Here is a 121,896-nt window from a genome sequence, read left to right on the forward strand (position 1 = left end):
CGATACCAAATATGTCTATAAAATTTATTTTTTACGCTTTTTGGGGGTAAAATAGGAAAAAACGGACGTTTTACTTTTTTATTGGGGGAGGGGATTTTTCACTTTTTTTTTACTTTTACTTTTACATTTTTTTTTACACTTGAATAGTCCCCATAGGGGACTATTCATAGCAATACCATGATTGCTAATACTGATCTGTTCTATGTATAGGACATAGAACAGATCAGTGTTATCGGCGATCTTCTGCTCTGGTCTGCTCGATCTCAGACCAGAGCAGGAGACGCCAGGAGCCGCAAGGAGGAAGGTGAGGGGACCTCCGTGCGGCGCTCTGAATGATCGGATCCCCGCAGCAGCGCTGCGGGCGATCCGATCATTCATTCAAATCGCGCAATGCCGCTGATGCCGGGATCTGTATTGATCCCGGCACCTGAGGGGTTAATGGCGGATGCCCGCGAGATCGCGGGCGTCGGCCATTGCCGGCGGGTCCCTGGCTGCGATCAGCAGCCGGGATCAGCCGCGCATGACACGGGCATCGCTCCGATGCCCGCAGTTATGCACAGGACGTAAATGTTCGTCCTAGTGCGTTAAGTACCACCGCACCAGGACATACATTTACGTCCTGCGTCCTTAAGGGGTTAAGGACAAAGCCACGTGTGCTTTCTGCTGAAACACGCCACCTCAAAAGTGTCTAAAAATGTCAAAAATGTGCTGCAACTCATGTAAGATGTGTTTGTTTTTTTTGGCACACACACAGTTTTATTTATTGCTCCCCCTGTTCTCCCAACAACATGGAGTACCTGTGATCAGTTATGTAATCTTATTTTGTTGTTTAAAAAAAATTACCCAGCATGCCACTTTAAAGTCATACACCTTCTTCTGACACATTGCCGGTGGCCAGAGGCTGAAAAATATGGTGTTTAGCATAGGTGGGCACAATTGAATAGATAAATGCACCTCATTGTTGTCTTTTTTCATCTTTTGTACCACCCCCTTTTTTTTTATTAATATTTTTATATATAAAGATAGATGATGAATGTGTGATTGCTGGGGTCTCTCCAAGGGGACCCCCAATAGTTCCCAAGTATCCCCTGTGAATGGGCTTGTTGAGTGCAATCTCCATCACTTCCTTAGACAGTAAGTGAAGCAAGCACATTTAGAAGAAGGAAAGTCGGCACTGCCGCACTCACGACTCCGCCGGAGCCACTGGACCACCGCACCCACACGTCCAAATGCCACAAGTCCGGTGCTCAGTCCGCCATAAGCACAAGCGTAGAAAACTTGAAAGAAGAGATCGCAGACGGCACTCACGGAAACAGCAAGAAGTTTTATTCGGGATCGCTGGTCCACGCAACAACAACGACAGGTAAGTCGACCGGTTTCGCGCTACACAGAGCGCTTACACGTGACCTCTGACATCACTTAACCCTACCCCCTTAAATACATGCACCAAGTAATACAAAAATAGAAAACTAGACATTACAGGGTTAAAAGCACAAAAATGGTGTATGGTATAGAGAGACTAGCATTAGTATTTACTAATTAGCTATAACAGTGCCTTAGACTATATAACACTAACGGAGGTATAGTGTTAAAAACGCTAGGTGTGAACATAGGTCCTATGCTAACAACATACACCTGCACTATGGGAATACATTTAAATCCTCCCGTAGGTTTAATCCTAGTGGTCCTAAGGCGTCTGTAAGTATAATCATTTCTGATTCTTTTTGTAACAATAATTTGTGTCTATCTCCACCGTATTTTAAGGGTGCAACTATTTTTAATCCAAGGAATTTTAAATCTTCAATTTTATTATTGTGTTTATATTTCATATGTTCTATTACTTTTGGGCAGCCTTTTCCAGTAATGAGTGAACGAAAATGTTCCCTAATTCTTTTATACAAGGGTCTTATGGTCTTCCCAATATAGTAAAAACCACATGTGCAAACTAATGCGTAAACAATATAGGTAGATTTACATGTCACAAAATCATGGATATCAATATTCTGTGATCCTAAGTGTATACTTTTCGTTTGTATCATGTGTGAACATAATTTACACTGTCCACATTTAAAACATCCTTGTGGTTTTGATTTTTCTATCCAATTTTTGGACATATCATCTTGTAATCTACCTCGTACAATATAATCTCTAATATTCTTAGTTCTGCGAAAAGAAATTAATGGTTTATTCAGCTGTGTTTTGCTTAAGATATCATCCTGCTGGAGAATATGCCAATTTATATGTATCGCTGACCTGATTTTATTTTCCATAGGGCTGTATGAGAAGGAAAACGTAAAATTTTTTGTTTGATTTTCTTTAGCACAATCTTTATCATATGTTTTATGTTTTTTATACAATAATTGACTACGAGGTATTTTCCTGACCTTAAAAAGTGCCTCACTCAGGATAGATATAGGGTAGCCCCTCTCTTTTAGTCTGTCCCATAATTGTTTTGCCTGTATTTCAAATGTTTCAGTAGTGGTATTTATCCGTTTCAATCGGACAAATTGTCCGAAAGGAAGGGATTTTTTGACATGATGAGAATGAAAGCTGTCATATCTAAGTAAGGAATTAGTAGCTGTAATTTTTCTAAATCCCTCAATCTCCAAATAATCATTTTTAGCAACAAGTTTAGTGTCGAGAAATTCTATACTATTGGTGCCCACCACACTAGTAAAATGCATATTGTAGTTATTATCGTTCATGTAGGCGACGAACTGGTGGAACTGGGCCACACTGCCAGCCCAAATAACCAGCACGTCGTCGACATATCTAACGTAAAGGGCCAGATATTCAATGAAGGGATTGTTAGTGGAGAAGACCTTATCTTCCTCTAGGACCCCTAAAAAAATATTTGCGAAAGTAGGTGCCACGGGGGTCCCCATCGCAGTCCCAGATCGCTGGTTAAACCAGCGATTATTAAACTGGAAAGCATTATGGGATAATACAAACTGTAACATCTCACAAATGTAATTAATATAAACAGGGCTATGATTTTCCGTTTGGTCCAGTCGACGTCGGACAGCCTCCACACCCGCACCCTGAGGAATGCGAGTGTAGAGACTCTCCACGTCGATGCTAGCCAAAATGAAATGCTCCTGCCAGCCAAAATTTTCCAAAATTTGCAGTAAGTGTTGAGTATCTTTTAAATAAGCTGGTATAGTAGGTAGTAATGGGCGTAAGACCCAATCTAGATATTGGGACAAAGGCTCAGTAACTGAGCCTCTGCCCGCAACAATAGGCCGACCTGGCGGTACTTGAGCATTTTTGTGAATTTTGGGTGTCCAGTACCAGTATGGTTTCTTAGGGTGAGTAATAAAAAGTTTGTTGGCAAATCTCTCCGAAAAAATATTATTTTCCACTCCCCTCCTAAGTAATGATCTAGCACTCTCCTGGTAATGTGTGGTGGGGTCTTTAGGTAATGCTGTATAAGTATTTAAATCACTCAACTGACGATTTGCCTCTTGTAGGTAATAATCTTTGGTCAAGAGCACAACATTGCCTCCCTTATCCGCAGGCTTCACTACAATTTCTGTATTTTCAGATAACCATTTTAGAGCACTCCTTTCTCCCCCCGTAAGATTCGGGGTAGATTTAGGGTAAATAAGTGCTTTAACGTCTTGAATGACGTTTTCCATAAGATTCTGGATATTGGAGCCTGCGGGCAAGGGCGGGTTAAATGTAGATGGAACACCTCCTGTAAAAGGTCTGTAAGTTGTAACTTTATCTGGATCATGAATAGTTTCATCATCTGCAATTTCCATTAGTAACGATACAACATCTCTATCTTGTTCTGACCAGGATGGGTTAACCATAAAGCCCAGCCGGCTAATAGAAGTTGGAAGTTCCCCTTCTAACTGATTAGACTCTTTACCAGGGGTATGACCACTAAGGAAAAACCTATGTAGGTTAATTTTCCTAATAGATTTATACAAATCTATAGTAAAATCCGTAAAATTGAATTCATGATTAATACAATAGTTTAGCCCCTTCTTTAACAAAGATAGACAATCCTCAGAGAGAACATGCTGTGTCAAATTAATAATATTAGACTGACCTGTAGGATCTGGAGAGGCAAGATCACCTATTGTTGCCAGGTGACTTGCTTTCTCTTCATCCCACCTCTTTTTGAAAATCTTTTTGCACCTGCCCCGCCGTATCCTCCTCTTGCGGGTAGGTGCAGTTGTTGGTCCCCCAAAGCCACAAGGTTAGAGGGGTCTTTAGGTAGGGTGGTGTCGCCAGTCCCACTAGAGTCGGACCCTGAATCTGTAGTCCAGTAATCCTGAGGTGGTCTCCGCAGTCGTCTTTTTCTTCTCATCTTATTAAGATTCCAATCAAAGACATGGCCTCCATCATAGTCTTGTTTGTCTCTCAGATATTTATTCTTTTTACGTTCCTTAATATCAGCCTGGATCGGTAATATCTTTTTTTCCACCTTCTTTTCGAATGCTTCATATTGCTCTTTGTTCACACGGGTTTTCAGCTCTAATTTAGCTTTAAGCAATTGTGCGGTAATTTGGGCATATTCTTTTTCTGTCCGTTTCAACATTAATTTAGTAAGTTTTAAACTGTGTTCTTGGTGTAATAATGCCCATTCATCCGTAAATTCATTATCGTCTTGAAATTGAGACAGCTCTTTAAAAACTCGTAATCCACGTGGAACTCGGCCACTCTCACAATAGGACTGTAACGAATTGACTGTCCAGAACAATTTCACTTCTTTTTCAGAAAGGGTCGTGACTTTATATTCCAAGGATTTGGTACCTAGTACCTGCAGTTCATCCCTTAAATTGCATTGTGCAAAGAATTCAGTTGCGTCTTCTCTACCAGCTAATAAAGTCCCGGGACTAATGTGCAGTGTGCTATCCAGTGCAGCACTCGCCTCTGAGGCATATTCTCCAGCAGGATGATATCTTAAGCAAAACACAGCTGAATAAACCATTAATTTCTTTTCGCAGAACTAAGAATATTAGAGATTATATTGTACGAGGTAGATTACAAGATGATATGTCCAAAAATTGGATAGAAAAATCAAAACCACAAGGATGTTTTAAATGTGGACAGTGTAAATTATGTTCACACATGATACAAACGAAAAGTATACACTTAGGATCACAGAATATTGATATCCATGATTTTGTGACATGTAAATCTACCTATATTGTTTACGCATTAGTTTGCACATGTGGTTTTTACTATATTGGGAAGACCATAAGACCCTTGTATAAAAGAATTAGGGAACATTTTCGTTCACTCATTACTGGAAAAGGCTGCCCAAAAGTAATAGAACATATGAAATATAAACACAATAATAAAATTGAAGATTTAAAATTCCTTGGATTAAAAATAGTTGCACCCTTAAAATACGGTGGAGATAGACACAAATTATTGTTACAAAAAGAATCAGAAATGATTATACTTACAGACGCCTTAGGACCACTAGGATTAAACCTACGGGAGGATTTAAATGTATTCCCATAGTGCAGGTGTATGTTGTTAGCATAGGACCTATGTTCACACCTAGCGTTTTTAATACTATACCTCCGTTAGTGTTATATAGTCTAAGGCACTGTTATAGCTAATTAGTAAATACTAATGCTAGTCTCTCTATACCATACACCATTTTTGTGCTTTTAACCCTGTAATGTCTAGTTTTCTATTTTTGTATTACTTGGTGCATGTATTTAAGGGGGTAGGGTTAAGTGATGTCAGAGGTCACGTGTAAGCGCTCTGTGTAGCGCGAAACCGGTCGACTTACCTGTCGTTGTTGTTGCGTGGACCAGCGATCCCGAATAAAACTTCTTGCTGTTTCCGTGAGTGCCGTCTGCGATCTCTTCTTTGAAGCAAGCACATTACCGCTCCATTCACAAAGGGCACCCCGGGCCTACCATTCTCATAATCGCTAGGGATTCCAACAGTCGGACCCTCTGTAATCACTCTTTTATCACTTACCCTGTGGAAAGGTGATACATTATTTTAATGGAAACCCCTTTTAATGTTTAAGGCAGTCATAATGTCAATCCAGTGATTACTGCGCTGAACTCTACTGGCAGAAAAAAAATCATTAGCATTATTATAATTATTATTATTATTATTATGCAGTACATTTTCTTGGCCCTTTGAGGAAAGGAATGCATCTGCTTCATGGCAGTCTTTTTTTTTTCGTTCCCACAATTTAGTAGAGTGACAAGGTCTCCTGATGCAGTGAGGTTAATGGATGACAATCCCCATGCCAATGTCATTGACCTCTATGTCGAGATACATGTATGCACAGGACACAGATTATGCGTAATAGTACCAACTAACAATAAAGTCCATTACAATATTAGACCATAAAAGCCTAGCAAGGAAGTGAACACAATGCATTGTCTAAATAATTTCCAACATGCAGACACTCAACATGTTTTAGTTGTTATTCATTATACTTTTGCAATATTTTTGGTTCCAACTTAAAATGCATTCAAACTGAATATATTAACCTCTAAGGGAAATTATTGTTTACTTCAATTTTCAGATTATTATTAAAAATGTCCCTGTTCCCTGTAATATATTAGCATTACACATACTATTAACATTAGTTCCAGTTACAAATATGGAAACAATATTGTGGTCTTAATCGTTTGATTTTATTTTGCATGCTAAAACAATTCATGTGTGCTGTAATAGACTAGACACAGGTTTTGTAGTTGTAATTGGAAATTATCTGTCCCATTTATGAATAGGAGCAGTTAATAACCTCCCACATATTCCCTTGTACAAAGGTATTCAAGGAGTGGGAAAGAGCAAATACTAACCATTAGCAGATCTGCATACAGTATTTACATAATGCTCGTGTCTTCAGATCAATCATCTGCTCAACACAATGTATTATGTAGCCAACATTTATTACTGGAAACTGTAGCGTGCCTTATTTAGTGCATCACCAGGGTACGGGGCTGATTATAGGGGACTCAGTCCAAGTATTTATCAAAGGTTGGATGTTCTAAACAGTAATGTTACAAAAAAATAATTTTTCCCTTATGTCAAAAAGCTTTATATTTCACCTCAGTAAAACACGATACATTGATTACATAGCTCCCAACAATGCGTAGTCATGGGAATGTCCTGAAAACAGGACTACCAAGAGTTAAGGCTTAGGGCTTGTTCACATTGCCGTTGGGCTCCGTTATACGGAGCGCCACTAGCAAGTCCGTCAGAATGACAGGAGTTTAGCAGAGGAAAAAAACAGTGCATGCAGTAAAGTCAATGGGATCCATCGGGACCCAGTGGAGTCCGTTGTGCTCCCACACATTTTTGGGTCAGTTCAGCGCATAAAAAGTCGAACGGGCCCTTAAGGGAAAATGGTCACCTATATATACCTTTACTCTGGAGATCTTCCATCTTCTGTGATTTGCATGCTGGAGGCGGGCCCGCCGACTCATTTAAAATATTTCTTGTCGCTGGTCACGTCGGCACAGCGCTCACGTGACCAGTGACAATGAATATTCAAATTGACCCAATGAGCCCGCCTCCAGAACGCTGTGACCCCTCAGTGGTCTCCTGTTCACCCACACTATAAAACAGTGTATTGAGTTTAGTGTGGGTGAACAGGATGACCGTTTTCCATTAATGAGACAGAGCACAACGGCAATGTGAACATGTGTAATGTGTAAAAATGCATGAAAAGGCAAACGGTAACATAATTTACCTGACATCAAGCAAACAGGACATTGCTGCCATTACTTGCATTGCTGCTTTAAAAACAGCTGTTCTTGTTTGTCAAGCAGCTGTTTAGCGGGGTGCTGGGTGTTTGAATCCTGCCGATCTGAAACTTTGAAAAGTTGCGTAACCCTCCGGTGAAAAACATTTTTGGGAAAATCAACTGGTGCCAGAAAGTTTAACAGATTTGTAAATTACTTATATAAAAAAATCTTAATCCTTCCTGTACTTATTTGCTGCTGTATGCTCCACAGGAAGTTCTTTTCTTTTAGATTTTTTTTTACTGTCTTACCACAGTGCCCTCTGCTGACACCTCTGTCCATGTCAGGAACTGTCCAGAGCAGCATACGATTGCCATGGGGACAGTTCCGGACATGGACAGAGGCATCACTAGAGAGCACTATGGTCAGACAGAAAAGAAATTAAAAAAGAAAAGAACTTGCTGTGGAACATACAGCAGCTGATAATCACTGGAAGGATTAAGATTTTTGAATAGAAGTAATTTACAAATCTGTTTAACTTTTTGGCACAGTTGATTTTATAAACATTGTTTTCCACTGGAGTACCCCTTTAAAGGGAACCTTTCTAGTCACGTAAGTGCTTTCAACCCTTCCAAGTACCTTTTAGATAAAAGGCACAGCATTTGGATGATGTGCCCATAAGCTCCATTGGATGCCACAAGTTTAAGAAAACTGTGGCATCCAATCTGCTCACCACTGGAATGTGTGGTCGCACTGCCTCCGCTCTCCTCCCGGTCTCTTCTACTTGATTGACACTGAGTGTTGGGCTTTGCATGAAATTTCCAGCACTTAGAGTGTCAAACAAGCAGGAGAGGCTGAGAAGAGGGCAAAGGCAGCATGACTACACATGCTGCGGCTCCGCCTCCAGGACTACTTATCAGGCAGCAAGCAGTGGCTATTGCATGTAAGACATAGTGGCCATTCAATTAAATGGATGTCTCATATACATCAAATCTGCGCAGGATACTGTACGTGTGAATAGACCATGAAGGGTTATTCCAGGATTTTTTTATTCCATTATGCCAAGTTATAATACAGTGTAATATGATTCTTTAAATCCATGCGCCGCTTTGTATTTTTTTTATTAATTTTTATTTTACTGGTGTCTAACTGCTGTCCCAGCATTCCATGCAGCTAAAGACAATATGTCATTAGTCACATGGTCACCAGGGGTCATGGCTGTATGGTAGTGGGTGGGTGGAAAGCATTACTTCTACCCTTCTGTCCTGTTATCCACCCATGCACTGCAGCATAGCCACGCCCCCCTGAAGACCATGTGACTTATTACATATACCTATATACACAAGCAAGTGGGATCAGCTACAATAATATACCGAGGGGTGCCACTATGTGTATCAATACACGTACACTACAACAAAAGAAAAGAAGATACACCATATGGCGCACACCCAAGTCATATGTATAACCACAATATTTTATTGCACATCTTCCAAAACAATACACATCAGACAGAACATTTACAAACATCTAAAAGACACAAAGGCCACTACAAAACGGGGGGGGGGGGGGGGCAAAGAAACCCCTCCCAGGGCACCTGCTTTATCTCAACATATAAATTGTACTAATCCCATTAGCCTAATATATATATAGCAATACAGTGACCCCCGGCCTACGATGGCCCCGACATATGATCATTTCAACATACCATGGCCTCTCAGAGGCCATTGCATGTTGAAGGCAGCATCAATATACAATGCTTTTGTATGTTTGTATAAACAGCTATCCGGCAGCACAGACTGCTTCAGCTGTCACCGGATAGCCGTTTACGGTGCCCCGTGTGGTCCGCTGATGATCACTTACCTGTCCTTGGGGATCCGGCGCGTCCTCTTTAGGATCCCCTCCATCGCCGGCGCTCTCCATCGTCGTCATCACGTCGCTACGCACGCCATCCCATCATCCAATAGGAGCGCCGTGCATAGCGACGTGATGACGGCGACAGAAAGGGAGGATGCCGGGGAAGCAGAGGCCTTGCCAGAGTGTCAGGGACATCCGGGGACGTGACGACAGTGATGGACGGCGACATCCAGGGCAGCGGTGACGAGCGGCGACGGTCCGGAGCGGCGGGGAGACATGAGTATAACCTCCAATACCAGTGGTCTTCAACCTGCGGACCTCCGGATGTTGCAAAACTACAACTCCCAGCCGTTGGCTGTCCGGGCATGTTGGGTGTTGTAGTTTTGCAACATCTGGAGGGCCGCAGGTTGTAGACCACTGTACTATACTTTACATTGCACGGATCCCTCAACATACGATGGTTTCAACAAACGATGAGTCCATTTGGAACGGATCACCATCGTATGTTGAGGGACCACTGTACATAGTAATGCACTTTCCTCAGAATAATAATAAGCATACAACCTGTACAGTAGTAAATAATACAATGCTGGGAAAGCGAGGCTAAGGAGAGCAGATGGAAGATAATCCAGGCAGGTGCCCCCCTAGACCCCACGCGTTACGTCGCCCGTCGGCAACTTCCTCAGGGGCTTGGACTGCATGGAATGCTGGAAATGGTATGTTACACAGTATTAGAACTTGGCATCATGGGTTTAAAGGTTAAAGATATCAAATCCTGGAATATCCCTTTAAATGTACGTAAATGCTTGTATGTGCCATGCATAATGAGACAGTAAACAGGGAAACAGAAAAATATTAAATACAATCTTATTTTAAATTTGTGGGTATCAGGATAAACAGTCTCAATGTGAATTACTGAAACTTGCTATGGAAATAATGTATTTTTACAATATATTCTAGATAAACTTTCAGAAACTATGACAATCACAGAATTTTGTTTCCAGGTAATAGGAAGCCAAATTTAATTTAAACAGAAAACGAGACAGTCTGTCGATCAGAAACATGTTTTCATTATTTGCATTCTTAGATGTGAATTGTTATGCTTTGGGCATCTCCGCACATATCTTTTGCAATTTTTTTCAATACTTGCATTAATATTTAATATTCTTCAAACATTGTTCAACTTTAATGGTTGTCTAATTTTTGTTTTTCATCCACAGAGAAGCTATTAATTTATGAATATACAGGGCAGTAAGTAATAACTTGCATGAATGCCTTCAACAGATATGCTTCTATAGGCCTCCCATAAAATAGACTCTGGGAGCTGATACTATCTATTGGCCAAGCCTCAATGATCAGTAGTTTACAATAGGAAAGAGAAAACAAAGTTTTTTTTTTTCTTTTTAAGAAGTCAACAAAGTGAATTGGCATCAACAAATATAGAAATTGAGTGTTGTTTATTTTTTTTCTTTCTGTTCCTTTCTAGAGAAGCAATGCTTTTATATTATAAATGGAGTCTCGTGAATCCACATCTTCTATTTACATTGCATACATGCTCTGCAGGCATTTTAAAGGGGTATTAACATCTCATGCATTGAAGGAATATTATAATAGGATGTGCCCCCTCTCTGTGATTAATGGGGGTTCAACCTATGGGACCACCACCAATCCTGGGAAAAAAGGGTCCATGATGGCACTCACAGCCCAATGGCTCTGCACTGTACTGCACCAGCCCCATTTACCTTAAAGGAGTACTCCGGCGCGCACTTTTTTCCTTTTATCCCGTCCGGGCTGCAAAATAAAAGAAAACACGCTTTCTCTTACCTGCCAACGAGCCCCCGGAGCTCCAGTACACTCCGGTACAGGTGTTCGGTCCCCGGGCTGTATTCTTTTTACTTACTGTTAGCCCAGCACGTCACACGGAGCTTCAGCCTATCACCGGCCGAGGTGGGACATAGTTGCGGCCGGTGATAGGCTGAAACTCCGTGTGACGTGCCGGGCTAATAGGAAGTAAGAAGAATACAGCCCGGGGACCGAACACCTGTACCGGAGCTCCGGGGAGTCGTTGGCAGGTAAGAGAAAGTGTGTTTTCTTTTGCAGATAAAAGGAAAAAAGTGCGCGTCGGAGTACTCCTTTAACCCCTTAAGGACCAGGCCCATTTTGGCCTTAAGGACCAGACCAATTTTATTTTTGCATTTTCGTTTTTTTCCTCCTCGCCTTCTAAAAATCATAACTCTTTTATATTTCCATCCACAGACCCATATAAGGGCTTGTTTTTTGCATCACCAATTTTACTTTGCAATTACATAATTTATTTTACCATAAAATGTACTGCGCAACCAAACAAATATTATTTATGTGGGAAAATTGAAAAGAAAACCGCAATTTAGCAAATTTTGGAAGGTTTAGTTTTCACGCTGTACACTTTACCGTAAAAATGACATGTTCTCTTTATTCTGTGGGTCAATATGATTAAAATGATACCCATGTTATATGCTTTTCTATAATTGTACCACTTAAAAAAAATCTCAAACCATTTTAACAAAATTAGTATGTTTGAAATTGCCCTATTTTGACTACCTATAACTTTCTCATTTTTCTGTATATGGGGCAATATGAGGGCTCATTTTTTGTGCCATGATCTGTAGTTTTTATCAGGTTTTTTAACTTAGGTTTTACTTTTTATACATTTTTGATTAATTTTTTCTGGAAAAAAAAGTGACAGCAACTTTTTTTATTTTTTTACATTTACTCCGTTCACCGTACAGGATAATTAACAATATATTTTAATAGTTCAGACTTTTATGAATGCGGAGATACCAAATATGTGTATTAATTTTTTTTTACACTTTTTGGGGGGTAAAATGGGAAAATCTGACGTTTTACCTTTTTATTGGGGGAGGGGATTTTTCAAATGTTTTATTTCAAATTTTTTTACTTTTTTTTTTTTTACACTTTAATAGTCCCCATAGGGGATAATACTGTTCAGTGCTATGCATAGGACATAGCACTGATCAGTATTATCGGTGATCTTCTGCTCTGGTCTGCTCCATCTCAGACCAGAGCAGAAGACCCCGGGAGACAGGTGAGGGGACCTCCGGATGTCATGCAGAATGATCGGATCCCAGCGGCAGCGCTGCGGGCAATCCGATCATCCATTTAAAGTACCGCACTGCTGCAGATGCCGTGAACTGTGTTGATCACAGCATCTGAGGGGTTAATGGTGGACATCCGCGCGATCGCGGATGTCTGCCATTACCGGTGGGTCCCTGGCTGCTGATAGCATCCGGGACCTGCCGCGCATGACGCGAGCACCGGTCCAGTGCTTGCGGTCATGGCGGAGCGTAAATGTACATCATGGTGCGTTAAGTACCCCGGCATGAAGTACATTTTCATCCATTGTCGTTAAGGGGTTAATAAACCTATGCTGTAGCTCAGGAAAGATACAGATGTAGTCCTTTCCAAGAAATGTTGGGGGTTTACTTCAACCTTTGAGCTCCTGATGCCAAGTTATAATACTGTGTAATATGCTTCTATTACCTCCATGTGCTACTCCTTCATTTTGCTGTTGTCTATGACCTTTCCGTAAATTCCTACCTGCCAGAGACAGGCCCAGATTTATCAAGCTGTGTGAGAGAGAAAGTGAAGTGATTTTTCCATAACAACCAATCACAGCTCAGGTTTCACTTTACCAGAGCTCATCAGCTGAGCTGTGATTGGTTACTGTGAAAAAATCCCTCCACTTTTTCTCTCACACAGTTTGATAAATCTGCGCCTATATGTTATAAATCACATGGTCTTCAGGAGTGTGGCTATGCTGCAGTGGGTGGGTAGATAACAAGGTAGAAGGGACATACTGAACTAATGCTATCCACCCACCCCCTGCAACATGGTCATGTCCACTGGAGACCATGTGAGTTATTGACATATTGTTTCTGGCCATATGGAATGCTGGGTAAGTTCAAAAACAACAGTAAAATAGAAAGGCTTATGTGGTATGGGGTGTGATGCAGGGGCAGATGGAATTACCCTAGGGGTAGATGGCACTATCCCCTTGTATTCGTGACACCAGGGCGTAGTTTATCCTCAATACCACTGAAGGTATACCGCTGGATCCCAGACTAGGCACGGTGGCAATAATGACTCTGACGCCAAGTTACGGACAACGGTAGCTTTACTGAGGTTAGACAGGTGGAAAAATCTATACAGTTCAGCCAGACCTTAAAGGCTTGCTGGGACTTGTAGTAGAGGTGGACAATTTAGTGCAGGCCACGTTGACTAGACAAATGACTTTGACTTGACTGACTTTTAACTGACAAGACTGTGACTGTGGCTTACTTGCAGGTTTGTAGCTTGTGGCTGCAGACTGGACTTGTGGCCTCCTATGACTCTGAACACACACTTAGGCACAACTTGACTGGACCTCAGCAAAGACTAAGAGAACGCGCAGAGGCTCCACCCAGGGCTTGTAGTAACTGCAACTATAACACAATTACGACACTTGAACACATTTGTGCGGATTGGGCTGCCTGAGGCTCTCTACCCAATGCCTTAGCTGCTGGGGCCCCTCGGCACTAGCCCCTTCTCCCCAGAACTTGATAGGTAATTTTATACTATACAATGAAGTTACCTTTCCATGCTGTCACTATTTGTGTCTGACTTATACCTCAGGGGAACACTCTGGCCAGTAGAGTACCCTGTACATGTGGCCAGGAAGAAATGGTAGACATATATACATTTGATGATGGTGGACTGGGAATATATATACGTTTTGCTACAGTCCTAATCTAGACATTATATATGGCTAGACTAAATTAGTTATACTTAGACTGGCTATGTGGTACAACTTTATACATTATACTGTGACTTACTCTTTGCACTGGCGGTGAAGTAGTTACGTTTCTCCTGGCCTGGTCAGGATACCTCCTATATAAATCGCCATAGTCAAAAAGAGACATCTTAGACAATTCTGTATATACATGTTGAATACTTTTTATTACAACACTCCATAAACAATATAATACAGTAACGTGTGCATTCACCTGTGCAAAAATACAGACAAAATATATTACTTTGAAAAAAAAAAAAATATATATATATATATTAATAGTACCGCTTTACAGGTCTGGTACATTTTGAGTTCTTAGTAAAGGGTCATGGCTAAAAGAAGAGCACGTAAACTTACGCATATGGTTATAAATAAACTTCTTGACAATGTCACCAGGCACTTCTTCTTGAATGTTGCATAACCTGTAACAACAACAATGCTTCCGCATAAAACAGTTAGTAGCAAACATCTTACAAGATTCAAGCACTGTAGCCGGGTAACTTTCCATCCCAACCTCGACGGTCACCTTGTTTTCTAGGCTAGGACATGTACCTAGAACCATGAAACTGTGCCCCCTCCAAAGGGCTGACATGGGTATCCCACGACACATGGGACAAACTGGATTCAGTGATGGTCGGGCTCACCACTTGAACAGCAGCAGCTTGCGCCACTGGGGGGTCAGGTGTAGGTGCCTGTTGCGACGGCGAAACCTCCTCCTCAGCAGGAATAGGAGGAGGCACTTTGGGTGGTGTCCACTGGGTAGGCTCCGCAACAGCAGGAGTAGGCATGGGCACATCTGTAGTCGACCCTTGACGCAGATACTTGGGGTCCATAACAGGTGACTCAGGATACCATTCTTCTTGGACGACTTTCCCTTTGACGCTTGATGGCAGGAGACCAAATGGATCGGAGTCCCAATCTTCAGAGGGGAAGTAGGCGAAGGGGATTTGTGTGGGATTCTTGGGTCTGGTGACGGATGCTGGCTCTGTACAGCGGTGTATTCTACAATCTCCCCGCTCTCTAGGGAGTGGAGGGAGGTAGTCTCTCTTCACCGCTCTCCTGTTGACCAGAATAGTACCCCTGTGGTGACAGTCCATTAATGTGCCATACCCCCTCACTCTGTCAATCTTGACGACTGCAGCTCTTTGCCGTTCTAGGGGTTGTTCTAGCCTCCTGATATATAATGCCTCAAGGCTCTTGGTGTCCTGTTGCTGGACTTGACATACTTCATATGGCATAACTTTAGGGCCATACTTCTTTCTCCTCTGCGTCCTTAACTCTTCCATTATGGCAGCCACTTCAGCCTCACTTTTGGCCTTTTCAGCCTTGGCTGCTGGGAAGGGAGGATGGGACTTCCCTGGCAGGGGTAGGAGATGGTCCCTCATGAACTGGACTAGTACTGGCACATCATCAAATAGCCTCTTAGGTAATGGGGGTGACCAGGGACGTGCTGAGGGCTGCTGGACCTGGGGTGTTGGCTCCGGACTGGAGGTAGATGGAGGGGTAGAGAAACTCGGCCGGGGTACTCACTTCCAACTCCTCCGTGTGGATCTCCGCCCAGGATCCCCAGGTCCGGTGATGGAGAGACCGCCTCACCGGCTACGATCCTCGAGATGATGCAGGCGTTCCACCTGCTGGAGTTGCAGGCCAATCCCCATCGTCTCAGGCAAAGGAATTTTCAGGTGGGCGTCTTCGGCCGCGATGGAGAATTGCTGTAGATGACCCGCTAACTCCTGGAACATCTGCACCGCGGCCGCGGCAACTTGCCGGGCCTCCAGCGCCATCTTGGGACTCTCTGCTTTCGTGCTCTGCTGCTCATCCGCCATCTTCTTGCTCTCACCAGGAACTTCCATAAGACTGAAGAGGTTCAGCTCCACTCTGCTTCTTATATTGGTCTCCAAAAAAATGGCCACCCGCTGGAACTTCATCATCAGCAGGGCATGGGACTGGAAGTGACTCATCGGTGCGTCCTCTTCCGCTCCCCCGGCAACAAGGGATGGACTTTTCAGCGACTTGGCCTCCATGCCCATGGGCAGGACACTGGCTTTGGCAGGATCATTACGCTTGCTTTTCTTCCAACAGATTAACCCTTTCAGGTTTGGCGGCAGACATCTTGGCATGTAACATTCCCTTGGCATGAGTTTTGCACAGTGTTCACAACTTCAGCACTATCCTCAATGGCAGATAACAGTCTTTTCTTCACCTCCCCCTCTATTTCACAAGTGCCTCTTGACACTTTTCATAAACAAAGTCCCGTACACTTTCTGGTGCAAACTTCATTCACATCGGCATGCGATTTTCTGACAACACTGGACACAGTTCAAACTGGGAGAGGACTTGTCGCATAAGGCACACACCCGTATCCTGTTCATAGGACGCCAAAAGTTGTGGTATGGGGTGTGATGCAGGGGCAGATGGAATTACACTAGGGGAAGATGGCATTAACCCCTTGTATTCGTGATGCTAGGGCATGGTTTATCCTCAATACCACCCAAAGTTATACTACTGGATCCTGGGCTAGGCACGGGGCAATAATGACTCTGACGCCAAGTTAGGGACAATGGTGGCTTTACTGAGGTTAGACAGGTGGAAAAGTCTATATAGTTCAGCTAGGCCCACGGAGGTGACCAGTGACTTCAGAGACCTTAAAGGTTTGCTGAGACTTGTAGTAGAGGTGGACAATTTAGTGCAGGCCACATTGACTAGACAGATGACTTTGACGTGACTGACTTGTAACTGACAAGACTGTGACTGTGGCTTACTTGCAAGTTTGTAGTTTGTGGCTGCAGACGGGACTTGAGGCCTCCTATGACTCTGGACACACACTTAGGCATGACTTGACTGGCCTCAGCAAAAGCTCCACCCAAGGCTTATATGGGGGAGACTCTGGTGAGGTTCCATTGGTCACCCCCAGGTCACCTGGTCACTGCTACCTTCTGGGTAAAAATCACATGACAAATCACATGGTAAACAGTCTTAAAGATATAACGCTTCTACATTTATAACACAGGGATTATATACAATTACAATAAACAGATCTACGGGACTGTCATTGCTGGCTATCAGTACATGAATAGTTAACAGTGGTTATTTAACAAGTACTCCTCTGTGCTCTCATCTGTCTGATAGCACTCCTTTGTGCTCTCTCCTGTCTGATAGTACTCCTCTGTGCTCTCCCCTGTATGATAGGACTCCTCTGTGCTTTCTCCTGTCTGTTAGCACTCCTCTGTTCTCTCTCCTGTCTGATAGTACTCCTCTGTGCTCTCTCCTGTCTGATAGTACTCCTCTGTCCTCTCTCCTGTCTGATAGTACTCCTCTGTCCTCTCTCCTGTCTGATAGTACTCCTCTTAGCTCTCTACTGTCTGATAGGACTCCTCTGTGCTCTCTCCTGTCTGATAGTACTCCTCTGTGCTCTCTTCTGTCTGATAGGACTCCTCTGTGCTCTCTCCTGCCTTATAGTACACTTCTGTGCTCTCTTGTGTCTGATAGGACTCCTCTATGCTCTCCCCTGTCTGATAGCACTCCTCTGTGATCTCTCTCCTTTCTGATAGGACTCCTCTGTGCTCTCTCCTGCCTGGTAGGACTCCTCTGTGCTCTCTTCTGTCTTATGGGACTCCTCTGTGCTCTTTTCTGTCTGATAGGACTCCTCTGTGCTCTCCCCTGTCTGATAGCATGCCTCTGTGATCTCTCTCCTATCTGATAGCACAGAGGAGTCCTATCAAACAGGAGAGAGCACAGAGGAGTACTATCAGACAAGAGAAAGATCACAGCGGAGTGCTATCAGACAGGGGAGAGCACAGAGGAGTCCTATCAGACAGAAGAGAGCACAGAGGAGTCCTATCAGACAGAAGAGAGCACAGAAGAGTCATATCAGACAGGAGAGAGCACAGAGGAGTACTATCAGACAGGAGAGAGACCACAGAGGAGTGCTATCAGACAGGAGAGAGCACAGAGGAGTCCTATCAGACAGTAGAGAGCACAGAGGAGTCCTATCAGTCAGAAGAGAGCACAGGAGTACTGTGCTCTCTACTGTCTAATGGCACTCCTCTGTGCTCTGTCCTGTCTCTCCTGTCTGATAGGACTCCTCGGTGCTCTCTACTGTCTGATAGGACTCCTCTGTGCTCTCTCCTGTCTGATAGGACTCCTCTGTGCTCTCTCCTGTCTGATAGGACTCCTCTGTGCTCTCCCATGTCTGATAGGACTTTTCTGTGCTCACCCCTGTCTGATAGCACTCCTCTGTGCTCTCTCCTGTCTGATAGGATTCCTCTGTCCTCTCTTCTGTCTGATAGCACTCCTCTGTACTCTCTCCTGTCTGATAGTACTCCTCTATGCTCTCTTCTGTCTGATATAACTCCTCTCTGCTCTCTCCTGTCTGATAGAACCCCTCAATGCTCTCTCCTGTCTGATAGCACTCATCTGTGCTTTCTCCTATCTGATAGTACTCCTCTGTGCTCTCTCCTGTCTGATAGTACTCTTCTGTGCTCTCTCCTGTCTGATAGTACTTTTCTGTGCTCTCTCCTGTCTGATAGTACTCTTCTGTGCTCTCTCCTGTCTGATAGTACTCTTCTGTGCTCTATCCTGTCTGATAGGACTCCTCTGTGCTCTCTACTGTCTGATAGGACTCCTCTGTGCTCTCTCCTGTCTGATAGGACTCCTCTGTGCTCTCTCCTGTCTGATAGGACTCCTCTGTGCTCTCTCCTGTCTGATACTACTCTTCTGTGCTCTCTCCTGTCTGATAGTACTCCTCTGTGCTCTCTCCTGTCTGATAGTACTCCTCTGTGCTCTCTCCTGTCTGATAACACTCTTCTGTGCTCTCTCCGGTCTGATAGTACTTCTCTGTGCTCTCTTCTGTCCTTCTGTCCAGAAGAGAGAACACAGAGGAGTGCTATCAGACAGGAAAGAGCACAGAGGAGTGTTATCAGACAGGGGAGAGCACAGAGGAGTGTTCAGTCTTTTATACTATCATAAACTCAAATATATAACATGCTAATATAAGCCTTCAAAGTCTGAGATGTAGCTATTGAGTGTATTCCAATTTCTCTGAGAATTGTTCAGTCTGATCTTTGGTTGAATTTACTGGGATATCCACCCCTAGGAAGATTGTCAACTAGTCAATGATATTTCTCACTTTAGAATGATGGACTTTAAGTTGTTTGGAAATTGGCCTACAACCCTTTCCAGATTCATGGGCAGGAACAACTGCTTCTCTAAGATAATTGCTGATGGATTTCCTTCTTGACATTATGTAGTCACACACCTGAATGCTCCAAATAAGGAAACTACTAAAACTTTAGCTGTAAAAGAGGTAGTCATCAGGACCTAGAGGTAGCACCTACATGCCCTCTAACTCTATTAAAGCAGTAAGGGCGTTCTTAATTTTTCACTAGACTGTTTTTAATTTTGGCATAGTTTTTATCAAATAAATGACACGGTTGTCAATATATTTACCTAATTTTATTATATATGTTTAGTCCTAATACTTAAATGAAATATGCAGCAAAAACAACTTGTCCCCTATCCACAGTATAGGGCATAACTGTTTGATCGCGGGGGGGGGGGGGAGGGGGGGGTCCGAATGCTGGGACCCCCCCCCCCGCACGATCTCCTGCACTGGGCCCCAGCTCTGCCGCTGCTCTTCCGTGCAGGAGGCGTGTCGGCCTCAACACGACGTTGCGGCTGACATGCCTCCTCCATAATGTTCTATTTGATGGCCCCGTTCTGGAGATCGGGGGGGGGGGGCTGCAGCTGTCGGACCCCCTGCGATCAAACACTTAAACCATATAGGATGTAATTTATTTGCCCATGACAGTAAGTAAAATGCAATATAGAGTCAGGGGTGGCGTTAAACCCAAGGCTAGACCCCCTGATCCTCACCTCCCGCAAAAAAAAAAAAAAATCATAAAAATATAAATTATACAGTTAGACACTCAGACCCTCTATATTAACTCGAGCTTAGTTTAGACTCGTCAAACTGATCAGATCGCAAATCAGACACCTTATCCTTTATTAATCAAACCCTATAACAGACCCCTAGATATTTTAAAGCCCAGATCAGACAAAAAAAATACATATTGTCTCCCACTTGTCTTTACATATGAACATTCCTGCATCTAGAAGTCTGATGCAACCCAGATCCTGGAACCACTGCAGTAGCATAACAGCAATATGCAATAAAACATATGAATTATGTAGTTATCCAAATCTGTAGAAAAAAACATTCTTACAAACTGATCATATATATCGACTGGATTCAAGTTGCAGGAACATGAAAATCTTGACAATAAATAGTAATAAAATGTATTAGAATTGTCCTATTTTATACCACTGACATGTCTTGTAGGGGGGTTCCTGGTTTACTGTGTTAAAACCTACCAAAAGTGGTTCAAATGAGGACAACCAGTGAACAGCCAACAGGTCAATGTTAAGTTATTTTATCTTCTTAAATCGCCAATCTCAGATATCCCTTTTTAAGAGAAAGCCTAAGATTATAAGTGTTGTTTGTAGTTAGATTGACAAGGATATCAAGGTCAGTATCCAGAGATTGGTAGTAATAGTAAGTGATTCCTTATACTAATTCCTAAGAACGGTTCCTGGTAAAAAGAGGTGTACCTCATAGTTCAGTACTGGGTTCTATATTTTTATAAATAATAAATTTGAATACAATACATTTTATTCTACTTGTTTGGTAAATATATAAAGGATGGGATTAATGGCACTGTTTTGCCCTGTTTGCACTAAGGAAATTCTGCCTGGAATTTCCAAAAGCAAATTTACATAACAATGACTGGGCATCCACACCTAGACAAGTACAGTGTAAACATCTTCTGACAGAGTGTCACCAAATCCTGTTGTTGTGAGAAGCTGGTAACCTCACCGCTATATCTCAGCATACACGGACCGATCAACGCGCACCTTTTATTTAATTAAATATTAGTTCTAATTGGTTGCCAAGGGAATTAAAGGCAGGTTCAATTCTGTGGAAATTGGTTTCGAGGCAAGAAGGGACCCTTCTGTATACAATATGATGCATATTTATCAAAACTTCCCATGGCAACCAATCAAAACTGCCTATGGCAACCAACCTCAGCTTTCAGTTTACCAGAACATTTTGAGAAATTGCACAGTTTTTGTCTCAGTTATGACAAATCTACCCCTATCTATCATGATGTCTATTGCTGTACTACATATCTATATACTTGTATGCTCTTAGATATATGTGTGTAAGCAGCATAGAAGCCCCCATCACTCTTTAAATTATAGATATATGTCCATCTGGCTAATCCCGGAAGCCCCTATTAATGCTCCTCACCTCACTGCAGACTTCTGAAGCACCTAAAGTTAATATGAAAACAGGGGTATGTTAAATTTAGTTAGCCTCTGCTGGGTACATGTAATGTTGTAAATTCCCAGCAACTTTTTGGGAAGTAGATGAGTGTATCTTAAGCATATTATATAACATGGCTCTCCATTTCATTGTGGGAAAGTACACATCTGTAACATCTGTAACTACAGCTTGGTATCATTTCATATATTAAATGTCTAAGTTTATTATGTTCAGTTGTGTTTGTAGTCATTCTTTGACCACAAAATTCATAAAAATTAAAGCCTATTACACACGGCCTGACACATTTATTAGAACTTCTGCCCAATGTTGGCATAACTAATAGCAGAAATCAGCTCATGACTGGTATAGATTCCAGTTTGTGGCACACAGATCGCCACAGATACACTAAATTTATTAAGGGGCATGTACCTTCTTAAAAATGTGGCACATATTAGCTTAGCAGTTTTAAACTAGCATGAGAAGCGCCTTTCTTAAGTTGATCTTTTATTTAGTGTTGTCGGGTTTAATGACTTTGGCATTCACTAGGCAAATAGTGGATACATGGAGTCAGTTATTGATAAGGAGCTGGTTGAGCTTGTATATCATAGACTATATTGTTATAGACATGGAAACATGGACTCTTGGGCAGGGACATAATACTATCACTTTATAAAACTTTGGTGTGGCCTCACCTGGAATATGCTGGTCAGTTATGGGCTCTATTTTATAAATAGCAATAAGAAAAATATGGTGAAAAGCTGTTCTAGTTAAAAACCTCTGAATTAGAGGAAGATTTTTAAGGGTAGTTTTTTTCGTGCCTTATAAATTTGGGGAAATAAAGTTCTGAAGTTGCCCTCTCCTCCATATCTTCCCAAGAACAAAAGATTAGGCAGCTGAGACCCAACATGCCAATCCTTCTCTCCTCTGATATCTTTTATTGGAGGAGAGTAGGGAGGCCACCATACACATTAGATGGTAGGCAGATCTAAAAGTTGTAGGTTTAGCCATCTCTTATCTAATCTGTATGGCACCTTTAACAATGGGATTCCATAGAACAAGTGTTATTTAAATTGGATCTACATCAAGCAAATACATAGCAAAACAATTGGAAACTGTCACCGCAATCCCCATTGTTGCAGTTTTAATCACTGTTTGTACAGGTCCTAGTTGTTTGCAATAAAGTCATTTTGGGAGATTTATCAAAACCTGTGCAGAGAAATAGTAAGTAAATAAAAGATGCAATCTGATTGGTTGCTAAGGGCAACTGCTCAACTTTTCCTCTGAACAGATTTTGATAAATCCTCCCAATTGTTTCTAATTGTAAAACATCTATAACAGACATATTTGGGCATCATACTGCAGAGAAATATCAGCGAAAAGAAAAACACGGACTGCACTCACCATCCAACGTCGTTTATTCCAAGTGACCAGACAAGACAGGCATAGGTGGGGGTGGAGGCGGGGGTGACCGGAACAGACTGTTTCACGCTGTTAAGGCGCTTCTTCCAGCCGGTATCCACTGGCTGGAAGAAGCGCCTTAACAGCGTGAAACAGTCTGTTCCGGTCACCCCCGCCTCCACCCCCACCTATGCCTGTCTTGTCTGACCACATGGAATAAACGACGTTGGATGGTGAATACAGTCCGTGTTTTTCTTTTCGCTGATATTCTACAGTATCATTCAACATTCTTGAAAATATCCTGTGTCCTAATACCTTTTTGATATCACCAACCCATTGGTAGTGTGATCGTGATGAAAAACACAACAATTTATATAGAGTTTTTAATCAAGCCTAAATCACATTTATTTGAGTTGGCATACTATTCACATTGCGTCATTACAGACAGAAGTTTTGTTTTTGTTTTATTTAGTTTTTTTTGTTTTTTGTTTTCCATCTTGGGGGGGGGGGGTACAGTGTGTTTTGCAATATCTACAGGAGTTGGTGTATAAGACCATAGTTGACTGTGTTTTCTATTGACTAAACTTTATAAAACGTGCACATCCTAAAAAATAAAAAATTAAGTATAGAGTGCTGTATACCATTGTTTGCAATAATATATTACAAAAAAATTACTTCATGCAACTGGTAGTTATATACAACTGGACTAGAAATTCTTGACATATTTGCCAGACATAGATGCCAGATGTGGCATGAACAGGGACTTACATAGATCCTTCAATAATGTGTCCACGTAGTCTTGATTGCATAGGTCTGTATATGAATGTTACCCTTCCAAGGCTGGCTCAAAGGGTTGGCAGAACAGTCAATAGCCAAGGGCATAATTGAGAGGGGCACAATACAACAATGTTCGGCCTTGAAATTTCTTTCTACCACCAATTGGATTCTTAAAAAAATATTTCTGTGGGGCCAGTGTCTAACAAGCGATTGCTTATAGTGCACCAAAGGGATATGGAATCAAAGGTTATGCATCTGACTGCTATGATGTGACTTCAGAGACCAAGAATAAGGCATATTCTAAAGCACCCTACCAGGGCACCAGGTCTCACTCCTCACATGGTTTCTCTCTCCATGAAATGTATGATCTAAAAGTCAAATCAGTTATAGAAGAACAATAATATATATATTAAAGATACATCCAAATAAGTTTGTAAAGCTAGAGTAAAATAGTTTTGCCTGGAAGTATTTCCATTTTAAATGTTACACATCCTCAGTAACACAACCTATACTTATCCATGCACATAAGAGAACATAGTAGCAAAAGTGACATTAAAGAAAGGTACCTCTGATCTCTCATTTTATACATTACTGTACTATTATGAGAAATCAGATTTACAAAAATATGGGGTGGGGCATAAAGCTCAAGTTTTCCACACACCCTTTTCCTTACTTGCTTAGGTAAACCCTTCAGGCTTCAGTATAAGGGTTTGTATTCAGTGCAACACCTAGGGTGTGTCTACCGTGCCATTATTAACACATCTCAGTATATTATTTCATTGATATTAACTTACAAAACGATTATAGTCTGTATTGTTGTATAGTGAAATTAGGTAACAGGTTAGCTAACCGGTGATCTCACTTCAATTGTGTAAAAAAATAGTATTTAGAAAAGACCAATGAAACAAAGTCTGTTATAATCTTAAAATGATTTCTGAATGTCTATGTCATACAGTATATGTAAAGTAACTCAGCATAGAGCAAGCTAATCTTCATGCTATTACAATGGAAGATAATAGGAGCGCAGAGATAAAAGTACAAGACTCAAATGAAAAACACAATGAAAGGGTCTTGGTAATTTTTGAATTCAAGGATATTATGTACTAAAGGCAGAAAAGCTCTAAACCTGTTGTTTTGTGATGTCATAAACATATTTCTTCCTAGATCTATCTGCCTGTGTGAACATGCAAGTGTCCAGGGTAGAACAGAAAGGCAAGGTTTTGTTTCTTCTAGAGGAAGTAACTTGCTCTATTAAGTGATAAAGCCCCTTGGTGAAAGCAGGGCACTCACAGTAGTGATATTAACGACCAAAGGCTCCTTACATGGGCTGATTATTAGGCGATTGAATATTATTAGGAATGCTTATTGGTCCATGTAAAAGGCCCAGTGATCGGCAGATGAATGAGCAAACACACTTTCATCAACTGATCTTGTATGCAGGCATTATCACTATTCATCAAAGATTAATTTAAAGGGGTTATCCGGGCAAAAACATCTTATCCCCTATCCAAAGATAGGGATAAGATGTCTGATCGCGGGGGTTGGCGCCCACTGCCCACCTCCGGGTTTCCGAGCCTGGAGACGCAGGCCCTTATAGAATGTGAGTGCTGCAGGGAGATCACGGGGGGGCGGGGTCCTTTGCATAGGGGATAAGATGTTTTTGCCTGGATAACCCCTTTAAAGGGCCATACGAACGACCTTGCTAGATCTGTGCACGTATTGGCATGAATTGGCTCATGTAAATGGGCCTTAAAGGGGTGCTCAGCATTTGGAACAAACTGTTCCAAATTCTGGAGTCGGCGCCGGGAGCTCCTGACATCATAGCCCCGCCCCCTCATGATGCCACGCCCCACCCGCCTCAATGCAAGTGTATGGGAGGGGGCATGACGGCTGTCACATCCCCTCCCATAGACTTGCACTGAGGGGGCGGAGCGTGACATCACAAGGGGGTGGGGCTATGACATCACAAACTCCCGACGCCGGTTCCAGCGTTCGGAACAGTTTGTTCCAAACGCTGAGCAGCGCAGTGCCCCTTTAAAGCTGCCCACACATAATATAGTTGCCGGAAAAACAATCCCTATTCTTCAAAAACATGCCTTCCTCATTTAATGGGAAGAAGGTGACAAACTACTGCCAGACACTTCTGAAGGCAGCTTATATCTGTAAGGGGGATCACATTTGTTGGAATAACACAATTGCTTTTTGGAACAAAGAGGAATTTAAACCTGGTGATTACAGTCACTTTTACCTGTATACTATGTTTGGTGGTATCTCACATACTTAAAGAAAATTTTTCATTTTTTTTACATTAATAAAATTGTGATTAACTTAATTTGTGCATTTAATGTATGTGTATGTATTTTTATTTTTTTACATTTTATTCCTTTATAATCTTTGAAAGGGGGACTGCCATACCCTACAGTATCTGTGATGATATTGCTTTAGGACACCCTCACAAATTACCTACGGCACTCACTTGGCATAGGAAATTGAAGTCGGAGTCTGATTCATAGAACATAATGGGGAATTAGAGGAATATTCCAAGCATGGATATACTGCTTCACCCGATGCCCCCAAACCCGTCCTGGTGAACCGGTGAGAGTTCGGTTACTTTGTGTGAGCAGCAGAACGAGCCATTCTCTGTGTGTTTATTTCAAATAAGTGGGCTCAGCATAATATCCAAATAAGTTATATCCAGGGGTGCTGCAGCATGCATCAGTACATGAACACTACACCGAAACAAGGAAAGCAGATACACAATCCAACACACACACAAATCATTGTATGACTAAGTTTATTAAACATACCATGTGAAAAAAACAGACAGACATTTAAAATCACTTAAACACAGGCCAAAGGCCACTGCACAAAATCGGGGGGGTATCACAACAGGACCCCCTCCCAGGGCACCTGCTCTTCAAAATATCAACAACCTGTTACCCTAATCTGTACAATAAATAGCCTAGCATAATTGAGCAATTATTATCATCAATAAAACCTGTATCCAGGGAAATAAGAAGGACGGTGGATGGAGGAGTATACCAGGCAAGTGCCCACCCTAAACAACACGCATTCCGTCGCCCGTGACGAGCACCCCTGAGTAAGTCGCCGATGGGCAACGGAACGCGTGGGGTTTAGGGTGGGCACCTCCCTGGTATACTCCTCCATCAACTCATGCCAGAAAGTTAAACAGATCTGTAAATGACTTCTATTTAAAAAAAAATCTTAATCCTTCCAGTACTTATCAGCTGCTGTATACTACAGAGGAAGTTCTTTTCTTTTTGAATTTCCTTTCTGTCTGACCACAGTGCTCTCTGCTGACACCTCTGTCCATGTCAGGAACTGTCCAGAGCAGGAGAAAATCCCCATAGCAAACCTCTTCTGCTCTGGACAGTTCCTGACTTGGACATAGGTGTCAGCAGAGAGCACTGTGATCAGACAGAAAGGAAATTCAAAACCAAAAGGACTTCCTGTGAAGCATACAGCAGCCAATAAGTACTGGAAGGATAAAGATTTTTAATAGAAGTAATTTACAAATCTGTTCAACTTTCTTTGATTTAAATAAAATAAAATTCCACCGGAGTACCTCTTTAAGGAGCCTGGGAAAGCTGTGTCTGACTGTCAGGACCAATTATCATTACAGCGCCATGAGTCATTACAGGGTCTGACTATCACACACAGAGCTTTAGCAGACTCCAGAATGGCACATGATCTGCTTAGTACTGACACATTTCTGGCCATTTAGGAGCCTGGGAAAGCTGTGTGTGAAAGTCAGGGCCTGTAATCTTTATTCAGGAGCCTGTCATCCAGAGCTTCACATCTTATACTCCAGTCACCTCTAGAGCTGCATTAACTATTCTGCTGTTATATTACATCTTATACTCCAATCCCCTCCAGAACTGTACTCACTACTCTGCTGTTATATGATGTCTTATTCTCCAGTCTCCTCCAGAGCTGCAGTCACTATTCTGCTGTTACGTCATGTCTTATCCTCCAACTCTTTTTATAATAAAAATATAAAAAATAACAGACATAATTAGTAATACTTATAACATAAACTTATATTACATGTGCCATAAATATGAAACAAAAATATGGAACAAAAAATATTTTAGCGTCCAGTTTCAACTAAAACTACATACACACATGTATACATAATATCATTATTTGTTTATCAATAATAACTAATTAAATAATATGTGTACCCCCAACACCATACATCACACCAAACTCACACCAATTACACAAACATAAACTTTGCCATGCTCGGCTATAGAAAATAAAAGCTGTCCATACCTGGACATAATGAAGATATTGACTAACAGGCAGTAGATGCATTACAGAAAACACTTACATATGTACATACATTATTTTTTTCCTCTCCCCCCCACCAGCTAATTCCACACTCACTCATGCCCATCCTTACCCCCCCCCCCACCCACCAGCCAATTCCAAACTCACTCATGCCTATCCATACCCCCCACCATTAGCTGATTCCACACTCACTCATGCCCATCCTTACCCCCCACCAGCCGATTCCACACTCACTCATGCCTATCCATACCCCCACCATTAGCTGATTCTACACCCACTCATGCCTATCCATACCCCCCACATTAGCTGATTCCACACTCACTCATGCCTATCCATACCCCTACCCCACCATTAGCTGATTCCACACTCGTTCCTGTCCATACCTACCCCCCACACACACCATTAACTGATTCCACACTCACTCATGCCTATCCATACCCCCACCATTAGCTGATTCTACACCCACTCATGCCTATCCATACCCCCCACATTAGCTGATTCCACACTCACTCATGCCTATCCATACCCCCACCCCACCATTAGCTGATTCCACACTCGTTCCTGTCCATACCTACCCCCCACACACACCATTAGCTGATTCCATACTCACTCATGCCCATCTTCACCACCATTAGCTGATTCACACTCACTCATACCCACCCTCCCCTAATATATATCAAAAAAGTCCCACCTCAACATAACTCTTCCCAAAGCAAAATAGATCCGGCTGCCTTAACTAAAACAAAAGCCAAATAAACATACAGTAAGTAAGCATAAATATACAGAAATACAATTAAATGAATAACAATAACAACTCTCACTATCTGGTCCCAAAGCCCCTCCACTACCCTCTGGCCATGAGAGTATATAAATGTCCAGTCCAGTGCAAACTCTGATAACCCATGTCAGGAGCCAGGCATCATGGAGTTCAATATTGTTCTTAAATGGCTCCACCCAGCTCACCTCAGATCCCCAATAAAGCCCTTACCCCCCATTTCCCCCACCCAACCTATTCTGTAGCCCCCTATATACATATATATATATATATATATATATATATATATACACAAGAAATTAATGGCAAGGCCTATTCGGCCATGCCACCAAAAAGTTTACCACACAACATAATTACATAAACACATACTATACACTTAATAACATAATAACTTAACTACATAACTATATACATAACATAACTATACACATATCTACATAACTATATACATAACATAACTGCACACATAACTACATTACTATACTCATAACATAACTATTGCAAGGCCCAAGTTCAGTTACCTGCAAGCCCTTCATACACTGATTTCCCTAAAACAAAACAAAAAGCTAAAGGTGACATGCGCCAGCCCTCCACAGGATCAGAGTATGGCAGACCAGATACCAAATCATTTTTAATAGCTTTTCCTCACCTACTTTCCCTAAGCTCACACTATCGCGGCCCCTAAACTTTGAGCTGTCCTTTCACACTGACCCTACCACTCTATCCCTAACCAGAATTAACACCTTAACAACCATGGACATGTATACACGTCCAGGCAGGATGCACGTTCCCGCACCAGGACGAGTATACACGTCCATGGGTCTCGTGGGTGCTGCCCAGTGCACCCACGAGATCGCGGCAGGGACTCGGCTGTAATACACAGCCGGGACCCGGCCGCACTGCCATGACCAAAGTAAACTTTGGTCCCGGCAGTTTAACCCTTACAGCCATGGTCGGAAGTGACCGCGGGCTGTAAGTGTTTTAACAGAAAGAGGGATCTCCCTCTGTCTTCCCTGCAGCCCGCAGCGTGATCGCGGGGTGCTGTGTGTGATCCCCGGCGAGCAAGGGCCTGCCGCACTGCCGGGATCAAAGTAAACTTTGGACCCGGCAGTTTAACCCTTACAGCCACGGTCGGAAGTGACAGCGGGCTGTAAGTGTTTTGACAGAAAGAGGGAGCTCCCTCTGTCTTCCCTGCAGCACCCCATAGCACGATCGCGGGGTGCTGTGTGTGATCCCCGGCAAGCAAGGGTCTGCCGCACTGCCGGGATCAAAGTAAACTTTGGTCCCGTCAGTTTAACCCTTACAGCCGCGGTGGGAAACGACCGCGAGGTGTAAGTAGTTTTGACAGAGGGAGGGGGCTCCCTCTGTGTCTCTCCTGTAGCACCCCGCGACGATCGCGGGGTGCCGCTGGTTACCTGGGCAGCCGGGGGTCTTTACAAGGACCCCCAGGTCTGCCCCGGTTATTGCCTGTGAGGACATGCCAGCGGCAGACAGCATATAACGGCAATGCTTTGGAATACTAAGTATTCCAAAGCATTAAAAACAAAGTGTAAAAAAATATAAAAATAAATAAGTGTAAAAAAAAAAGAGTAAAAACAGTGGCCGACATTTATCACTGTCTTTAGACAGTTTTTTGTGTCTACAAAAGGCGCAAAAAAGGCGCAAGCAGGCTTTATTTGCGCCTTTTTTGTGCCTTTTGGTTTACACATTTCTGCTGATTTTGAGTTGCAATCCACTGATTTTGGCAGTGCACATGATATGGGAGGGTTTTATCAACTGCGCCTTATTGTGAAAAGGCGCAAAAAAGGCACAAAGCCACTGAAAAGTCTCTAAAACTACACCAGCCCAGACTTAGCTTAGATTTTTGGTGTATGTGAAGAGAGAAATTACAGAAAATGTGACCTGCACAAAATTTATTAAATGCTCTGTGACCATTTCATAAAATTACCAGCACACAAAAAAAATGTGTAGAAAATGCTTTACTTACACCTACAATGTTGAATAAGTGTAAAAAAAAAGAAAATGTAATACAGTATAAATTTTTTTAAATAAAAATACATTTATTAAATAAATATAATGAAAAATAAAAATGCATAATGTGTAAGATCACACGGTGCACATCCGCAGCATATTACATGCTGCGGATGCCCGCCAGCAGTCACAATATTGAGCTCCCTGCTGTGGCTGGGTAGCTTTGTATGTTCACAGTGGCGGATTTCCCGCCGGCAGTCATGAGCGGACACATTGAGCTACCCAGCCACAGCAGTGATCTCGCCCTTGTGACTGCCGGGGGGCATCCACAAGGTGAAATACACCACGAATGTGCTCTATGTGACCCTACACTGCGTCTTGTTCATACTGCGTTTCAGCAGTATGTTACAGCCACGCGTCACTGCTAGCCGACCAAGGACTGATCAAGGTCCCTGGTCCAGCCAATACACTTGTAGGGGTGCGGTATCGTTCTGCCAGCTCCTCCTTGTTTGAGTAATTCCCTTCTTTCTTAGAATTACGAGACTGTGTGGTAGCCCTTGGGGGGTGTATGGTAGGGATGGTATGATGTTGGTATATGAGGGGTTAATATTAACCCAGTCACTCGTGACGCCAGGGTGAGGGCTGGTATGCCGAATCTATGTTCCGGCCTATCGCCGCCCTTCCCAGAAGCGATAGGTGCAATGAAATGACTGAAGGTCCACAAGTAGATTTAACTTGAACTTGAATAACTTTACTGCAGTGCTTGCAATATCCAATACATAGTAACAGTCTCATATAACCGTTCTTAGGTTGCTTAGCGACTGGCAGAAGTTGTGGACCTTGCATGAAACTTATAGTCTCTGAATTTAGGGAGTGATGTGCAGATCCGTCCGGATTTAGGGGAAATATTGAGTCCGGTGATACTGCAGAGTGCTTAAGGGATGACACACTCTATAATTTAGATCATTCAGCCGTTGCTGCAAGGCTCAGGCCTAACTCACTGCGATTACTGCTATACAGGTCTTGCTTGCTTGCTATCCCAGGAACAAGAGAGCGATAATATGGCCGCCGCTCTCTTATATGGGCAGGGGGCGTGGCGATTCTGATTGGTCCGAACGTCTGCCACTCACTTTCCATGGTATCATGGGATTGCTTACATCACAGGATCTATATACATTGCAAAACCCAAAATGAGGCTAGAGATACCAAAGTGAGGCCTGGAACGCATTCAGAATGAGGCTTGGAATGCATCACATGACCCGAAGGCCCTGCAATACCATGGAAACAAGTAATTAACCATTTATATGTAGAAATAATACTATATACATTATTCTATGGATAAATTAGGAATCTATACACTATAATAGAGGCAACAAGGGGCGGACTGACTAACAGATATTACTAAGTCCTAGGGACTCTGGCTACGGGGACCCATAGATAAATAAGTACCGAATGAAATGCGGTACTGGGACACCACAAACCCCCTTACTAAACATAAGTCGGCCTCGACGTCTGTCGCCTGAGACAGAGGGACTAGGACGAGAATTAGAACAGGATGCTAAAGAACAGGATGATTTACATTTAAGCTAGACATCCTACTTAGACATTTGAATATTATCTAGACATTTGAATGCTATCTAGATATTTGAATGCTATCTAGACCCTTAAATGCTATCTAGACACTTAAAGGAGCTATCTATACTTTACTTTCTAGCTTCCTATATAACTTTATGAAACTTATTATACTTTTTTTTAAAGCTTACTAGACATTAGTTCAGCTCTCTATACTGTTAGCTTCAAGCCGACCAGACATTCTGTTATCTCACACATTTTATGCCAACAATAAGTTACCTGTTAGTTAGTACACGAAAGGTATACTGGCTAGCCCTAAGCTAGGTCACAGTAAGGGTGGCTTGTAGGGTCTATCGACTACATGGTACTTACCCCTAGAGCACTTTCTCAACAACCTATCCAGGTTATTCTGAAAATTATGTGTTTACTTTTGTACTAGCAAGAGCATCTACTGGCCAGGCAGAGCATCTCACACATGCAATGAATAAAGAAGAGAAGTGTACCTAACAGTGGCAGGAATTGGGTATCAATATGCTACAATTCCTTAAGTGTTTTCTTAAGTGAGATGTTTATTTATTTTTGTGTATGTACTAGAGAAATTTTGAAGTAGGACATTAAGTGTGTAATGTAGGGTACTATGTGCAAGTACTATTTGAAAGGGAATCCTCCCTATTATTTTTGTTCCGAGATAGGTGCTAGCGATGGGCGACAGCAATAATACTACCCTCGGAGGAGCCGAGGTGTCCCCTATTGGGTTACTACTAAACACCTTTTGATTTACGATACATTTGTGTGTACGAGAATTGGACTCAATTATAGTATTGAGTGTGCACGTGCAGTACGTCGATATTTTCCATGCACAACTCTAAGCTATTTTTATGTACATTTGACTATATTTTCTATGTACAAACCTTACTGACTATTTATGTACACAGACACAAGGACATTTTTCTGTGTACAAAACCATATACATCTTTACTATATATTTATTAACACTCCAACATATTTCAGGTGCATTCACCCGATAAGTGCAAATTTTTTCATAAGAGTTCTTATGAGGTTGGTGGTATATACATGAAGCAGGCGTGTAAGGATCAACAGTCCACCTACACTAGGAATCCAATTGAGGAAAAAATATACAAAATGTCGTGCTTTAATCTCCCTCGAGGTGCTCAATTTTGGTACTTCCAGCTGAGACATGTGGTAATGGTGCAGTTTGGCTCTCTTGATGTGACCCCAGCTTTCTCTGATGTGGAGCTACTTCTGGGTACCACTAACCTTCCCAAACCTTTGACTCAGGCATGTGCATTTCTTCAATCGGCGGGCCCTGACCCGTTTGAGTTGTCTTTTGTAAAGTGGGTGGCTGATATTCCTGATCTGACGGAGGACCAGTGGTGAGAAGTTACTATTACCCTACGGTGGTCAGTGCTAGGGATATGCTTATCCAAGCTAGGTTAATCCTACGTTTGTATTACACTCCAGTTAAGCTGTTCCGTATTGGTATTTCTTCTTCAGATTCTTGTTTTAGGTGTCAAGTGGATGTCGGCTTTCGTATACATGCTATGTGGAGTTACTCCTGTGTGTAACCCTTTTGGAGAGAGGTGATGCAGTTCTTGACAGATCACTTAGAGTTTTCCTTTGTGTTTTCCCCTGTTGTATGTCTGTTGGGTGTTATTAATGATCTGGCCTCGGGCTCCCATAAGTGCCTACTCATTTGGTTTCTATTGTTCTGTGCCCGTAAGGTTCTGATTATGGCCTGGAAGGATACCTTTCCTCCTCCCATCATGCGGTGGTTCAATCTGGTTAATAAATATTTACCGATGTATAGGACTCTTTATAATATATATATATATATAGATATATATATATATATATATATATATATATTGGATTCCCTGGTTACTGAAAGGAAAATCGGTAGTGCGTTTGTTTCTTTCTTAGCCTGTGAGGTGGGGGGTTGCTTCGGGAGTGTGTGTGTGTATGTCCGTTTTGTTGGTGTATGTCTTTTATCTTGATGTTTGTCTGTTTGTCTGGGCGTGGATGCTTCTCTATCTTGAATTTTCCCCCTGTTATTGTGGGAGGTTGGGGTGCTCTGTGCTCGAGCTACATGTCTATTTTATGTTTTGTTAATTTTTTACACCAAAAAGTTAAAAATAAATACTTTAAAAAAAAAACACCAAGAGAGGGGTCTACCCCTGGCTCAGGAATGGTTTCAGCCAGAAAAACCGACATCACGTCTCGATCTAGATCCTTCTTTCCCAAGAGGTGCGAGTAAAAGGATCTCCAAGATCTGACGATCTCTCCCTGATCTTGACCGCTTCAATGATTCTGTACTGTCAATCAGTCCTGCCATAATCTTACAATTCACTGACATCTTACAGTTTCTGTAAGGGTCGGGTGAGCAGTACCTCCTGGAATCCCTCTCAAAAACCAAAGATGCGTGTCTATCGTACTTACATCTCATCAGCAAGGACTTCACTCTGGAGATATTCTCTCCGCTACCTCCAGTCGAGTCGTTCGGCAGAAGAGCTGGAGTAAGAACCCCCACAACCCGCTTCTTAAATATCTCCCACCACTCTGACTTACTGCTACATAGGCCCAGTTAAGGTACCTGGGCCTCAAAGGACTGTCTTACTTCCACTTCCTCAAGGAGGGACGAATTCAGCCTCCAGTAGCCCTTTACCATCTGGGGGGTTTCTGAAACATTCAAGGAAAACAAAATCAGACAGTGGTCAGAGAACTCCACCTCAACCACGGAGAGACGGCTTCCTCCTTCAAATAAAACCTGTTAAGACCTGCAGCTACCTCGATGAAAGGTGAAACCAGCGTGGCCCATGGGGCTCTGGATGTGGGCATCCTCTAGGCAAGCTTCCCTAACTATGCTATTCAGTGCCATACTATCAAAAGCCAGCTTGTCTTTGGCCCCTCTCCTATCTTGAGACCTTGTGACATTATTGAAGTCTCCACCAAAGATCACCTGCCTGCTCGCAAAAAAAGGGCTTGATCCTCAAAAAGAGGCTTTTACGCTCCCACTTAGTTTGTGGGGCGTCAATGTAAATGAGCCGGAGCTCTTGCCCCTTCATGAGGAGATCTTAGATCAGGCACCTTCCCATTTCCAACTTGATAACAAGTCTGCATTCAACAGGAGCGGTAAAAAGGATTGCCACCCCACTTTATGGCTCAGCCGCAAGAGACCAGTATGAAGGCCTTTTCCTAGGTACTTGGCCTGCAACACTGGAAGAGGCAGATGATACCCTGCCTCCTTCTGCCACACTTTTTTGTTTTTCCTCTTGCCCTTCCCCATCTTCCTCATCCAAACTTTCATATTGTGAGGAACTTGAGGAAATGGCCCTATTTGCCTCCTCCTTATGAAGCCTCCTTATCTCTTCATCTAACTCGGCATCTTTAGAGCCTCAGCTGTCTTCTCTGAGCCAGTGTCCAGAGCAGGATCGCGGACTACATCTTCCACCAGGGAACTTTCAAGATCCCTGCTCCTTCTGCACCTCTCCTCCCTCCTAAGCTTAGAGGGGCTCTAGTGCCCCTTCTCCCCTGCTGGTTCCCACCCCAGATGAGGCAACCTCACCACTCTCCCCATTCCGGGCGGTCACAGCATTGGAGAAAGAGCGGGGAGATTGGCTAAATGGGTGACCAAGGTTACCGCACAGGTTACAGCGAATCCAGCCACAGGTGGCAGCCAGATGACCCTCCGCGCCACACAATGCGCACATCTGCATAGTGCATTTTTCTCTAAAGTGGGTGGGATCACCAAACTTGTGGCACAGCTTCGGCTGACCCCGGTAAAAGGCTTGCATCTGATCACGGCCGAGAAAGGTGGCTGATGCAATGTGTGCGACCTAAACGGCGGAGGTGGATGGAAAACATCCAGGCTCTGGACCAGATGCCATGTTCATCCAGATTTTTCTTGGGGACTTACGTCTCCTCCCCATACCTGCTCTGCCAGGTCATGATGTCATGGCAAGAAAGAGAATCGTTACGTGTCAAAACGGTCACATTCTTGAAAAAACTCTGACGGGATGCCGCCTTCACAGCGAAATCCCGCCAGACAGACTCGTCCTTCACCAGCACATGATTAGACAAGAAGAGCTCAAGCCCTTCTGGCTTCACAAAACTGATGTCGAACTCAGAGGTACCGAAGGGGTGGATCAGAGCAAAGATGTCATTGGCCCTGAATCCCATCTGGAAAAAAAGCTCCACAACTTTTGCCCTATAAATGCATGCATCATCGCCTCTCCATACCAGACGGGCCACGTTCCTCCGACCATTCTCCTGCCTGCCTGTTGGAAGGGACCAGACCACCTCCCCATTATGCTCTCAGAATGCTCCAAGTCCATGTCTTTCTATACAAAAAGACAAGTTCACCTCCCGGCCCTCTACCTGGAGCATTCTATCCCCTCTCCTTAACGCCTCCAGGAGGCATTGTTGCAAGTAACCTTCCCCTGGATTGAGAGATGAGGTTACCCTGGGACCCCCAGCAACGACATTGGTATAACTCCTTATTGGAGGAGCAGCCACCACTGGGGGGGGGGGTCAGCCAGACCAACCCCACTACCCCCAGAAACAACAGTAGAGGCAGTAACATCAGATATATCATTAGACATGCCAGTCTAACTGCACTCGACTGACCGGGATGTACTCTGGCTGGCTTTATGATACCAATACCAGGTTTTACACTTGTATACTTGGCCTCATTGGGCACACTCGACCTTGCAGCAGTCTTCCCTTTAGAAATTTCGTGAGAAGCTGCTTTGTCGCATACTTTGCCCTCAGCCTCCGCCAATACCCCGGCTTCAATTTCTTTGACTGCCAGTAACATTTCTCGGTTTATATCTTATCCATGCACCTGCGGTACCAGTCCTCCACTGACAGCTCCACCCCCAACAGCCCCACCACAGCGCCACAACTCTAAAGAGCCAGACACCGCTGACTGGGCTGCTGAGAATGGTACCCCGATTCCAGACACCCGGACACTCCCCCCTTTGCCTGCAGAGGAATGCCCCGCAGTGCCAGACCTGCTCTCTGGGAGCCATCCTCTCCCTTGCCTTTATAATTGCCAGGCCGCCCAAGCTCCATACCAGCCCCTGGCACCTGGGCACACCCCTCCCCCCCCCCCCCCCCCCGCCCCTCACCTGCAGAAGAGTGCTCTGCAGCACCAAAACCCCCTAACTGGGAACATGCTATCTTGCCCACAACATTGCTCGGCCCCTTGGCCGTATCTTTACTGGTGCTGGCCCGGCTACTTTGACAAGCGAGGCCAGTACTCTCTGCCATCTTTACTGTATTATTCCTGGTGTTCTGGCCCTGCACCACACTTGCAGAAGGGGGAGACAGGCAGATTACCGGGGTCTGCACCCTGAACTGACTTTGCAGCCGGCTCACGGTGCACAAAAAGAACAGAAACCATGTTTACTTGCTTGGATGTTTTCTTCTGGCCTTTCTTCTTCTTCTGACCTTAAAAAAGGCTACACAGCTGAAACACATTGGTCCATGTTTTTAACATGATTTGCTACTCTGATGTTTTTTAAGAAGACAAAATAAAAGCTTGTGTTTTATATCTACTGATATGTCTGGAAGTCCTGAGGGATCTTCACTCCAAGTGAGTTACTCCTTTCTACTACGTACCTTGTCCACGGCAGTAACGCCCTGACAGCACTCGGAGCAATCAGGAATCATGGCAGCTGCAATTCGCATGGAGAGGTGAGCGGACTTTTCCTTCTTTTTGTTAGAATTTCTTCTTTAATGATTGTTCCCCTCGAAGGTCATCACTGAAACTAAAATGATCCAAATGCATGGGGGGCTCCAACTTTACAATTTGTGCCAGCAGGGCGCCACCACAACCCTCCTCTTCTTTGCCCTCACTCTCGCTCGATGAAGGTGGTAATGCCACTTGTCCTGCAGTTAAACATACTTGAAACATGCCCACACCTTGCACTGGCTGCGACTTGGCTTCCGCAGCTTCTTCACTTGCCAGCACAGAGACTTCAGCTTCTTCAGCCTCCATTTCTTGGGCCTCATCTTCACTGCTCTCACCATCTTCTGAGCAATCACCCCCATCCTCCTCTTCTTTTACTGGGGATTTCATCCTGGAGAAGCGATCCTCATCAAGAAGTTTCTCCCTAAATAAATCGCTCCCCTCCAGCTCAGCCTCCTTTACCTAAAGCTTCAAGGAGTTAACCCTTGCAGAGTATTCAGGTCTCCTCCGCTTGGTTGTCATGCTTGCCTGATACTTAGCAAACTTTAGCTCCTCTCTTAGCTTCTTTCCTAGGAGTTCGTACTCACAGAACTTGGCAGCAAGTCTGGAGCCATGAATGGTGGCTGGGTAAAGGTTGGCTATATGGAGCTAACACCCACCAATAATGATCATTCCGCAGATGGTTTTATGTGGGATATTCTAAGATCCTAAGTAATGGGTTATGATTGGACAATATTTTATATGAAGAGAATGATACTGGTATGAGCAAAGCTTTGTGTGTTTTTCACAAGAAACAAAATGACAAACAAGGATTGATATATTGGATTCCAATTAGCATATCTTCTTTGTTATAAGGTCTTTAATATTCTTAGATGCAGATTAGATCAGTCTTTTGAAAGGTGGCCCATACACCTCTAATAGCTGTTGGCCAAATGCTTGTTCATCCAACAGCTATTCTTCCTGTCCACCCCCCATAAGCTGCTGCCAGACAGATGTGGTAAAGACTTTTCCCATATGACAACAGGATAAGGACATAGGATGGAACACATTATATTTCATTCTTTTGGGTTAAATAATACAACTGATTATTGTAACCAATATTAAAATGTAACAGGAGCACTAACCATTTTCACAATGCTCCTTCCTTACTTTATCACAGAGCAGAGAGCTCGGTCAATGTTGATAATCAAGGCTACACATGTTACATGACAGCCTTATCTTGTTCCCCCCCCCCCCCCCCCCCCCTCACTTCATCACAGTCTCTTCTATTGGCTGTTGCCACAATCAAATAATGGTGGTAAGCAGTCCATTTTCTCCTTTGGATAACGTATTTATTTTTAAATCCCTTATCCGTTAATGGTTAATGCCTGTACTTTAATTGGCACATGCAGCAAACATATTTAAACCCAGCAAACTCTGCTTCATTAAGGTCTGTTCATCATAATAGAGGCCTACACCACTGTATCCAATGTGAATATCTTTATTTTGTACACTCTGGATTACAGCTTTGCCAATGTTTCCTGAGGAGGCCTGCAAAGTGCCAAAATTTGTCATTTGGAGATATGGAATGTCGCATTGGCACTATTATTTTTGATGTATTTTTGTAGTGTAGTACTCATAATACCATTTTCATCATCTTGTCATCGTGGTTTTTTTTTTTACCCCTGTTAATATGGTCTTTTTTCTTTTTAGATTTATTTGCAGATAATATACACCCAGTGGTGCACCCATAGAGGAGGTAAGGCAAGAAAGCTAGGATTATCTTTAAGGGTGCTTCTGCAATCCTGGCATACATTTTGGAAAAAGGGGGAAGGTTTATCAGTATTATCCAAATATTGTCTTCCAGTTGGACAGGTCCCTATATGATTATTGTCATTTACAAACCCGTGAGGTCTGTGGAGGCAATGCTCTTTTCTACGAGTGTTTGGTGTTTAACACATTGCACTCAGCAGATGATACCATTGCATGGGTAGTTAGTATTGGTGACTAGTTTTCAAGGTATCAAGATATGCTAAATAGTTATTTAAAGAAGGAAAGAAAAGTTATATGTTAGGTATGTCTTTTGTCAGTGATATCAGCTTTGTCCCAGTTTAGGGACTATTTGTTGAGAAAATGTGGATGTTCTAGAAGCGCTAACAGATGCAAAACTAAAGCTTCCAACATTCCTTGTCATCTGCAGGACAGGTTGTTAGAGAATCTTAGGAGTTGTTATTTTGTAAAAGCTGGTGAGCCAAAAGTTGGAGACCTCTGCTCTAAAGTTTATAATACATAAATATCCCCATTTCTGGAATTTACCTTCTTTGTAGAATAGCTGCCCAATTTTATACAGTTTACATCCAGATTGCTTAGACCTCATTTCCTCTACTATTACGATCATTGTAGTGTTAGCCCATTTCATACTCAGTCTATTCTTATTTGGCTTCCTATATTTCCTCTTCCATCAATAAACACATTCACTTGTAATACCATAACCATATGTAACAAGCAATGGCTTGTCTTTCTCCAATACGCCAAGCTGTGCATTGAAATCTCCCCTGATGACCTTGAGTTAGTGTTTCTCATTGTTGCAGCGCTACTGGATTTCATGACAGAAGTCTGGTGCTTTGTTGTCTGTATAACCTGGTGGAGATAATTGGGCAATTTGGAGCCGATATCATTTCATCAGTCGACTACAGGCTTTTTTGTTTCTTGTTAATGATGATGACGCTCCACTGCTCCTTTTGTTACCGCTGTATTATGTGTTATACAGTAAGCACATTCTTCCATCATGAGCTACACCAGTGTACTTCTTTTTAATATTATAGTTAGCATTGAAACTTCACAGACTATAATGTTTTCATACTTTTATTGACACAATCATTTCTATATTATATTCCATCCTGATCACTGTTCAACAAATAAATAGTGTAAACAAAGCACATTTACATATGAACAACATCTTTAGCGGGACTGAAAACTTTGTGCATCCTATAAAACTTTCTAAATATCTACATCAAATTGATCAAAATGTGATATATCCTCCATCTACATCATACAAGTATCCTTTTAAAGAGGTACTCAGCTGTCCCAGTGTTTGGAACATTTTGTTCCGAACGTTTGGAGCGAGAAGAAGGGGTCGTGATGTCCTGGCCACGCCCTTCATGACGTCACGCCATGCCCCCTCAACCCAAGTCTAATGGAGGGGGAGTGGCGCCACCATGCCCCCTCCCATAGACTTGCATTAAGAGGGGCATCACGTGGCGTCACAAGGGGCATGGCCGTGACGTCACAACCCCTGCCTCCCACTCCAAACGTTCTTAACGAATGCCGGGTGCTGCACAGAGATCACGGAAGATTTCTGTGATCCCCCACGATCAGACATCTTATCCCCTATCCTTTGGATAGAGAACAAGATGTCTTAGGGTGGAATTCCCCTGGTATTTTAAATTAATGGTATTGCCTTTGGGTCCTATTGTTTAAAGATGCCAGGGAACAGTTTACAGGAAAAAAGAACATATACTCAATTACCCTGATCCCTTGCAGTTACGGCACCGAAGCTCCTGATCTCAAGTACTTGACGCTACCAGGAATTTGCTTTAAAGACCAGGGGCATCAGCATGGCAGCTATGGGGTAACATTGTAGGTAAGTAAACCCTCTTATTATTTTTACATCATCCTATGTAAGGCTGCATTCACACCTCGTTTTTTTACATACGGGTGCCGGATCCGACTGGGGGAGGGGAAAACCGGGCGCTCCCGTACCCCAGCCGGATCAGCCTGTGATTCCATTTACTTTAATGAGCCGACCGGAGTCAAACGATTTTGACCCGTATACGGTTTCCTGACCGGACCTAAAACCATAGTACACAACGGTTTTAGGTGCGGTCAGGAAACCGTATACGGGTCAAAACTGAGCCGACCGGAGTCACCTGAGCCGACCGGCACCCGTATGTAAAAAACGAGGTGTGAATGCAGCCTTAAACAGTTTTGATACACAACAAATCCTTTGACCAACATGTTGGTTAATTGAGATGAACTGAATGTTTTTCAGTAATATTTAATTTATCATGTATCTACATTATGATTTAAATGAAGATCAGGTCACATTTAAGGTCCTGATTTGGCAGAAATGTAATAAAATGGGTTACAAACCTTCTTTTCCTACACCCATAGACTTCAAAGATGTTGCTCCTGTTCTCTTTCATGAAGTGAATTGGCCACACTGAACAGTTATTTCTCCAAATGCCCTGTCCTCTTGTTCTTATTTATTAGATTTTTTTTGACAATTTGCTCACAAGCACATTTCACCTATTATACATGTTTTATTTTACAGATAAATGGTTCGATTGTATTGTTGGTGTCAACCCACAATGCAGCTGAGTATAAATTTACCCCTGCAGTTTATGCAATCTCTCTCACTACAACAATGACCGATGATGGATTGCCCTGTCTACACATTTTATTAACAGCAAAATTAAAATTACAGAGGCAAAAAATATGTATATAAAAGCAATGCAACTTCTAGTCAATGGCAACAAATCATTGTAGTTAATGATTATTTCAAGAAGGTAGATCCATAAAAACAGAAATCAAATCGATAGAAGCTGCATATGTTGAGCTTAGGGCCTCAGCATCGGAGGTTAGCACAACTACTTTACATTATAAAATGCATGTAGTGACCCCCAACCACTCTGATACCGGCAATGATGTAGGAGGTCAGCTACTGACTTATCAAGTATGTACATGCTCTTTTGAACCATATCAGCAATTGTCCTTCAGATTTGATGTGTATTCCTATAAGTACATATGAGTGCATTATCATATACCAATAATACATAAGATCGCATGCCTATGGGCAGTTTTGTAGACTTGAGTTTAAAGTGGTCATATGAGTTTCTTATAGCTGTTATAGCTATTGTGTCTTGAACTACATTTATAGGACATGGGTTGGATACCGCTACATACTTTAATGTTCAGTAAACACATTCTCTGTAACAGCAAAAATGCTGCTGGACTTAAGGGGGTACTTCGGTATTTTAAAACTTATCCCCTATCCACTGGATAGAGAATAAGTGTCTGATCGCAGGCATGGGGGGGAGGGGTTGTTCGACATCTGGGACCTCCAGCAATCCCCTGCCTCCCCTCCTCTCCCCATGCATGAAGCAGCAATCTCTCCATGCAGAAAGCAGTGGTTGACACACCGCTTCATGTATCTCTATGGGAAAGCCAAAGATACACTTTATCTCCGGCTCTCCCATAGAGATACATGGAAGAGGCTTGTCGGCCACTGCTTTGTGCAGTGGACAACACAGCTCTATGCACGGGAAGAGCCGGGTGCCAGGCAGGAGGTCCCGTGGGGGGGGGGGGGGTTCCAGAGGTCGGACCCCAGACCAACCAAGCCATACAGTCTAGTTGTACATTCAGTAAGTATCTTAAAGATTTGCCTTCCCAACACAAAAACAGGCTGCAAAAAAATCTATCCCGTCTGTCTCCGGTATAGGAACAAAAGTGTTAGCGTTAGAGTGTTAGCATGAGGTTTCTACACAGATTATATGGAGTTATGATAAAATATTAGACAAAAAGGCATAGCAGGAGATAAAGGCTCAAAACATTCCATTTTCCTAAATTAGTACGTTACATTGTTAGGCATAGCATAGTCTAACAGCATGGCAGTGCATAGACGTTTATGTATTCCATTTGTGATCTGACTCAGGCGACCACTATTCTTATGGGCACTCCATCGGTAAGACATTCAGTAGTAGTCATGTGATCAGAGATGATCATAGCTGCTGAGTTAAACAGGGAAACAAGCAGATATAAGTGCTTCATTATATGACAAATTTAGATTACTGAAGTGTTGTATTGAAGCATTGTCTGCACAGTGATGTAAATACGTTAACTAATGTTAACCCATTCCCAAATCCCTCCTGAACCCCGCCCCCTCGAATTTTGATCTTTGGTTTACATTTTCTTTCTCTTCACCTTCTAAGGACCATAATCTTTATATTTATATAGTCGTATGAAGGCTTATTTTTTTGCAGAACAATCTGTACTTTTTAGTGGTGCCCTTTATTTTACCCTATAATGTATAACTAAGTGAGGAAAAAAAAAATATGTGTAGGGTGAGTATGATTTCAACAATAGTAAACTTGGATAATCATTGTTTTTTGTTACTATAAAAAAAATAAACTTAAAAAATAAAAAAAAACATCTGTGTATCATTATGTCTGTATCATTTTCTTTAATGTGTGACCAAAAATCAGCAAACTTGTTATATGTTTGCGTTTTTACCATTAACTACACAAGATCACAACTGTTAGAAGAGTTTCGACAATTTTGTACACAGCAATACATAATTATTATTTTTTTACTTTAAGGGTATGTTCAAAAACAACCTCCAAAACAGCTTGCAAACGAGCATGTGGGGACATTTATTAAGGTATTTAGAGCCTTTACTTTATTTTCTTTTTGCTTACTCCAGGCACACAAAAAGTCGCACATGTGAATAAGCACTTTTTTGTGGGACTTTTGTGAGAAGCAAAAAGTTGAAAACAGCCTTAACTAAGCAAATTTCAGTTTTCACTTTGCAGTGGTCAAGTATTTATGATGTGCAAATGTCGCATGTAGGCAAAAGAAAGCCCTTTAAAAAGTTGCAAGTCAAATCCAGGTCTGACCTAGAGTACAAAACTATCTTACGTAAATTAAAAAGTCGCAAAAAAAAGTCTCTGCTGAGACTTTTGTGTTTGGCTTATGTGCTCTAAATTTAACAACCCCCTTTGTTGGTATGATAAATATAAAGCTCATAAGCAAAGCCAAAGCACAAAAAAAAGAAGAAAAAAAAAGCCTTCAAAACTTGCTTACCAAAGAAAACAATGGTAAATGTCCCCTATGGTGTTTACAGATAGCTTTTAAAAATGCAGGTATTTCTGGTTTTTTTAAAGGCATTTTTTTCAAGCTCCCTTTGACCTTAAAGTGTTACTGTTATTAAAAACTTTTTTTCATTTCATAGTTCATTAAAAACAAAACAGTTTTCTAATATAGTTCATTAAAATGTTATTGCTAAACATGTGAAATAAATGTTTAAAACCATGGCCTCTGTCTCTTTAATTTTGAAAACGAACCCTGGTATCTAGGGCTATTTGGTTCTGATATATCTGTCAGGACCAAAAGGACCGAAATCCTAGAGGAGAAGGGGAGGGAGAGTGGGGGTGTGGTTTTCTCTCTCCTCTGCTCACTCAGTACAGTGTATACTGTGTGAAGAGAACACCTGTGAGATCCAGACAAAATCCAGACAGCTTGCAGTCTCTTCAGTTGAGAAGCATTTACATGCACTGTAAATTCACATGGCTGTATTCGAGTTATGTAGAGCATTCACAGCTGCATTAGAGTTATATAGAGCATGCCAATATGCTTTGTAAATGTTAATATGTTTGTGTAGACCTCATGACAAGGGAGAGGGGAGGGGGAGGAGATGAGCTCATCATACTCCAGGAGAAAGGTCCCCAGCCTCTGACAGGAATTCAGAAGACTGATCACAGATATACATAAATCAAAAGGTATTTTACATATTAACACATTCATGTTATTATGTATACATTAACACATGCATGTTATTATGTATACAGGTCTTAGGGCACGTTACTACACTGATTTAAGAATTATTTTTTATTTTTCTTATTAACAACAGTAACACTTTAATGTAAGCTTCCAAGACGAATTGCTCTGAAAAAGTAACGTCATTGAAGTCAAAGGATGCTGGAAACCACAAATATTTTAGGCATATTTTGTTGTTTTTTTTTAGCCTTTTTATGTGAATATATCCTAACCCTATTGTGAGGCTCAGTTGGGAAGATTTATCAAAACCTGTCCAGAGGAAAAGTTGCTTCTTTCATTTGTTTTTTAAAATGAAATCTGCAATATTCATTGAAATATGCAATCTGATTGGTTGCTATGGGCAACTAGGCAACTTTTTCTCTGAACAGGTTTTGACAAATCTTTGTTTCTCAGTTTTGGATGCGGATTAGCCTTATTGAGTTACGCTAGTCAGAGTCAAGATAACCCTATACAGTTCTGTGCATATCTGCTTCCTGATAAAACACTTCTTTAACCCCTGAAGGACCAAGCCCATTTTGACCTTAAGGACCAAGCCAATTTTATTTTTGCATTTTCGTTTATTCCTCCTCGTTTTCTAAAAATCGTAACTCTTTTGTATTTTCATCCACAGACTAGTATGAGGGCTTGTTTTTTGCATGACCAGTTGTCCTGCATAATGAAATCACAAATTGTACTATAAAATGTATGGCGCAACCAAAAAAATACTATTTGTGTGGGGAAATTAAAAAGAAAACCGCAATTTAGCAAATTTTGGAAGGTTTTGTTTTCACGCCGTACAATTTACAGTATAAATGACATGTGTTCTTTATTCTGTGGGTCAATATGACTAAAATGATACCCATGATTACATACTTTTCTATTACTGTTGCGCTTAAAAAAATCGCAAACTTTTTAACCAAATTAGTATGTTTAAAATCCGTCTATTTTGACTACCTATATCTTTTTCATTTTTCCGTATAAGCGGCGGTATGAGGGCTCATTTTTTGCACCATAATCTGTACTTTTTATTGATACCAAATGTGTGGTTATAAAATGTTTATAAATGTTTTTATTTATTTATTTTTTAATAAAATGTGACAAAAAAGTAGCAATTTAGTGTTTTTCTTTTTTTTTTTACGTTCGCACCGTTCACCATACGGGATCAATACCATTATATTTTAATAGTTCGGACATTTATGCATGCAGCAATACCAAATATGTGTATTCATTTTTTTTTTTTACACTTTATGGGGGTAAAATGGGAAAAACTGACATTTTACATTTTTATTGAGGAGGGGATTATAGGTGATCTTCTGCTCTGGTGGGCTCGATCTCAGACCAGAGCAGAAGACCCCGGGAGACGGCCAGAGCAAGGTGAGGGGACCTCCGCCCGCCATGCTGGGTGATCGGATCGCCGCAGCAGCACTGCGGGCGATCCGATCATCCATTGAAAGTACCGCGATCTGTACTGATCACGGCATCTGAGGGGTTAATGGCGGACATCCACGTGATCGCGGATGTCCGCCATTACCGGCGGGTCCCTGGCTGCTGATAGCTGCAGGGACCTGCCGCGCATGACGCGTGCACCCGCCCGGTGCTCGTAGTCATGGCAGCGCGTATATGTACATCATGGTGCGTTAAGTACCACATCATCATGACGTACATTTACGTCCATTGTCGTTAAGGGGTTAAAATATATGTAAAACACTGAATATACTGGTACCATAACATTAAACTGTTCTAAAAAATAAAAATTAAAAAAAAGGTATACACCCATATTTAAACTACTCATTGACCTACAGCTGTACCATGAAATTAGCTACTATATTAGAGAATAAGTATGCAGCAATGCATGTAGGGACTTTGGTTTTACATAGTACTTCACTTTCCAATTTTTTAAATATAGCTTCATGTAGGTCTCTTTAGGAATTTGTCTCCTATTCTTAATAATTGGATAAAAATGCTGCTTTGGTCTGCAACATACAAACCACATATATATACGATTATTACTTGTGGCTTCTATTACCAGTCTGATTTTATTAGGCAATCTGTCAGAAATAACTAATAAATTGTGGTTGTAAAATGAGCACTGGAGGTAAGTTGACTTTTTGTTTAGATTTACAATAACTAGGTTAGCAAACTTCTATAAAAGGATTAGAATGTTTCTATTATTCACCGACATTTAAAGACTATTTCTTACATGAGTCACTCCAGAAAGTCTAATAAATCAATCACTAAGAAAAAATATGGCTCGTCTGCTTTGAAATATAAACTGACTTAAATCACTCTTAGTCCTTATATGTTTCAATGATGTCCTTTAAAAAAACGTATGGTTATTGTACTGTAGGTAGAATACGAGAGGGCTGGTTGTGTAATATGGGCATATTTTTGCCACCATATTACAGCCTCAGTTCCAGACTTGACCATGGATCTAATGACTAAAAGTTTCACTGATCCCTATAATGCTGTCAGTTTGAAGGGGGTACTCCGAGGAACTAAACTCATAGCCCATCCTTTCCCTCCCACCAACCTATTTATTTGTGTAAATATCATTCATTAGCTATATAGAGCAGTTTCCCTCTTTCAGCTGTCACTTACATGCAGGGAGTGAGAGAAAGACGTCATTCTCAGATCCTCCTTGTCTTTGTGCAAATCCCTCAATGAGACTAGCCCCCACCCTCCTGCAAGAAAAACACCATGTGATTTCTGGCTTCAGAGCCACAGCTCCCCTCCCCTCTCTGTGTGAGGATCTTGCCAGGAGAAAAACAGCCCAGTCTCCTCAGCACATAACACTGCTCTTTTCCTGCAGTAGTCACTGACTGCTGCCATTCAGAGCATAGCGTGATTTATTGCTGGTGGGGGGGGGGGGGGGAGGATAAATTGAAAGAAACGATATGTACACAGAACAGGTATTGTGGTGGCTTTGGGGCATTTTTATTTTTCTTAACTTTCCCAGAGCACCCCAGTTGGCCTGGGCCTCGCAGCCATAATAAAGATAGTAAAAGTTCTCTGTATTGTGCTTGTGTGAAACATACCCCAGGCCTCTTTCATCTACATGGCCATAGAATAAATACATAATGTGACATCCATAGAATTTTATGGTTCCAAACTTTACCTCTGAATGATACCGTACTGGAGATATTTTAGAATTATTTCTATGACCTGTAAAATTCTCTGACAATTTCCATTACCCTTATTAAAGTAGCGCATAAACAATATGATGGGAAAATACAAAAATTTGGAATTACTGTTCATTGTGTAGTGAATTGAGTTCAATGTTAATGTGTTATTATTTGTAACAGTTAGGAGAATAATTCTATATAAGAAAATGGATATTGTAGTTTATAAAAAAAAATATCCAAAAATATCCAAACACTGGTTGCATTAAAGTTAAATAGACAAGTATTTGGCAAGCCCCAACATCTGAAAAAAAATCCATATAATGGGAAATATCTTACTCTGTATTTATCAGTTTTTTTTACGTACTGTGGTGAACTGGACATTGTATAGTATTGTAGGATTTACCTCTAACCATGAAGGATACATTGTAAATACAGTGGTCCCTCAACATATCTTGAGGGATCCGTGCAATGTAAAGTATAGGACAGTGGTCTACAACCTGCGGACCTTCAGATGTTGCAAAACTACAACACCCAGCATGCCCGGACAGCTGTTGGCTGTCTGGGCATGCTGGGTGTTGTAGTTTTGCAACATCTGGAGGTCCGCAGGTTGTAGACCACTGATAGAGAAAGTTGTACTCACCTGTCCGTGCCGCTGCGGACCGTCACCGCTGCCTGGGATGTCGCCGTCCATCGCTGTCGCCGCGTCCCCAGGGTGTCTCCAACGCTCCTGCAAGGCTTCTGCTTCCACGGCAACCGCGTTCTCCATCGCCGCCATCACGTTGCTACGCACGCCACTCCTATTGGATGACGGGACGGAGTCCGCAGCGATGTGATGACGTCGATGGAGAGCGCCGCCGATGCAGGGGATCCCGAAGAGGACGCGCCGGAGCCCCGAAGACAGGTAAGTGACCATCACCGGAGCTCACGGGGCACCGTAAACGGTTATCCAGTGGTGGCTGAAGCAGTCAGCGCTGCCGGATAGCCGTTTATGCAATGGCCCCGACATACAAAAGCATCGTATGTTGATGCTGCCTTCAACATGCGATGGCCTCTGAGAGACCATCGCATGTTGAAATTATCATATGTCGGGGCCATTGCAGGTCGAGGGGTCACTGTAAGTGACTGATCATTTCAGCAATATAGAGATAATAAATAACACTTTACATTCATCTTTTTGTTAACAGCTTATTAGGACAGTTAACTATTCTTGCAACCTTTGTGGCCCCTTTAAAGGGCCAGGTCACACCAGCAGTGTGGACATTTTATACTTATTTGAATGAACAATTTGAAGCCCGGAAAAAAACATTAAAATTTTTCAATTGACAAATTGAATTAAACAGTAATGTGCATTTTTATTTCCAGACATATCAAGCATAAAGTTCCTCCCTGCAAAAAGTCGCATTTGACAAGGTGTGCCTAAACTTTTGCAACTTCTTCGTCTTTGCAAGGCACTGCATAGGTAACTTTTTTCTCTTTACCAAAAGATGTCCCTTTTATGTGCATCTGCTGCACTGTAGGAAATAGGCCCCTATGGATCCTGTTTTCTGCTGTCTTGTTTGTTTGTTTAAACAGGTGTGTTACTAGACAGGGTGGTGTTTGAAAACTCGGGATTGTAGATGATGACAAGGACTGTAAGTACTGTGTGAGTCATGTAATGATACACATTCTGCTGTCATGCATACATGTGTTAACATCTTATACCGAGAATACGTAAGTTAAAAAAAGATCAAACGACTGATTTGCCCTTTTTCTTAAGATGGTCACATCTGTGTTTACCATTTCTTTGGTAGTGACAGTAAGCTGACATGTGAATAGTAGAAGAGAAAAGCCTTGCTTTGACATGATACGGTCAAATAGCACTAGGTGAATCCATTGTTTAAGAAATACAGGAGAGTTGTTTAGAACAATTACCTTCATCTAGGTCTGAGAATAAAACAAGACAATATGAATGTGACCTGGCCACATAGCCCCCTAACTACAACTACCATCCTTTTAATAGGCAATTGAAGGATTCACAATAAATCAAGCTTGTACACTGATGTTTACATTGTATAATAACTTGTTTATATGGTTGCTTTCACCATTTTGGTACCACATTCAATATTTATCAAGATACTATGTCAACTTGTCTTGTAATATTAATGCAAAAAAGAAGACAAAGACTTTCGGCAGGCCCAAGAAACAACAGGTCTCAAGGCCCCTCTTGTTATGGTCACTAATGTTTTTAGCTCAGGACTGAATGACGGAGTGCAGGTATATATCTAAAGGGAAGGCACAGCTTACCTGATCTCTGTTGTAAGGTTTCTATTGCAAAACATCACTTAGCCAATAAAATTTATCTGATGTTCTCTAGTACTGAAAACAGCTTATTGGAGAAGAAGGGAAGACAAATGGTCATCATCTCTGCTTGTTGTGTAATTGAATGCCATTCGTTGTTACCATAAAGTAGACATTTTAGACTGGGAAGAGGATGACTAGAATTATTCAGTGGGATAACTGTTTGTCCCTATGATCACTAGTTTGTAGGGATGTGCACAGATATTTTCTTCTTCCAAATGTAAGGTATAAAATTAAAATGCTGCAACTGAGATGTGAAGCCCATAAATCCCATAGATCATCACTAGAAAAAGTCTTCCAGACAGCATATGAAGTCCTACATCAGATGCAGTCCCACAATCACTTCATGCCCCCAATAAAACATTTATACAATAAGATAAGATTAAAAAGTACAAGAGGGTGGAGGATCACAGATTAAAAGATATACACAATAATTAAAAAGAAAAATGTATGTAAAACTATGCCCCATAATTCATATCATATCAAATAAAGCGCATAATGCTCTATTATCACTAAAACAAAGGAATGAGTATATATGTAAAAAAAAACTTCAAAAGCTTCTAAAGTGTTAAATATTCAATATATACCAAGAAGTACCCTCATAATTAGAAGAAAACAGTAATTAGTGCTGTAAAATACCAGAAGGTTTGACAAGCCAATAAAGGGTAATAATAAAAAACACCTACAAAAAAATAATAAAAATCTCACTTACCTTCCTTCCGTTCCTGTGCTGAGGCCAGGCCCTTTGTATCCTCCACTCTGGACTTCATCTTCTAGAGCAGCTCAGAACCATTTCTTGCAGGTTGCACAAGACATTGCATGCAGCCTAAAGCATAAGCCGACTTACATGAATGCACTTATGCATGCATTCAACACCTACACACTATGACCCTTTATATAGACACACAGTCACACATACAACACACAATCACCACATGGTCACACATACAACACACAATCCCCTAATAGTTAAACATACAACACACAATCACCACATAGTAACACATACAACACACAATCACTCCATAGTCACACATACAACACACAATCACAAACTAACATGCATACATATATAGAGTCACATATATGCACATTCCTACAAAAAAGAATGGCTACATACCTTGCTGCTGGTAAGACCTGGAAAACACATGAAGTGACATGGCAGGGGCCAGCTGTGGGGAACACTTTAACTTCATTCACTTCATCTTCATGTCTGGGGCCCATGTCTGTCTGTGCGTAGATCATGGCACTGCAGAGGGGTGCAAAGCAGTAATAGGTTAAAGGGGTTATCCACCATAAGGTGATTTTAGTACATACCTGCCAGACAGTAATGGATATGCTTAGAAAGGATATGCGCTTTTCTTGGGGCTAAATGGCTATGTTGTGAGATTACCATAACACTGTGGCTAGCTTTTTGTTAACTGATATTTCCTTTTTGAGTTTTCTTCTTTGCCTACAAATCCCATAATTCCATTTTTCTCCCTCCCACACATCAGCCACTCCCCCTATTGAAATATAAATGAGCTGCATCCATTCAAAAGACCTGTGGTTTTCAATCAGGGTGCCTACAGCTGTTGCATTAGTTGCAGATTGATCTCTCTCCCACCAAGCGATCCCTCCACCCATTGAAGCAGACAGACTCCCTGACATTAGCTGACTAGCGAGTCAGGTCTCGGCTGCATTGCAACCTGGAAAAAATCTGAGACAACAGTCATTTTGTATGCTGTTAAAAATAAATATTTAAATGGGAAAATCACAGAAGAATTGTGAGAAAACCGTCACACACAGGTATAGACACTAAATTATGATCTACACTAACTTTACAGCCCCTGTATCATAGTCAAATAAAAAAACATCCTGGAACACCCCTTCAACTTTTCCTCCTCCTTCATGCGCTTCACTTGCAGTTTCTGCAGCAGTCGGGACTGACAGTAGGGGCTTTGCAGAGCTAGGATTATGTCACTGTGTAAGGCTGCCACTTTTTATGTCCCAGCACTCTCTCCGTACTTAGCCCCCCCCCCCCCCCCCCCCACCTTTCCTAAGCTGTGCAGATCACATACAGCAGCAGAAAGTACAAGGGGAGTCAGGAGAAGTTAACTCATAACTATGGTGCCATGCAGGATACTGCAGAAGGGCCAGGAGCTGTACAGATCAGATACTTAACCCATAACTGCCTGCAGACCCCTATGGTGCCATGCAGGACAGGTGAGGTAAGGTGAGGACACTACAGAGGGGTCACACAGCTCTGGACCTCCTGTATCAGTGAGTGCTTCCTCCTCATTCAGAGGAAGAGGGGCACTCACTCCAATCTAGATGGCAGCCCCCAATGTACTGTGCTTTTCTCTTTTCCTCCCTACTGTATCCAGATCTTCCTGCCCCTACGGAGTGCCAAGGAAAACAGCACCTTCAGGAGGATCATCAACAGAGCAGTCAACCTGTGCATGTCAACCTGTGCATATAAATATATATATATATATATATATATATATATATATATTACTGACTCCTATTACTGATATTACTTTTTGTAATTTTTTGTAACTGTAAATTTACAAATATATATATATATATATATATATATATATATATATATACATATACACACACACATAACACTGAGGCAACCAATTAAAATCAGAGATCTGGAAAAACTGTGCAAGACAGAAGAAATAAACAAGAAAGAATCGGAAATAATGGTTTATCGTAAAATAGCTAATATGGATACTCATCCTACATGGTGGCAATTTATGATCGTATAAGTTGTACAGAAAAACTGTATGCCTGATTTTATCCACACATAGCCATATTGTTCCTAATGATCACACTGAGAGCAGTGCTAGTGGTTGTTATGCTTATTACAGCACCTAATGTTGTTTTATTTGTGTGGTAGCAGAGAAGGTTATTTATCTCATGCAATTCTACATGTTTATCTATTTATCCCTTTTTTTCATACTGTACTTTTCATTGTAACAATTTTGCAGGATGTTTTCTTGCTGATATTCAGAGTAATCTTGAAATAATGATGTATATATTTTTATTATGCATCATAATATGTTTGTCTGGACATACCCCATTCCACATAGCAGAAAACCTACTCATTTCATGTATTATGATAAACATGCTTGTCTACATTGACAAGGGGGAACATAATATTTTCTATATTTGTTATCATAGTAATCATTATTTGTCGGTCTGCTAAGGTTTAGCATTCTCTGTTGTATACTTAGGACTCACATTGAGGCGGGTGTTATGTGGTATTGGCAAATGTGTATACGTTATTGAGGATATCAATGTATATTGCCCCACTTCCAGTTAAGCTAATTAGGCACAAATCTGGCTCCGATCATGCGCCTAGCCTGCTCTCACACTTCAGGACTGACTTTTCCGCCATTACCAGGGAATTCTGTTTGTATCATATTGTTCAGTGTATATGAACGCAGACAAAAGTCTTTATCCTCACTCTTAATGTAGCTTCTGTTGTAAGCAGCGGAACAAGTAGAGGTTTATTCCCTATGATCATTCTGAGTTCTCCCCCTATATCTTTAGTTCTAATTCTTCCTAGGTCATCTACTAGTATATTTCCGGCCAGGATATTGTATGCCATTTTTAGAATGTTACACTTATAGAACACTAGTACTTTCATGTATTCATGTGCATCGGATTTGTGTTCTCATTTATTTGTATGAGCACAAGTATATATATTGGTAGGCATATATTGGTGTGTCCAGGTCCTGTACTTTTTTTTAAATTGTTTTCGTTTGCTTTTTGCATCATTTGCATATATTGGTGTGTATATAGGTTCAGAACCGGATTGTATTGCCTAATTTGCATATGTATCACATGTTAATATAGTGGGGCAAAAAAGTTCTCCCACTTAAAAAGATCAGAGAGGCCTGTAATTTTCATCATAGGTATACCTCAACTATGGGAGACAAACTGAGAAAAAAAAATCCATAAAATCACATTGTCTGATTTTTTAAGAATTTATTTGCAAATTATGGTGGAAAATAAGTATTTCTGGCTCTCACCGACCTTTAACTTCTTCTTTAAGAGTCTCCTCTGTCCTCCACTCGTTACCTATATTAATGCCACCTGTTTGAACTTACTTGTTATCAGTATAAAAGACACTTGTCCACATCCTCAAACAGTCACACTTCAAACTCCACTATGGCCAAGACCAAAGAGCTGTTGAAGGACACCAGAAACAAATTTGTAGACCTGCACCAGGCTGGGAAGACTGAATCTGCTATAGGCAAGCAGCTTGGTGTGAAGAAATCAAGTGTGGGACTAATTATTAGAAAATGGAAGACATGCAAGACCAATGATAATCTCCCTCGACCTGGGGCTCCACGCAAGCTCTCCCCCTGTGGTGTCAAAATGATCACAAGAGTGGTGAGCAAAATGCCCAGAACCACACGGGGGGACCTAGTGAATTACCTGCAGAGAACTGGGACCAAAGTAACAAAGACTACCATCAGTAACGCACTATGCCACCAGGGACTCAAATAATGCAGTGCCAGACGTGTCCTTTTGCTTTAGCCAGTACATGTCCAGGCCTGTCTGAAGTTTGCTAGAGAGCATTTGGATGATCCAAAAGAGGATTGGGATGTCATTGGGATGTCATATGGTCAGATGAAACCACAGTAGAACTTTTTGGTGAAAACTCAACTCATCGTGTTTTGAGGAGAAAGAATGCTGAGTTGCATCCAAAGAACACCATACCTACTGTGAAGCATGGGGTGGAAATATCATGCTTTGGGACTGTTTTTCTGCTAAGGGACCAGGATGACTGGTCCGTGGAAAGGAAAGAATGAATGGGTCCATGTATCGCGAGATTTTGAGTGAAATCCTCCTTCCATCAGCAGGGGCATTGAAGATGAAAGGTGGTTGGGTCTTTCAGCATGACAGTGATTCCAAAAACGCTGCCCGGGCAAAGAAGGAGTGGCTTCCTAAGAAGCATTTCAAGGTCCTGGAGAGACCTAGCTCCAGATCTGGTCTCCAGATCTCAACCCCATAGAAAACCTTTGGAGGGAGTTGAAAGTCCATGTTGCCCAGCAACAGCCCCAAAACATCACTGCTCTAGAGGAGATCTGCATGGAGGAATGGGCCAAAATATCAGCAACAGTGTGTGAAAACCTTGTGAAGACTTACAGAAAATGTTTGACTTCTGTCATTGCCAACAAAGGGTATATAACCAAGTATTGAGAGGAACTTTTGTTATTGACCAAACACTTATTTTCTACCATGATTTGCAAATAAATTCTTTAAAAATCAGACAATGTGATTTTATGGATTTTTTTCTCATTATGTCTCTCATAGTTGAGGTATATCTTTGATGAAAATTACAGGCCTCTCTCATCTTTTTAAGTGGGAGAACTTCCACAATTGGTGGCTGACTAAATATTTTTTGCCCCACTGTGAGTGTGTGTGTGTGTGTGTGTATATATATATATATATATATATACATATATATGTATATATATATATATATATATATATATATATATTTATTTATACACACATATTTTGTATGGCAGACATATCTATCTTTTATAGGCCCTAGGGACCGAATTATTATTATTATCTGTCATATTGGGGATCCCTCATAATTTTCCCTAAGGTTGCGTTCACATGCTATTATTAGCAGTGGGTTTCCTGCTGCGGGAAACCCACTGCGAGTAACGCTACCATTCATTTGAATGGGTATGCAAATCTGAAACTATTGCAGACTGTCTGTGGACCCATTTAAATCAATGGTATTGTAACTCGCAGCAGGATTTCCACAGCGGGAAACCCGCTGCTAGTAATAGTGTGTGAACACACCCTTAGGGATTGTCACCTTAGGGAGGGTGTTGTGGGGTTTATTTTTGTCTGCACCCTGGTCATTTATGTTTGTAACCTTTTAAGGAGGAAGGGCTGCACTCGCTTCAGAACAGTGAGTATCGGCTACTATCAGTCATTAACGCCGCTGCTGGTCATTAACCCTTTAGACGTCGTGATCAACACCGATCACTGTGTCTAAAGTGAAACTAAAAATCTCCAGCATCTCAGAGGGGCTCACGGAACACTCTCGACGTGAGTTATCCGGGTCAGTTAAAGGGGTATTCCAGGCAAAACCTTTTTTTATATATATCAACTGGCTCTGGAAAGTTAAACAGATTTGTAAATTACTTCTATTAAGAAAATCTTAATCCTTCCAATAGTTATTAGCTTCGGAAGTTTTCTGTCTAACTGCTCAATGATGTAATGAGGTAAGTAAAAGAGACCATGGCACTCGAGGTATCCGATGCACTTGAAATAGATTTATTGCAGCACACAGGTAACACAGGAGAGATGTGTGCATCTCACATCTCTCCTGTGTAACATCTGTGCCACAATAAATCTCTTTTAAGTGCATCGGATACCTAGAGTGCCATGGTCTCTTCTACTTACCTCATTACAAAGTACAATTGGTCTCGCAAAAAACAAGCACTCATATGAGTCTGTAGGTGAAAAAAAATTAAAGAGTTTGGGATGCAAAAAACAAAAATGCAAAAATCTAAATTGGCCTGGTCCTTAAAGGGGTACTCCACCCCCAGACATCTTATCCCCTATCCAAAGGATAGGGCATACGATGTCTGATCACGGGGGGTCCCGCTGCTGGGTACCCCCGCAATCTCTCCTGCAGCACCCCCTTCTTAAGCTGCATGGAGCGAGGATCGCTCCGTGGCTGATGACAGGCGATACAGGGGAAGGAGTATCATGATGTCATGGCTCTGCCCCCTTGTGATGTCACGCCCCACCCCCTCAATGCAAGCCTAAGGGAGGGGGCATGCCTTGACCCCTCCCATATACTTGCATTGGGGGATGCGGCGTGAAGTCACAATTCTCTGTTCCCCGTATCGCATTTCATCAGCCACAGAGCGATCCTTGCTCAGTGCAGCTGAAGAAGGGGGTGCTGCAGGAGAGACCGCCGGGGTCCCCTTTAGATAGGGCATAAGATGTCTAGGGGTGGAGTACCCCTACAAGGTCAAAATGAGCTTTGTCCTTAAGGGGTTAAATGGTATTAAAGTAGTTCTCCGGAATAAGAAATCTTCCCCTATCCTAAGGGTCTGCCTGCTGGGGCCCCCCACACTCTCTCGTATGGGGCCCCGGCAGTCAGCAGCCAGGGGGCGTGTCCAACCACCGCATGACGAGGCAGCCAACACGCCCCCTCAATACATCTCTATGAAAGAGCCAGAGTGCTGCATTCGGCAGTCTCCCCCTCTGCCATAAAAATGTATTGAGGGAACGTGTCGGCCGCCACGTCATGCGGTGGTCGAAACGCACTATTTCGTCAAAGAGCCGAGGGCCCTGTACGGTGAATCACGGGGGGGCTCCAGTGACCCTCGCGATCTTAAATTTATCCCCTCTCCTTAGGAGAGGGGATAAGTTTCATACTGTATTTCCGAGTACTCCTTTAAATTTCTTTATAACCTGTGTTTTTAATAAAGTTTACATTGTACATTTTTTATTTACACTTTATTCATTCATTGTTTCAGGTGTGCCAGTTTTCCTTCTAGTTTATTGTTTATAGTCTTATTATTGGCATTTCTTGTACCCTGCATATTTTGAGTGGTGCCCATCGGTTTATGTACATCAGTGCACTGTGTGTTCTAAAACGTTTCTGACATAGTCAGGATTAATATCTTTAGAAGTTTATGCTCCAGTAATTCTTCTAATAGATTGATTTCGATGGGATAGCCTGTGCTCTCTAAATGTGTCAATGTGTCTTTGGTGCCTATGATCATGGACCACTGGTTCATGTGTCAATGGTTTAAATTTTATGGCTGATCAGTAGATAAGTTCTTGAAGGTGCCCATTGGAATGTTGTATCAAGTGATGAGCTGTGAGAACATCACAGTCTTTTGCCTTACTCTTAAATAATCCTGGAGCTATCTCTTCCCCAGGTAAGTGACACATGATGTTATAGAAACCATGATCAATTATAACAAGTCACCCTCTTCCATTGTTCCATTGTGCAGTTCTTATTGGTCTTGTGACATGCCCAATGTAGGCTCTTTCTCTGATGGACAGGAGTCAGTATGGGGAGTGGTTGGTGGCACAGCACCATACACACCACCTGTATGTTCTGATGCATTTCTGTCATAATCAGCAATAATGTTTTTAGCAATTTTTGCCACAGTAGCTATTTTTTGGAATCAAAATGTGATTTCCCAGTACGGGATATAGTCCCATTGTCACGATGCCGGCTGGCAGGAGGTGGATCCTCTGTGCCAGAGAGGGATAGGCGTGGACCGTGCTAGTGGACCGGTTCTAAGTCACTACTGGTGTTCACCAGAGCCCGCCGCAAAGCGGGATGGTCTTGCTGCGGCGGTAGTGACCAGGTCGTATCCACTAGCAACGGCTCAACCTCTCTGACTGCTGAAGATAGGCATGGTACAGGGGAGTAGACAGAAGCAAGGTCGGACGTAGCAGAAGGTCGGGGCAGGCAGCAAGGATCGTAGTCAATAAGGTAATAGCAGGAGGTCAAGTACACAGTATGGACAAACACAGTAACGCTTTCACTAGGCTCTAAGGCAACAAGATCCGGCAGGGGAGTGCAGGGGCAGAGATCAGATATAGTCTGGGAGCAGGTGGAAGCCAATTAAGCTAATTGGGCCAGGCACCAATCATTGGTGCACTGGCCCTTTAAGTCTCAGGGAGCTGGCGCGCGCGCGCCCTAGAGAGCGGAGCCGCGCGTGCCAGCACATGACAGCAGGGGACGGGAACGGGTAAGTGACCTGGGATGCGATTCGCGAGCGGGCGCGTCCCGCTGTGCGAATCACATCCCCGACGGCCATGACAGTGCAGTGCTCCCGGTCAGCGGGACCGTCCGGGGCGCTGCGGAGAGAGAGACGCCGTAAGCGCTCCGGGGAGGAGCGGGGACCCGGAGCGCTAGGCGTAACAGTACCCCCCCCCCTTAGGTCTCCCCTTCTCTTTGTCCGGTAACTGCCTCCCCTGGGATGAGGACACCGGGAAAGAATGGAGGGATTCCTCAACGGCAGGCAGTACAGCAGGAGTGGGAATGGGGAGGGAGGGCAGAGGGCGAGGCCTGGCACGGGGCAGTGTGACACCAGGACGGGGGCCATGAGGAGGCACCGAGGCTTGCCTGACTGGACTGGGAGGGGGGGAGAGGCACTTCTTATGGCAGGCAGAGTCCATAAAGACTTTAGGGAGACCGGATACAGGGGAAACCACAGGGTCACGGCAGGGAGTACTGGGAACCGGTTTAAGGCAGTCCTTGAAACAAGAGGTACCCCAGCTCTTGATCTCCCCTGTGGACCAATCCAGGGTTGGGGAATGGTGTTGAAGCCAGGGTAGTCCAAGGAGAATTTCGGAAGTGCAATTGGAGAGGACCAAAAACTCAATTTTTTCGTGATGAGGTCCGATGCACATTAGGAGGGGCTCCGTGCGGTAACGCACGGTGCAATCCAACCTGACTCCGTTGACCGCGGAAATGTAGAGTGGCTTGACGAGACGGGTCACCGGGATGCGGAATTTATTCACCAAGGACTCCCGAATAAAATTCCCAGAGGCACCAGAGTCCAGGCAGGCCACGGCTGAGAGGGAGGAGTTGGCTGAAGGAGAAATCCGCACGGGCACCGTGAGACGTGGAGAAGCCGACTTTGAATCAAGAGACGCCACACCCACGAGAGCTGGGTGCGAGCGTGCGTTTCCCAGACGTGGAGGACGGATAGGGCAATCCACCAAGAAATGTTCGGTACTGGCACAGTACAGACAAAGATTTTCTTCCCTACGGCGATTCCTCTCCTCCTGGGTCAGGCGAGACCGATCCACTTGCATGGCCTCCTCGGCGGGAGGCCTAGGCGTAGATTGCAACGGAGACTGTGGGAGAGGTGCCCAGAGATCTAAGTCTTTTTCCTGGCGGAGCTCTTGATGTCTCTCAGAAAAACGCATGTCAATGCGAGTGGCTAGATGAATGAGTTCATGCAGGTTAGCAGGAATTTCTCGTGCGGCCAGAACATCTTTAATGTTGCTGGATAGGCCTTTTTTAAAGGTCGCGCAGAGGGCCTCATTATTCCAGGATAGTTCAGAAGCAAGAGTACGGAATTGTATGGCGTACTCGCCAACGGAAGAATTACCCTGGACCAGGTTCAGCAGGGCAGTCTCAGCAGAAGAGGCTCGGGCAGGTTCCTCAAAGACACTTCGAATTTCCGAGAAGGAGTGTACAGAGGCAGTGACGGGGTCATCGCGGTCCCAGAGCGGTGTGGCCCATGACAGGGCTTTTCCAGACAGAAGGCTGACTACGAAAGCCACCTTAGACCTTTCAGTAGGAAACTGGTCCGACATCATCTCCAAGTGCAGGGAACATTGCGAAAGAAAGCCACGGCAAAACTTAGAGTCCCCATCAAATTTGTCCGGCAAGGACAAGCGGAGGCTAGGAGTGGCCACTCGCTGCGGAAGGGGTGCAGGAGCTGGCGGAGGAGATGGTTGCTGCTGTAGCAGAGACAGAAGTTGCGACTGAAGTTGCTGCACCATGGTGGACACTTCCGACAGCTGGTGGGTTAGATGGGCGATCTGTCGGGATTGCTGGGCGACCACCGTGGTGAGATCAGAGATATAAGGCAGGGGAACCTCAGCGGGATCCATGGCCGGATCTACTGTCACGATGCCGGCTGGCAGGAGGTGGATCCTCTGTGCCAGAGAGGGATAGGCGTGGACCGTGCTAGTGGACCGGTTCTAAGTCACTACTGGTGTTCACCAGAGCCCGCCGCAAAGCGGGATGGTCTTGCTGCGGCGGTAGTGACCAGGTCGTATCCACTAGCAACGGCTCAACCTCTCTGACTGCTGAAGATAGGCACGGTACAAGGGAGTAGACAGAAGCAAGGTCGGACGTAGCAGAAGGTCGGGGCAGGCAGCAAGGATCGTAGTCAATAAGGTAATAGCAGGAGGTCAAGTACACAGTATGGACAAACACAGTAACGCTTTCACTAGGCTCTAAGGCAACAAGATCCGGCAGGGGAGTGCAGGGGCAGAGATCAGATATAGTCTGGGAGCAGGTGGAAGCCAATTAAGCCAGGCACCAATCATTGGTGCACTGGCCCTTTAAGTCTCAGGGAGCTGGCGCGCGCGCGCCCTAGAGAGCGGAGCCGCGCGCGCCAGCACATGACAGCAGGGGACGGGAACGGGTAAGTGACCTGGGATGCGATTCGCGAGCGGGCGCGTCCCGCTGTGCGAATCGCATCCCCGACGGCCATGACAGTGCAGCGCTCCCGGTCAGCGGGACCGTCCGGGGCGCTGCGGAGAGAGAGACGCCGTAAGCGCTCCGGGGAGGAGCGGGGACCCGGAGCGCTAGGCGTAACACCCATGCACTATTTAGGCCCTGTCAGGTTGAGTCCCTCTGTGTCCTAGGGGCCCTCCTGCAGTGTCTCCCCATAGTAATATATATTATGTATGGTGTTAATTACCGTATTTATCGGCGTATAACATGCACTTTTTAGGCTAAAATTTTTAGCCTAAAGTCTGTGTGCGTGTTATACGCCGATACACCCCCAGGAAAGGCAGGGGGAGAGAGTCCGTCGCTGCCCGCTTCTCTCCCCCTGCCTTTCCTGGGGTCTAGAGCGCTGCTGTCGGCCCTTTTCACCCCCTGGTTATCGGCGCCGCTGCCCGTTCTGTCCCCCTGACTATTGGTACCGGCGCCCCATTGCCGGTGCTGATAGCCAGGGAGAGAGAAGCGGCGCCGACAGCCAGGGGGAGAGAAGGGGCAGCGGCACCCATTGCCGGCGCCGCTGCCCCGTTGCCTCCCCCCATCCCCGGTGGCATAATTACCTGAGTCGGGTCCGCGCTGCTCCAGGCCTCCGTCGTGCGTCCCCGGCGTCATTGCTATGCGCTGAACGGCGCGGCGCATGACGTCAGAGCGCCGCGCCGTGCATAGCAACGACGCTGGGGACGCACGACGGAGGCCTGGAGCAGCGCGGACCCGACTCAGGTAATTATGCCACCGGGGATGGGGGGAGGCAACGGGGCAGCGGCACCGGCAATGGGTGCACCTGCCCCTTCTCTCCCCCTGGCTGTCGGCGCCGCTTCTCTCCCCCTGGCTATCGGCGCCGGCACCGATAGTCAGGGGGACAGAACGGGCAGCGGCGCCGATAACCAGGGGGTGAAAAGGGCCGACAGCAGCGCTCTAGACCCCAGGAAAGGCAGGGGGAGAGAAGCGGGCAGCGACGGCCTCTCTCCCCCTGCCTTTCCTGGAGGTGTATCGGGGTATACACGCGCACACACGCACCCTCATTTTATCATGGATATTTGGGTAAAAAACTTTTTTTACCCAAATATCCTTGGTAAAATGAGGGTGCGTGTTTTAGGCCGGTGCGTGGTATACCCCGATAAATACGGTACCTTAATGTATTAAGTACCTTTGAGTTGTCACATGATCTTGTGTTCACATGATGTGTTTGTTACCCAGACAGCGCCAGCTAACCAGGTGACCTGCAGCTTGACCTATGGCTTCTGGCTCAGCCCCCCTTTATAAGAGGGGGAGCCATTACAATCTCTCTCTTATCACTTCCTACTGATATACAGTAAAGTCCAGACGTCTCAGAGCTAGTGTCATGGCCTCAAGCCTACCTACAGCCACATGCCAGTAAGTCAAGTCTTCTATGTCTGCTGTCACTACCTACAGTCAAGTCAAATCTATAGTCAAGTCTATTATAGTCAGCGTGGCTGTCCTAAAGTCTGTCAAAGTCACTACAAGTCCCAGCAAGCTGAGAGGTCCTTCTTTGTTACTGGCCACCTCTCTGGGATCCTGGCCTAGCTGTAAAGACTATTTCCATCGGTCTACCTCAGCAAAGCTACCGTTAACCCTAACCTGGTCTTGGACTATTATTGCCCTGCCTAATCTTGGGATAGCGGTACTACCGTTCGGGTGGTTACAGGGAGAACTACGCCCTGGCATCACAAACATTTAGGGGTCAATAACATTTGCCCTTGGGCTACAACACCTGCCCCATACACCTCACCTCATCACTTCCCGATACACCACAAAACTTTGGCATCAAGAACCGGATACGGGTGTGTGCCTTAACCATGAAGCCGTAAGTCCTCCCCCTAGTCTGAGTCTGAACTGTGTCCAAAGTAAATCGCATGCAGTTGTGAAAAATGTTGTGCCTGAAAAGTGTACGGGACTTTGTTACTGAAATGTATTTTTAGCGTGGCGCTGAAAAAGTAGAGGGGGAGCTGAAGAAAACTGTGTTGTTTACTGTGAGGAAGCCTGCAAAAGTTAAATTGCTGATGTGCAAAATCAAGCCTGAAGCCATGTTACGCGCCAAAATGTCTGCCATACCTGAAAGGGTTAATCTGATAGCCAAGAAGCACGCAAAAGTTTCCCGCCAGAGCCAGCGTCCTGGCCCTGGGCGTGGAGATCATGTTGCCGTGACAAGTCCGAGGTGGAACTTGAAAGGTCCGCCCCTTGTTGCCAGGGGGGGCGGACAAAGAGGATGCACCGTTCAGTCGATTCCGGTCCCAGGCCCCGCTCATGACGACCTTCCGGCCGGCGGCCATCTTGTCGGAGACCAGTATAAGAAGTGCCGCGGAGCCTGACCTCTTCAGTTCACCGGAAGCGCTGGCTGGGAGTGTGAAGATGGCAGAGTTGCAGCGATCAATGTGTGCCGGGAGTCCCAAGATGGAACCGGAGCCTGTTGTTGAGGGGACCAAAACAGGAAGATCCATGAATGCAGCCTTACAACGAATCCCGGTGGCAGCGCCTGGCTCCGGAGGTCCGGTCAATTACCCGCTGCTGCGAAGACTCTGCCAACACCAACGCTTGCGAAAAGTAAGCCACTGGTACCGGGGGGCCCCTGTATACACCCTGTAGTGCCCCGCAGCTCCCCTGAAGATTTGCAGCATAAGGGGAAAGCACCATATGGGGGATCCCAGCAAATACTGTCCAAACCGCTGCAGCCCAGCACTAAGTCTCTTAAAGGACCAGTAATCCTTAGTCTGCCAAGAGTCTCAGCCATGAGAAAAAACGGTGTCCCAAGATTAAAGCCCATGTGACCACACAGACTGCAGATGGCTACCTTCTCTGTCTCTGCTGTGTTGGAGTCACAAAGAAGCACAACAATCAGGGCAAAAGCACACCCCCTGCCCAGCATTAACAAGATTCCTAAAAAATGATGGAATCATGACCCGAGAGGTGCAAACAAAAGACCTGACGGAAGTTGTTAACACACTGATTCCAGGCATCCTAGGCCAACCATTAAAAAGGCCTGTCAATCTATCTATCCTCTCCATGACATCTATTAAAAATTAAACTTCTGTCTCAGCCCCCTTTATAAGAGGGGGAGCCATTACAATCTCTCTCTTATCACTTCCTACTGAGATACAGTAAAGTCCAGATGTCTCAGTGCTAGTGTCCAGCACATTTGGAGGCCTAAAGCCTACCTACAGCCACATGTCAGTAAGTCAAGTCTTCTATGTCTGCTGTCACTACCTATAGTCGAGTCAAGTCTATTATAGTCAGCATGGTTGTCCTAAAGTCTGTCAAAGTCCCTACAAGTCCCAGCATGCTGTGAGTTTCTTCTGTGTTACTGGCCACCTCTCTGGGATCCTGGCCTAGCTGTGAAGACTATTTCCATCTGTCTACTTCAGTAAAGCTACCGTTAACCCTAACCTCGTCTTGGACTATCATTGCCCTGCCTAACCTTGGGATAGCAGTACTACCGTATGGGTGGTTACCGGGAAAACCACGCCCTGGCGTTACGAACATTTAGGGGTTAATAACATCTGCCCCTGGGCTACAACACCTGCCTCATACGCCTCAGCTCATCACACCCCAAGACACCACAAAAACAAATGGTCTAACCTTGATTCCAACAAATTGCGATGAGTTTTGGGCACCAAAGGCACCCATAACCACTGCAAGCTGGAGGTGTCATTGGGGAGGTGAGTTGACCTAGCCATATAGCCATCACCATAGCCATCACAAACTGGATCTTGTCAAAGTTGCTCAAATCATTGCACCTGCCCATTTTTCTTCTTTCTGTTTTCCAACACATCTACCTTGAGAACTGCCTGTTTACTTGCTGCCTCATATATCCTACCCCTTGAAATATGCCATTGCCAAATGATTATCAATGTTATTCACTTCCCCTTCACTTCAGTATACATATTAATACACATATCAGCAATTACATGAAATCAAAAAAGTATTGATAACTTGTATCTATCAGTTATTATTGTAGCAATGCCAGCTGGCCAAAAGATAGCAGAACTGAACTTCCCATATATTAGACACCTTTTATGGGTCATAACTGTGGCTACCAGCACTGATACCCTTAGGACTTGCAGTAGGTTTCGGACTGTGTGACAACCAGTCAAAAGAACAATTATATGAAAGCAGGTAAGAAATACTAAGAATAGGAACTCATCATTAGATGACAGAAGCCAAATGATAATTGAATTAATGAGGGCACAAAGGAATGATGAAGGTAGTAGTCAGGAATTGAAGTGGACTGAAGAGGAGCAAGTACACAATCTGATGTTAGCTTATACCTGAACACAAACCAAGAGGCAAGAAACCAGTGCCCCTAACTGTCCCAGCAAATATCCCTTTTTTTTTAAGTATTTATTTAGAGTTTGTAATTTTAATGAACGTACATCACCAACAAGGTGAAACAGAGAAACAACAGTCTCCACAGGTCCAAAGAGATCAGCACCATAACAAACACAGGAATTCAAGGTCGGACTAAGCACATGCCATCTGCATATAAGGGCTATATCTGAGATCGGACTGGAGATAGGCCCAACATTGACAGACAAAAACAGACACTCACACACACTCACATCCCGGCAAATAGTTATAGACAAGATAGAGAAACTTAGGAAGGTAAATCATTTTAAATATGTTCATCCTGCTGGCTAGGGACAAGGGAAGCGAGGACCAGGCATTCAACCGTTCCACAGTAGAGCGTAAAAGTCGTTCAAAATACAGGGAGAGATACTCCCCAAGGGATACAGTAACCTCCACCCCCATATATCTAAAACGAGGAACTACCTGCAGCCCTGCTGGGAGAACAGAGGGAATAGGAACCCCAGGTGAAAGCACCATTAGGGAGGACTTAGCCCAGTTGACCCGCAAGCCTGAAAGTAGGTCCATTAAGACAAGAGAGAACCCTCTGCATCCGCCAAGTACACTAACGTATAATCTGCATATAGGGATACCTTTTCAACAATAGAACCCCTGGGTATACCACAAATAGCAGGATTCGTATGGATGGCCGCCGCAAAAGGCTCCACCGCAAGCGCAAATAGGAAAGGGGACAGCGGACATCCCTGCCTCGTCCCGTGACCTAAATTAGCGCGAATGCAGGCGCTAGGGTTATCATATAACAAGCGGACCCAAGCGCTCTCAGAACCTTCCAGAGATAGTACCATACTTAAGAATCAAAGGCCTTGTAGACATCTAAACTAACTACCACTCCAGAAGGAAATCCTTCCCCCTCTGCCGCAATATTAAGTTGTAGGTGCTTAAAATTAACATCAGTAGCTCTACTTGGCATAAACCCAGTTTGGTCAGGATGAATAACAGAGGCAATGACACCAGAAAGGCAAGTAGCCAGCACTCTAGCTAAAATTTTTATATCAATAAGATCTATAAGATCTATAAGAATCAGGTAGCAATGGATCCTTACTAGGCTTGGGGAGTACAACAATCAAGGATTGTCTGTAAGAGAGTCTGCGACAGCTATCGAGTGAAACAATCTAAGCAGTATAGGGGCCAGCCTCTCCTCTTTCATCCCGTACCAGTCACCAATCATCCCATCCAGACCCGGGATCTTCCCAGGAGGAAGGTCACGAATAGCCTGACTCACCCCTTCAACTGTAAAAGGAGCATCTAATGCTTCTGCCTGTGCCTGATTAAGCATGGGAAGGGATAGGTGTAGAAAAATAGGATTCCCCCTGACAGGGCTGAACAGGAGCAGAAAATAAAGAGGCATAGAAGTCTCTGAAGACGGAGTTAATCATCTGGGGGTCTGACACCAAAGCACCATCACCACTCCTGATACACGGAATAGAGGCGGCTGGCCGACTAGCTCTCGCCAAATAAGCCAGCAACTTCCCCTTCTTGTCCCCGAACTCAATAAGGGCCACCTCTCTGTCTGCCAACCGCAACTGGATCCTATTACTCTGAACCACCAAATGAGACCTCTGGGCCCAAGCCCACGCCCTCTCATTATCTGGGGAGGGATCCCTTACATACTCTGCCTCCAAAGTATGCACCTCCACCTGCAGCCCAGCCTCCATAGCTGACCTAAGCTTCCTCTGGCCTGCCACACCCGCTACAAAGACACCGCATATCGTGGCCTTATACGCATCCCACTGAACTAAGGGATCAGGATGAGAAGCATTATGGTCCCAGTACTCACCATGAGCCACCCCCAACGCCTCTGCCATTGCATCAATGCCCTTGAGCGGCCATGGTGCATGAGTCAAAGACGGGAAGGGGGACTAGGACCTAAGTTGAGGACTACAAGTACAGCTGAGTGGCCTGAGATCGCCCTAGTGGTGTAGGAAACATCTCTTAGCTTGGAGGAGATCCTCAGAAGCCAGGGCAATGTCGATGCGAGAGAAGGACCTATGGGCCGCAGAGAAAAAGGAGAATGCAGTTGCAGTTGGGTATGTCCATCTCCAGAGGCCGGTCAGGCCCAGTGCCAAGCACCAATTAGTAAAGTAAGGAGAGCCAGGATCAGCAGCAGTGTTGTGGTCAAGCCGGGGATCTGGAACCACATTAAAGTCACCTATAAAAAGGACTGGGTCAGAAAGAGGAAAAGACAACAGTTTATTAGTAATCAGCTCTAGCACAGAGACCTGAAAAGGAGGAGGCACATAAACAGAGACAAGACCAAAGGAAATAGAGCAGAGAGAACAGTGCAATATCACAAATCTCCCAAAATGGTCACAAGCCGCCTGGGAAAACACCAATGGCAAAGATTTAGTAATCAGCACAAAGACACCCCTAGCTTAGTTAGAGTAGGAGGCTTTTCAGGGCAAGAACCTTCTGGCCCGTTATATGAGTCTCTTGTAGACATATAATACACTGCTCAAAAAAATAAAGGGAACACCTAAACAACACAATGTAACTCCAAGTCAATCACACTTCTGTGAAATCACACTGTCCACTCAGGAAGCAACACTGATTGACAATCAATTTCACATGCTGTTGTGCAAATGGAACAGAGAACAGGTGGATATTATAGGCAATAAGCAAGACACCCCCAATAAAGGAGTGGTTCTGCAGGTTGTGACCACTTCTCAGTTCCTATGCTTCCTGGCTGATATTTTGGTCACTTTTGAATGCTGGCGGTACTTTCACTCTAGTGGTAGCATGAGTCTACAACCCACACAAGTGGCTCAGGTAGTGCAGCTGATCGAGGATGGCACATCAATGCGAGCTGTTGCAAGAAGGTATGCTGTGTCTGTCAGCGTGGTTTCCAGAGCGTAGAGGCGCTAACAGGAGACAGGCCAGTACATCAGGAGACAAGGAGGAGGCCGTACGAGGGCAGCAACCCAGCAGCAGGACCGCTACCTCCGCCTTTGTGCAAGGAGGACCCGGAGGAGCACTGCCAGAGCCCTGCAAAATGACCTCCAGCAGGCCACAAATGTGCATGTGTCCACTTAAATGGTCAGAAACAGACTCCATGAGGGTGGTATGAGGGCCCGACCTCCTACAGGTGGTGGTTGTGCTTGCAGCCCAGCACCGTGCAGGCGGTTTGGCATTTGCCAGAGAACACCAAGACTGGCAAATTCTATACTGGTGCCCTGTGCTCTTCACAGATGAAAGAAGGTTCACATTGAGCACACGTATGACAGACGTGACAGAGTCTGGAGACGCCGTGGAGAACATTCTGCTGCCTGCAACATCCTCCAGCATGACCGGTTTGGCGGTGGGTCAGTAATTGTGTGGGGTGGCATTTCTTTGGGGGTCCGCACAGCCCTCCATGTGCTTGCCAGAGGTAGCCTGACTGCCATTAGGTACCGAGAGAAGATCCTCAGACACCTTGTGAGACTATATGCTGGTGCGGTTGGCCCTGGGTTCCTCCTAATGCAAGACAATTCTAGACATCATGTGGCTGGAGTGTGTCAGCAGTTCCTGCAAGAGGAAGGCATTGATGCTATGGACTGGACTGTCCGTTCCCCAGACCTGAATCCGATTGAGCACATCTGGGACATCATGTCTCGCTCCATCCACCAACGACATCAGGAGCATGCCCAGGCGTTGTAGGGAAGTCATACGGGCACGTGGAGGCTACACACACTACTGAGCCTCATTTTGACTTGTTTTAAGGACATTACATTTTCCACTTTGATTTTGAGTGTGACTCCATCTCCAGACCTCCATGGGTTGATAAATTTGATTTCCATTGATAAGTTTTGTGTGATTTTGTTGTCAGCACATTCAACTATGTAAAGACGAAAGTATTTCATACGATTAGTTTGTTCATTCAGATCTAGGATGTGTTCCCTTTATTTTTTTTTTTTTTTTTTTTGTTGAGCAGTGTATGAGGAGACTGATGTTTCACAAAGTCTAAGCATAAGGCCCTTTTAAATTTGGAGTTAAGCCCCCGCACATTCCAGCTAACTACCTTTAAGGTCCCCATCATCACAAGAAGGTAAGAGCAAACACAGGAAAGACCAAGGGAGGACAAGAGCAAGGAAGGAGAGAGCACCGGGACCACACATACCGCTCACATCCAACACAAAAACCAACAGGGCACAAACATAAAACACAAAAACAGATTTGAACAGAAAATTCCCTGTCTAGCACTAAACGGACAGAATAAAAACTCTATGCCCTAAGAGTGCAGACCTAAATGCAACTACCACAGGGCATTAGAAGAACGCTGGTCCATTGTAACAGCATCGTACGCAGGCCTTTCAGGGGACTGTTGCTGTGGAGGAGTCAGAGATCCCTCAAACTATCACAGCGGAGTATCAGGAGAGTCGCCCCTATGACAGGCCAGATTTCTAGAGAACTGGCTCAGCGCTTTCGCCGCCTGCACAAAGACTTTAGCAACAGGCGGGATCTGAGCACCAGGGTCCCGGTGGGACAGACCACAAGAGCAGGAGGACCCATCATCAGAGGAGGCTTCCTCATCAGAAGTCTGCCGAGAGGCTGCAGTAGTTAGTTTGAATTTCTTATTTCTGTTACCACCCATGGCTGACAGGGCACACAGAGAGCAGGTAGAGACAGGGCACACAGAGAGCAGGTAGCAGTGGCATCGCTAAGGGGGGGCCAGAGGGGGGCCATGCCCCCCCTAGATCAGGCTGTGCCCTCCCCCCATGGTGCCCCCCCAATTTAAAATAAATAGGGATGTCCCGATACTAGTATAGGGCCAGGGGCGGACTGACCGGCTGGGTAAAGAGCCCGCTGCAGCTGCTGGGGATATCCCTGGCTGCTCCTGGTCTGCATATCCTTAGCAGAGACAGGCAGAGCAGGGATGTAGGTGCCTGATGATGACTCCGCCCCCAGCACAGGAGGAGGATGGGCCGAGAGCTGACAGGTGAGTGATGTCCCGTGTCCTCCCTCTCTCCCCTCTGATCAGCAGTATATCCTGGGGCTGGGTCATGTGTATAGTAGCAGTCCAGAGGGGTCACTTTCCCTCCTTCAGTGTCCACAGGTCACATTATCAGAACAATTTTTGCCACGATTTCTCCATAACTTGTAATGTGACCTGTCGGTGACCTGTGGACACTGGAGGAGGGAAAGTGACCCCTCTGGAAGGACAACATGTGAACACACTGCTAGTTTATCATTAACCCCTTAAGGGTACATTCACATGTACAGGATCTGCTGCATAGTTTTGCTGCATATTTTGTGCAGCTGATTTTGCAACCCATTAGCTTCAATAGGTAGCAAAATCAGCTGCAGAAAATATACAGAAGATTCTGTACGTGTGAACGTACCCTAAGGGCTCATTCAGGGATGGATCCACAGTGTATTTTACCCTGCAGATCCACCGACAATGGACCCTACAGTGCTGCCTCCATCTGTGCCTGCTCATAACGGCAATCCTCCGCTACGAGCAGACACACTTTGATGTGTATACTCGCACACATCATGGCCGTTCCTCCTGCTCTCTGAGCTAGGCCGAGAGCAGCCGCGATGTGTGCGAGTATACACATCAAAGCGTGTCTGCTCGTAGTGGCGGATTGCCGGTATGATCAGGCACAGATGGAGGCAGCACTGTAAGGTCCATTGTCAGGGGATCCGCAGCGTAAAATATGCTGAGGATCCGTCCGTGTAAATGAGCCCTAAGGACACAAGGCGTATGTGTACGCACAGTGCCTGCTCCCACTGTGTTGTATAAATCATTAGCTAGAACCCTCAGCTAATGCCAGACATCACCAATCAGGCTGATGTCCGACATTAACACTTTAGATGCCGCTATCAAAGTTGATGGTAGTGTCCAAAAGTTTTAACGCCTTAAGGACATAGCGTTTTTCTGTTTTTTCACTTTTCTTTTTTCCTCACCTTTTAAAAATCATAACCCTTTCAATTTTGCACCTAAAAATCCATATGATGGCTTATTTTTTGCACCACCAATTCTACTTTGTAGTGACATCAGTCATTTTACCCAAAAATCTACGGCAAAAACGGAAAAAAAAATCATTGTGCAACAAGAATGTATGAAGATTTTAAATTACATTTTTTTACATTTTTTTTAAATTAAACATGTTCTGCGCAGTGTGTGTGTATTTATTTATGATATATATAAAAAATAAAATATATCTATATATATAAAACTCAACGTGTGTGTGTGTGTGTGTGTGTGTGTGTGTGTATGTATGTGTGTATGTATGTATGTATGTTCCACAAAAACTTTCAAACGGCTAAAGATATTAACATGAAACTTGGCATACATGTTACTTATATGTCAACAACAAACATAGGATAGGTGATTTAACCCTTACTCACCCCCATTTGCCAGGGGCGGGGCTTATGTTTAAAGTCCCATGCAAGTCAATGGGAAATATATGTTACTGCATAACTTCCAAACGGCTGGAGATATTTCGATACTACTTGGTCACATGTTACTTATATGTCCACTTAAAATATAGGATAGTTAATTTAACCCTTAACTACCCCCATTTGTGAGGGTTAGGTTTATTTTTTTTTAACTCCTATGCAAATCAATGGGAAATGTATGTTCCCATCTAATTTCCGTTAGGCTGGAGCTATTTCATTACCTGGTACACATATTACGAGTCAGGATATGAGGACGGGATGGGAGGTCGGGATAGGAGGACGGGATATGAGGACGAGATATGAGGTCGGGATAGGAGGTCGGGTAGGAGGTCGGGATAGGATGTCGGGATAGGAGGACAAGATAGGAGGACGGGATATGAGGACGGGATAGGAGGTCTGGATAGGAGGTCGGGATAGGAGGTCGAGATAGGAGGACGGGATAGGAGGTCAAGATAGGAGGTCGAGATATGAGGTCGAGATAGGAGGATGGGATAGGAGGTCAAGATAGGAGGACAGGAAAGGAGGTCGGGATAGGAGGTTGGGATAGGAGGTCGAGATAGGAGGATGGGATAGGAGGTCATGATAGGAGGACGGGAAAGGAGGTCGGGATAGGAGGTCTGGATAGGAGGTTGGGATAGGAGGTCGAGATAGGAGGATGGGATAGGAGGTCATGATAGGAGGACGGGAAAGGAGGTCGGGATAGGAGGTTGGGATAGGAGGACGGGATAGGAGGTTGAGATAGGAGGTCGAGATAGGAGGACGGGATAGGAGGACGGGATAGGAGGACGGGATAGGAGGTCAGGATAGGAGGTCGGGATAGGAGCTCGAGATTGGAGGACGGGATAGGAGGACGGGATAGGAGGTCGGGATAGGAGGACGGGATAGGAGGACAGTATAGGAGGTCGGGACAGGAGATAGGAGGTCGGGATATGACAACAATATATGAGGACTGCATATGAAGTCAAAAGCTTCCTCCTTTGTTTATTTTCCTCCCCAAAAAGGATTAGGAAGGAAAAACCGTGCAACACCGGGTACTTAGCTAGTATATATATATATACATACATACACATTTTAAAATTGCCCCCCCCCCCCCCCACTTTTGTCACTGGCCCCCCATGTGCCCCCCCCCCCCCTAAATATGAATGCTGGAGACGCCACTGGCAGGTAGAGAGTCACTAGGAGCACAGTCCAAGGAGCACAAGTCCCCCTAAGCGGCAAAGCAGACCCCTGGAAGAGTGTGAGGCACCACAAGTCCCAGCAAGTACACAGTTCAGGAGAGGCAGGGTACTTTAGAAGATATTGCAGCCAGGGGGGGGGGGGAAAGCACCATAGGTCCCAGCAGATCTTCAGAGTATGCACGGAGGTACTCACAGGCAGACCAGGGCAGCACACAGTCCATGCACTTCACAGGAATGATACAGCAGGAGTCCACACACAAGCACCTCCAAGTACCCCCAGACCAGGCCTCAGTAGTCTTAAAAGGATGCAGTACTTCCTTCTCAGCAGGGACAGAAGTGCAGCTAAGATTCAGGTCCCAGAGAGCACAGGGGCAGGGACAGGAGCTCTGTACTGTGCAGGAGCTAAGCCAGGAGCTCAGAGTGCGGCAGCAGCAGCGCGCCCCTCAAGAGAAGCGGTAGTCTCCAGGGCAAGGGGTAGCCACGCCCGCAGAGCCATTGTTACTGGCCCTCCCCAGCCTAAATAACGCCAGCCTGTTACCACCTAGGCCCAGGAGCGCAATTTTGACTTCCCAGCACCCCTGCGGCGGTGGGTACTGGGGCAGTAATTGGGGGTTAGCGCTAGCTGTTTTTGGGGCTAACACTAAGCCTCGCCTTAAGACAGCTTCCACTACTAAGCATGAAAATTCAATATAAAAAAAAAACACGACACATAGGGAAAATTATTTTATCTAAAAGAAACACTCCCCCACAGCCCTCGTTAGCCATTTTATTAAAACAAAAAAAATCATGTTCATCAGCAGTAGTCCTCCAAATCCGCTGTAATCCCCTGCATACACTGATCTGAAACGAGAAGGGGAAAAAAACACAAAAAATTGGTTACCGTAATTCTCCGAAAATAAGACCGGGTCACTAGGTCTTATTTTCGGGGTAGGGCTTATATTGGCAGCTGCCATGCCCCCTCCCATAGACTTGCATTGAGGGGCGTGGCATCACGAGGGTGTGGTCGTGATGTCACGACTCCCGCATCCAGTGTTCAGAACAGAATCTTCCGAACACTGGGGCAGTGAAGTACCCCTTTAACTACACTGTCCAGCAGTGTAAGTTAAGTGTTTCCTTGCTGGGCTGGCGCATAGCGATGTGTATACTGTACACATTAAACAAAAGACATCAGAGCGGCACTGCTAATCAATGGGTGATCGACATTAAAGGGGTTATCCAGGAAAAAACTTTTTTATGTATATCAACTGGCTCCAGAAAGTTAAACAGATGTGTAAATTACTTCTTTAAAAAAATCTCAATACTTTCAGCACTTATGAGCTTCTGAAGTTAAGGTTGTTCCTTTCTGTCTAAGTGCTCTCTGATGACACGTGTCTCGGGAACCGCCCAGTTTGGAAGCAAATCCCCATAGCAAACCTCTTCTAAACTGGGCGGTTCCCGAGACACGTGTCATCAGGAAGCACTTAGACAGAAAAGAACAACCTTAACTTTAGAAGCTCATAAGTACTATAAGGATTAAGATTTTTTAATAGAAGTAATTTACAAATCTGTTTAACTTTCTGGAACCAGTTGATATATAAAAAAAAAAAAAGTTTTTTCCTGGATAACCCCTTTAAAGACAGCTGGATCAAAAGATACACAATGTAGGTATTTAGGCAATACTTGTCCAACAGCGGTGCTAGGACATCAAATACGAAGAAAGTCAGAAGCATACCAAAATAGAAAATGACAGCAATCCTGCATTCTGGACGGAAGGAGCGCGTTACTAATTGTGAGTGAAACCGCTGGCAGTCGCCTCTGAGCGCCCCACGCTGAGTATGTCTGCCTGTCTACTGGAGGTCCCATGAGAGGAGCCGTGTGACTCGTACCACTGCGGTGAGTGCAGGTTTGCTGTCATTTTCTATTTTGGTATAAATGTGTATACTGTATAAACATTGCAGGCTCACTGTAAATTCTTGCTGGGCACTTGCTAGATATATGACCAGATTGCAGCGAGTGTCACTCCTGTCACCCGCTGTGATCCTCCTGTATAATGTAAAGATGTGGGCAGCCGCTCTTCTATGGTCCCCTGCACTGAAGTGTATACACACCTATTCATATTTCCCACAGAGTTGTGATTGGCTGGAACCATCTGGCCAATCACAGCTCTCTGCAGGAAATATGAATAGGTGTATATATATATGTCAGTGCAGGGGACCATAGAAGAGCGGCCGGTCGCATCTATACATTATACAGGAGGATCGCAATGGGCCCAGAGCGATCTGTACAGGTACAGGTACTACTACTCCCATAATGGAACAGTGTGTGCTGGGTCTAGTGGTACTACCTAAAAAATGTAAAAAAAATAAAGGCAAAAACACACACACACACACACACATACACTACATTTTTATTATTGTGGGCTACATTTTTAGTGCCCTGCCCGCACACATAAATTGATCCCTGTTTAAAAATTAATTAAAATTTCGTTATTAAAAAGAAAAATTTCGTTACATACAATTTTTTCCATCACTACTATATCTTTTTTATAATTTTTTTTTAATGGTACCCAACAAAATTTTACAAATTTCTACGAAGTCCAAAAAAGAGTAAAAACCGCCTGCAAAAACGCCAAAGTTAAAACCGCATGGCGTTTTTCTTGGTGTTTTTTCACTCCCATAGACTTCTATGGGAGGAAAATGCCAAGATTTTCCCGAAAATACGCCTAAGTCTCAACAAGAGGTCATTTTTGAAAAACTGCCAAGGAACCAAAAATAGCTGAAAACGCCAAAAGGATTTAAAAAAAAATGCCAAACTGAAAAACGCCAAGTGGATATGGCATTTTGTAGTTCCCTATTGACTTGCAGCTAACATCTGGCCGTAGCATTTTTTCACGAAACCTAGCCTAAATTGGTTAAAAAGGGAATTTTTTTGGCTTTGGTTTTACTCGCATATTTTTAGTTGTTAACAAATGATGAAATGCCAGCCAAACAGAATACAACCATTTATTTACAGTATGTGAACATGGTCTTAAAGTGTAGAAATACAAAGATTCAAAATGATGATCCCCATCTACGAATAACTTAATGAATGTGAAACACATGGGTGAATGTAGTCCAAATACCAAGAGTGAGGAAAGGGATTATCTAGGTCAAGTGTTTTAAAACTGTGGTATAATTTATTTTGTATGCTTAAAAGAACTGTCTGGGGGTTCAAGTTTCATTCTGGAAATAAACAAAAAAAATCCAAATTAAAAGTGGTAGATTTTGTTGCAGGGGATTTGAAGCCTACAGTGTTATCACTCAGCAGGAATGGATCCCATGAGAAGGCACATAGTGTGCCATGACGTAGCCGGTTTAAGTCTACAAAAGCAGACTTTTCTCTGTGAATTAGACATACCACACAAAGGGCAACAATAGGTAGCATAAACACTATTTAATACTATTCACAGGCTATTGAGGAGATGGGCGTTGACTAAGAATTTCTGCAAAGCCAGTGTATTGTTGTTAGATGAAAGGAGGCCTAATGAACAGGAAGCATCATTTGAGCTGGCTGACAGTAACCATATAACTTCAGGATTGTAGGCCTGGCATTCACCCCATAGGCCTTTACAGTCAGAAAATAAAAAAAAAAGTTAAAACAGAAGGACTTGTTCCAGTTTCCTAAGCCCAGGAATTTCCACTGATGAAATGTATATGTGTAGATCCTTTACTTGGTGGCTATTAATACAGCACAATCCGCTTTTATTCTATGGTGTTTAAGTTAATCAAAGCTGGTTTATTTATTATCAAATGGAAAGTAAAAAAAATGGAAAAATTTAACAGACTAATATGATAGATAAATAACGTATATATTGGATAAATACAAATAAATAAATAACATATATAAAATGAATATATATATAAATAAATAAATAAATACATTGTTTTTCTCTGTTCTTCTCTGTAAAAGACAGTTCATATATTTAATCAGGAATAAGTTCAGGTTCATACTGCATTCTATGAATAAAAGAAAGATATATAAAACGTTTAGATCTAATAACTCTTTAAAAAAAATAACAACCCGTTTAACAAATATAAAGAATTGCGTACAAAAAACTAGACACCCCTAGAGGCAGGACAAGATCTTATGTGTTTTACTCTCATTATAGTGAAGTAGGATGTCTGTCATTCATTCGTAACATTACACCTTGCCCCACACTCTTTCCAAACAATTTCTACTGATGAAACTTGGTATTATAATTTTATAATATGTGCCATGGATGTTACCAACATTTCCTATACATGGGTACATTTATTTTGTAAAAATAAATTAATGCTTTTTTTTTGTTGTTGTTTTTTTTAGCAGTGTTGTTGAATTTAAGGAATATTATGTTCTTTAGCAGAATAATGTAAACTGCCTACTATAGATGTTCTGGTTCTTTAGCTCTCTCACTACATTTTTATTATTGTCGGCTACATTTATATTTCCCTGCCCGCCTACATAAATTGATCCCTGTTTAAAAATGTATAAAAATGTCATTATAAAAAAAGATACATTTCATTAAATACAATTTTTTCCATCACTGCTATGTCTTTTTTTATAAAAAAATTTTAATGGTACCCTAGGAAATTTGAATAAAAAAGGTATCTCCATCACTTTTTTGGATTGCTAAAGTCCGAAAAAGAATAAAAAATGCCAAAGTTAAAACCAACACAATTTCTGTGCAATAAACACCAAACTAGGTTTTGGCAGGGCATTTTAAAAAACCAGCCTCTGAGCCCAAAATTGCTGAAAAACGCCAAAAGGATAAAAAAAATAAAAAAAACGCCAAACTGAAAAACGCCAAGTGGATCTGGCATTTCCCCTTTTACTACTGACTTGCAGGTAACATCTGGATGCAGCGTTTTTTCGCTGAAAAAATGCTGTGCGGCAAAGAAAAAATCCTCAGTGGAATTCCAGCCCAAGTTCTCCCTCTTAGGGATGAAATGTAGTAGAACATATCCTTGTAGCGTGGATTGGAACAGGGATCAGAAACAGCAGTGACATGGGAGCTACATGGAAAACATACTAGCAACATTCCTAAACTAGAACCTTGATTCCATCTAATGTTATAAAACTGTCAATAAATACGAGAACATCGTCTGTAAGGCCAGGCTCATGCAGTAGCATTTCCTTACTAAATCTCCTCTACCTGTAGAAACTCTGCCAGAAATCCTTGTGGAATCAAAGCCCCATTGAGGTCAATAAAAGTTCCTGATAAAGATCACTTTTAGTGAGTGAATTCTGCAAAGAAAATCCAATAGTGTGAACCCACCCTATGAGCATAAATAAATGTAAAAAACTTACACCCTATGAGCATAAATAAATGTAAAAAAAAAACTTACACCCTATGAGCATAAATAAATGTAAAAAAACTTACATGCTGCAGAGCAATTATGTGCAAGACAATACTAGGTGGAGTCATTGCTCTGATTTCCACTTTTAGGTTAGGGATTGCTGCCTACACATATATATATTACTGCCATAATGACAGCTAGAGTCCAGTGATGTAAAAGGGAGCTGTCAGATCAGTCTGCCACTCAGTTATCCATTACAGGTCTTACTTTTGACTTTCTGACTAGCAATATAGACCCAAAAAAAGGAAACAGCTGCTACAACATCATGGAAAAAATTCTAAAACACACTTTACATATTTAGGCAGGAGAGAGACACCGAAGGGTCTGTGGACATGGTAATGTAAGGCAGTGCACATAGGGGGAGATTTATCAAAACCTGTGGAAAGGAAAGTTGCTGAGTTGCCCATAGCAACCAATTAGATCACTTCTTTCATTTTGCAGAGGCCTTGTTGAAAATGAAAGAAGCGATCTGATTGGTTGCTATGGGCAACTCAGCAACTTTTCCTCTGGACAGGATTTGATAAATCTCCCCCATAGTCCCTACAGTCTGTGACAAGCACTCTAAGACACTGTAATCTTGCTTGTAGGATAGATTGTTTTCATAATACGGTATGTGATACAGCATGGAACATTTTTGCCTACACATAACATGAATGTGGGCACTAAACCTTAGCTGGTTATGGCAACTCATAATGTATATGTTATCCTTCATGTGTGCATAAATCCTAACAATGATCTTTTCTTGCAGAGAAGCAGGGGAGATGTGTGTTGTGTACTTCCTTCAGTTCATTTACTGACCTCCTAGCAAAGTAAGCATGAATACTTTTAAAGTGTAACTGACAGATCCCACTAAATAATATATATATATCTATATATATATATATGTATAATAGCTGAGTACCCGGCGTTGCCCGGTTTTTCCTTCCTAATCCTTTTTGGGGAGGAAAATAAACAAAGGAGGAAGCTTTTGACTTCATATGCAGTCCTCATATATTGTTGTCATATCCCAACCCCACATCCCAACCTCCTATCCCGTCCTCCTATCTCGACCTCCTATACCGTCCTCCTATCCCGACCTCCTATCCCGTCCTCCTATCCCATCCTCCTGTCCTGTCCTCCTATCTCGACCTCCTATCCCTTCCTCCTATCCAGTCCTCCTATCCCAAACTCCTATCCCGACCTCCAATCCCGACCTCCTATCCTGTCCTCCTATCTCAACCTCCTATCTCGACCTCCTATCCCATCCTCCTATCTCAACCTCCTATCCAGACCTCCTATCCCATCCTCCTATTCCGACCTCCTTTCCCGTCCTCATATTTCGACCTCCTATCTTGACCTCCTATCGCGACCTCCTATCCCGACCTCCTATCCCGACCTCCTATCCAGACCTCCTATCCAGACCTCCTATCCAGACCTCCTATCCTGTCCTCCTATCCCGACCTCCTATACCGTCCTCCTATCCCGTCCTCCTATCCCGTCCTCCTATCCCGACCTCCCATCCCGTCCTCATATCACGACTCGTAATATGTGTACCAGGTAATGAAGTGTTGCTTGCGAATATTCGCAATGCAAATTTTTTTCGCGAATATTGCATATTCACGAATTTGCGAATATTCGCGAATATAGCACTATATATTCGCAATTATGAATATTTGTTTTTGTTTTTTTCACAGCACACATCACAGTGATCATCCTTCTCTGCTTCCAGCTTGTGTGGTGTAAAGAAGGCTCTAATACTACTGTGTGAGACAGGTGTGCGAATTTTCGCATATGCAAAAATTTTATATGCTAATTTTCACATATGCAAATTTCTGCATATGCAAATGTTTGTATATGTTTATTTTCGCATGTGCGAATTTTCGCATATGCGAAAATAAAACGTGAATATTCTGAATATGCGAATTTAGGGAATATATGACGAATATTCTTCCATATATTCGCAAAATATTGCAAATTCGAATATTGCCTATGCCGCTCAACACTAGTAATGAAATATCTCCAGCCGTACGGAAATTATATGGGAACATACATTTCTCATGGATTTGCATGGGACTTTAAAAAAAAAACCTGACCCTCACAAATGGGGGTAGTTAAGGGTTAAATTAACTATCCTATATTTTAAGTGGACATATAAGTAACATGTGACCAAGTATTATCGAAATATCTCAAGCCGTTTGGAAGTTATGCAGTAACATATATTTCCCATTGACTTGTATGGGACTTTAAACATAAGCCCCGCCCCTGGCAAATGACACCAGAAGACACCAGAGGGCTTCAAAGTTCAGCAGCAATTTGGAAATTTTTCACAAAATTTTCAAACTTGCTATTTTTCATGGACCAGTTCAGGTTTGAAGTGGATTTGAAGGGTCTTCATATTAGAAATACCCCATAAATGAACCCATTATAAAAACTACACCCCCCCCAAAGTATTCAAAATGACATTCAATAAGTGTATTAACCCTTTAGGTGTTTCACAGGAATAGCAGAAAAGTGAAGGAGAAAATTCACAATCTTCATTTTTTACACTCGCATGTTCTTGTAGACCCAATTTTTGAATTTTTGCAAGGGGTAAAAAGGAGAAAATTTTTACTTGTATTTGAAACCCAATTTCTCTCGAGTAAGCACATACCTCATATGTCTATGTTAATTGTTCGGCGGGCGCAGTAGAGGGCTCAGAAGGGAAGGAGCGTCAAATGGTTTTTGGGGGGCATGTCACCTTTAGGAAGCCCCTATGGTGCCAGGACAGCAAAAAAAAAACACATGGCATACCATTTTGGAAACTAGACCCCTCAGGGAACGTAACAAGGGGTAAAGTGAACCTTAATACCCCACAGGTGATTCACGACTTTTGCATATGTAAAAAAAAAAAAAAATGTTTTACCTAAAATGCTTGGTTTCCCAAAAATGTTACATTTTTAAAAAGGATAATAGCAGAAAATATCCCCCAAAATTTGAAGCCCAATTTCTCCCGATTCAGAAAACACCCCATATGGGGGTGAAAAGTGCTCTGCTGGCGCACTACAGGTCTCAGAAGAGAAGGAGTCACATTTGGCTTTTTGAAAGCAAATTTTGCTCTGGGGGCATGCCACATTTAGGAAGCCCCTATGGTGCCAGAACCGCAAAAAAAACCACATGGCATACCATTTTGGAAACCAGACCCCTCGGGGAATGTAAAAAGGGGTAAAGTGAACCTTAATACCCTACAGGTGTTTCACGACTTTTGCATATGTTAAAAAAAAAAATAAAATTTTTACCTAAAATGCTTGTTTTCCCAAAATTTTTACATTTTTAAAAAGGGTAATAGCAGAAAATGCCCCCCAAAATTTGAAGCCCAATTTCTCCCGATTCAGAAAACACCCCATATGGGGGTGAGAAGTGCTCTGCTGGCGCACTACAGGTCTCAGAAGAGAAGGAGTCACATTTGGCTTTTTGAAAGCAAATTTTGCTCTGGGGGCATGCCGCATTTAGGAAGCCCCTATGGTGCCAGAACAGCAAAAAAAAAAAAAAACACATAGCATACCATTTTGGAAACTAGACCCCTCGTGGAACGTAACAAGGGGTAATGTGAACCTTAATACCCTACAGGTGTTTCACGACTTTTGCATATGTAAAAAAAAAAAAAAAATTTTTACCTAAAATGTTGGTTTCCCAAAAATGTTAGATTTTTAAAAAGGGTAATAGCAGAAAATACCCCCCATAATTTGTAACACAATTTCTCCCGAGTACGGCGATACCCCATATGTGACCCCAAACTGTTGCCTTGAAATACGACAGGGCTCAAAAGTGAGAGCGCCATGCGCATTTGAGGCCTGAATTAGGGACTTGCATAGGGGTGGACATAGGGGTATTCTACGCCAGTGATTCCCAAATAGGGTGCCTCCAGCTGTTGTAAAAGTCCCAGCATGCCTGGACAGTCAGTGGCTGTCTGGTAATACTGGGAGTTGTTGTTTTGCAACAGCTGGAGGCTCCGTTTTGGAAACAGTGGCGTACCAGACGTTTTTCATTTTTATTGGGGAGGGGAGGGGAGGGGGGCTGTGTAGGGGAATGTGCATATGTAGTGTTTTTTACTTTTTATTTTATTTTGTGTTAGTGTAGTGTAGTGTTTTTAGGGTATAGTCGCACGGGCGGGGGGTTCACAGTAGTTTCTCGCTGGCAGTTTGAGCAGCGGCAGAAAATTTGCCTCAGCTCAAACTTGCAGCCGGATACTTACTGTAATCCTCCGCCCATGTGAGTGTACCCTGTATGTTCACATTGGGGGGGGGGGGACATCCAGCTGTTGCAAAACTACAACTCCCAGCATGTAGGGTCTATAAGTGCATGCTGGGAGTTGTAGTTTTGCAACAGCTGGAGGCTCCGTTTTGGAAACGGTGGCGTACCAGACGTTTTTCATTTTTATTGGGGAGGGGGGCTGTGTAGGGGTATGTGTATATGTAGTGTTTTTTTTACTTTTTATTTTATTTTGTGTTAGTGTAGTGTAGTGTTTTTAGGGTACAGTCACACGGGCGGGAGGTTCACAGTAGTTTCTCGCTGGCAGCTTGAGCTGCAGCAGAAAATTTGCTGCAGCTCAAACTTGCAGCCGGATACTTACTGTAATCCTCCGCCCATGTGAGTGTACCCTGTACATTCACATTGGGGGGGGGGGGGGAACATCCAGCTGTTGCAAAACTACAACTCCCAGCATGTACGGTCTATCAGTGCATGCTGGGAGTTGTAGTTTTGCAACAGCTGGAGGCACACTGGTTGTGAAACACCGAGTTTGGCAACAAACTCAGTGTTTTGCAACCAGTGTGCCTTCAGCTGTTGCAAAAGCTACAACCCCCAGCATGTACGGACAGCGGAAGGGCATGCTGGGTGTTGTAGTTATGCAACAGCGGGAGGCATACTACTTTGGCTGGGGATGCTGGGGATTGTAGTTATGCAACAGCTGGAGACACACTGGTTTGCTACTTAACTCAGTGTGCCTTCAGCTGTTGCAAAACTACAACTCTCAGCAGTCACCGACAGCCAACGGGCATGCTGGGAGTTGTAGTTATGCAACCAGCAGATGCACCACTACAACTCCCAGCATGCACTTTAGCTGTTTGTGCAAGCTGGGAGTTGTAGTTACACAACAGCTGAAGGTACACTTTTCCATAGAAAGAATGTGCCTCCAGCTGTTGCAAAACCAGAAGTCCCAGCATGCCCATAAGTGCATGCTGGGAGTTGTGGTGGTCTGCCTCCTCCTGTTGCATAACTACAGCTCCCAGCATGCCCTTTTTGCATGCTGGGAGCTGTTGCTAAGCAACAGCAGGAGGCTGTCACTCACCTCCTGCTGCTGCTTGATCGCCGCACAGGTCAGTCCCACCGCCGCCGCCGTCGTCGCTCCTGGGGCCCCGATCCCAACATTAACGCCGGGGATCGGGGTCCCCAGCACCAGGGGTGCACGTCTCGCACCCGCTCACGTCCTCCGGAAGAGGGGCGGAGCGGGTGCGGGAGTTACACCCGCAGCAGGCGCCCTGATTGGTCGACGAATCAGGGCGATCGTGAGGTGGCACCAGTGCCACCTCACCCCTGCAGGCTCTGGCTGTTCGGGGCCGTCTCTGACGGCCCCGATCAGCCAGTAATTCCGGGTCACCGGGTCACTGGAGACCCGATTGACCCGGAATCGCCGCAGATGGCTGGACTGAATTGTCCAGCGATCTGCGGCCATCGCCGACATGGGGGGGCATAATGACCGATTTCAGCAGGCATCGGGCATCGGCTCCCCTCCGGCTAGCGGCGGGGGGCCGGGAATGGACAGGACGTACTCCTACATCCTCGGTCCTTAAGGACTCGGAAACGGGGGAGTAGGAGTACGTCCATTGTCCTTAAGGGGTTAAACAAAAACCCAGACCCTTAGGAATGGGGGGGGTTAGGGTTAAATTAACTATCTTATATTTTAAGTGGACATATAAGTAACATGTGACCAAGTATTATCAAAATATCTCCAGCTGTTTGGAAATTATGCAGTAACATATATTTCCCACAGACTTGTATGATATTTTTACCAAAAAACCCCAACCCTCACAAATAGGGGTGGGTAAGGGTTAAATCACCTATCCTATGTTTGTTGTTGACATATAAGTAACATGTGTGCCAAGTTTCTTACATACACACATACGTACAGTACATACACACACATATACACACATACATACACACATACGTACAGTACATACACACACATATACACACATGCATACACACATACGTACAGTACATACACACACATATACACACATGCATACACACATACGTACAGTACATACACACACATATACACACATGGGGGGAGATTTATCATTGAGTTTACCCCTTTTTCTTGTGTATTTTGTTTTTGCGCAAAAATTTGCTCAGTGACTTTCATTGCGTCTTTTTTGTGCGTCTTTTTTTATAGAATATATTCCAATGATCTCTACTTGCTTGTGTACCATAGAAAGAAAAATGCTTTACACACTAATTTACTATTGAACATTTTTTGTTTAGATATTAAAACTTGGCGCAAAGGCAACAGATTTTGCACAAATATAGAACACCGAGAATATAGGGCTGCACGATATGAAAATGTGCGATTATGGAGGTAAGTATTGCGATTTCGATATGCGATTGTGATATAATAAACAAATTGTGAAAGCCCCCTCATTTCATGTCCAATCCCCTTATTTCATATAAACCCCCCCCCCCCCCCCCCCCTCCTGTTCATTGACTGGTAGGGAGCACTGGGAATATGTGTCTTTCCTTAAAGGGGTACTCTAAGTCATCTTATTGCCTATCCAAAGGATAGAGGATAAGATGTCTGATTGCGGGGTCCCACCACTGGAGACCCCCGCAATCTCTCATGCAGCACCTACCTGTCTCAGTTGCATGCATTGCTGGAGGCTCCGTGTCTGAAAACTCACTACGTCATGATTCCGCCCCCTCAATGCAAGTCTATGGGAGGGGGCGTGAGGTAATACCCAATTTATATAGGTTTTGTTTTAATTTACTACCTAAAAATTACATCTTTATGCTTAAATTGTCCTTTTCTGACCCCTATAACTATTATTTTTCCATATACAGGGATGTATGAGGGCTCATTTTTTGCGCTGTGACCAATGACCCTGCTGTTTCATAAACATTATAATTTAATAGTTAGAAATTTACGCACGTGGCGAAAGCACATGTTTATTTTTGTTTACATTATTTTATTTAAAAATGGGGAAAAGGGGGGGGGGGGTGATTTAGGGTAGGGTCACACAACACAGATCCGCAGCATATTTTACACTGCGGATTCGCCGTGTATCCGACCGTTAATGTTCCTTCACCTGTTCCCCCCTGCTCGCAGTGACAATCCACCTCTCCGATCAGTCGCACAGGGCGAATCACCACATGCAGTGTACAGACATTTCGGCCGCTCTGCGATGTTTGTGTCTCTGCATGCGCGGCAACTCGCAGACCCCTGTGTACCTGTTTAGAGCTGTTTTCCAAACAGTGTATCTCAAATTGTTTAAATACCACAACTCCCAGCATGCCCAGACAGCCAAAGACATGCTGGGAGTTATAGTTTTGCAACAGCTGGAGACACATTGGGGAATATTACTTGCAATCTTGTGATTGTAGACACTGATAAGTGCTGTGCCATAGGAGCGTATAGTACAGCACTGATCAGTGTTATTGGCGCTCCATTACTACAGGCTGCTAAGGCCTGCATTATTGGAGCGTCGATTGAACGAGCCAGAGGCAGGTAGGGAACCTCAGCCCGTCCTCATAGCTGATCGGGACCCGACGGAAATTTGTTTTCGGCACTTTAGACGCCGCGATCAATGTTGATCGCAGCGTCTAGGGTTAATGCTGGACAGCACCCGGATCAGTGATGTCCAGCATTAGCCAGTATGAAGCGAGCTCAGCTCCCGAGCTCACTCTATAGACCCCTGATCCACGGCTCTGCCGTATATAAACAGTGGCTAGCCATGGTGGGGTTAAAGCACCTTCTCCTAGCGCTGAGCACTGCTGGGAGGAGAGACAGTGTGACTCACGCTGGAGGGGCTGGGCAGTGGTGCATGGAGGGTGAGCATACAGCCGCCATGGGGACCGGAGCCAGGACCGTCGGCTGAAAGGTTTTACATGAAAGTCGGCTCCCGTGCTGCATGGCCAGTCCTCTCTGGAATGAAAATGTTGTGACGTCTGAAATCGCTATATCACAATCTGCAACTATCGCGATTCAATTGCAAATTGAGACATATCATGCAGCCCTAATATACATATCAGTACCTAATCATGGCCATGTACATAATTGTTATGCCTCTATCACCTACATTTTTCCTAAAAATACCTAGTTTCATTAGTTCACAGTGTTAGAAATCCTCTCAGGGGAAGGGGTTGTGTCCCTCGGTGGGGTAGTGGGAGGTGATTGGTGTGTCTGCTCATACAGCCTTGTCCATGACTCATGGACAAGCTGATGGTGCTGCTGGACTGGTTATTGTCCCAGTAGGTATGGGGACCCCCTAGTGGTGGGATTTTCAGGAGTCGTTATCTTTATTAAATATAGAAAATTGTTAAAACAACCATATTACAAAAGGTTTTTCATTTTCATCAGTAACAACACATAAAAAGTTCTGACAGCGCCCATTTAAACATTCATTATGGGTGTGGGCAAGAGCAGGGAATGGTGAGGAGGCAGGGGAGCACAGCGAGCAGAAATGTGCAATAGGAATAGAAGGCTAAAGACAGTTTCACTTTAAAGGGGTATTCCATCCACAACTGGCTCCAGAATGTTACTGTAAACAGATTTGTAATCTTAAAATCTTAATCCATCCAGTACTTATCAGCTCATGAAGTTGAGTTGTTCTTTTCTGTCTGACAACAGTGCTCTCTGCTGACACCACTGCATGTCTCAGGAACTGTCCAGAGTAGCAGCAATCCCTATAGAAAACCTCTCCTGCTCTGGACAGTTCCTGACATGGGCAGAGGTGTCAGCAGAGAGCACTGTAGTCAGACTGAAAAGAACCATACAAATTCTTCTGTAGTATACAGCAGCTGATAAGTACTGGTAGGATTAAGATTTTTTAATAGAAGTAATTTACAAATCTGTTTAACTTTCTGGAGCCAGTTGACATGGAATTTTCATGGAATACCCCTTAAACTGAGTTTTTTATGTAAATACATTAATTTACTTATTTGACAAAAACAATACATAAACGGTGATGGACATGTAAGGATATCTTATATCCCCCACTTGTTTACATATAGAGAAGTGCATTTCCTATAATAATTAAACACAAGATCAAGCTGTATGCTGTTATAACATGCTGCTTCAGTACACAGAGGTGAGTGGAAATATGAAACCCCTCTGGAATGGAGGAGATTATAGAATCTTCTGCTAATTCAGTTAATTGTTCTGAGTATTAGCAGCAGCACTCTGATTCCTACATCTTGTTCATGCTCTTTTAGAGTCTTGTTACAGCTTGATAATTGGCAATTTGTGAAAAAAGGAAAAGTAAAATCATTTTGAAGCGGGGATTGGATATCTCAATTATTACTGAGAGATTCTACAAGCAGCTGGTCTCGTCTCGTCTGGGATGCAGATACAATTGAACGCAGGAAGGAGGGACTAGACAGAATGGTACCAAGATGCCAGGGACTGGATACAATGTGCACCTAGACACCAGGGCTTGGGTACCGTATATACTCGAGTATAAGCCGACCCGAATATAAGCCGAGGCCCCTAATTTCACCCCAAAAACCCAGGAAAAGTTATTGACTCTACTATAAGCCTAGGGTGGGAAATACATCATCCCCCCCTGTCATCATCCAGACCCCCGTCATTAACACCCCTGTTATCATCACCGTGTCATCATCCAGACCCCTGTCATCATCACCCTGTCATAATCCAGACCCCCGTCATCATCACCCTGTCATCATCCAGACCCCCGTCATCATCCAGACCCCCGTCATCATCCAGACCCCCGTCATCATCACCCTGTCATCATCCCCCCCCCCCCCTTCATCATCACCGCCTGTCAATCCCTTCAATCAGTGGTCTTCAACCTTCGGACCTCCAGATGTTGCAAAACTACAACTCCCAGCATGCCTGGATAGCCATCACTGTCCGGGCATGCTGGGAGTTGTAGTTTTGAAACATCTGGAGGTCCACAGGTTGAATACCACTGTGTCCTTCGTCATCATCCAGACCCCCCCTTTAGTTTTCTACTCACCTCCCCTCGATGTGAAGGAAGGGTGAACTGGTCAAGGACGTCCATATTAGACCACCTATGCTGCAGGGACCATCCGGGGCGGAGGGTTAGTCGTTCCGGACTGTCCATTCATTCATGCGCAGGGACGCCCCCTGTGCGTCATCGCCAAGGCAACGTCACTAGTCCGGGGCCGGGCCCGGAGTGGAGAAGAGGGCCTCCCGGTGAAGATGGACAGCCCGGAACGACTAACCCTCCCCACCAGACGGTCCCTGCAGCATAGATGGCATGGACCAGCTCACCCTTCCTTCCCACCGAGGGGAGGTGAATAGAAAACTAAAGGGGGGTCTGGATATGAGGGTTTATAGTTTGTTTTGCAATTCAGGAAAACAGTCAGATGGGCGTGAATTAAATTTGAATAATGGGAGTGAATATGAAATAGTGGGCGAGATAATACAGTCACCCTTGCCAGATGCTCTCCTGGGAGGTTAACATACCATATATATATATGCCTCTTTATTTATTTATCTCCTGGCTCAGTGCTGCATTGTGTTGCAGACCAGGCAATGCAAAGATTTTAGGGTCAGGTTGTGGGGGTACTTGCAGGCATCCCTCTGGCACTCACTACACTCTGTAAGCACAGTTTGTGGGTCATGTTCTCTGGGGGTAAAGTGTTGTCAGCGGTCTCCTGCGCTATGGCGGAAGGTCATAATGCCAGTAAGACCTTATAACCTATCGTCAGTAAAAAAAATTAAAATATTTGACCTTGGAATTGCCGGAAAATATATACAATACAATTCAGGTCACTGGGTCCAATTATTTACACAGAATTATTTAGCTCATTGATTGGTGCTTGGCGGTCCTTTTTCTAATTTCATAAAACAATACACTTGTTATAAAATTATGGAGATTTATTGGTTATGATGACCAAACTTTAATGAATATATAAACACAGTGTGTGTGTGTGTGTATATATATATATATATATATATATATATATATATATATATCTCATCAAGCAGATATGAATATATATAGAATATTAGTGAAGCATTTTGAGCTTATGATTGTAGTTACATACAGTAGAAATACACATTTGCAGATGTTACAGTATTAAATCAGTTACAATGGTTAGTTTAAAGCAAATCTGTCATCAGTATCACCCGCACTAACCTGTCATACAGGCTTGTAGTGCGAGCGATACTGATCAAAATGATACTTACAATGTCCTGAATGGCCCAGCCATTGCACCGTTATCGCTGTTTTTCTTTTTATGTAAATGAGGTCCTTGGGGCATGAGCTCATCAATATGCATGGCCTCCCTCCCTGCTCTCGCGGCACTGCGCATGTACCGCTTCCAGAGTACACCTGGAAGCGGCATCAGTTTCAGCCTCATTTACCCTCATGTCTTCATGCATCCTCACACTTCACTGCTGGCTGCAGGAATGAGGCTGAAACGGATGCCGCTTCCGGGTGTACTCTGGGAGCACTGCATGTGCCGTGGTGAAAACCTGCCGTGAGAGCAGGGAGAGGGGCCATGCATATTGAAGAGCCGGGCGTGGTGGAGTGCCCGCGTGGGGTGCCCGGAGCTCCGGTCCTAGCTTCGCCCATGCCCCAAGGACCTCATTTATATAAAAAGAAAAACAGTTATAACGGCGCAACCGCTGGGCCATTCAGGAAATTGTGAGTATCCTTTTGATCAGTAATCACCTGCACTACATGACTGTATGACAGGTTAGTGCGGGTGATACTGATGACAGATTTCCTTTAATATCATATACACGGTATTACCCTAAAAGAGCACATTACACAAAATGATAATGAATGGGCAAATACCTAATCTCTTCATATATAAAATGGAAGTGACTTGTATAAACACTTCGCCAACTTCTAACTAACCAGACATCTCTGGTGGTACATTTTAAAGTACAGTATAAGACATATAATCTATGGTACTAAATTTGGAGGAATACTTAAAATATTTTCCTTGTAGGAATATTATTTATATCAATGAAATGGTGAAGGAATATAGACTATGCTATATGCATCATATAAATGCACTGATATGCAAAGAACACCCCCTGTTCTCTGCAGAAGAAGGAGAAGTGATCCATATGTTAGAACCTTACAGTCCCAAACTGGAGATTAAAAAAAGGAAATATCTGTTCACCATCCTGATTGACATAATTTCCTCTACATTTTAAAGTTATCTTAATCAAATAAGAACCATTTGTACATTAGCAGACACACAAGATATAATTCTACACATGGGAAACAGGAGAAGAAGGTGTCATCATAAGAAGAAGACATTCTATAGTTATGGTTCAATCGTATCACATATAGGGCTGCAAACTCTCTTTCTGGCTCTTTATGGCCTCGCCCCTCAGGTAGCTTCCAGGAGCATAGAGAAGATTTCTCCTTTCATGATGACTTATTGTCCCATGATACCTTCTGATGCCTTCTGATTGCCTATGAAGCCCCCCTGGTTTAAAACTATTAACTAACATGGATACATACAGCCCCCATGTTGAGGGAAGAGCCCTTGAAAGTAGAGTCTGGGAAACAGTTACCGGTTGGGTGTCTAGAAGTATGAATTCTGGGTAAACTAGTGTCAAGTAACAGAAATCTGGGAAGGTTCTTGCAAAAGAGAACAGGTAACTAAAACAAATAATCTGTATTGAAATATTACTGGTATAGCGGTATTCCAATAAAAAATTATCTATCCCCTATCCACAGGTTAGGGGATATGTGTCAGATCACAGAGACCATAGCAATTTCAAGAAAGGGGCCCTGCTTATTTATTATGAATGGAGTGAAAATGAATGCATGCACACCACCACTCCATTTGAAGATAAGCGAGTGCAAACTTTGGTAGCTTCCAGAGAGAATGAATAGAGTGGCAGCACACATGATCAGCTCACTGCGCCATTCAAAACAATGACCCAGGGCCCTGTTCTAAAAAATTGCAAGGGGTCCTAGCGGTCAGCCTTCTTGCTATCTGAAACTTACACCCTAACAAGATAAGTACTGTTAACTCAGAATACTGCTTCAAAGTTGCATCTGTAGAAATGCTTAACCCCTTAAGGACTCAGGGTTTAAAAATTTTTGCACTTTCCTCCTTACGTTTATGCAATTTTGCACCAAAAAATCCATATGATGGCTTATTTTTTGCACCACCAATTCTACTTTGTAATGACATCAATCATTTTACCCAAAAATCTACGCTGAAACGGAAAACAAATCATTGTGTGACAAAATTGAAGAAAAAATGCTGCTTTTTAACTGTGGGTGCTTCCGTTTCTACGCAGTACATTTTTCGGTAAAAATAACACCTTCTCTTTATTCTGTAGGTCCATACGAATAATTTATACATTTAAAATTGTCATCTTCTGACCCCTATAACTTTTTTTATTTTTCCGCGTACGGGGCCAGATACTGCTGGCCCCAGTAACGATGAGATGTCAAATCGTACCTTGCACACTTCTATTATGCAACTACACGCTTTAGTTAACAGCCACTCATTATCCCTCTCGGATATGCAGTCCAGGGTTGAGGCTATAGAAAACAGGAACACGGTTGCCCAACACCTCCGATGCCAGTTCAGTCTCCAGCTTACGCCTCTCCGTCAGGTACCCAACCAGCAGTTCCTACTATTACACCAGCCCATTTCATACCAGCACACATTAAAAAAGATATTATTGATGGGAAAGACATAAACTTAGCTTCTCTCCTGATAGCCACCCACGGTCTAATGGAAAATAAAACCTTTGCGTGTGGGGACGTCTCTGTGGTTCTGAAGTCAAAAGATGTTCGCCTTAGTAGAAAGTTGTCCTTGTCAGAATTCATAATGGCATTTGGTATATACCGCAACATCTTTTATACTACAAAACCAGAGAAAAGAGAAGAACTGGACCATTACATATACAAGGTGACTGAGCTGTCACATAAGTACGGGGTAGCACATTTTACGACTATCACTGGTCTTTTTTGGCCAAAGCAGCCGCAGCATTGTGTCAATTCGGATACTCTATCAATTGGGCAATTATTGACACGGAGATCTTTTGTGCTCACTTTGCTGGGTTGAAGACGCCAGTATGTGCCAAATGCCAATCTAGCAGTCATACTGCTGAATGGTGCAGCTCCACAAACACTGACATCAGCAGTGGTCTGCCAAGCACGTCTACTTCAATGCAGCCAAGAGTTCAGAAAACCTCAGGTTTAGTGGACAAATTAGGAAGACCCATTAAGTATTTAGGAAATTCACAGATCTGTAACAATTTCAATTACCCAGCTTGTAATTATAATCAGTGTAGGCTGTTGCATATCTGTGCTATTTGCTTCAGGGCCCATCCTAAAGTGGCTTGTCCACAAAAAAAGCGAGAAATCCTGACTAACCGTCATAGATGGTTGCTTACCTAGAATTCTTTCTGGCTGATCACCCTGATACAGGCTTCGTGCAATTTCTAATTTCTGTGTTTACGCACAGTTTTCATGTAGGCATTGTTACCATACCCGATGCCACATACGAGTGCAATAATCTCCTGTCAGCTCAAACTGACCCACAGGCAGTTGATCTCCTCATCAAAACAGAAATTGAGAAGGGTTTCATGATAGGCTCTTTCAGGGAATCACCTTTCGATACATGGAGAGTCATTCCTATCAGATTAGCTATTGGGAAGTTTAACAATAAAAAAAACTATTGGTGTACGATTTGACTGCTCCCCATTCTTCCTCCGTGCCCAGCATCAACAAGCTAATTCCAGCAAACGAGTTCGGCCTAAAATATTCATCTATTGATGAGGCAATCACCATAATTTTGACCATGGGTTGGGGAGCCTGGCTCTCTAAGGCGGACATTACTGATGCCTTCAAACTGCTCCCGATCATGCCTCAATTGTGGAGATGGCACGGCATCAAATGGAGGGATAGTTATTTTTTTTGCCACTAAGTTAACTTTTGGAGCCAGAAGTAGCCCCTGGCTGTTCAATAAATTCACTTCGGCCCTTCATTGGATGTTAGAAAACAGGTTTTCTCTCACATTTGCTCTCACGTTATCCACTATCTAGATGACTTCTTGTTGATCGAACCTGCTACAACAGTTCCCAAAGACCTTGATGTGTTACTCGCTGTTTTTTTTGCAGTTAGCGATTCCCATTTCCTCCAAAAAGGTTGAGGGGCCCAGCTAAACAACTCATATTTTTAGGTGTCATTCTGAACTCCAAGGAAATGGAGGCCAGACTTCCTGATGAAAAACTGGGGAAGATTAGGATGGCTATTCATAGACTAATTAATGTTCTCCATGTTATCAAGGTAGAATTGCTGTAGAATCTGTAATAGGGAGGCTAAATTTCGCTATGCAAATTATTCCACAGAGCAGGTCTTTTATATCCCGTTTATTAGATCTACTATCTACCGCCCCGGCCCAGAACAGCATCATACAGTTAGACCAGCCTGCTAAGGCAGACCTGCTGATGTGGGATAACTTTCTGAACTCTTGGAATTTTTTTTTTTTTTTTTAAATAACATTTAATTAATTGTCACAATTACAAGAAAACAGACCAGGACATTCCCCTGTATTTAAGCAGCCAAATAAAGGTCAGTGTTGTACAGCATGACTTAACAGAGCATTAGGCAAAGGACAACCCCAAAAACCTCTCCCCTCCCCTCCACCCACTCCCCCCCCCCCCCCTCCCTAGATCCCTTGACCGGGATTTTGTTTCTTATTCCCAGAGTCAGTAATCAGTCACCCCGCATTTTTTCAGATGCGTCCTCCATATCTGGGTTCGCAGCTATCTGGGACAATCATTGGTTGGCTGCTCCATGGCCCCCCGAGATAAACTGCCTGCCAGGTTTTACCCAGAACTCAGCACTATTTAACTGTATCCTGTCGTTGCTACGCCCCAGGTATGGGGACAACCCTGGTACAATTCCACAGTTCTGTTTGTCTCGGATAATGCTGCAACTGTGGAGATCTTGTTGAAAGGCAGATCTAGGAGTCCTCAGATCATGTCCCTGGCTAGAAAGTTAGTCTGGTTGTCTTTACACCATAGGTTTAATTTCACTTGTGCTCATATTAGTGGCGTTCAAAATATAGCTGTAGATTCTCTTTCTAGACAGAAATTCTCTCTTTTTTCCAGATCATGCTGGAAGCCGACATGACAGGCACTCATGTGCCACAATTCCAGTCCCTGATTATGGATTGAGAGAGCATCTATCTGTGGTCAAATCATTAATTGAAAAATACTCAGAAAATCTATACTACTGCATGGAAAACCTTTCAGCAGTTTCAGGCCAGATACCCGCAGAGTGACCCACGTTCAGTTTCCTTCATTCTTGCATTCATCAGGTTTTGCCATTCCGCCCTACACCTACCCTCTAACCTACACCTAAAAATATATTTGGCAGGTGTACAATACCACCTATCATTAGACAATCCTGACAGTCCTTCTATCTTTACCTCCCACATGATGAAATCGTCCCTCCAAGGAATGCAAAAAGGAGAACCCCTGTCTAGATTACCGATTTCAGTGGAGATGTTTAGGCGTTTGTCAGATACTCTAGATAAACGCCCATTTGGTCGTCTTAACAGCATTTCCCTAAAAGCTGCCATATACCTGGGTTTCTATGGATTCCTAAGGCCTGGGGAATTCACTTGTAAGAACATTAACCATAATTATTTATGGATGAGGCAGTTAAGACGAATGTCACAGTCTGACCACTTCGTGCTGACACTAACGTCCACAAAAACATAATTGCAAGGCCAAGTGACTAATGTTTGTTTTTATCCTACTATGCATAAGTGGTGTTCGGTTTATGTTTTCTCAGAATTGCTTGCATGTAACCCAAGTCGGCCTGATACTGAACCATTACTTGTGTTCAATGGATCCCCCTTAACCACTTCTTTTCTCATCAAATATCTATGTGTTCTGGTGAAGTTGTTGGATGGCGATCCAGCAGTACTGTCTGGTCATTCGTTCAGAATGGGTGCAGCAACTTCAGCTTCCAAACACGGAGTCCCAGCACATATTATTAAAAGCATGGGGCGTTGGAAGTCGGCCTGCTTCATGCGTTATATTCCAAATCCCAAAAAAGAAATAGCTGACGCATTTAAATCCCTTGTAATGTGAATTGTTTAGTAAAGTATTTTGTTTATTATCTTGGTGTTTTACCCTCTGTTTTCTATGTGTGCTCTGACACGGCAGTTATGGCACACATCAAGCTGCTTAGTGTCAGGAGCTCCAAACAAAAGTGTAAGGCTACACGTAGTAGCCTGTGTTTGTGGGAGGGGCGTATGGCCTTTAAGAACCCGCGGCTCACCTTGCATAGACGTGTCGTGGATTCTTCACACCCACCCTCCCACCCCCAAATCTTTATCATTTCATAGGGTATGCCCTCTATTTTCTAGGTGTGCTCTGACGCGGCAGTTATGGCATACATCAAGCTGCTTAGTGTAAGGTTGGTTGAATTAGGTAGGATCTTACGTTTCTCATCTTTCCTGACAGGAGCTCCGAAAACAAATGATCTTTATTAACTTTTTTTTTCACTTTTTTGCAATGTTATAGCCCCCATAGGGAGCTATAACACTGCACACACTGATCTTTTACATTGATCACACAATGCAAAGACTAAGTGAACTTCTCTCCTTTTTATCTGCTTTCATGTGATTTTTATATTGCCCACACCTGTTACTTGCCCCAGGTGAGTATAAAGGAGCATCACATGCTTGAAACAATCTTATTTTTCCACAATTTTGAAAGGGTGCCAATAATTTTGTCTAGCCCATTTTTGGAGTTTGGTGTGACATTATGTCCACTTTGCTTTTTTTTCCTCCCTTTTTTGGTTTCGTTCCAATACACACAAAGGGAATAAACATGTGTATAGCAAAACATGTGTTACTGCAATCCTTTTCTGTGAGAAATACTTAATTTTCTAGAAAAATTTCAGGGGTGCCAACATTTACGGCCATGACTATATGCCATTAAATAAATGCAGTGATGAACTGCAAATTGCAGAAAAAAGATTGTTTGTGCAGCTCCCAACAAAAATAAGCGAGGTTAACTGGGACACTCTCACACCCAGAGAGTAGTGAAAAAACAGTATGGAAAAGAAGAGATTTCTCAGTCCTCCGCTTACCATCAGTAACAAGGGCTGATATATGGTGGATGTTTGTATCTCCAATGAACCTTCTAGACTGATGTAAATGTATAGTTATATTTATTAAAATAAAACACTTAGATAATTATTCGTATTTAAAAGTTCACCGACTGCAGGGCCATACGGCGGTGTAATAAAATATTCACTTTGACCTCAATATGCACACAAATAAAGATAACGTTGCCACAATATGTCTGCTATCTAATTTGCTAGAAAGGGGACCAAAATAATGTATATTGGGCAATATACATCTATAGACACAATGGTGAAGTAGAAGTACCTAAAAGTAGTGATAGTTTATCTTTAAAGCAGTTGGTTGCACAAGCTCAAAGAACTGTACTGAGTCATATGCCAACTGTAAAGTAAAGCACCTACTATTAAATATGTTGAAGAAGGAATTATGGTTAAAGGGGTGCTCCAGTGGAAAAACATTTTCTTTTCTAATCAACTGGTGCCAGAAAGTTAAACAGATTTGTAAATGACTTCTATATAAAAACCTTAGTCCTTCCAGTACTTATCAGCTGCTGTAGGAAGTTGTATAGTTCTTTTCTGTCTGACCACAGTGCTCTCTGCTGACACCTCTGTCCATGTCAGGAACTGTCCAGAGCAGGAGAAGTTTGCTATGGGGATTTGTTTCTGCTCTGGACAGTTCCTGACATGGACAGAGGTGTCAGCAGAGAGCACTGTGGTCAGACTGGTAAGAACTACACATCTTCCTTTTGCCCATACCACAGCTGATAAGTACTGGATGGATTAAGATTTTTAAATAGAAGTAATTTACAAATCTTTATGACCACAGACTTTATGACCACAAAATCGGACACGAGTGGATCGAATGAATCTGAGACCGATGAGAATAACAAAGCTGGAACGTCAAGTGGCCCCTTAGGAAAAGAATTAGAAGGGGAAGAGGCAGAAAAAGGAGGAACAGGGAGGAGAAGACGAAAGAGAAAGAGTGCGACGCGGAGACAATAGAGAACAACATAGTGGTCAACTTGACAGACTTAGTGCTGGACAGAGACATGATTTCGCTCCTAAATAAGGGGTTAAATTTTGGTGTAACTGAGAGGTTCGATTTTACTAAGTTCCAGGAAGACTGGTGGAAGGGTTTACGTAAACTAAATTTAAAGAAATATTTTGCCAAAAATACAAATAAAAATGATGGTGTAAGCAGTGAAAAAAAGAGGGATGGAGAAACAGCTTGCGTTATAATTCAATAGGCTTTAGTGTCCCTGAGGAATTTGATGATAATGATGTGAAAAGTCTTCTTGAATTGTGTGATCTTTCTGAAATACAGGTCAATCCAGATGCAGGAGAGGGTATATTTATGGGTGGAAATCCTTCTACCTTTAACACCCAATAGCTCCGGGCAGTGTCTTGGATCTATTCAGCAAGGCAAGTCTTAACCCCTTAAGGACACATGACATACTGGAACGTCATGTGTCCGCGTCATAGCGGGTCGGGCCCGGCCCGCTATTAACCCTTTAGACGCGGCGTTCAAAGTTGAACGCCTCGTCTAAAGTGAAACTGAAACCATGCCGGTTAGCTCAGTGGGCTGTTGGGGATAGCCGCGGTGAAATCGCGGCATCCCGAACAGCTTACAGGACAGCAGGAGGGTCCCTACCTGCCTCCTCGCTGTCCGATTGCAGAATGACTGCTCAGTGCCTGAGATCCAGGCATGAGCAGTCAAGCGGCAGAATCATCGATCACTGGTTTCTTATGAGAAACCAGTGATCAATGTAAAAGATCAGTGTGTGCAATGTTATAGCCCCCTATGGGACCTATAACACTGCAAAAAGAAAAGTGAAAAAAGTGAATAAATATCATTTAACCCCTTCCCTATTAAACGTTTGAATCACCCCCCTTTTCCCATAAAAAAAAAAACACAGTGTAATTAAAAATAAAAATAAACATATATGGTATCGCCGCGTGTGGAAATGTCCGAATTATAAAAATATATCGTTAATTAAACCGCAAGGTCAATGGCGTACGCGGAAAAAAATTCCTAAGTCCAAAATAGTGCATTATTGGTCACTTTTTATATCATGAAAAAATCAAGTCCTATCAAAGATCAATAAGTCCTATCAATGCAAAAATGGTACCGTTAAAAACTTCAGATCACGGCGCAAAAAATGAGCCCTCATACCGCCCCATACACGAAAAAAAAAAAAAGTTATAGGGGTCAGAAATGACAATTTTAAACGTATTAATTTTCCTGCATGAAGTTATGATTTTTTCCAGAAGTACGAGAAAATCAAACCTATATAAGTAGGGTATCATATTAATCATATGGACCTACAGAATAAATATCAGGTGTCATTTTTACCGAAAAATGTACTACGTAGAAACGGAAGCCCCCAAAATTTACATAACTGCGTTTTGTTTTTTTTCAATTTTGTCTCAAAATGATTTTTTTTTCCGTTTCACCGTAGATTTTGGGGCAAAAAGACTGAAGTCATTACAAAGTAGAATTGGTGGCGCAAAAAATAAGCCATCATATGGATTTTTAGGTGCAAAATTGAAAGAGTTATGATTTTTTAAAGGCAAGGAGCAAAAAACGAAAATGCAAAAATGGAAAAAGCCCCGTTCCTTAAGGGGTTAAAGGAAATCAAAGCATTGATTTATCCGATGCCTACTGACAATCTCTCAGTGGCAGAGAGAAGGGCACTGGACTAATTATAAGCAAGAGAAGACATCTTTATTACTAAGGCCGACAAAGGGGGAGCAATTGTGCTCTGGCCTAAGAAGGTACATGATAATGAAGCTTTGAACCAATTAGGCAACATAATGATTTATGAAAAATTACAAGCAGACCCCACGAATAAAATATTAGAGAAACTAAGATCATTTTTGTGTAAATATGTTGCAAAAGGAATAATATCGGATAAAACCGCGGAACGCCTACTCCCGAATAAACCTAGGAAGCCCTCCTGGTATATACTGCCTAAGATCCACAAATCGGAGAGCCAGCCCCCGGGATGACCTATCGTCTCGGGGATTGGCTCTCCAACACAATTTTTGTCCAGTTACATTGATTGGTTAATATCTCCACCTTGAGAAGTATACCATCCTTCCTAAAAGATACTGGAGACTTGATTAAAATTCTCAATGAATTTCAGTGGCAATCTACTTATAGCCTTGCAGCCATAGACTTTGAGAGCCTCTATACCCGCATCCCACACGATGCGGGTATAGAGGCTGTCTGTCTGTTCCTGTCTTACACCAGTAAATCAAATGAATTCATAAATTTTGTTTCTGATGCAATTCTGTTCATTTTGACAAACAATACCTTCCAGTATGGCGAGGAATGGTATAGGCAGATACTTGGAACAGCAATGGGGTCTCCGACCTATGCCAATATATTCCTCGCCATACTGGAAAGGAAGTTTATCTTTTCTACTCAAAACCCCTTTGTCAACAAGATTAAAATGTATTTACGACTTATTCATCATATGGGATGGGACGCAAAATGAGTTTAATAATTTTGTATGTTTCTTAAATGAAACAAATTATATGAATATGCGTTTCACATCCCAATATGGGAATAGACATCTTGAATTCCTGGACGTGCAGATAGATATCATTGATGACATTATCGTTACCTCTGGCTTCAGGAAGACAATCGCTAAAAACGCTCTGTTGCACTTTGACTCCTCCCACCCGGCCCATGTGAAACGCAGCATACCTTATAGCCAGTTTCTAAGATTAAGAAGAGTAAATAGTAACCAGGAAAAATACAACATCCAAGCTAATGAATTAGAAAAACGTTTCATAGACAGGGGATACCCCAAAGGATTAGAGAAAAAAAAGCCAGAGAAAAAGCAACTAAAATCTCAAGGGAACAATTATTAAAAAGAAAAAAGTCAGAAAAAAACTAATGAGAGGAATGAACAGAGAAGAATTGTTTTTGCCTTTGAAAATTCACCCTTAAATGACACAATCAAAAAAGCTATTTATAACAATTGGAATTTATTACAGAATGATGAAGATTTAGCTAAGTTAACAACAGAAAGACTATTAATAACTTATAAAAAGAACAAAACAATTGGGGACATCCTAAAAAAATGCAAAGAACTAAATAGGAGGAATAAAAATAAAGGTTGTCTGAACAGAGACCAACGGGTAACTACCCATGTGGTTCCTGTTCTTTCTGCCAATTAAATTCTAAAGCCAAAATATTAACCTTAAATGGTTATGATATCCAGATTAAACAACTTATCACATTCAGGTCATCTCATATTGTATATGCCCTCACTTGTAAATGTAAGCGGTTTTACATTCGTAAAACCAAGAGACCCTTGTTCCATCGTATACGTGAGCACACTCGATCCTTAAAAACCGGAACAGGAGCCCTGCGCTTCCTTGAACATATAATGGAAGCACATAAGAATGAAACTGAACCTTTTAAATTCACCGGAATCAAAATGGTGGAGTGTGCTAGCGACGGATGGAACAAGGATGAAATTCTGCTAAGGAAAGAAACTAGGTGGATTCTACACCTAGATGCAATGGGCTGCGTAGGTCTTAATGATAAGACAAAATTAAATGCACTTTTGTAACTCCCACAGTTCTATATTGTTTTTAGATTTGTTTTAAATCACTCACCTGCTTGATTGTTGTTGTGGAGTTTCCATGACAGCGGAGGCAGGTACTATTTAAGACACGGCTCTAAGACCAGTGACGTGCAAACCTGTTGAAGCGCGAAGTATCGCTAGAAACGGACCGTAGTTTGTAGAAGCACACCTGTATGATCGTCTCCGCACTGATGTATGGACCCGTGAAATAAAGGACACATTTTGCAGCATTGGTGAGTGCCCTGTGGATATCTTTCTCGTCTTGGAAGTTTATAGTAATTTACAAATCTGTTTAACTTTCAGGCACCAGTTGATTTAAAGTGTACCTGTCATCAACAAAAACTTTTTATATAACATAGATAATACCATTCTATGTATATTTGTAATATACATTGGATAAAAAGTATGTATATATTTGTCCCTGCAGCTATTGCCTTTGTGTCTCTATGAGGAGTCCAAATACAGGAAGTGAGGGTAGGACAAGCAAGGCTCTGTGCAGTGAGGACAAGCAGGGCTCTGTGCAGTGAGGCTCTGTGACATGCTATGGGCTCACACATAGTAACATAGTTCATAAGGTTAAAAAAGACCAGAATCCATCAAGTTCACCCTAATGAGTCCCTACTGAGTTGATCCATGAGGATGATTGACATGCCAGGAGCCTGCACAGAGCCCTGCTTGTCCTGTCCTCACTTCCTGTATTTGGATTCCTCACAGGTAATAGCTGCAGGGATAGCACTTTTTAACCCATAAATATACACGTTTTAACGAATGTATATTACAAATTTACATATATTATCTACATTTTATAAAAAGTTTTTGTTGACGACAGGTACACTTTAAAAAAAATAATAATTTCACCGGAGTACCCCTTTAAGATTTAAGCTAGGCCACTTAGTTTCAAGGGTAATGTTTCAGCCATAATCTATAGTCATATACCAGAAAATGTAACATTTCTTATTGTGTTGCAACTGTTTGGGGAAAGCTCTCATTCTATTTGAACATAATAATGGCTACATTAAGGGGCAAAGTATATAATAAAGGTTTTATTTATGGACTAAAAGTACTAAAAGTCCTTTAACTATAATCCAAAAAATTTAAAATCCAGGGTTCTCATTTACTGTATATATCTTGTCATGGAATTTAGTTTCTTAGATGCCTGGAGGATGAGTTTCGTGATAAAATCCTATTTTTATAGATATTTAAATACCGGTTCTTAAGTATATGATTATATGTAATGTGTTTTTCAACTCTATTTAGATACAGCTGAGCTGAGTTACAATAGAAGAAACTAGATTTCTTTGTAGCTTTCCTAGGTAGCAGGTGCGAGGTGTGAGAATGCTTATTTCACTACCAGTAATCATTTTAGATGTACATGATCATTCCTTGTTGACTCAACTACATTTCCACCAGTCATAAACAATAATTCCTACAACTGTTATGTTATTATTGGAACATGTTATGACATATCCATAGTAGCAGAATTTAAGAAGGGCAGCACTCCTTCATAACAAATCAATGACACAAGTTAGTGACACTGTATCAATCAAAATTGATGTCCTCAACATGTTTTACTTCTTTTGCATATTGCATGATTTATTTCAAACAAGCATAAAGTGACAATTGTGTTCACATTATATTTCATTTTCTAATGTGAATCGAAAGATGCAACATTTGCCATGAGATTAATCATATTTTCCTAAGCAGAAATACTAACTTTTGTGTCAGCAGATTTAACCCCTTAAGGACAATGGACATACTCCTACACCCATGTTTCCGAGTCCTTAAGGACCGAGGACGTAGGAGTACGTCCTGTCCATTCCCGGCCCCCCCGCAGCCAGCTGGAGCAGAGCCGGTGCCCGATACCTGCTGATATTGATCAGTAGGCATCGCGGCATATCGCCCAGGGGAGTCATGATGACCCCCCCATGTCGGCGATGACCGCAGATCACTGAACAATTCAGCCCAGCGATCTGCGGCGGATTACGGGTCAATCGAGTCTCCAGTGACCCGGTGACCCGGAATTACTGGCTGATCGAGGCCGTCTCTGATGGCCCCGAACAGCCATAGCCAGCAGGGGTGAGGTGACACTGCTGCCACCTCACGATCGCCCTGATTCGTCGTCCGGTTTACCGGACGACCAATCAGGGCACCTTCTGCGGGTGTCACTCCCACAACCCGATCCGCCCCTCTTCCAGAGGAAGTGATCGGGTGCTTGAAGAGGAACACGGCAGCTGGGGACCCCAATCCCTGGCGTCCCTGTTGGGATCGGGTCCCCAGGAGCGGCGGTGGCAAGGGACTGACCTGAACCGGCGTGGATCAGCAGTTGGACGTGAGTGGCAGCCTCCTGCTGTTGCTAAGCAACAGCTCCCAGCATGCAAAAAGGGCATGCTGGGAGCTGTAGTTATGCAACAGCAGGAGGCAGACCACCACAACTCCCAGAATTCCCTTATGGGCATGCTGGGCCTTATAGTTTTGCAACAGCTGGAGGCACATTTTTTCTATGGAAAAGTGTACCTTCAGCTGTTACATAGTTACATAGTTAGTATGGTTGAAAAAAGACATACGTCCATCAAGTCCAACCAGGGAATTGAAGTGAAGGGTGTAAGGGGATTAGGGAAAGGGATGTAGTTTTATAATTCTGCATAAGCATTAATGTTATTTTGTTCCAGGAATGTATCTAACCCTGTTTTAAAGCTGTTAATTGTTCCTGCTGTGACCAGTTCCTGAGGTAGACTGTTCCATAAATTCACAGTCCTCACGGTAAAGAAGGCGTGTCGTCCCTTTAGACTAAACCTTTTCTTCTCCAGACGGAGGGAGTGCCCCCTCGTCCTTTGGGGGGGTTTAACTTGGAACAGTTTTTCTCCATATTTTTTGTATGGGCCATTTATATACTTATATACGTTTATCATATCCCCCCTTAAACTGACTGTCCAGGCATGCTGGGAGTTTTACAGAAGCTGGAGGCACCCTGTTTGGGAATCACTGGCGTAGAATACCCCTATGTCCACCCCTATGCAAGTCCCTAATTTAGGCCTCAAATGCGCATGGCGCTCTTTTGCTTTGGAGCCCTGTCATATTTCAAGGCAACAGTTTAGGGTCACATATGGGGTATGGCTGTACTCGGGAGAAATTGTGTTACACATTTTCGGGGGTATTTTCTGCTATTACCCTTTTTAAAAATGTAAAATGTTTGGGAAACCAAGCATTTTAGGTAAAAAAAAAATTTTTTTTTACATATGCAAAAGTCGTAAAACACCTGTGGGGTATAAATGTTCACATTACCCCTTGTTACGTTCCCCAAGGGGTCTAGTTTCCAAAATAGTATGCCATTTTTTTTTGCTGTTCTGGCACCATAGGGGCTTCCTAAATGCGGCATGCCCCCAGAGCAAAATTTGCTTTCAAAAAGCCAAATGTGACTCCTTCTCTTCTGAGACCTGTAGTGCGCCAGCAGAGCACTTTTGACCCCCATATGGGGTGTTTTCTGAATCAGGAGAAATTGGGCTTCAAATTTTTTGGGGGTATTTTCTGTTATTACCCTTTTTAAAAATGTAAATTTTTTGGGAAAGCATTTTAGGTAAAATTTTTTTTTTTTTTACATATCCAAAAGTCTTGAATCACCTATGTTCTTCGAGGGGTCTAGTTTCTAAAATGGTATGCCATGTGGGTTTTTTTGCTGTTCCTGCACCATAGGGGCTTCCTAAAGGTGACATGCCCCCCAAAAAACATTTGTCGCTCCTTCCCTTCTGAGCCCTCTACTGCGCCCGCCGAGAGAAATTGGGTTTCAAATACAAGTAAAAATGTTCTCCTTTTTACCCCTTGTAAAAATTCAAAAATTGGGTCTACAAGAACATGCGAATGTAAAAAATGAAGATTTTGAATTTTCTCCTTCACTTTGCTGCTATTCCTGTGAAACACCTAAAGGGTTAAAACACTTACTGAATGTCATTTTGAATACTTTGGGGGGTGCAGTTTTTATAATGGGGTAATTTGTGGGGTATTTCTAAGATGAAGACCCTTCAAATCCACTTCAAAACTAAACTGGTCACTGAAAAATAGTGAGTTTGAAAATTTTGTGAAAAATGTAAAAATTGCTGCTGAACTTTGAAGCCCTCTGGTGTCTTCCAAAAGTAAAAACTCATCAATTTTATGATGCAAACATAAAGTAGACATATTGTATATGTGAACAAAAAAAATAATTTTTGGGAATATCCATTTTCCTTACAAGCAGAGAGCTTCAAAGTTAGAAAAATGCAACATTTTCATTTTTTTCATCAGAAAAGAAAGAAAGAAAGGATGCAAGTTACCACAAAAATTTACCACTATGTTAAAGTAGAATATGTCACGAAAAAACAATCTCAGAATAATAAGTAAAAGCATTCCGGAGTTATTAATGTTTAAAGTGACAGTGGTCAGAATTGCAAAAAACGCTCTAGTCCTTAAGGTGTAAAATGGCCTGGTCCTTAAGGGGTTAAACCTTTCAGCTCATCTAGTCCGCCCAATATCCTGCATACTATGAATAGTCATTGTCCCTATCTTATGTGAAGGATAGCCTTATGCCTATCCCTATCTTATATGAAGGATAGCCTTATACATATCTCTATCTTATATGAAGGATAGCCTTATGCCTATCCCTATCTTATATGAAGGATAGCCTTATACCTATCCCAATCTTATATGAACAGACAAGGAAAGAAAAAATAAAGCGATACACGCCCCTGGTGAAGTAGGTCACAGTAGAGTGCACTAGGTAGGTGAAAAGTACACTTACCAGATGGTATTGCGCTAAGAGCACAACACCTAAGACATGTAGATAGGGATATGGAGCCTGCAGCCTCAGCTCATCCGGTATTTGCTCCGCTGGTCCAGTAGGAAAGCAATATCATAGAAAAACCTGAGCTTTTCTGAGCGCTGTTTCTCCAGGATAAGCAGTAGGACACAATATAAAGTCCAAAAGATATTTTTTATTGCACTAAAACAACATATTTCTGGTCCGAAAAGGACCCTTCCTCAGGTAAGGTGAGGAAGGGTCCTTTTTCTCACCAGAAACATGTTGTTTTACTGCAATAAAAAATACCTTTTGGACTTTATATTGTGTTCTACTGATTATCCTGAAGAACCAGCGCCCAGAAAAGCTCAAGTTTTTCTATGATATTGCTATCTTATACGAAGGACAGCCTTATGCTTATCTCTATCTTATATGAAGGATAGCCTTATACCTATCTCATGCATGGTTACAATCCTTCACTGTATTTGCAACTACCACTTCAGCAGGAAGGTTATTCCATACATCCACTACTCTCCCAGTAAAGTAAAATTTCCTGATAGTACTGCAGAAACATTTGCCCCTCTAATCCAATCCCTGTGGACTTTTTGCTCGTTTTGCTACTGTAACAAACAGGGATTCAAATATACTTTTACCATTTTGTCAACACAATATGCATAACACTTTAAAAGTGCAAAATACCAATAATGAAAAAGGTTGACATTAGTTGGATGTATAAGTATTCTCCCCCTGTGTAGAACCACCATTTGCTGCAATAACAGCTGCAGGTCTTTTGGAGTATGTCTCTACCAGCTTTGCACATCTAGAGATGGAAATGTTTGTCTATTCTTCCTGACTAAAAAGCTGAAGCTTAGTCAGATTGGATGGACACATTTGTGAACAGCCATTTTCAAGTCTTAACGTAGATTCTTAATTGGATTCAGGTCTGGGCTTTGACTGGGACATTTTAAGACATTATGTTAATGTCTTAAAATGTCCCAGTCAAAGCCCAGATCTGAACCAGTCTCAAGTGTTTTGCAGACTGCATTAGTTTTTCTTTAAAAATTGCCCTGTATTCGGCTTCATCAATCTTGCCATATATTCATCAATCTTGCCACATCTAACCTAAGCACCTTCTTCCACATTTGCAGTTTCTTCCACATGCAAACTTCAAATGGGATTTCTTGCCACTATAAGTATATAAGTAGCCAGACACTCACTGCTGATGACAGGCAGTGGCGATCCCACCGCTACAACCATTTAATCCTTTAGACACCATGATCAAAAAGTCGATCACAACGTCTAAAATAAAAGTTAAAGTTGCTGGTAGCTCGGTGGAGCTCAACGAACTGCAAACGTGATCGAGAAGGGTCGATAATATAAAATACCTGCCCCTGCTTCCGATCACTGATCCAATGATGCAGCCTGGCTTAGCCAGGCAATATCAGTGGATCGCCAATCTAACTGTGTAATGCTATGCCACGGTAAACAGCGTAAATGTAAAAAAATACCACACACCAAAAATAAAGATTTTTTAATCACATCATATATCAGAAAACAATTAATAAAAGAAAAGATCAAAAAGACAGATCATATTAGTAGTACCATAATACAATCCACTGATATTGCCTAGCTAAGCCAGGCAGCATCATTGGATCAGCGATCGGCAGCAGGGGCAGGTATTTTATCTTATCGAACCTTCTCAATCACGTTGTGGCAGTTTGTTGAGCTTCACCGAGCTACCAGCAACTTTAACTTTTAGGCCAGTAAGTCTGACATCAATAGTGGGGAAATTAATGGAAACCCTACTAAAGGATAGGATTGTGGAACATCTACAATCCCATGGATTGCAAGATGAAAAACAACATGGGTTTACTTCCGGGAGATCATGTCAAACAAATCTTATTGATTTTCTTTGACCTGGTGAGTAAAATAATAGATGGCGGAGGGGCAGTAGACATTGCATACCTAGATTTTAGTAAGGCTTTTGACACTGTCCCACATAAAAGACTTATCAATAAACTACAGTCATTGAGCTTGGACTCCCATATTGTTGAATGGATTAGGAAGTGGCTGAATGACAGTCAACAGAGGGTTGTAGTCAATGGAGAATATTCAGAGCAAGGTCTTGTTACCAGTGGAGAACCTCAGGGATCTGTACTGGGACCAATATTGTTTAATATCTTCATTAGTGATATCACAAAAGGTCTCGATGGTAAGGTATGTCTTTTTGCTGATGACACAAAGATATGTAACAGCGTTGATGTTCCTGGAGGGAGAGGAGGAAAAACCTGAGCCTTCACAGAGCAGTGACCATTGATAATGAAAACTTTCACTTGAGTTTTGCTGAATAAAGGTACAACTCCATATAGTTTATTTATTTTGGTTCTGAGACTTATGTATGAAAGCTCTGAGTTTTAATTCATTTTGGTGCCAGCATTGCAGTAGGTCCCTGTGATTCCTTTAACAATTTTTATTACAAAATTTGAATTATATACAAAGTAATATAAGCATATTTGCATGTATAGGAAGACGACAGCATGAATGCAAGCAGCACATACATGTAAACATATGTTGCTCTCTATGAACACACCCGCTGTATGTACCCCATGATTTCATTGGAACAAAGTACCGAAGAGAATTTATGTGGTGAGTTCAGCCCATTCTTTTCTTCAACATTGTCATATTGGAACTGTTTGCTGCCTTGGGGCGTCTTGCACCGCCACACGTGCTACACGTTTGTTTCTGTCACGCTCTGCTATACCCATATTGGGATCAGCTAAGGACTTTACCGTCAGTAGTGCCAGTTCTCTACTCTACAAAAGTGACATACATGTTCTTGTATATAGTGAGATCAGGTAAACAAATGCAGCCATTATAAACATTAGTATTAACTACATTCCTATCTGTAGTGTTAAAGAGTCTCGCGCCATTGTGATGTTCAAGAGTCAGCAGCGCTTGGGTAGAAAGGTCTTCTTCCAGTTTTCCTCTGCAAATGCTACAGCGGGCGAGTAGGTGCTTTTCAGATCATGTCCATATAGGGCAAGTCTTACCATTGATATGGAAACTTTTGTTCCAGTTCCCTGCAGCATCTTCACAGGGTGATTCGATGTTATTTGTGGATTAAATAGTTTTTTGGGGTGTTTTTTTTTTGCTCTTAAGACTTTCATCTCTAGGATACAGAACATGTCTCCTTCCTAAATGGCATGATGGCTGTGTGGTCCTATGGCATTTAAACTTCCAAAATATAATTTGAAGAGATGAACATGGTACCTTTGGCATTTGGAAATTGCTCTCAAGGATGTACCAGACTTATGGTGGTTCACAGTTCTTTCTAATGACTTGCTTGATTTCTTTTGATCTTCCCATGATATCAAGTAAAGAAGAAAAGGCAACTAGGCCTTAAAACACAGTCAGAGGAACACATTAGAAGCTTCTGAAGCTAAGACATAATTTTCTGGAATTTTCCAAGCATTTAAAGGGTACCTCTCATCAAATAAACTTTTGATATATTTTAGATTAATGAATGTTGAATAACTTTCCAATAGCATGTTAATGAAAAATATGCTTCTTTCTATTGTATTTTTCCAGATCAGTCCTGTCAGCAAGCATTTCTGACTCATGCTGGAGTCCTAAACACTCAGAGCTGCCAGCCTGCTTTGTTCACAGCCAAACAGGCTGTGAACAAAGCAGTCTGGCGCTCTGAGTGTTCTCCTTTGTGAACAAAGTAGACTGGCAGCTCGTAGTGTTTAGGACTCCAGCAGGAGTCTGAAATGCTTGCTGCCAGGACTGGTAGGGAGACCCCTAGTGGTCATTTCTTCAAAGTGGAAAATGAAATAGAAAGAAGCATAATTTTTAATAACATGCAATTGTAAAGTTATTCTGCATACATTAATCTATAATATATCAAAAGTTTTTTTGATGAGAGGTACCCTTTAAAGACATAGTCAACAAGGTGTATATAACGTTGGTGTTTGCAAATATTTGCTATAAAAATTGCTTCTGCTGTGTACAAGTTGATATCCTAAACAACCATCCTAAAATATGAATTAGATAGATAGATAGTTTTATTGGATGGAAAGATTGAAAAAATATATTTGATGAACTGGTAGTGTCACTAACTTTTAGATCCGTCTAATGCCAAAATTTGCAATTGCCTGGTACTTTAGTACAAATCAACAACTGCCCCCACAGACTTCCAGTAAGAGATGAAGCAAAAAAAATTGCGCAAAACAGACAAAATTGCATGTAAACCAATTACTGTTGAATGTGATACCATACAATGCAATATATATGCACAAAGAAAAAGAATCCAAACTAACACTTTATGCCTATCAGCATCATACTTATATAGTAGTGTCTAATATGATCCTAAATATCTAGACTGTGGGAACTCCATAAACACTAAATGTACCACAAAAACTACAAAAAGTGTTCGTACAAGCCACTGACTAAAAAAATATGAAATCTTTATTGAGACAAATAAAAAAACATACTCAACATATAGAACAAGGTGTGTAACAAAGATGAACTCCGGACTGCCGCAGAGATATAATAACAAAATAATTTAGTATGAATATTGCACCTTTAAAGTATTGCCCACCAAAAACACTGATTTTCAATAGTATTTCTGAGCTACATATAACAGGTAAGAATCACCTTAAATTGGAATGCATCCTATTGCAGTGCTCAGACTGAATGTGCCAGGTGCACAACCTGCACCATATTGTTTTCAATAAACTATGTACTCAGTGCTGATAGTACAATAAATGCCAAGATGGTACATCAATGAATGCAACTGTGCTTAAACATGATGGTGAATATCTCTGCGCCCCAACGCCGTTTCGTTGTCCCACTTTCTCAAGGGGCTGCTGTCTACTTCCTCTTTTAGTTTGGCCTTTATATATCCGGTATACCAGATGTATACAATATCACGTGATGCATTCCATATTGGCGCTGGTGCCGTGCTCCCAACCACCGCTCACTGCCCCACTTCCATCACCCACGCCGCAATGCGCATGCGCCGACCAAAGTACAGATCGTGTGCGTCACGGAGCACAGCAACAGGCGAGGCAGGGCTATGTGGAAGAGACCACTATGCCTGCGCACTAGAACACGGATTTCACTGATTTGTAGTAATAGATGTGGAGGTGGATATGTAAATGACCATTTTATAATCCCTTATATCTCACCTTTTGAATCCCCCTTAATTGATGCATTCCAAGAATAAATTATAACCCCTATATTAATTATCTCAAATGAACATAAATATTCCCCTAATATAGTTTAAAGTGACAGTAGTGCAAAATTTGTAAAAATGTCTCCACGATCTACTGGTGCTAACGTGCATGATTATATTTAGTGCAATTATTTATAAGTTATTACTGCTTACATCCATGAATTTCTAAAAAGTAATAGTATGGTGTGTCTTTTACCAACTATATTATGTGTGATTAAATCTAATATAAATAGTATTGACCCGTAACTCAAATAAATATTATATGTGATGAAATTTCATATAAATGATGTTACCCGTGACACATAAACTTTAAAAATACTACATTGATATTAAGAATACACTGCAATCACAATCATGATTTTGCAAACACACAATAAAAAAAAGGGGGGGGGGAGGGAAATTATAGCAGAGGGGATTATCACATATGACAATAGCTAATTTTCCTCAATGCCGATCACTGGTCTTTATTACCACCAATTCTGTTTCCCACTTCAATTCTGATATTTGCCGGATATGCATTAATGTTCATCCAAAAGATCATAATGCGTGTGCTTTAAAAACTAGAAATAAAGGAATACAGACAAAAAGTTAAAATCACTGATGGACATGACTTCCAGAAACGCCGCAAACGATAACTGCTCATTGAGACCTCTGGGTGTCATTGTGCCTAATTGTACTATCCAGCGGCACTCTTTTTATGCCAACACTTTTTATAATTTCCACCTCTAGTACCCAAGTTTACTCTTTCTATTCCCCTCACTTGTAAACTTGAGGGATCACAGTCATGTGCCATCTTGAAGTGCCTGGGCAAGGTTTTTAATGTCACAAAATCATGGGAATTTCTTGCCGCCAATATATCTCGTACATGTTCCCGGGTACGTATTTTTAATTGTCTGGATGTTAAACCAATATACATTTTTGAGCACCCACAGGTGGCATAATAGACAACATTTTGGGTATTGTACGAGATATATTGGCGGATCAAATATTCCCTTGCTCCATCTGCTGATATTCCCTTGCTCCTTCTGTCCTTACAATGTTGGCACATGCCACGCAATCCCCGTATGGATAACATCCTACACGGGGATTACTCTTACCGAAAGGTTGTGGAATTTTTGCCACATAGCGGCTCCTCATTCTTTGATTTATAGTTAAATATAGAAAAATGATTTCACTATGTTATGTAAAAATTGGAATGCATCAATTTAGATAGATTCAAAAGTTGAGATATAAGGGATTCTAAAATGGTCATTTACATAGCCACCTCCACTTAGGTAACATCTATTAACTTTTGCCCACAAATCAGTGAAATCCGTGATTCTAGTGCGCAGGCAAAGGGGTCTCTTCCACATAGCCCTGCCTCATCTGTTGCTGTGCTCCGTGACGCGCACAATCTGTACTTTGGTCGGCGCATGCGCATTGTGGCGTGGGTGATGGAAGTGGGGCAGTGAGCCGTGGTTGGGAGCACGGCGCCTGCACCAATATGGAACGCATCACGTGATATTGTATACATCTGGTAGACGTAGACGGCAGCCCCTTGAGAAAGTGGGACAACGAAACGGTGTTGGAGCGTAGAGATATTCACAATCAAGGGTAAGCACAGTTGCATTCATTGATGTACCATCTTGGCATCTATTGTACTATCATATGTACCCCTCGTGACGTCACGCCCGCCCCCACAACGAAAGTCTATACACTTTGGTAGAGGGGGCGGGCGTGACGTCACGAGGGGGCCGGGCGTGACGTCACGCCCAGTGGCCGCGAACACGGAAGCCCGCACACAGCGTTCGGAGTAATGAACTTCTGGACGCTGTGTGTGGAGCTCCGAAGGCCAGGGCAGCACACAACCCCTTTAAGGTGATTCTTACCTGTTATATGTAGCTCAGAAATACTATTGAAAATCAGTGTTTTTGGTGGGCATAGGTGCAATACTTTAAAGGTGCAATATTCATACTAAATTATTTTGTTATTATATCTCTGCGGTTTATCTTTGTTACACACCTTGTTCTATATGTTGAGTATGTTTTTTAATTTGTCTAAATAAAGATTTAATATTTTTTAGTCAGTGGCTTGTACGAACACTTTTTGTACTTTTTGTGGTACACAATGCAATATATGTATGCATAAACAGATTTTGCTTATATTGTTTACTTTTTTGTTCTGGATGCAACTTGTATTCTGTACAATGTATTTTAGCTACAGCAGTATTCATATTTTATATAGTTTTTTTCTTATTTTAAAGAATATTTTATCTCCCAATTCAGCTTTCCTTAACATAGTGTTCATTAACAGATTGTCGCTGCCTGTAAATCTTTAAAGTGCTATAGAGAGGATTCATGATGAGCTTATTCAATAACCGCTCTGTCACAGTTGATGCCTTGGGGAACCATATATTGAGGCAGCCCGTTTTAATCATGCATAATGTTTACAAGGCTGGATACCAATAATAACAGGATTAATTATTATAATCTGTGCAGTCGAAGTTTCTACATAAATCGCCACTCTTGTTTTTTTTTTCCTTGTTTTTTTTTTTCTAAGATAGCCAGGAGAAAATGAATTTCAGTCTTTAGGACCTATGAGACCCCAGAGCCCAGCTGCTGAGTTACTGTCCCTCCCCTCGTCCTGGCCAGCAGCCCTGACATCTTTGCACAAAGTAATCACAGATCACAGCATTTAATCACTGAAAACAAGCACTCCAGAGGACAGCAGTGTCAATATCCTACTCTCTCATTATCTGTTTGGATTGCACATCCACACTGTCAGATAAACAGAGTGGAAAATTAAGATTAAAAATATGGTAATTTCATTTCAGGCAGCAGGCTCCACTCACTGCCCCTATTATGCTATTGATTACCTCTGAATTCAATTTTTCTTTCAATGCAAACTTTAATCTGTTTGCTACCCAGCAATTCAACTCCCTAAGGGCTATTTGAGAGTAAGTAACCATTTAATCTGATGCTAACTGAAAAATCACCGTCCTTAATGAATTGTGTAAATCATTCAGCTCAAAAGCACCTTTGACTTGCATTTCATTTTTTATTTTCTACTCAATATAGGCAGGAATCATCGTGTGAATAATTACAAAGTAGCAAGTATTTTCAAATAGAGCAAATATGATAAAAACCCTATTATAGTAGGGCATGTGTAATGAACAGTACTTTTTAATTTGAAAATAGCTATTCATTAAAGCAAGAATAGCAGATTAAAAAGAGAAGCTCAAAGCTCAAGGTAAAAGTTGATAGACATTGCAATTACATGGTTAATTTCAAAGATTTATATGCTGTTATGATTTAAAAGGAATTTTTATGACCTGACATTTTCATTTGAGAAGAGTTTTTATTTAAAATTAATCTTCTGGCTCCTATTCTTAATTATTTCTTGGCAGGCGATAAATGGGAATACAAAAAAAAGCCTTTCTTTATATGGAAGCCGAATATATGAATGTGGATCGGGGAACATTAAAAGAGTGGTCCTATTTATTGTAATTGTTTTACGCCTTTATTCGTGGCAGCAAACAATCATACAATTACTATCAGATCCAAAGATTTGAAATCATCAATGTGATGAATAAATAATATTATTGACACTGTGAGGTCCATGGCCTGGTAATTTATCTCCGCCGCATATTGTTTGCGTGTTCTTTCATTACTATCAACAGTTGGTTAAAAATAAGGAGGCGACTCGCGAATGACCAGTAAATCCTTTTACCTGTTTCCCTTCACATCTTCTCTGCAGAAGAAGGATTTTGGCAGCTTAAATATAGTTTGATTTACAGATAACTGAGCTGCATTACGTGGAATGAATGATGTTTATGTCGTTTCATTATCCTATAATATTTACATATAGTTTATATCTTATCTGTAGAGATGAGCGAACTTACAGTAAATTCGATTCGTCACAAATTTCTCAGCTCGGCAGCTGATGACTTTTCCTGCACAAATTAGTTCAGCTTTCCGGTGCTCCGGTGGGTCTGGAAAAGGTGGATCCTAGGAGACTCTTTCCTAGGAATGTATCCACCTTTTCCAGCCCACCGGAGCACCGGAAAGCTGAACTAATTTACGCTCATCTCTACTTATCTGTAAACAGAAATATATTCCACAAATAACTACTGATCACTTCAGAAAGGAAATGGACATATTTTATATGTGAATACTTTAGGCCACTTTTATATGTCAGGATTTTACTCAGTAGGCGGCGCCAAAACATGGAAGAGGTGCTAAACTTTCTCCGTTATACTTTTTCACAATAACTTTAATATTTACATGATTTATTTTACATTATTATAGAAGATAAACTGTCAATATTTTTGGCAAAACCAGGACTGGGTACAAAACACAGAAAAAGGTGCAAATCGGTTTCTCTCTCTCGGTTCTACTGATGGTTTTGATGAACCTACTGACCAAAATAAGACCCAAAATAAAGCACAAAATACCGTGTGAATTCATTCACATTGGGGGAGATTTATCAATACTTGTGCAGGGAAAAGTTGCCTATAGCAACCAATCAGCGTGCTGCTTTTATTTTTAATGAGACCTCTGGAAAATGAAAGAAGCGATCTGATTGGTTGTTATGGGCAACTGGGCAATTTTTACTTTGCACAGGTTTTGATAAACCTCCCCCATTGTGTGGCTGTTTTTTTTGTACTGCAATTCGTAGCTGACATGTCAGTAAAATCCCCTGCCATTGAGCCATTTTATAGTACGACTGTAATTTGTATACCTTAGTAAAACTAAGCCTTATGGGGGAGATTTATCAAAACCTCTGTAGAGGAAGAGTGGTGCAATTGCCCATGGCAACCAATCAGATTGCTTATTTCATTTTTTACAGGTCTCTTTAAAAATGAAAGAAGTAATCTGATTGGTTGCTATGGGAAACTGTAGCACTCCTCCTCTACACAGGTATTGATAAATCTCCCCCTCTCTCTTTTTTTTATTGTTGGTAAAGATAAAAATCCAAAAGGTAACAAAGCATGTGAATTATTTACGTGTACACCTTTTTATGGTAAACAGGTCATTACTAATATTTCCATAGACCTCCAAATTTTATTTTTCTTTCCTCCATGTTTTCTTTGGTGCATTTGTAGTGACATTTTTTATCACCTTTTGGCTATGTTCATACATCGTAAAATGATAAAAGAGGAATAAAATATGGCTATATTTTTTATCTATAAATGTGCACAATGAGTAAATAATAAAAAAAAAAAAAAAAAAAAGCTGTTCATCTCTTAGGCCTCCTTCATACTCATGTGGTTTTCATGGCTTAAAAGGCTTGTGGTGGCTTTGTGGTATTTTCTGGTTGTGATATTTCTCCGGCATTTTAACCATTACAGATCATATGATTTTTTTTAAAGGATATGTTTAGCAAAATACATTAGTAAAATAGAAATAAAAAATTATTATAAAAAATACGGAAGTATTGTAATAATATTTTAATAAAGTGCAAATTGAATGCCAATGGAATAGTCGCTGTCAGTGCACAGTCTGACACTTTATTTGCTTTTATTGAGCACATTATTAGATTAAATATATGGAGGTATTTTATTCCTATTGCAGAAACATTGCATTTCTGTACTGAAATCTATGATTTTGAATTTATTATGTGAGTGCTGCTAAATGCCACTTTTAGGTGAGCACCACACTTTTCCCAGACTTTGGAGTGCTGTTCACCTACGTGAATCCAGAAGCTGTACATTGTTCTGGTAAGGGTGCGTTCACACTACGGAATTCTCGCAAAATTCCACGAGCAGAACTCCGCGAGCGGAATTCCGCGGTGTGAACTTAACATTAGTGTGAATGGGTCTCTGCAAGACCCGTTCACACTGCGGAATTTCTGCTGAAATTGTTTTGCGCAAAGAAAGAACATGTTCATTCTTTGCGCGGATTCCGCGAACACTGCATAGCCGTCAATGGTGACGGCTCAGTGCCCCGCAGCCCTTCGGCGGCGGCCGCCAGGTGGAATCTCTGCTCGCGGAATTCAGCCGCGAGAATTCCGTAGTGTGAACGGGGCCTTAGAGATCAACATCAAGTCAAGCTAAGTCATTTAGGTGTATTTTAATTTTTCAAATTTTCACACTGGGCTACACAAATTCTATTCCGACATGTATTAGGTCTTGTTCTCACATTGTTTTCTGAACCACATTTTGAGACACAAATGGCCCACGAGCAAAATACAGCTGGAAAAAAATGTAGACCGAAAAACAGATGGAACTCCAAAAACAGTATGTGAACATAGCCTTATAGCCTTTTTAGTTTCATTTAGTGACAATTTTACTACACTGGCTCTTATTTTTGAGATAAAGGATGCCCCAGTGTAAATCTTTAAAAAGCAAAAAAAATTATTGGTTGGGTGCAGCCTACAAATAACATGGAAATTGTCTAAAATGATACACAATTAAAGCACATGACATACCTAACAAAATAAGCTGATTCGCATAGAACCCCTTATAGACAGGCCAAGTTTTTCTTGTTTTTGCATTCTTGCTTTCCAAAAGCCATACCTTTTGTCAACTACATGTAAAAATGTATTATTTTTCTGCGGGATGAGATGTATTTTAATTATACCATTTAACACTTTTCCTTCCAGAAGAGGTGGCCTCCATTTGGACTGGCATCTAATTTGTTAACCATATGGGATCTGAATGAATAATAGCAGTGCCCACTAAGTATGGTCCAGGCTCAGCTTTAACAGCCCCTTCTATACTCCCCTAATGGCACCATGATGGAATAGTCCATCATGTGTCATTTAATGGTAAATGTATAGAAAAAAGCTGTTTGTGCAATTGATGTGGCATCAGAAGTACCACGTATGGCCCTGCAGCATTAGTCTGCTATCAGGTGTCTGTCAAATCTGCCTTGATTCCTTTCCACCATCACATACATATCCTGATATAACCTCTCCCTCAATGCATAGTGATAGGAAAACAATAATATACAAACAGTACAAATGTCAGGAAAAAGGTCACAGCACAAAAGGGTTAAATAACAACAGAACAGCAAAAAAAACAAAAAAAAAACAGACGGAGTGCACATGTCAAACAGGCCAAGTCAATAACGATGGGAGCATCGCAGTACAGATACACTAACCAATGGGGTGGTCAAAAAACAAGTCAAGGGTCGGGAGAACAAAAGAACATGCTAATAAATAAGGCTAAAAAGCTAGTGCTTGGAATAATATCGCTATCAAAGATTACATGTGGAGAACAAAACAACTAAGATGCTATCACAGACAACATGCGGAGAACAACTCAACTAGGATATTCACAGTCCTTCTCAGGAGGGTGCGGATGCCAAGGTAGTATACTATTGTCTTGTTGTCCGCACCTCCTGATTGGGCATCATCACAGCAATGAATGATCTTGCAGCTGAAAACAGGAGGTATTGCAACTACAAACGGGGCCATAGGCAGAAACATGCATTACATCACCACTAAAATCTGACTTACTCTGACTGGTACCCCCCCCCCCCCCCCCCTTAGAAGATACAAGAAGTATTATGGTCCATTGTTAATATGCCAGCATATAGGGCTTCCCTGCCTCAGTCCTGTTTGCTCCCATATGCCCACCCACAGTGCGCTCACATGGGTGAAGGGTCTTCTAAGAATATTTATGAGGCGGGTAGGCATATGGGTACAGAGGGAATGAAGGCAGGGAAGCCCTTTTTGCCAGTTCCTGTCTCCATTGTGCAAAGGACATATTTAGCTTATTAATAAAATTCCCCCGCACTATAACCCTGTGTATTAGGTTTTCTGTGGGGGAGCCAGCTGCAGTAGTTGTCACTAGTATGCATCTGATTTCTTAAGCATGTAAATGATTACAAGGCATCTATCATTTTCATAACAGTAGAAGACACACTACAAGTGCTCACACTATTTGTAACCCTTAAAGGAAATAACATAAAATAGAAATTCCATGTTATGTCATTATTTTAATTCCTATACATCAGGAAACTTTCCAAATAGGCCTGCAGATAGGTGGTTATTTCACTTCTACCTTTCTCTGCAGCAGTGGTCTGCAGATTACAAGATATTACAGCAGTCTGTACTCTGTCAGTGTTCATGGGACCTGACAGCCGGTGACTGAAGTACTTTGAGACAAAACAAACAAAATCATAATATAATGTAGTATATTTCTGAAGGGGACCAAACTTTGTGAAAACAGGTGGATGACTGCTAAAGGTACAGAAGACAAAGTATACAAGCGCTCCATCCATGTCTGTTTACTGGATCATAGCCATACTGTAACACTACAACACATGCTATCATGTAGTAGTCTCCACTGGTGCTAAAGGGGCGAATAAAGAAGCATAGTGAAGTCTGTCTAAACCTCCTTGGAAGTAGCAGCATGGAGCCTAGGAGAAGAGCTATGATAGGTTACTTGTTCTTATTTCTTTGGTAAAATGCAGCTGATATTTACAGCTCTCCCCACAGACACCTTTATTTCAGCTCCATGACAGTAACTTATTACCGAGCTAAACCATTTGCAGCTCTGTTATTAAAAGTATTTCAGAACGGTTTGCAACCTCTTTAATTACATTATAATAGGCACCTGCACAGAAAATGAGCCCCTTCTCATATGAGAAATGCTGTGTGTTGTATGCGGTGTGCGCTATTACACGCTACTCAGCACTTTAGTGTGTAGGACTGTGAGCACTAATTATATTGTATTAGCTGGCATCAAGGAGTCTCGTGTAGATCAGCTAATGTTCCTAAATAGGTGTAAACACGTGTATATACAATGGTATACATAGAAAAAAGATGTACATCATTACTGAAATTGCCTTTGGTTTAACCCCTTGAGGCCCAGACCATTTTGGCCTTGAGAACCAAAAGAAGCATTCTGATAGCAGGCATAACTTTCAGATAAAATAATTATATGAAGCCTTGTACATTTTTGTGTGACTAGTTTACAGGACAGTAAGGACATGCTGGGAGTTGTAGTCATGTGGTGCGGGAGATGTGCGGGCGAGTGACAAGCTTGTCACCTGCCCTCCGCGGCACGACTACAACTCTCAGCATGCCCTTACAGTGAGGGCATGCTGTGAGTTGTAGTAGTGTGGCAGGGGGCAGGTGACAACCTTGTCACCCGCCCCACAATTACAACTCCCTGCATGCCCTTACAATAAGGGCATGCTGGGAGTTGTAGTTGTGCAGCAGAGGGCAGGTGACAAGCTTGTCATCCGCTCCCGCCGGACAACTACAACTCCCAGCAT

General features: G+C 42.6%; 2 long non-coding RNA genes across 4 annotated transcripts; one reads left to right on the top strand and one right to left on the bottom strand.

Annotated features, from left to right (window-relative positions):
• Positions 1-23,726: 23,726 nt before the first annotated feature.
• On the bottom strand, positions 23,727-80,164 carry LOC130357745 (uncharacterized). Its single transcript, XR_008889241.1, has 6 exons — positions 79,798-80,164; positions 78,318-78,394; positions 52,354-52,482; positions 28,866-28,910; positions 27,770-27,859; positions 23,727-24,228 (listed from the first exon to the last, which is right to left on the bottom strand). It is a non-coding gene; the product is annotated as an uncharacterized LOC130357745 (long non-coding RNA).
• An 89-nt stretch (positions 80,165-80,253) lies between these two features.
• LOC130355457 (uncharacterized) lies at positions 80,254-116,275 on the top strand. 3 transcript variants are annotated; one of them, XR_008888534.1, is made up of 7 exons: positions 80,254-80,383; positions 80,523-80,583; positions 86,279-86,372; positions 102,701-102,922; positions 109,980-110,100; positions 115,747-115,918; positions 116,076-116,275. It is a non-coding gene; the product is annotated as an uncharacterized LOC130355457 (long non-coding RNA). The 3 variants fall into 3 exon arrangements; XR_008888532.1 differs by lacking the exon at positions 115,747-115,918; XR_008888533.1 differs by lacking the exons at positions 102,701-102,922; positions 115,747-115,918.
• Positions 116,276-121,896: the final 5,621 nt, after the last annotated feature.

This window comes from Hyla sarda, chromosome 2, assembly GCF_029499605.1.
Source record: "Hyla sarda isolate aHylSar1 chromosome 2, aHylSar1.hap1, whole genome shotgun sequence".
Taxonomy (NCBI): domain Eukaryota; kingdom Metazoa; phylum Chordata; class Amphibia; order Anura; family Hylidae; genus Hyla; species Hyla sarda.